The following is a 128,151-nucleotide window of genomic DNA, read 5'->3' on the forward strand; positions in this document are numbered from 1 at the left end:
AGCCACGCCGGAAGAGGACACCAGGACTGGCCATCTTGGACCTCCAGGACAGCTGGCTACCAGGACCAGAGAGATCGGCTCAGGACAGCGATGCAGAGGAGCACCGGAGCACCGGACTGGTGAGAAACTCGGTGGCAGGAGCGGGAGACGAGCGCGCGTGTGTGTGAGTGAGACGAAGGCCGGCAGCCGGACCTTCAAAGCGAGAGTGGACCCCTCAGTACTGGGGTTCCAGACCCCTGCGAAGGAGCCGGCCGGGAACAGAGGGAAGCGCATGGAATTAGCGTGAGTGAGTCACCGCCTAAGGGGAAAAAAGGGCCCCCCCCGCTCCGGGCGTGTGGAGGGAATAGTTGTATGAGCGGCACGCACCCCCAGAAGTCCTGACAGAGGGAAGTCAGGCAGATTATAAGTCCCAAGAAGGATTCGGGTAAGCTCACAAGCCCTGCAGGCAAAGTAAGTCCTGACAAAGGGGTCAGGCACAAATCCCAGCGAAGGAGGCTGCGGTTTGTTTTTAAGTTCTGATACGGTGAGGCCTAAAAATTGGAAGGTTAGGCAAACTAGAAATCAGGCAGTTGTTTTTCCTGACAGAGGGGAGTCAGGCATGAACCGGCTTCTTATGCCGGGGTTTCGTGTGTTCAAGTCCTGATAGATATAAGACCTGACGTTAGGAAAGTTAGGCAATCAAGAGATCGGGCAGTTGTTGCAGTATAAAGTCCTGAGCATCAGGCAAATAAATTTTTCTTTAAATTACCTGTCAGTAGAGGGACCTTTGGGATTTTTTTTACAGTTCAGACCTAAAAAATGGGAGGGTGTAATAGTAAAAAGACTGTCAAGAGACTGAGGAATATACCTCCCAATGGTCCCTTAGGATAACTGTTAGAGAAATAGGATTCTATAGAGGCCACAGAGGGATTAGATAAAGTGAAGATGATCCACTACTGTGTAGAAGTCTGGCTGAAATTAGAGGTGCAAGGAGGATGGCCTTGGTGTGGGACAAGGGACAAGTGGATGTGTCAACAACTAAATCATTATTTGACAGCTCGAGGAGATACTGATCCTGAGCAATTATTGTATGTAGCTTGCTGGTTAAAGAACACTATTGGGGATGAAGGGGTGCGAATTTGTAAGGTACAGAAGAAGAAAGAGGGGAATGAAGGAGGGGATGATGGAATTAGTAAAAGATGGGACCCCCTGGATTATTTGCCTCCTTCTGCCCCTCCACCTTATAGTCCTCTTCTTCAAGCACCTCAAATGGCAGGTCCGGTTCTTCCCCCGGCTGCCATCTCACTACCACCTGCTCAAACTCCTCCTTCTACCTCTTCAGCTTCCCCTATGATAAACCCAGTATCTCCTCCGGTAACCACTCCCTCACCACTCTCAGCTCCTCCAGTTCCTTCTGCATCACCACAAGTGCCTACTACACCTGCTGCATTCTCCACCCCTTCTCCAGCTCCACTTAATATCCACTCAGGCTCTTCTCCCCCTCCTATTTCTGTCCCTTTACCTCCTCCTAGTTGGGACACAAATGCCTCCTTGCCCAGTAAACAGCTATCAGCAAATACACCTGCTGATGTGCATTAAGTTCAGGGTAACCCAGATACCCCTCAAACTAGTAGTTTGGCATCTGAAGATGGGCCGTACTGTAGCACTAGATCCAAGACTTCCAAGGCAGAGAAACTCTTTCCCCTCAGAGAAGTTCCTATGGGAGGAGTAGCAGGAGGTGTTGGCTTTGTGAATGCTCCCCTAACTGCTTCTGAGATGAGAGGATTCAAGAAAGAGTTGGGGCATTTAGTTGAGGACCCAGTGGGCATAGCCAACCAAGTGGATCAATTCTTAGGTCCAAATATCTACAGTTGGGGGGAGATGAATTCCATCCTGGGTATATTATTTTCCCCAGAAGAGGTCCAGATGATTAGAGCACCTAGCATAAGAATTTGGGAAAAAGATAACCATCCAGGACCCCAGATGCTAACAGGTGAACAAAAATTGCCGCCAACAGATACCAGCTGGAACCCTAATCAGGAGGAGGGGAGGAAGGCCATGATGGAATATAGGTCTTTGATAATATGGGGGATCAAAGAGTCAGTTCCCAAAGGACTTAATACCAAATTGGCATTTGAGGGTGCACAAGAGAAGGATGAAGCTCCTGCTGCCTGGCTTAATCGCCTGAAGCGGAACTTCCAGTTGTATTCTAGAATAGACCCAGACACCCCAGAAGGTCAAGTGCTACTACAAGTCCAATTTATTACCAAATCTTGGCCTGATGTACGGAGAAAATTGGAAAAGATGGAAGATTGGCAAGAAAAGGACATTAATGAGTTACTAAGAGAGGCATTGAAGGTGTATTTAAGGAGGGAGGAAGAAAAAGCAAAAGCCAAGTCTAGGATCATGGTTGCTGTAGCTAGGGAAAGTGCAGGGGCAAGCAATTCTATACCACAATCCAAGGTAACAAAGGTAATGGGCGAGTCCACCACCAGGAGGAGGCAGAGGTAGGCCAGTACTGACAGGCACACGAAGGATGGAGAGACCTCAAGTCCCTTTGAGAGAATGACAGTGCTATTACTGTGGAGAGGCAGGACACGTCAGGAGGTTTTGTAGAAAGCTCAGTTTCGATGAGGCAATAGCCAGGGAACAAGATAATTTAGGAAGGATCCTTAGGGATGACGATTAGGGGTGTCAAGGGCTTTTTACTACAGGGGACCCGATGCAACATCTAGAAGACCCCTTGGTAAACTTTGAAGTGGGACCCCTAAATAAAGAATTTGAATTTTTGGTTGATACAGGAGCAGATAAATCCTGTCTCAACAAAATACCAAAAGGTATGGAAATTGGGAGAAAATTTTGTGAAGTGTTAGGTGCGGAAGGGAAACAATTTACAGCGTCAGTGATTGAAGTTGTGAAAATAATTGGAAACTCAAGACAGTGTGAAGCTAATTTTATTTATCTGTCTAAGCTAGAAAAAAGTTTGTTAGGAAGGGATCTGCAAGTTCATTTGGGGGTTGGGATTGTTCCAAGAGAAGGGAGGATGGCAGTACAAGTGATGAAGCTGTCTCAAGGAGATGTCGCAGAGATAAACCCTGAGGTAGGGGCTGAAGGGGGAAAGCGAGGCTTATTAGACATTCCACTGATAACAATAAAGATGCAGGATGATACCTCACCCATACGGGTTAAACAGTATCCGATTTCCCTAGAAGGAAGGAAGGGGCTTGCTATAGTCATCGAGCAATTGTTGCAGGAGGGAATTTTAGAACCCTGCATGTCACCACATAATACCCCTATACTGGCAGTTAAGAAAGCTGAAGGGAATTATAGTGGGTACAAGATTTGAGGGAGGTCAACAAAAGAACCATTGCCAGACATCCAGTTGTGCCCAACCCATATAGTCTCCTAAGCAGAATTCCAAGAGAACATGCTTGGTTCACTGTCATAGATTTGAAGGATGCTTTCTGGGCGTGTCCTCTGGCAACAGAATGTAGGGATTGGTTTGCCTTTGAATGGGAGGACCCGAGTACAAAAAGGAGACAACAGCTAAGGTGGACCCGATTACCACAAGGATTCACTGAATCCCCCAATCTCTTTGGACAGGCTTTAGAGAGTTTGTTGGAACAATTTGTCCCTGAACAAGAAGTGCAGATCTTGCAGTATGTTGATGACCTGATGGTATCAGGAAAGGGAAAAGATCAGGTCAGACAAACTAGTATTAAACTTTTGAATTTTCTGGGGGAGAAAGGACTAAAAGTTTCCCAAGGGAAACTACAATTTGTGCAATCAGAAGTAACATACTTGGGGCACATAATAGGAGGAGGGTATAAGAAATTAAGCCCTGACAGAATTTCAGGTATTTTAGCTCTCCTGACCCCAAAAACAAAAAGACATGGGAGAAAACTCCTGGGCTTGTTCGGGTATTGTAAGTTATGGTTGGATCAATACACGCATAGTGTGAAATTTCTATACAATAAATTAGTAGCTCCAGATCCCCTAATTTGGACAGCTGAAGATGATCAACAATTTGAAAACCTAAAAGACAAATTGTCTTCTGTCCCAGTCCTAAGCTTACCAAACCTCAGGAAGGGCTTTGACCTGTTTGTGAGTGCAGAAGGAGGTATAGCCTATGGAGTATTAACTCAAGAGTGGGGAGGGTGCAGGAAACCCGTGGCATACATATCCAAATTGTTAGATCCAGTGGCTAGAGGCTGTCCAGTTTGTATACAGGCAGTAGCAGCAACTGCAATCCTGATAGAGGAGACCCAAAAATTGACCTTACAAGGAAAAATTAAAGTGCATACTCCTCATGATCTTAAGGCAGTACTGAGACAGAGAGCTCCGCAGTGGTTAACCGATGCTAGAATATTAAAATATGAGATAATACTAATGAACACAGAAGACTTAGAATTTATCACATCCAATGGCCTCAATCCAGCACAATTCCTAATGGGAGAGCCTATAGAGAATTTAGAACATGATTGTCTAGAATTGGTTTATCTCCAAACAAAAGTAAGAGAAGATTTGGAAGATCAGCCTCTAGCAACTGGAAGAAGCTTATTCATAGATGGCTCTTCGAGGGTAGTAAATGGAAAAAGAGCTTCAGGTTATGCCATTATAGATGGAGAAATATTACAAATTGAAGAAAAAGGGAAACTATCCCCAAACTGGGTCAGCCCAAAGTTGTGAAATATATGCCCTGAAAAGGGGACTGGACTTACTGGAGGGGGACCGGGGAACCATTTATACAGACTCCCAATATGCACATAGGATAGTTCATACATTTGGGAAAATATGGGAGGAACATGGATACTTAAGTTCGAAAGGAAAAAGCTTAGTCAATGAGAACTTAGTCACAGCAGTGTCAGAAGCTCTGCAGAAACCTACAGAAATAGCAGTGGTCCATATAAAGGGGCACCAAAGAGGAGACAGTTTTGAAGTTAGAGGAAACCAACTAGCTGATCAGAGAGCCAAAGAAGCAGCTCTAGAACCAGGGGATCCAGTAAAAATTTTAAAAGCAATAATGACACCTGAAGAAGGGGAAAGAAGGGAAAAACCTGTATTTAGTGAAAAAGAATTAGAAGCTATAAAAGGTTTAAAGTTACACAAGGACAACGAGGAGAGTGGTTAAGCTCAGATGGACGGGTGTATTTGAATAAAGTGCTGGCTCAGACAGTGCTAATGGACTACGTGATCATTTCTTAAGAAATAACCTATGCATAGGTGTATATAGCCTGGCTAAAGCCATTACAAGAGGGTGTGTCATTTGTCAAAAAGTGAACCAGAAAGTCGTGAGAAAAGTAGGACCTGAAAGGAGAGAATTAGCTTTGAGACCTTTCCAAAGCATAAAGATAGATTTCACTGAGATGCCCCCAGTGCAAGGATACAGATATTTACTGGTTATAGTTGATCATCTCACACACTGGGTAGAAGCCTTCCCAACCAGAAGGGAAACAGCTCAAGTCGTGGCAAAAGCAATCCTAGAGAATATTATCCCCAGATATGGAATGGTGAACACCAGAGATTCAGACCGAGGTCCACATTTTGTGTCCCAAACATTGCAAAATATAATTGAGGCTTTAGGAGTGAAATGGAGATTACATACTCCGTGGCAGCCCAAGAGTTCTGGGAGGGCAGAGCGAATGAACAAAACTCTCAAAAATGTATTAACTAAATTGATTGAAGAAATAAAAATGAATTGGCTGAAGTGTTTGCCCCTAGCGCTATTGCGCATCCGAACAAGACCTGACATAAGTCTGACATAAGAATTTCACCTTATGAAATGATATTTGGGCTGCCATTCTTGTTAACACCTTATAGCACAGGAGACTATCTGGAAGGAGAAGAGGCTACCAGAAAGTATTTAGAGATAGTTGGAAGAACTCTAGAAGGACTTAGAAAGAGAGGATACCTCCCTCAAATTTCCCCTCTTGACATGAAAGTTCATAACATTAGTCCAGGAGATTGGGTTTTGATAAAATCATGGAATATGGGACCATTAATGCCTAAATTTGAAGGCCCCTTTCAGGTGCTCCTAATCACAAATTCAGCTGTGTGGACCAGAGAAAAAGGTTGGACTCACATTACAAGAATAAAAGGGCCAGTCTCACCCCCAGGTACGGGACCAGATCCAACATCAGCTTCTCCCTCTGGCATTGGACCAGAATCCACATCACTCTCACCTCCGGGCGCTGGACAAGATTCATCCAGTTCGCAAGTTAATTCACCCGAGTATACCTTGATAAAAGGACCAAAAGATTTTAAGTTGACTCTCAGAAGGAAGAGTCAAAAAGACTGAACTGTATGGGAAAATAATTGCTATCGCAGCTCTAACATAGCTTAAAATGTTTCAAGACAGTTCTGTGTAAACTATGCTGGTAAAAAGTTTAAGACTGTAAATAAGTAATTCTGGTTAAGTTCCCCAATTTGGTTCTAAAGACTCCAAGTTAATCCTCTACAGAGCACTCCCCTAGGAGAAACCAAAATTGGTAGGGAACAGACCAAGAGAGGTGTAACCAGAGAAGCGGGTAGAAGGGACTCTAAAGAGCTTGGAAGCTTTTCCTCAGTAAAATTCCCCAAGAGGCAAGGCTGGGTGGGCAGGCTGTGCAAGATGACCCATACCGGACTCTTGGGAAGGGTAGTAATGATGGCTCTGATTGCTGGTGGTGCTCAGGGGAGCCCAGGAGAGCCGTGCAATGAATGCTACCAACCCCGCTATGAGGAGGAAGAAGTGAGCTCCTTGTCCAGAGTCCACATCAGTTCTAACCCTGATTGTGTTAACCTCTCCCAATTGGTCCTTTATCAGAAAAATAAGAGAATGCATTGGATAGCCCAGAATACTGCCACTTTTAGGCAGCCACTCCTGGAAGAGTGCCCTACAGGAAAAGCCTGGTTGTGCTTGGAATGTGATGCTGCTGAAACAAGCTCAGTAGATGTAGTAAAAAGAAAAGAAATGGTAAAAACAGTAAGAAAGATGGTTTGTAACAAGTATTTAGCAGTAAAGTATTCAGCTACCCAGTGGATCCCAAGAGATCCAAACAAATAAGAGTCTGTTGAGAAAAGAGAAAGAGACAAGTGTACCCACTATAAAGTATATGAATGTACTGAAAAAGGGATAAACCCCTCTTGGAAAATGAAAGCAATGTGTCAAAATAAGGAATGCCCAACAGAAAGCGATTTCAGGAGAGCTCTAAACAACTGGTTTTGATCTCTAGTACTACAGCATACACTAGATTGTCAGGAGACTGCTCTGGCAGCTACACAGCTAGAATAATAAAACCAGCTTTCTTCTTATTTCCCAAAGAAACTCGATCAAGTTTAGGAGTTCCTATATACAATGATTTAGGAGAAACCAAACAGAAGAAGCAGAGTGCAATAGAAATTGAGAAAATCCAAAATTGTAAAAGCCAAGTTCAGACTCCAATATCTATGTTAAACAGAATCACCAGGCTCCAGGGAGTATTAAAAATAAAGAATGCAATTATCAGAAACATTTCAAACTAAATAAAAAAATTAGCATGTGTAAATAACCAAAAACAAACTCCTTGATAAATAACCAAGAACAAACTCCAGTTGATTCCAGTTGGTGGGATAACCTATGGATTTTCAATAAGAATGTATGGGGAAAAGTTTTTCTCACTGTGTGTATACTTGGAGGATTGCTCTTTTTACTATGCTTGTTTCCCTGTTTCATTAAAGTAGTATTGGCCACGCAGACCAACCTAAAGAAACCAAGAAAGGTAAGGAAGTAAGTAACCACGATTATTACCAGAGTGCTCAAGAAATTTATAATCAATACAAAAAATTAAATATGAAGCTCATGAGTAAAAAATTGTAAGTTGATGCAAGCTTAAATTTAAGCTCGATCTAAGAAAAAGATGAGAAACTGTTATAAACAAAAATCTGCCAATTTTTTTTGTGAGAAAAAGGTTACCACTCTTGCTGCTGGGGTGCTGCTTGTGTGTTATGGTAATTACGTGTCGTTGTCGTTAATAGTTGTTTTTGTATCAGTAAAAGCCCTAGCTGGGGCCGAGTGAATGGCTCTTCTCTGGGACAGTGAAGGGTGGGGACCTCCCGAACAGTGAGAAGAGACTTAGGGGGGGGGAGACATGCAAAATAACCCCAAGACCGGCATGCCATGAGAAGCTACTGCTTCGAGCTTGCTAAAAGGACCCCCAAAACAACGAGCCAACATAGAGTTGAGAGATTGGAGTGATGTCGAGACATGAGGAACAGAGTGCTGAGCCCGCAGAGATGCTGAACACCTTCGTAGTCCCTCTCACCCTGAGCAAAGGGGTCGTCCCGACGGTGAAGACCCAGAGAAAAAGAGCAGTCATCAACATTTGCCTTCCAGGAGGACCCCCCAGCTCTGCCCCCAGCGGACAAAGCTGCGCTTATCCGTGTCCTTCTCGTCGCCCTGGGAGAGACGACGGAGATTGCAGCTCCCCGTCGAGCTGCCCAATCCTGAGCTGATGACTAGGAAGGCATTAAAAGGAGAAAAAGTCTCCTGCCCTGTTTATTTCAGAGTCTGTGTAGTGAACTTCCCTGACAAGTGGAGCAAATCCTGTCAGATGAAGAACAGGTTGAGAGGACTTTGGGGAGCTGGTGTATACAAAACCCCAGAGACCCCCCTCCATCCCCTACAGACTCCCCAGTACATCCCAAATACCCTCAGAATCCCCTGAAAATGCTCCATAGCTTTCCCTCCCCAACACCCTATAAACCCTCAAGACCCTCCCAAACCTCCCTCTAAAACCTCCTGAGGCTCTCTAAAATAACCCATAGATCTGCCCAAACCCTCAGTACCCCCCCGCACCCCCCAAAAGGGGCTACCCCAGGTGGACTTCCTGAGCCACTTTTTGGGCTGATATGTATGTAGGTAAAAATCTAATAGAGAGATAAAATATAATATAAAAAGCGGCCTCCAGGAGAGCTGGGGAGGGTCTTTGTCAGGGTACAGGATGAAGGGTGAGGGTTTCCACCTGCCAGAGGGTAGGGTTAGATGGGATATTGGGAAGAGATTCCTCCCTGTGAGGGTGGTGAGACCCTGGCACTGGTTGTCCAGAGAAGCTGCAGCTTCTCCATCCCTGGAAGTGTCCAAGGCCAGGTTGGACAGGGCTTGGAGCAACCTGGGTATAGTGGAAGATGTCCCTGCCCATGGCAGGGGGTGGATGGAGATGACCTTTTAAGTCCCTTCCAACCTGAACCAGCCTGGGATTCTAAAAGTGGAGGGGGTTTGGGGTAGGAAACCTTGGCTGACCCCAGGTGCCCTCCCAGGCTGCTCCATCAGTCACACTTCAGGAAGAGACAGCAAGAGAAAACCTGATGAGAAAGCTCCTGGGAGAGATGGGTTGGGGGGGTGTGAGTCTCTCAGGAACTGCTCCAGCCCTTTCCAGTCCCTCAGGTGGAGGCACTTGGAGCATGATTCCTACACAACAGGCATCCCAATGGGGGAGAAGACAGGTTCCGTCTCTTGATCTAGCCTGCCCTGATCCCTCTGCAGGGATCCTCTCCCTTTCTGCCCTCCAGCAGATCCACACTCCCACACAAGTTGGTGTCATTTGTGAACTTAGTTTGACTTCCACTTGATCCCCTCATCCAGATCATCAATAAAGGTGTTGAACAGGACGGGACCCAGCACTGACTCCTGGGGTCACCTACAAGTAATCGGGTGTTATGGATAGAATGGGAGCTTCAGACAAGCCCTGTCTTAGGCTAATATTTTTGGGCACCTAAACCATTCTGGCTCGCAAGTTCTAAGAGTGGCAGATCAGGTCTATTATGAAATTAGTTATTTATTGAATAGACAGGAGATAATAGACAAAAGGTCTTGAACAGAGTTACTTGCTACACGGTATAAAACAGAAAAACTACTAGCAGATTACATAAAACAGTTCACAATATTAAGGTACCTATATCAAAGCTAGGAAAGAAATAGTATAGATAAGAAGTCAATGTAACTTACCACTAATCTGGCAAGAGTGTGCACAGAGTCCTTTCACTCAACCCTCAAGAGAGGAACCACAAAACCAGCATCCCAACGTTGCGGGAAAAGCCCCACACATTTCCAGGGAATGTGCAAAAACTTCTACTTTGTGAAAGTTTGACATAGCTTTAATAGATTGTGAAGTAAAGTGTCTGTCAGAAATTTCAGTTTATCTTTCCACAATCTTGCTTCCACAGCAAGATGTTTATTGTCAGCTACAAGTGCTGCTTCCATGGCTCCCAAATAACCACGAGACAAGCGGTCTTTAGTGATTTATTTCACCAATTAGCAAGCTTTTGTGGCAGGGAACACATCCTGCTACACTAGCCCCAGCTGGATTTAGTTCCATTCCCCACCACTCTCTGGGCTTGGGCATCAGCCAGTTTTTCATCCAGCAAACAGTTGCCTTGTCCAATCCATGAGCAGCTTCTCCAGTACCAAAGGCTTTACTGCTGTCTATAAATATCCATCCACGGCCCTTCCCTCATCTCCTGAGTGGGTCATTCTGTCACCGCCTGCAGCCCCTTGGCCTGGGCGGGAACAACCTGCGGCACTGGGTCGCTGTGGCATTCACAGAATCACAGAATCACAGAAATTCTAGGTTGGAAGAGACCTTTAAGATCATCGAGTCCAACCCATGTTCTAACACCTTAACTAGATCATGGCACCAAGTGCCACATCCAGTCTTTTTTTAAACTCTTCAAGGGATGGTGACTCTACCACCTCCCTGGGTAGATGATTCCAGTATTTGACCACTCTTTCTGTAAAATACTTCCTTCTTAATTCTAGCCTGTATCTCCCTTGGAGCAGCTTGAGACTGTGTCCTCTTGTTCTGTCTGTTGTTGCCCGGAGAAAGAGACCAACCCCCAGCTCACCACAGCCACCCTTCAGGAAGTTGAAGAGAGTGATAAGGTCACCCCTGAGTCTCCTTTTTTCCAGGCTGAACAACCCCAGCTCCCTCAGTCGCTCTTCATACGGCCTGTGTTCCAAGCCCCTCACCAGCCTCGTTGCTCTCCTTTGGACACGCTCAAGCATCTCAACGTCCCTCCTAAAGTGAGGGGCCCAGAACTGGATGCAGTACTCCAGGTGAGGCCTCACCAGTGCTGAGTACATGGGAAGAATGACCTCCCTGCTCCTGCTGGCCACACCGTTCCTGATACTGGCCAGGATGCCATTGGCCTTCCTGGCCACCTGGGCACACTGCTGGCTCATGTTCAACCGACTGTCAACCAGCACCCCCAGGGCCCTTTCCACCTGGGCACTGTCCAGCCACACCGTCCCTAGCTTATATCGGTGCAGGGGGTTATTGTGGCCAAAGTGCAGGACTCGGCACTTGGACTTATTGAACTTCATCCCATTAGATTCCGCCCATCCATCCAACCGTTCCAAGTCCCTCTGCAAGGCCCTATGTCCCTCTAACAGACCAACACACGTTCCCAGTTTAGTGTCATCTGCAAATTTGCTGATAAAAGACTCTAAACCCTCATCCATGTCATCAATAAAAATATTAAACAGAACTGGCCCCAGCACAGATCCCTGAGGGACACCACTGGTGACTGGTCGCCAGCTGGATGCAGCACCATTCACCAGCACTCTCTGGGCCCGGCCATCCAGCCAGTTCTGAACCCAGCAAAGAGTGCTCCTGTCCAAGCCATGGGCTGCCAGCTTGTCTAGGAGTATGCTGTGGGAGACAGTGTCAAAGGCCTTGCTGAAATCCAAGTAAACAACATCTACCGACTTCCCTGCATCCACTAGGTGGGTTACCTGATCATAAAAGGTGACCAGGTTGGTCAAACATGATCTACCCTCCTAAATCCATGCTGGCTGGGTCTGATACCCTGGCCATCCTGTAAATTTTGCGTGATGGCGCATAATATAAACAGTTCCATTATTTTGCCAGGTACTGAGGTCAGGCTGACTGGTCTATAATTACCAGGATCTTCCTTTGCACCCTTTTTGTGAATGGGTATCACATTGGCCAGCTTCCAGTCATCCGGAACCTCACCAGTGAGCCAGGACTGTTGGTAAATGACGGAGAGTGGCTTTGCAAACTCATTTGCCAGCTCTCTCATTACCATGGGGTGGATCCCGTCTGGTCCCATAGATTTATGAATATCCAAGCATTTCAGTAGTTCTATGACAGCCTCCTCTTGGATAATGTGGAGACCATTCTGCTCCCTGACACCATCAACCAACCCAGGCGGGCAGGTGTCTTGAGGGCAAGTCATCTTCCCACTAAAAACTGAGGCAAAACAGGCATTAAGCACTTCTGCCTTCTCCTCATCTGCAGATACTAAGTTCCCTCCTTTGTCCAATAAAGAACAAAGGCTGGTCTTACCTTTCTTTCTACCATTGATGTATTTGTAAAAACATTTTTTATTATCCTTTACAGAAGTCGCCATTCTAAGTTCAAACTGAGCTTTGGCCTCCCTAATTTTTTTTTCTGCAGGCTCCAGCAGCCTTCTTGAATACTTCCTTAGAGACCTGACCCTTCTTCCAACGCTGATACATGCTATTTTTATTCTTAAGTTCCTCCAAAACCTCCTTGCCCAGCCAGGCTGGACGTTTGCCCCGTTGACTGATCTTTCGGCACACAGGGATGGTCTGTTCCTGTGCCCTCAAGATCTCTGTTTTGAGGTATGCCCACCCTTCCTGAACTCCTTTGTTTTTAAGGTCTGCTTCCCAAGGGACGCTCTGAATAAGTCTCCTAAACAGGCCAAAGTCTGCCCTCCGGAAGTCCAGTGCAAGAGTTTTACTGATGCTCTTCCTGACTTCACCAAATATTGAGAACTCTATTATTTTGTGATCACTCCAGGGCCTCCCACGGCTTTGCCAGCTTTCCCTGGCCTGCAGCCGCTGCTGGAGGTGAGCGTGGCCACACTGCAGCCGGTGCAGGTTATTGGAAAAAAAAAGGCTCCCAATATTACCAGTTAGATTGTGCCTGGGCCGGTCTGACCCTCGCTGCTGGGCCAAAGGCAGCAACTGTGGTGTATCACCCCAGAGATACCTTAGCTTGCTGGTGGTTGCAGCTGGGCACTGAACAAGTCCAGGCTTGTAAGGGACCCCGTTACCTCAGGAGGATAGCTTCAGGCGATGGTGAAGAGAAAAAGGAGAGGATTCTGCTGGAGGGTTTAATGTCCAGAGGTTTATTCCATGGTTACAGAGGTCTGAACGTGAGGACCTGCTCCAACAGAACCAGGACCGCATGGTCTGATCACCTTTTTAAGCTCAGGGACAGGGGGAGGGGAGGTACAGGTGAGCCACCAACCAGGAGAGAGGGGCAGGGTCTCAGGGGAAGACGACACCCAGACAGGCCAATGACCCCTGGGCCTGAGTGGCATCCTTTGAACTTGACCAACCACACGACGCCTTGCTGGAACGTTTAGCCTGATTGACAGGACTCACTCAGCATGGGGGCAAGGGGGAAGGGATAGACATATAGGCACACCTGGGAAAGTGACCTGGAAGGCCAAAATGGGACAATACAGCACACCACAACACAGGTGACCCTGGGTGTGCTGGAGCTGCTGCCAATGCGCTGCGCTGCCTGAGCCCACACCCGTGGCAGCTGCCGCCTTTCCACTCCCTGCACGGCCTCTGGGAGCTGAAGCTGCAGGCGCAGCAGCCACAGGGGATGCGTGTGGTCCCACAACGCTTCTTCCAGGGCCTCAGTGCCTTGCGCTCACTCTGCCTGTCACAGAACTCACTCTCGGCCATCCCTGCCACTGCCTTTGGTGACCTGGCACAGCTGCAGTGTTGCAGCCTGAATAGCTGCTAGTAAACTCCAGGGTAAAGAAGCAAAAAGGGCCTTTGCATAATATCCACAGATGTTTAATTCAGCCGCATGGTAACATGTTTGGGTCCCAGGCACACACACATGGAGGATCCAGGTTTTTGTCTCCCCAGGGGCCCGGGGTCACCTTGGTCTCAGAGCAGTTAAAAGATAAGGGCCAATCAGGGAATAGGGAGGGAGTGGCTCAGGAACACAGGAACAGACATAGGAACAGGGGAAGGAGCCAATGCCATCTTTTTGAGGGAAGCTTCTTGTGTTTCCCCAACCCACATGGGGATGCCCCCCAGGGTCTCCACAACTCCCCATTTCGATATTATTAAGAAAGCTTCTCTGAAGGATCAATTGAATCAACATAAAATGACAAAAACAATCAAAAGCACTCATAAGAAAATTTTCAAAATGCAAACAATTCCAAATTTATTTTCTTACAGCTGGCAGGACGGATGTAGGGTTTTCTGAGTACGGTTTATCTGGAAACTGAGTCAGGAGAAGGTTCCTTCAGCAGGGACTGGTTCTCTGCCACCTGCGGCAGTGTTGTGGTCTGTGACTGGCTCTGTATGATGTAGTGTAGGTGGTGGTGTGCCTGTTGGAAACTCCAAAATAGAAATTATTAACTTTTAAGAAAAAGATGGTTGCTTTAGGGAAACATTCTTTTCTTTCCCTCCCAATCATGCTCCCTCTGGTATTATGAAGGAACACTGGGGAAAGGGAATAGTGGAGGGAGGCCATGAAAAGGGGGAAGAGGAGGTAGGAATTTGTGGGAACATAAAAAAGGGGTAATAGGACAATGGAAAGGAAAAGGGGAAAGTGGGAGAGGGGCAGGGAGGCCACAGGGATTAGGGAAACGGGAAGAAGTGGGACTTACCCAATTGGAAGGTTCAGTCATTATGGAGGTGGACTTTTCAATGCAAGACAGCTCGTTGGTGTTCTGTGCCCTTTTGGATTCCAGGCTGTTGCTGGGGTTTGATGGCTGTTGGTTTTGGGTTCTATTTCCTTGATAGGTGTGAGGAGGAGTTCTATGGTGTGGATAATATTTCGCAGTTTTGCAGTTCAGTACATGTTCACTACTTTGCACTGGAACTCCACCAGGTCCTGTCATATTGGCTGCTTGGGGCTCTTTTATTCCTTGTATTATATTAAATTCCACAATTTCTCCATCTCCTAGACTGTGGAGGTATTTCCTGGGGTTATTCTTTTTAATAGCAGTCTGATGTACAAACACATCTTCTTTGTTAACATTGCAGGTTATGAAACCATATCTGTTCTTTACATTGAACCATTTCACTGTCCCCAAAACATTCAGGGCAAGGACATTTTTACCTTTGTCAGTGGGTCCGTGTTTCTGTTGCTGGACGTGTTGCTGGTATTGGGGCGCTGCTGTCCGAGCTTTGTCTTGCTCCCGGCTCTGGCAGCCATGCTGGACCTTGGCCCCTCCCGGGAGTCTCTCTTGACTGGTGCCCGCAGGTACTGCCGGCACCAGGCTTCTATTGCAGCGGCAGTGAGTGGGTTTCACTGCCCAGACCGCGGCCCTGAGCCAACCCTCGGTGGGGCTGCCCACCCACCTGGCAACAGCGGGGCCCTGGGGCCGCTGGCCTTACCCACCCACCCTCGGCCCCGGTTCCACAGGCTGCCCTGACTGGGGCTAGGCAGCGAGTATCAGACGGCTTGCTATGGCCACATGGAGGAGTGGTGGGGCAGCTGTGGGTTTTCCATGGGGGCAGCTGTTCGGTGTGAGGGGAGACGGATCCTCCTGAAGACTGGTTTTGCCATAAAACAGAGTAAAGTCAAGGGACCTGCCCAGGAAATTCAGTTTTTAGAAGGAAAATAGCAAGATGGACATTGTCAGATTGCAGTAGATATGGTTAACAAAATAGCAGCCATGTCCCCACTGACCAAGAGGAGGGAAACACAGGCTTTCTTGGCACTGTGGTATTTTGGAGAATGCATATTCCGTGTTACAGTCAGATTGTAAACTCTCTCTATCATGTGACATGGAAGAATATTGATTTCAAGTGAGGTCCTTCACAGCAACAAGCTTTTGAACAAATTAAAGAGGAGATTGTTCCTACAGTAGCCATTGGACCAGTCAGGACAGGACAAGGTGTGGAAAACAGGCTCCACACTGTAGCCAGGGAGAATGGTCCATCCTGGAGCCTCTGCCAGAAGGGACCTGAGGAAGTTTGAGGACCATTGTATGGCTCTTGACTCTGGGATACAAAGGATCTGAGTCCAGCTGTACCCCTAAACCACACTGCAGCTACTGGCAGCTTATGAGGAGGTTCCATCTATGTCAGAAGTGATTGGCACCAAAGCACAACTTCTACTGGTGAAATAAACAGGGCAGGAGACTTTTTCTCCTTTTAATGCCTTTATTAAAAGTGATCAGCTCAAGATTGGGAAGCTCGACGGGTCTGCAGTCTCCGTCGTCTCTCCCAGGGTGACTCAGAGGAGGAGGAATGTGCAGCTTTGTCCACTAGGGGCAGGGATGGGGGTCCAGTCCTCCTGGGAGCCTTGGGCGTGGTGACCCAGATGTTGAACCCTGCAGCCTCCCCTCTCCGGCTCCCAGTTTCGGGATGACTTTCGTGCTCAGGGTGAGGGGCCACGAAGGTCTCCAGCATCTCTGCAGGCTCAAGCACTTTGTTCCTCATGTTCAGACATCACTCCAATTTCCCAACTCTATATTGGCTCATTGTTTTGGGGGTCTTTTCATTACGTTTGGAGTAGTAGCCTCTCATGGCATGTTGGTCCTGAGGCTATTTTGCATGCTCCCCCTTCTATGTCCCTTTTTCTCACTGTCCCTTTTCCTCACTGTTGGTGGAGGTCCCCACCCTTCAGTGTCTCAGGAGAACTGCCATAAACGTTGCCCCAGCCGGGGCCTTTACTGATACAAAAAAAGAACCATTGTTGGGAGAGTAGCTAAGAATTAGAAAAGTACAAGGCCGTAGCTAATTCCAAGTCCTGCACCTGCAAGATAGCGTGTTCTTGGGCCTAGCTGTAGTATGAGAACAAATAGTGAAAGAGACATGAGAAAAGAGAGATGTGACCCCTAAGGAATGGGGAAGAGCTGATGTTGTGGTGTAGCCAATGGATGGTTACAGAATATTCATGAGCTTATTACTTGCTGTATAAATGTCTGATGCTCTCTTCAATAAACGGAGCTTGCTGAACACTCACATTGAGGGTCTGGAGCCTTCCCTGCACTGAGACAAATGGCTCATTCTGCAACAAACCATTAACGACAACAACTTGTAATTATCATAACAAACAGGTTGCTTCAGCAGCAACAGTGGCCTGACTAGTTTTTGTAACTTTTTTCTTCACAAAAAAAATTGGCAGATTTTTTGTTTATAACAACTGGCACCCCACTGCCAGTGCTGGGCTGGATGTTCAAAGGTAAAGGCTTCTTGGAAGTCATTACGAACTGGCCCTGAGGCAAAAATTTCAGATTATCATCAGAAGGGGAAAAGGCGAAGGTGGCACATGCTAAGGAGGCCCTGACCAGAAAATGAAAAGTGAAAATTCTACCTTTACTGATGGTTCCTACCATATTGTAGAGATGCATCAAAAATGGATAGCTGCTGTACGGAGTCCTACATGACAACTTGTGGAAGCCACTGAAGGACAAGCTGGATCCAGTCAGGTTACAGAGCTTAAAGCTTAATGCTTTGGATATGGCTGAATGAGAGAAGTGGCCAACACTCTGCCTTTGCACTGACTCATGGATGGTGGCAAATGCTGTGTGGGGGACTTGCTGATATTTGAGTGCTTATTCCAGGTGTAATATTTGTAAAGCAGGGTAAATAATTTGCATGGCTAGTGGATGGCAGGCACATGCTTAAATAAGCTACATCAATGCTTCAAGCAAGAAGAATTGATCCACACTGAAATTACAGTGAGTGGTTAGGAGAATCATACATCGTGTTACATGATGTAACACGGTTATTTGATTTGTCTTGTCCACATCAGAAGATGTGTACAAGTGGTCAGTCAGTCAGGAGACCTGAATTTTAGTGCTTCATCTTTCCTTTTTAAGTTGACTGCCTTTCGTGCTGCGTCTACGTAGTGCTCTATTAGTTTTTCTGGTATTGGGAAATGTTAAGATCTAGGCTAGGCTTGGTGGGTTAATAGGTGCGAGTTGTTGGTGCTCTTCTGGTTTTTCAGTTTAGAGCAGGTTCAAAGAGTTCTAAGGAAAAAGAAAAACTATAGTTGAGGGAACTTCTCTGCTTCAGCTAGCTAAAAACAAACTAAAAAGTAAAGGAGAGCACTGTCTTGCTGTCTGTCTGTGCTGTAGACAATACAGTCTGGGAGCTGGAATGTGGAGGAGTGAGTGCAGTTTCAGAAACAAACTGCCTTGCTGTCTGTCTGTGCTGTAGATAATACAGTCTGGGAGATGGAATGTGGAGGAGTGAGTGCAGTTTCAGAAACAAACTGCATGCTTCTCTTCTCCCCCTCCTTTGCTCTCAGAACTAGTCTTAAAGGTGTAAAACTTAATTTTGGGCTAAACAGATGAATGGGGGGGATACAATTCAACATCAAAGTCACCCCAGGACAATCATACAGGATGTAACTTAGTTATTAGATTTGTCTCATCCATGTCATGCAGGAGACCTGAATTTTAATGCTTTGTCTTTTCTTTTCAAGTTGACTGCCCTTAGTGCTCGGCCATTTTTGGTTTGATGTCCAAATCCCTCTCTGTTACTTGCTCTTCTTCATTTTTCCTGCCTGGAATAAGTTTGGGTTTAAAAACCCTTAGTAATCCTGCATTTTGTCTGATGCAGGAAGGAGGAAAGAAATTTGGAGATTTTGGAAACAGGAAGACAATTTCTTCCTTTAATGTTATGATAAAACATAGAGGGGAAAAAAACCTGTTATGAAAAATCAGTTCTATTAATTTACACAATTGCATTGCTTAGCCAACAAATAGTAATGGGCCAGACTTATATGCATATTTTAACTCTGGAAGCCATTTTAAATGAAGACTTGGAAATGTAATCATATAATTTTATTATATTGAAAGACTAGATAGAGTTGAGGGATCAGGAAGATGAATATGAGTCCCTATCTATTACATGTTGTAGTAAAAGTATGGTTTTCCTTTCACTCACATGGAGCCTTACATCTGCTCCATCTGGAGGTGCTTTCATTTGGTGAGAATGGAACATGCTGAAATTCTGAAAAGTCGTGACTGAAATATCATTCAGTCCTTTTATGGACTAATGCAATTTGTTGATGTATTCAGTAACCTGATCCTGTGGACTGGAGTCCCGAGCAATAGGACTGTTTCTCCAGGTTGTTTTCACTCAAGCAAATAAATGGCCTAGCTTCTTCTGATGGTACTAGGGAGACAACCAGATGCAAAAGTTGGATTAGTTCTTTTTTCTGTATAAATGTGCAAACTAGATTTGGGGTTTTTGTCTCTGGAAAGAGGCAGGGATGAAACAATTCCTTAAAAGGTCAACAATGGTTGAGCATCCATCTGACCTTCACAAGATTATTTTCAATTTTTTTATTTTTTTCAATGCTCTTCTTATAAGACCTCATGTTTGTTTGCCTGCTTGGGTGGGGTTTTTTATGTATTTGACACTTTTTAGAGTTCTTTGTCAGGTTTCAGTACGGAAATCTTAGAAAAATCATTACACCATTTCAACTCTGTATAAATACATATATAGAACTGCTAGCTAAAAAAGGAACTGTTTGGGCCACGCTTGTGTGGGTGAAGGGAAAAACCATAATGCTTATTCCTCTCCTTTGTTTGTATTTGATCTTGGATGTTCTAATTTGATGAAATCTTGGCCTAAACTTGAAGTTTTAGTATTCCTCTTAACTGACTTTTTTTACTTGTAGTGAAATGTGTTCTAGGTTGACTTGATAAAACTGAGTAGCATACTCCGGGCTAGAGATGTAAGCAAACATCTGTAGGCTGAAAATTCTGATTTTGTTAGCAAGTGAAGCACTTAACTAATATTTCTTTGAGCCTTTCACTTTATTTCAACTTCTATATGATAAACCCAGAATATATTCTTCAAGGTCTGCATTTGTGGAGGCACTTTTCATTCACTTGCAGTAAGGATACCTGAAGACCGTTTGCCATATTCACCCTTGTGTGACCTCAAGGAGCAGCTCCAGAAAATGAGAGTGTTCTTGAAGTTCTGTGGTATATCTGGCAGCCTGTGCAGGTCTTTCAGGTACTCCAGTGTCTGAAACAGTTCTTGGAACATGCATGGAACTGTTTCTGGCTTCCGTTTGAACCCGTGACTACAGTGGTTCTTTCAGTGTCACAACTCCTAGCACTACTTTCCATTTTCTGGTACATAGAATCGCAATTTTCTGTGCCAGTGTTTCTGGCTTTATCTTGCATTCCAGGAACTTGCAGTGTTCAATTTTTGCAGTATTTTGTTGTTACATGTCATCTTACAACATGTATGTTGCAATACATAGAAGCCATTTTATAAACTAATTACCAGCTGCCTTAAGAAACAAAGGTGTTAGGAAAAACATTCCCTTGGCTTCCTAGTCTCTTCATATTGGTGATACTTTTCAACAATGCAGATAGATTTAATCCTGAAGTTTCTGTATTTGTTCTTTTGTTTGTTTGCTGGAATTCTTCCCTTCTTCTGTCCTCATAGCACTTCAAACAATTCTCCAGAACTAGTGTTGCTACTACTGGATGATTAAAAAGCCTGTGAAATGAATTGTGCTAATCACTTAGCTGTGACTTAGCTTGTTTTAGAGCAAGAAACTTGTGCCTTTAAAATTGTCTTATTTACTAAATGTCCTTTGATACCTCCTGAGGAAGCTAGTCACGTTCACATGGTTAACCCAGTCATGTCACTACAGATTGCTTAGCAACTTTTGATTTGTGCACTACAATTGAGCTGTATTTGTTTTTGATCTTAAGTTTTTCCTCTTCAAGACAAATTCTGACCTTTTTTTTCTGTAGGGTTTTTTCTCCTCTAATTTTTGCCAACCAGCTCAATGGACGAGAAGCAGCTGCTTCAGGAACCCTAGTCCATCTCAGTAGGGTTGTCTTGTGCCTTTGAGATTTGAGTTTAAGAACTTCTTGCTCAGTGACTGATTCTACTTAGAATACAGACGCATTGGGTAAGAGATGGAAAGTGGGCTTTTTATTTGCTTGTTTGGTTGGTTTTCCGAATGCTTTAAGTACAAGATGCCTTATCTTATTAGAAACGCAGTTTCTTGACTGTGTATGACAGACCAAAGGAGAGACTATGTAACTTGATGAATCAGCAGGTGTGTGCCACTGTTGATATGCTGGAGGAGAATTTGGAGCAAAAACATCTCATGCAGTTCAGATTTGTCCTACACATGCTTCCAGAATTTGAAGATGGGTCAGATGTGCACCTTTCAATTTATTTTGCTTCTGTTATTTCTGGGAATTTCTCATTCTGTAATTCTTGGTGGCCTCTTAAGACTTTTGATGAGTCCTTCCTAGCAGTGGTGAATCTCCAGTTCTCATCCATACAGAAGGCCAGGACTGACCAGTTCTCCGAGTGGTTTGGAAACTATGGTGTGTAAAACAGTTCTGTTATACAGTCAGGTCTCCTTTTCCCTGGGATGTATTAACCTTAGAGTTCCTCATTAGATTGAAGTGCTTAATCATAAATTGTACTACTCAGCCTATAGTTTGGAACCTGATATTGTAGCAGAAAATACATTTTTTGCCAGTCTAAGGAGTGTTGGGAATTTAGCTGACTAGAGACTGGAAAAGTACAAAGCCGTGGCTAATTCCAAGTCCTGCACCTGCAAGATAGCGTGTCCTTGGGCCTAGCTGAGTATCATAACGAAGTGGGCAGCAAGACGTGAGAAGTAGAGAATGTAGGCCCAAAGGAATGAGGAAGAGTTCATGGAATAGTTTAACCAATAGATCGCTTGGCTTACAGAATATTCATAAGCTTATTATTTGCTGTATAAGTGTTTGATGCTTTTCTTCAATAAACCGGACCTGTGATGAACCATCTGGTGTCCTGGTCCCCTTCCTTCGACACAGGAGGAATTGCAATGTGTTGTTTTTTAGTTAGTTCTGTATGGTGGTTGAGGTGCAGTTGATAAGATCTGCTGTCTGTTATATTTTAGGTGTCTGTTAAGGGTGTTTGTATTTTAAGTTGCATTAGCTATGTTCACCATGGTACTTGCTATTCTTGTGGGTCTAGTCACTTCATTGTCTCTAGATTGCATTCAGGGTAGGGAGTTTAATTTCTACAGGGCTTCATATGTTGTTTAGCTGTTAGGACAGCTTACATTCGTGGACACTTAAGCTAACAGGCACTGCCTGTTGACAGGACTGTTTCTACAATGGATGCAGAGCTTTCAAGATGCTTTTCATCATCTGTCAGACAGTTTGTTTCCTCCAAAGTATTTGCTGATGGAACTTGTTTGAATTGTGACACTTTTCAAGACGGAAATCTGTGGAACTCCTGCTTGCTCTTCAGTGTAAATGTCCTTCTGCAGATTATTTGTAACCATGATGTAAGGGAACAAAACAGTCTAGAGTGAAGGTCTGCATATATACCCCTCCTTGTCCCTAAAATTCTTCCTCCTGAGATTTGTAATCTTTGAATCTTTAGCCATATCTTCCCTCATAGTGACTGCCATGAAACTTTTTTTTTGTTTTGAGAAATGGTTAACTTTAATCACATCTAGTTCTAGTTCATAGGAAGCCATAATTCCATTTTTAAAAGGAATAATTTCAATTGAATCATTAGCGTTGTGATTGTTTTCTGGTAAAATGGAAGGTACCAGTTAGCAAGTCCTCTAAAGTATCGCCTTGATGGTATTTCTTTCAATCTTTTAAATTATTTTCACAAATGTTTTAACAACAAATGAACCAAAGCAAACCAAAATCTCGCTCTCCAGGAAATAAGTAGGTGTATACTATGCTGGGGTGATGATAATCTGCCACAGTTTTGGATTCCAGTAACATATAGAGCACAGAGTGGCTTTTTGTTCACACTTTTGGCATGGTCTAGAAAAGTTACACAAGAAGGACTTTTTTTTTTTCTCTAATGACAGATGAAGTTAGAATGTAGATGTTTGTTTTTTTCTTTGATTTCTAATTTCATGTTTTGAAACTTGGCAGTCATTTAGCAGAAACTCAACCTATAGTCATTTTGTGACTGAAAACTAGATTGTGACTTTGGAGAAAAGAGCTCTTTTTCTTGCTGCCTTGACCTTAGACTTGCTCCTTGTAGGCAGAAGTTGCAAGCGGTGGAGTTAAAAGTCAGATGGTGCATTAGTTTAAAACAATTAATAAATGTGTTGTGTATTGTGAAGGGATTGAGATATATTTTAACTCTTGGTGTTGTGTTTTGGGAGTCCTTCAAAATAGAAGTTATTTTTAAAAGTGTAAGAATAAACAAACAATTCAACTTGAAAATTTGTGAAGCCATTTTTCAATGGTATAGAAAAGAATATCCATTACAAAATAATATGCCGTGTTGATTAAAAAATTTTTTGTTACTTGATAGGGTATAAAGTTTTAGTGAATAATAATAATAATAATAATAATAATAATAATAATAATAATAATAATACAATTATGTTGGATTATCTGCTTAGCATGAGTTATTTCAGCTTTAAATTAATTTTCTGAGTATTTATTTTGCAACTTGCAAGCAGTCTTCTCTGATTGTGGTAACGCCCTATAACTAGCTGTCATCTAGTGGGGTTACATCCTTAGTTACTGCAGCTGTACCAGCACTCCAGGTTTGAATCTATGCCTGTTAAGCAGAGACAATGCCCAGGCATGGTTTAGGGAAAGTGGAATCCAGGACCCATTGTATGCAGTAGGCAATTGGATTTGGCCACCATGTTTCTAAGGGAAGAGTGATTGGCTGTTTTTAATGGAAGTTTCCCAGCCAGAGGCAGTGGGGCTGGGCAATGCATAGGGGCTCATGTTGTTTGATGTCTCACTCTTGTATTCACTATTTTGGGAGATCAGAGACTTGCCCGACATATTGTAGGTGACTTCCAATATCTGCCTTTCTGCTTTTTGTCATGCTCCTGTGATTTTGTACATCCCGTCAACAGAAGAGCTGAGCTGTAAGAAGCCATCCCAGGCAGGAGCGAATGGCGGCATGTGTTTGGAGTGCATCCATTTGAAATTCTTCTTTGCATTGGAGAACCAGAGGGGAAAGCCTTGTCAGTGTGACAGAATTAAGGACAGACTTGACTTCACACCACTGTTCCATATTTCCTGCCACCCCTCCAAGATGTTAAAAGTAGCCGAGAGAGCTGTCAGAACTGTTTTGTTTTTACTATTCTCCTTGTATGACTTAGCCTTTGCTCTTAAATATTTCATAACAAGAACCAATATGCTCCTCTGTGCATGTTTTCAGTAATGAAAAAGATGAGTCCTTTTGTGCAAAAGAATATACAAAACAAATATACAAAAGGCAAAGCAAATGTTACTGACTCGCTTAACAACAGGAAAACTCCAGAGAAAGGAATGACATTGCTTTCCTAGTAATCTAATAAAGCCTTTTTTTCTGTTGCAGTGGTCTGTGATTTCATGGTGCACTAATCCTCATATTTGCTAGTTTCTAAAAATATGGACTAAAATGAAGAAGAAGAAGAAAAAAGAAACAGTTGCTGTGCTATCAAGAAAACTCCATGCACTTTTCTGACAAGTGATGCCAAATGTCCTGGTATGTATCTTTCAGGGAAACTGGGTGCAATTTTTCCTGTGCTTTTCTAGAATTCTTCTTCATATTAACCTCTGGCAATGCATTAGAGTGCCATTGCAAAGCCCAGAGCCTTCAGATGCTCATGCTGCCAAATCCAATCCATGTGTTAAGTTATAGATATGATTGTTCATTACAGAAGTGAAATGTTTGATATCAGAAATTGGTTGTTTTACTGGGTCAATTTTAGGCTGATGTACTTTGGACCAGATTAGCATAAGAGATTTGACAACCAGGATGCCTTGGCAAGAACAAACAGAGCTTTGAAGATTTCCAGAAAATTGGATGAGACAGGAAAGAAGATTGAATCAACTACTGCAAGCAAGAGATGTTGCAAAATGTAGACATTTGTTTTTGTGATGATGAACCCAATCATTGTAATAAAAATCACTAGCTTTCCTAGAATAGTGTATAAGCATATGTAGTCCAGAATAAATTTGGATTCTGACCACCAGTCAGTTGTCCCCATCTGTCTCCATTGCCAATATAGTCTACTAAGCTTGACTAAGTGAATGTAAAGGAGAAAGTCACAGAGTTTAAGAGGTTCCTGTGTCAGCAGCTTCTCGGTAGTAGGGAGATTTATGTTGTCAAGTTTATTTCTTCAGCTACCAGATTATGCTCACTCCAGAAGAGGGTGAGAAGGTTGATTCCCTAAATGGTGAAATAATTATTCCTGCTATTTGTGACTTTTTGGTATTGCTGGGGTTTATTACAGACTGTTTGATGAAACTGCATGCATTTCGTCTTGGGGAAAACAGAACATTCTTTAGTCAACAGCATGTAGGCTTTTATCAAACTGAGATGGAAACCTAAATACAGTAATTCCTGCTAGTTCCATTTCCATTTTTAGGCTGAACAAACCAAATGTCAAAGCTCCACCAGTAGGGAGGGAAATTTAATTGGACTTTCTCCTTTTTAGAGAGAACTGTTTAAGAGGATCACTATCAGAGCAGGCTGTAAAAAAAAAAGAGCATCATGAAAAGAGGCCAATCCTATGCTCTTGGTATTGCTAGTTGTGATTGGACATTAATAAAATGTGTCAACTCTGTGTTCCTGGGTATCACATCAGCAACAGGTACTTGAGCTGCTGTACTTCTCTCCTGAAGCAAAAAACATAATCCAAATCATCTTGACTCTGTGGTCACAATTCACCCTGTGATGTTGCCAGGTGAAAAAGGAGCAGAAGGTGCACCTGTAAATTGCTTGATTTAATTGTCTATCTAAATCCATGGTCACTAATTTTGTGAAGGTTTAAGCATGTCAGTTGTCCTTATCTTTCAGAATTTTTGGTCATGTTTTTTCTTGGGATTCTTTTAATCTTTCCTCATTAGTTCAGCCTCTGCTCTCAATCCTTTTCTTACATTTGAAGTACCTTGATAGCCTGGAAATGTGTTGTATTTATTTATCACAGCATCATTCTCTTCAAAGGTTTCTTTGCCTCAACTGCCATTTATGAATATTTTCTGCTAGTTTATTTTCAGATGCCAGAAGGTGTTTTGTAATAGCAAGAGCTTGCTTTTCTTTTTATTTGGTCTGTCTAGAAAACTGAATGACTGAACATCTCAGACAGGATTTTTTCCCCACACTATGTTTCACTTGAAGGCCATAGATTTGTAGCTGTAATATCGTCTACCTAAAATTTTGGCACTGAAGAAACTAGTGGTGTGCCAAGAAGATGATCAGTAGGAATGTTGCAGAGCTGCTATGTGCATATTAATGAAAGGCCAGACAGTGAAGCAATGGACATTTGTGGAGTTTAGTACAAAGTTGCTGCATTGGTGTCAGTTTTCTCAGTGTATCAGTGGTGTTTCTAGCTATATGTATGCTGTCCTGAGTCTTTCTAGCATTTGATGCAGTTTCCTTACTGTCATTTTAATAACATCCTTTGGATTAAAGGATGATACAATCTGTATATTTTGAAAATCCCTGTTAGGAAACCCTATCCCAGAGTAGTCATCAGTCCCCTTTTCTTTTGCTTAGTTTGTAATTTTCAGACTGGCTGCAAATTTCTGCTAATGTCAATAAGAATACTGACATTTTTTATACCACTTAACAGAGTTGCTGCAATCCTCTGCTTTCCTTTTTTAATTCTTCTTCACACTGTATCTGACCTAATGACCTTGTTTTTTCATCTGCATTTTCTGTGGTTTGCTAAAAACTGGTTAGCATACACTGCCAACTCGCAACTTGTGTGTTGAGATTTCAAGGGCTTTGATGGGTTCCTTTCTGAGACTGCGATGCACTGGACTTTCACATTCATAATGACTTCATCTTCCATAGGCCGTTTTAGTATTTAAAATTCTTGAAATGTAGGCAGTAGACCAGAAAGTACCAAATTCCCTGCAAGCTCTGTCTTCCCAAAGGACCAATAAAAAAGAATGCCTTTCTCCTCTGACCAATCTGCCAGTATTTGGATGGAGAATTTGGGACCTTAAGTGAAGCTGTTAGAAGGCATCTCATCCCAGGCAATATCTCAATTGTTCCTTATATATTCAGTCTTTTGGATTCTAATTCTATTCAGAGTACCTTCAAGATTTTTTTCACTAAAGCAAATAAATGATGCCTCTTTTCTTAGAAAATGTGAAGTGTGTCACAAGGATGAATCCCCACTAAGGGTTATACACATATACAGGTTAATTAAAAGAATGGTGGCTTGCCCCTGCAATTACATTTGTAAATGAGTTGATTTTCCAAAGCTAAATATTCCAGGCCATTGAAGACAAAAGAAAGTCTGTTTTTTGCAAGAGTTACTCCTAGAAGGATTTGTGTTGAGACCATCTTGGTTCCCCAAGATTCCATGGTGTCACTGTGCTCTCCTGTTGTTCACGAGCCTGTGTTATGTCACAATGGACACTGAGTTCTGCCTGCCAGGGCAAAATCCAAATAGCACCTGGCTTCAAGGAGGCCCCACTGTGTTTGCAGTTGACTCTTGATTCCCAGAGCTTGCATTGCGACACAGTGGCCTCCCAGGTGCTGTGAGACCTTAGTGTGCAATAATGGAGCCTTGTTTCTACTAAGCTTGGCAATGTTCCAGTAGCATCTGTGGCCCATGAGGCCTATCTTGGTCAAACGAGAGCCTTGGATCCATGAGGTTCCATTGTGCCACAGTAGTCTGCTTAGTTCTATGAGGCTGTGGTTTGTTGCAATGAGAACACTGAGTTTCACGTTCCCTGGCAGTACACAAGTGGCACCTGTGTTCCATGAAACCCCACATTGTTCAAAATTGAAACTTTTTTCCCCAAGATATCTTGCATGACAATGGTCTCCTGGGTTCCATGAGGACCTGCTGCAAAAGACTTCACTTACATCCATGAGATTCCACTGTCTAACAATGTTCTCCTGTGTTCCATTAGGCCCAGCTGTGTCACAATGGAGGCTTGCACAAGCCTTGGAAACATCTCATTGGCACCTGGGTTCCATCAGGCCCTGCTGTGTTGACAACTGACTCTTTTTTCCATGAGATTTCATTGCCTCACAATGGTTACCTTGGTTCCATGATGGCCCTCTGTGTCACAAGAGAGCCTTGGTGTCTTTGATATTCCCTTGCGTCACAATATTCCTGTGTCCTCCTGTGTTTCATCAGGCCTGGATGTGTCATAATGGACATTTGGTTCCATGCACAGTTGCAATGTCCCAGTGGTGCCTGTGTCCCATGAGGCCATGCTGTGCTACAAGTGACAGTTTCTTCCATTATTATCCATGGAGCCACAATGGTCACTTGGGTTCTATGAGACCTCGCTGTTCTGAGAATTGACACTTGTTTCCTCAGGATTCCATAGCTTCACAATGTTCTCCTTAGTTCCATGAGGCCACACCATTTCACAACGGCCTCTTGCTTCCATGAGCCATGGCACAGCCCCAGTTGTCCCTGGGTTCCATGAGACCATGCTGAGTTCACAATTGACACTTAGTTCCATGAGATTCCATTGTGTCACAAGGGTCCCCATGTTTCTGCAAGGCAACACTGTGTCACAATGGACACTGGAGTCACAACAGACATTGAGGTCTGCCTGCCCTGGCAATATCCCAGTAGCACCTGGCTTCAAGGAGGCTCCATTGTGTTTGCAGCTGACACTTGGTTCCCAGGGATTGCACTGCACGGCAGGGGTCTCCTGGATATCATGAGGCCTGCCTGTGTCACAATGGACACTTGCTTCCATCAGACTGCTTTGTGACACAGTGGCCTCCTAGGTCCCATGAGGCTTGCTGTGCAATAATGGAGCTTTGTTTCTACTAGGCCTGGCAAGGTCCCAGAGTAACCTGTGTCTAATGAGGCCCATCTTGCCCAAACTAGAGCCTTGGATCTATGACATTCCACTGCATCACAAAATTCTCTTTAGTTTCATGAGAGCCTGATGTGTTTATATTGATGCTTGGCTCACCACGATGCCATGGTGTCACTGTGCTCTCCTGTTGTTGATGAGCCTGTGTTATGTCACAATGGACACCGAGTTCCACCTGCCCTGCCAATATCCAAATAGCATCTGGCTTCAAGGAGATCCTGTTGGGTTTGCAGTTGACTCTTGATTCCCAGAGCTTGCATTGTGTCACAGTGGTCTCCTGGGTGCCATGATGCCCTCCTGTGTCACAATGGACACTTGCTTCCATCAGATTCCATTGCGACACAGTGGCCTCCAGGTGTCATAAGGCCTTGCTGCGCAATAACAAAGCCTTATTTCTGCTAGGCCTGACAATGTCCCAGAGGCACCCGGGTCATTGTAGAGCTTTGGCTCCATGAGATTCCATTGTGTCACAATGGTCAGTTGAGTTCTATGAGGCTGCGCTGTGTCACAATGGACATTGAGTTCCACATGCCCTGGCATTATCCAAGTGGCACCTGTGTTCCATGAGGAGCTGTGTTGTTCAAAATTGAAACTTTTTTCCCCAAGACTACTTGCATTACAGTGCCATGAGGCCCCAGTGTCTAAGTGCTGACACTTGCTTCCATGAGATTCCATTGTGTAACAATGTTCTATTGTGTTCCATTAGGCCCAGCTGTTTCAACAATGGACACTTGCTTGCATGAGCCTTTGAAATGTTGAATTGCCCCAAACCAGGCCAAGAGATATTTCTGAGACAAAGTCCAAGAAACAGGTATTTGCTTTATTTAGTGTGCTGGGTGCACAGGGATCAATCCTCCTAGCATCGCCACACCCAAGGTACACAGCAGATTACAATACGTGTTTATACTTCATGCATTGTTTTCCTTAGAAAAGTTGTGGTTATACAAACTATTTCTTAGAACTCGTCATTATCATTAGCATATGCAAAACAGAGGTACAGTGCACCCAGGTCTCACTGAGGAAGGCTCTGTATCTTCCTTGATGGTCCACTGATGAAGGCTGGATGTCTTTATCACCGTGCCCATTTCACCTTTCTCCTCTAGGCATGAGCAGTCTCTTGTTAGCTGTTTCAGCAATTTTCTCACTGGTTTTAGCAAGCTCTGTACTGCATTGTTTGAAGTTTTGTTCCCCATTTTTTGCCCAGTTTCATCCTGTGTCCAGCTTGTGGCTAGGGTTTGCCAGGTTCTATATTGGCTACAATGGATCTTATTCTTGCCCAAGTATGCATAGGCATGATGCTTTTAAACCTTTCAACATCCTATTGGCACCTGGCTTCCATGTGACCTTGCTGTGTTGACAATTTACACTTTGTTTCAGGAGATTCCATTGCCTAACAGTCTCCTTGGTTTCATGAGGCCCCTCTGTGTTACAATGGAGCCTTGGTGTCTTGAGATTCCACTGCATCACAATTGTCTCCTGCATTCTGCTAAACCTGGCTGTGCCATAATGGACAGTTGCTTCCATGAGCAGTGCCATGGAGTCACAATGGTCACTTAGGTTCCATGAAGCCCGAGATTTTGGCAATTGACACTTGTTTCCATGGAATTCCATTGTCCCACAATGTTCTCCTGGGTTCTGTGAGGCCCTGCTGTGTCACAATGGCCCCTTGCTTCCATGAGCCATGGTCCAGTCCCAGTTGCCCCTGAATTCCATGAGGCCATGCTGTCTTCACAATTGACACTTTGTTCCATCAGATTCCATTCCAATGGTCTCCATGTTTCCATCTGGCTGTGCTGTGCAATGGACACTGGATTCTACAAGAGCTGGCAATGTCCCAGTGGCACCTGTGTCCTACGAGCCCCTACTTTGTCCAAGTAGATGCTTGGATCCATGAGATTTCAGGTTGTCACAATGGTCTGCTGAGCCATGACGTTGTGCTGTGTCACAATGTACATTGAGTTCCTTGTGCTGATGGCTAGGTGACAAGATAATGCTTGAGCTATGCAAAGGCTGTAGCTATGCAGAAAGTGTAGTTACTTTGGAACAGGGTATGTCAAATCAGCAAATTTAGCAAATTTAGCAAAACAAGCTAACTGCAAAAGCTAACCAATGGCTCTTTGAGCAGGCAATCTTATACAGTTTGCACCGAAAACAGAGGTGAAAAATTCAAACCCCAGGAAGACTTACGAGCCTTCATCCAAAGCAACCACCAGGAGCCTGACGATCACCTCATGCAGAAACCGTGCATGTGCTACAAGGGCTTACATAATCATATAATTGGAAAATAGATTGCAATATGAAGGTTAGAAAAGTATCATATACAACTTAGGTTAAAAAGTATAATTGTAGTACTGTGCAAAGAATGGACAAGTGAGTTTGTGGTGGAGCTATCCTCCTCACTCCTGGCATCAATTAAACAAATACCTGCTCCATAGGCCCTATACTATGGACTACTGTTTTCTTGGCTAATTTTCAGGCATCAGTTTGTGACACTGTGGCAAGATGGGACTCTGCCTAGTTGCAAGATCCATTAGTGTTGAGGAGTGCCCCAAGGATTTCTTGGAGGGATTCCTGAGGGTGCTGTTTTACTGTAAAGCCAACTTAGAGCCTCTCATTTGCTATTGAAGAGCAGCTCAAACAGGACATAGCCCTTTTTGCTGAGATGCACCCAGAAGGGTGGGCTCAGCATCTTTACAGAAGGTTAGAGTAGTTAGTGAAGGGGTGTTTTCCACTGTGTTATCTGCTTGCTTGAACACTGGTAGTTACCAATTTCCTGCCTGTGCATGAAATCAATGCATCAATTACTTCTTGACTCCCTAAGCTTATTTTGCTTTTTTTTTTAAACCAAAAGACAGTGAAAATAAATTCAAAATTGTTCTACAGCTGCTGAATTATTCTCTATATCATGTCTTTACCAATGCTGAGGGGTACCATCATGCCACTGCTTATAGGAAGTGGACTTCACCTCACTGACTGAACTGCAAGGGATGCTGTATCAGTGCCTGGATATTAACTGTTACAGACATCTTTTCATGAAAAATCCTTTCCTTAGGATTTTTCCTCCTGAGAATCTGAGAGGCCTCAGGAACAAAATGTAAACAATGGTTATCTGCTGCTGTGGAATGCAACAGGTGGGTCTTTGATTGGCCCATCTTGGATGTTTATAATTAATGGCCAATCACAGCCCAGCTGGCTCGGACAGACAGTCCGAGACAGCTGCCTTTGTTATCATTCTTTCCTTTCTATTCTTAGCCTAGCCTTCTAACCTTTTCTTCTATTCTTTTAGTATAGTTTTAATGTAATATATATCATAAAACAATAAATCAAGCCTTCTGAAACATGGAGTCAAATCCTCGTCTCTTCTTCCCTCATCCTGTGAGGATGGAACCCCTGTGAACACCGTCACAATTAACACTGTGAGAAAAGGAACGATCGTTCAATTCCAGTCTTTCTTAAAGAGATGTAGTATATAAAATATTCCAGCTATATAAAGGGAGGACAACAGGAAGCAGCAGAAGTGGAGCAGGGAGCTGTGTGAGTCAGAAAGGGAAAAGAAAGAAGTGCTGTATGAGCTAAGGATCGAGCCCTAGCCCCTCTCGCCGCAGGTCTAGTGCCTCCTGGAGCCTCCTGGTGCCTCTGCCTCATCTGAAATGCCACCTCAGCACCGTGGCCAACTCCAGCACCCACCAGCAGGATGTCCGGTCCCGCTACCCCTCCGAGGAAAGGGGCTGCAGAGCTGCGGCCCCGTTCTGGGCCATGCCTCCTCTCCTTATCTGCAGCTGGACTCAACTGGGCTCGGCGGGATTAGGCCGGGCTCGGCTGGGCTGGTCTTGGTTCGTCTCCATTTGGCTCTGTTCGGTTGTGCTCCACTAGGTTCGGCTAGGCTCTCATTGGTTCGGCTCCATTTGGATCGGTTTGGCTGTGCTCGGCACCGCTTGGCACCGCAGCCCCGGCTCGGCCCCGCGAGGCGAGGGCTTGGTGGGCACAGTGGGCACAGTGGCACCACTGGACGTGGAGCGGAGGGTGGCCGGTAGGCGCTGGAGCTGTCCGGAGGCCTTTCAGGCCGCCCCCGACTCGGGAAAGGCGGCGGTATGTCGCGTCTGGCAGGCCAGACGCTGTGCCGGCGTCCGCAGCAGGGCCAGGCCTTGCACCAGAGGGCCTGAGCTGTCCGCCCCACCCCGGGGGCGGCCGGGCACTGCTCGCTGCTGCTGCAGTGGTTGGGGGCACCGGGGACGTGCGGTGGGAGTGGAGAGCAATGAGTTCTTGCGGGCCGGACTCTCGGGGGTAGCCAGGATCCGCGGCTTCCTTCGCATCCGGTGCCGGCCACGGGCCCCACAGGGCTCCGCGGAGGAGTCGGGGGCGGGCGCGGGGGGAGGAAAGGAGGCTTGCCATCCCCGTAGCACGAGTCCCGTAGAGCTTCAGGGACCTCGGCAGAGGCAATTGCAGGGCAGTGCAGCTGAAGACGAGGTGACCGTCTGCTCTGGGCCTGTCCTCGGATCCTGCTCAAAAACACAGCGCTATTGACAGGGGACACTCAGATCAGCCGTTTGCTGACTGGTAGGAGAGTTCTCTCTGCAAATGTCCCCTGGAAGAAAAACTGCATATAATCTTTCCATACGACAGAAAGAGATGTGGTGAGGGGTTTTAGGAATTAACCTTTGACTCTCCTGCTTTCCTAGTCTGGCGTTCAGAGAGAGAGATGTCGTTGAAACCATTCACCTATCCATTGCCCGAAACAAGATTTCTTCATGCTGGCAGGCATGTGTACAAATTTAAAATCCGGTATGGCAACTTCAACAGGTATGTGTGTTAAAGCCAAGAAGTCAGTCTGCAGTTTGTTGGCTGCATGTGGCAGTGAGTTAATACCCAACCTTAAAAAACAAAACGCAAGTGGATAGAAGGGTCACACGAAACAATCCTTGTTCACAAGGGATGTTTTTTAAGAGTAATAGGTTAGGAATTAATCTGCCCACTAAGTATTTTTTCCTGTTCAGTGGAAATTATGTTTTGTTTCTGTTTAAACTCTTACTTGAAATGTAACTTCATTGCATTTTGACTGGGATGGTTCCAATTCTCTCTTTGTTTCGCAGCTCTCCCAATCTCAGTCTCACTGAAAGCGCTGCCAAGGAGTCAGAGGTAGGAGCTGAGGCAGGTCCATAGGACTTCAGATGGGTGTTAGTCTAAACAAATAATATAGTTGTTACAGGACTGGGAACATTTTGTCAAATGCAGCATTTCAAGTGTGAGCAATGGGGAACATAGGGGAAACTTCCCTGGAGAATCTGAGCATAAAAAAAAAAAAAAAAAAAAAAAAAAAAAAAACCAAAAAAAAAAAAACCAAAACAAACACACAAATGAAAAATGTTCCTTAACAGGCAAAATTTAGTGTAGAAGAGTCATGCTTTTGTTTGAAATATTCCAAAGAAGCTACTGACTGTTGAAATTGGACAAAGGGAAGCTCCTCTTTCTTGAGCTAGTCGCACCCAATTCCTGCCTTATTCCTCTTCAGAGTCATTCTTGCAGGAGCTCTTTCCCAGGATTTCAGTCTCAACCTCGAAACTTTCAAGTTGTCAGACTTGACTTAGCTGTTAATCCCTCTTGGTTTTTCAGGAGCTGTGGCAGTATGGTGAGCTGGCTCGATGGAGGCTAATCAAATGCTAAATTGCGTATGCTTTCCTTGCAACTGTTGAACCAATTAGTGTTCTTTTAATGATGCCATTGCTTTGTGTCCAAGCACAAACTGATGGTTACAATGGATGAGTTGTGTTGTTGTCATCTTCTTCCTGACACAGAGGAAGGCCCCTGCCATTTCTAAAAAATTGAAACAAATATACTGCCTGCTTAAAAATGCTCCTCCCTATTACTTAATTTCTAAAAATCTTCAAAGTAAAGTAATGGCATTGAAAATCTTAATGAAGGAAATGTGCTGATTTTAATTTATATGAAGAAGTACAATATTTTTCACTTTTGAAAATGTTGAAAGGTATTACTAGAAAATGTTTTGTGTTTGTAGAGGAGTTTGTTGGGGCTTAACTGCATTTGCCTTATAACTGATTTGGGTCAATATTCAGAGAAAGAGGAGTAAGTAAATGCTGTGTGTGTTTTGCTGGAAAAATTAAATTACACTCCTTAAATTTAAAAGCACACCCCCATTTTCCATAGTAATTCTTCTATGTCAATTCAAGATTAAGGTACTCATTCACCTAAATTTTTATGAGTCTGTCAGTGTAGTACACTCTAAAATGGCAAGAAGGAGTGGGGAGAAGAAGGGGAGGAAGAAAGGCAGAATATCTAGAACCTGGTCTTCCACAATTCATGCAAACTGTAAAGTAATGTTAATTTTTCCCCAAGTCTTGAAAGTGTACTTGACAGTGGAATTGTCACTATGTTTTTAATATTTTTCCTTTGTTTATTTTTTGGTCTCTCCAGGAAGTGATTCGAGTAATCCTTGCAAATCTTGATGATTTACATCCATTTTCTACAGACCACTTCACCGTCTTTCCATGTATCCTTTCTGTCCTACTCATAAAAGAAAAGATTCAATGGCTTGTATCTTTTGGGCATTGCATAAGTCAACATTTATGTGTAGGAGTGTGTAGTTCTTTAGCTGGAGTAGTACTACTTCAATCTTTGCTTTGCAGTTTGACATTGGCTGAAGGTATTGTGAGCACCTCAGCTGTTGCCTTCACCAGAGAACTGATGCGACAAGAGTGTTTTGCAGTGTTTTCATCCAAACAGCCCTGTGTTCCAAATCAGGTTTAGCCAGAGCAAACAAAGGTATATATAAAGTGCCAGGAAGCACATCTCCTGTGCTCAGAAGCACAGCCGGTGCATTGTTCCCAAAGGTTCATGGAATGTAAAACACTCCTTACAGGCCCAGCAATGCTGGCTCATGAGCAGGGAAACTCACATACTTGTTTTTGTTAGGTCCCTCAAGGTTAAACCACCATGAGCCTTTGGGGATGGAGGATTGGAGCAAGTGTGAATCTGCACTCATGTCTCCACAGAGATGGCTGAGAAAAGCAAAAAGTACCTCACAGAGTGAGCTTTACAAGAAGCAGTAGTTGAGCTAGGATAATTGGAAGTCCAGACAGGCTTTTAAACACACAAAGCCTGCAGAATTGTCATCCAGTTATCCTGGTTCCCTCTTCAGTCCTTGAAGCCTAGAAACAATTGTGAAGCAAATGTCATTGGCACAGTATTCGCTTTACTGCACTCATGCCTCTCACCCCTATGGGACCAGTCAACAGATCTTTTCTGTCTTCCCTGAAGTTTGCAGAGGCATTGAGCTGCTGTCAGTCTGGCCTGGTGTCCACAGACAGTGCTGTAAAAGCTGTGTGCAATTGCACGGCATAGTCATATAGAAGCACAGGTTTTGAGGAGTGTAGTTTCCCAGGATTTCACTTTTGATACAGAAGTGCTGAGGCATTTGAGATTGGATTATTCTAGCTAGTGGCTGTACTACAGGCTCTCCTCTTTCTAGGTGTTCTACCATCAGAATACATAAGTGGCCTTCATTTTTTTTCTTCTGGCTTGGGCAACTGGACAGAATTTAGTCGTGTCTGCTACATATTCTGCAGATTTTTAATTTAAAGTGACAATCACTTGATAAAAGAGATGGTAACTTAGTATTTCTCTTGTAGTTGCTGTTATGTATTAGGTTGAGAATTTACTCTCCTGAGACTTTTGCTGAAGAGAAAAGTAATCCAGTTAAATGTTAGTGTTTTCCAGTCCTAAAGGTGTGTCCATTTTTGGATCAGATCTGGCATCACTTCCTGTGATTCTGAGTGCCCTGGAGTAATGAAAACCTCTGAGGCATTCCCCTCCTGTCTTAGAAGACTGCATTATGCCTCTTAATAGCAGGCATAATGGAATGAGAAATGAGGCCATCCTTTTTCTCTGTCCGAAGCAGGTACATATGACAGCAACTTACTTATGTTAGAGTCAAGAAGATAAGGCAGCCAAGAGCGTCATTATACAGAAGACACCCAATCCAACCAACTTTATTAGTTTGGTCTAAAGCTCAACCAGTTCTGTCTGTGTATTGAAGAGTGTTTGGTTTACAAACTTGTATTTCTAGAACTTGTAAGTCCATCCACATGCTCGGCCAGCACTGGGCCTGGAAGAGAACTGTGAGCTCAGAGGCCTGGCATGAGGGGTTGTCTGACAGTTGGTGTGTCGGTCTCCTCTCTGTAGAGTGACAGTGTCTTTGTTAATCCCCAATGATGAGTCCCTCAAGCTAAAAATCAGGCAGTTTCAGTCCTGAAAGGAACTGATTGTATCAATGTTTCATCGTCTTCTGTCCCCAAGACATTAGTTTCTCCTAGCAAATGAGGACTAACAGTATTCATTTCACCCTGAGATCAGAGGTGTGTAAGGAGACTTATGTCCAGCACCATTTGACCTTCCAAGCAGAAGTTCCTGCATGTCAGAACTGCACTCACATGAAGGAATGGCTGTCATGTCAATTATCTTTTTTCCCCTGTTTTGAACTGTGAAGTAAATTTAATGATGCTGTGTCATGGTTTGATGCTGGCACAATGCCAGTGCCCCCATGAAAATATATTCTCCCTGGTGTCTGCTGTGAGATGTGACCAGGAATACAGCAAAGCAGGCTCCAACTTAGAAATAAAGAAAAAAAACTTTATTAACCTACAGCTATATATAAAAAAAAGCCACACACAGAACTCAGAATGAAACCCCTCTAAAAACATTCCTCCTCCCCCCACCAAATTTCCAATACATTACAGCAGTACAGAACCTTGGATTCTCAATTCCGTTAGTACCCCTCAGATCACCAACTCTCAGTCCATCACCACCCTTTAGATAATTCTTGGTTCATCAAGGAGAGAGGAGTCCCTCTTGTACCATAGGCTTTCCCTGGAAACACATTCGAGACCTCTTGTCACACGTGGCACCAAAGTCCAGCCAAAGGCCACTCTATCATCTCCTCCCACCTAGGATTCTTCTCAACTTCTCTTGGACATATTTCACTTGAACAAACTTGCATCACATTGGCCCATTTCCTCTTATCTCATCTCTATCTCTCTTCTCATTCAACTCCAGGAGGATCAGCCTTTGTAAGGTTTCCATCACCCAAGAAAAGGGTTAAAAATCTCAGGCTCTGCCTGTCCAGAACTCCCACGCTGCCCTGCCGGGCACCATCTTGCTGTTCCCCCCCCTTTTCCTTCTCAGCTGGCCATGCTATCAAATTTCAAGCTGGCACAGGCACCGGCTCTGTCTCTCTCTCTCTCGGGGGAGGGGAGGGGCTGCCCAGTGTCTCTCGGTGCTCCTCCACCCTTCCATCCTTCAGGGACCATCACCTCCCTTCTCAGTCCAAGGCCCGGCTCACCTCACCCGGCCCCATGGCTTCCCCTCTCCCTCCCAGCCCGCAGCCGGGCAGGGCAGCTCTGACCTCCTTCATGGACGGAGCCCAAGAGAGCTTCCCCCTGAGTTCTCTGCTTTTAACCCCCTGTGTTCTCAGAGGCGTACCCATGTCCTCAGTGGCCACACCAGGTGCCAATGTTCAAATCTGAGCACCTATTGGTCTGACCACAGCATCCTGAAAAACTCACTTCCTTTTCAAACCAGGACATGCTGCTTCTATGAATCCAAATCCTTTTTAATTTTTAAATAAAATTTTAAAATAATTCCTTTTTAATTAGAAAGACTGTTGAAGGGGTTTTTTTTTATTTATAGGTTTGGAAGGCCGTGGGTTAGCTTTTTCAGGAGGGTGTCAGTACTGAAGGCAAGCACAGTTAAGGGAACAGAACACTATTAATACAGGTGACTGATGGGACAGTGTGGATAAATAAAAATGTATAAGTGTTTCCTGTAGTGTGTTACTAGTACAGTTTCACAAGTTCATAGAACAGGTTGTATTTGCTCCCTTGTGCACATGTACAGTGTGCTGTGATTTCTGAAGCTTTAGAAGACATTTTCAGGATTCATGTTTCCTTGAAATGTTAGTGTTGTGTTTTTTGGTCTTACCATTCTTCTCAGATTTGAGTAAATGGGAGCGAGTATCAAAAATGAAATTCAAACATGAGAATGTCTATCTCATGCCTTATCCCTACATTTGTACGTTGTATCTAGAATTGAACTCATTTCAGCAAAATATATCTTATGGTAAGTCACTGTGATTATGTTTGGGTAATTTCTGTAAACATCTATGATCTATGTCTTGCTTTTCTCTTTTCCTTTGTCACTGTATCTGAATCGGAGAGAGCAAAACTGCATGTGGGATGCCTGTACCATGAGTTTGAAATAGTGCTTAAGAGGGTGTTCCTTACTGTCTCATATTGCTTGTCTAAAATTCCCTGAATTCCCCTTTGTCTTTCCAACCACTGGTGACTCTTTAGCTGGTATTTTTGTGAAGCTATGCCCAGTGGCTCCCAACCTTCATTTTTTTATGTCAGTCAGTGGTCTGGAGCCAGCACATAAATGTATATGGGACACATGTTTTTCTTCCTTGTGCATGACTACATTTGTTGACAAAGAAAATCACACTCTTTGTTGCTATGTTCCTAAAGAAATAAGAGATTTTTGTAAAAAACAAATGATAGTAATCATGTTAATAATATCTTTTATACAATTAGCCAACATTTTCACCTCAACAGTGTCTCAGTTTCCAGGTTTTCTATGAATTTTCTGAACAACCTCAAGCCACAGCTAAGGACTCTGTGGGACTCTACATTAAAACTCCTCTGATGTGAAAACTGAGTATTTAAAGTGTTTCCTGTTGTGATTACCAGTCTCTGGAAAAACTTACTGTTTTTCTTTAATGACTGCCTAGCAGATAATGGGATCTTTATAAGATGGCCAACTTTCTTAGTCTCGCCTATTTGCATTTCCTATCAAACGTACCATGTCTGGATGTAAAGACTTCTAACCATGGAGAGTTCACTCACTTCCCTGCACATCTGCTGCAGTATTTAATTGCCTTATCCAGATAGTTGTACAGCATTGCTATTCTAAAATTAGGAGCAGTGTAAGGCACTGTTACTTTCAGACTTGACATCTCACATTTCTCTTGGTGGGGATTTTTCTTCAGGGAAATATGTGTGAATCCCATACATCCTACAGCTGGCCAGTATTCTCTAGAGGTTGTGATCCAGATGTCCTTTCATCTTCCATCTGGTGCCCAAAGCACAGCGAGATGCTAACTGTTTTTCAGGCCCTTCTCTTCTGAAGATACCTTTCACTTCTTTAAGACAAGCAGTTGTCCCATCCCAATGATATCTGGTGTTCATAGCCAGGAATTCCAGTACAGAAAGAGCTGTATTTGAACATTTTCTATTTCGGTGTATCATGTGCAGGTCCAGACTGTTTCACAGTAGTTTATCTTGCTCCTGGAAGAGAAATTGCAGTGCAAAAATATACTTTTCAGTTGGTTAAAGAAAGTTGAGTCCAAATATTCACCAAGTTTTATACTTCTGTTGCAGGTAAAGAAGTAAACAAGGAGGGCAGTGATGAGCTTGTAAGTTGTGCATTTGGTTTTATTTTGTTGTTTAATTTATGTTCTAAGTATTCTTCAGAAACAGAATCTATCCTTTAGGCAATGCTAGAGTTCCCCTACCACTAGGAGTTAGTCAGGCAGTGTAAAGTGGCACCGAATTCTCATGCAGAACCAAGGGGAGAGACATTCTTCTGACAGTTCTGCTGAGCTTGGAAAGCAGTCCTGTATCAGGACCTAAGAGCCTGCTGCCTTCAGTTCTACGGATTTTCTGCAAGCCTGACTGAGTGAGCTGTCCAGTGTTTTCATCACTGGAAGAATCTGTGAGGTTGATATTTCTGAGTAATTAAGTAGTTCACTAGGTAATGTGTCATGAACAGCAAAGTTATGCTTATTTGAGAAGTTTTTGTGTAATGAGAGTTCAGGATAGGATTATTTTCAATATAGGTAAGTGTCTGAAGTGAATTAATGAAGAATAATTCAAATCCAAATTCCCCCAAGGAAGTGTCCAAATTCCCCTAAAGAATTTTTTCTATCTCTGCATTCCTGCTATTTACATTCCTTGGCAGTCCTCTGAAAATGGACGAAATAGGATGTCCCTAGAAAGAAATACTTTGTTTAAAACTATTGAGCATAATTCTCTGGCTGACCTCCCAGTGCTTGTTTTAGTCTTGAATCCTTTTTTTATTTGTTTTCAGATTATAAGCAGGAACAATTTTTGCAAAATATGAATGTACTTCAACTAGGAATTTTGTTCTAAAATAGAAAAGTCAAAATCAATTGTTACCAATACCAAACTTGCAATCCTTTGAAGGTCAGGAAAAGAAATGAAATGTCAGAAAGTACTGCAATGAAAGAAGCAGTGAAGAGGAGAAGAGTGGAAATCAGAGATGATACCTCATGCCCACAGTCCTGTATGGACAGGTAAGTTGACTGCAAAAGAGTCTCCCAGGACACATACTGATATTCTTAATGTCTCTTGTACCTTCTTCATGCTTCATTTCTGTGCAATCCTTTGCCCCATTTTCCTTCTTCCTTTTCTTCCTTGGCTAACAGAATCTAAGCATCATTGCTCATATTGGGAAAAAAGCGGTCCCGTACTTTCCAAGTTCCCGTACTATTGACCAGAGCTCTGCCTGTTTAACTCCTCTGTGTTCACATCACCTTTTGAGTCGCAGTGAGGTGATAGCTCAGCGGCCAGACAGAGCAGTGCGCTGGCTTACACACCTGAGTTCAGGACAGCAAGGGAAGAACTGGAAGCAGTTTTCCACCTGCCTCCCAGCCTGCTCCATTGAGCCAGCTGATAAATGCTGCCCTCTTGGCTTGAGGCTGATGGCAACACCTTGGAACTTGCTCTTTTCCAAGTGCTTTAAAGTCTCATGAAATTGCATGCATTGTGTGAGTATTCTCACACAACTTCACCATATTTCTTCAGTAGCTAAACTTCTCATGGTGATTTCCAAGTAGATCTCTATCACTGGATTTTACAGAATGGTTGAGGTTGGACAGGTCCTTTGATATCAAGGTTCAGACCCCTTCTGCTCAAGCAAGGTCACCCAAAGCAAGTTCCCTCAGGTCTTGAGTAGACTGTGAGGGTGGAACCACCACAACTGTGGAGAGCCACTTGCAGTGTATGACCACAATTCCAGTGAAAAAGGTTTTTCTTGTGTTCAAATTAATTTCATGTTTTGCAGTCTGTGCCATTTACCTCTTGTCCTGCCACAAGACAAGAAGGTTGAGGAGAGTCTGGCTCTCTGTTCTTCATTTCCTCCCATCAGGTGTACATTGGTAAGATCCCATCCAAGCCTTCTCCAGGCTAAACAGCCTCGTCTCTTAAAGCTTCTCCACTTGAAAAAAAAATTCCCCAGTCCCATCATCATGTTGCATGTGGCCCTTTGCTGTGAGTCCCACTCATGTGCTGGGGCTTTCAGTCCATACTGGGGCAGAGGGGCCTCAGCAGCCTTGAGCAGAGGGGAGAGATCACTGCTTGAGGGCAGTGGTTTGGCAGAGCTCTGCCTAATTCAGCTCAGGGTGAATCAGTCAGCTCAGCTGAATCACTCTTCCGCATGAGGGTACAGGGCTGGCTCTTGGTGAACCTTGTGCTTAGTTCTTGACTACCTCTCAGATATCCAGTGTTACTTACAGGCTGGCAGACTTCTTTCTTCTTAGAGTGTATTTTTTAAAAGAAGAAAATCTATACCTATGCTGAATCCTCACAAGTCTGTGGTAAACAGTCCTGGATCCATCAGTGCGCACCTTTCCCCTCCCATGTACAGACTATATCCAATCATCTACCTTGGTGCTTATATCCTACCCAATTCCCAAGCGTGTTTCATGCAGAGATATTAACAAAGTCTGAAGCCAGTTCTTTTCCTGCTCATGCAAATGTACTCCTTTAATCCCACCCCCATCCCCCTGGCCTGTTTCTACTCACAATACAACGGCTGAATATGAGGGAGGAATGAGCCCAGAATTCAGAATTTTATTTCTTTTATCCAAAGACACAAGTTGTAGATTAATAAAATACAAGGTCAAAAAGGGCTGTTTCATGATCCAGTCTGGCAGTTCACTTTAGGTCCTGAATCTTGCCACAGCAGTTATGATTAGAACAATCCGTAATTCTTAAGTGTATGCTTGAATTCAAAATCAAATTGGTGAGCACTAGCTTCAAGCCTTCTGTCATTTTTTCCAGTTAGACTGTTAGATTGAAGAGCTCATTCAGGCTGAGCATCTTCCCTGCCCCAGGAAGGAGTGTGTCTGCTGCAATGAGACCAGCTCTCTGTCTTCTCTTCTTTCTGGACAATCTCTTTTGCTCCTAAATTGTCTTGGGGGATTTGGATTTTCTTGGGGTGCTACTGAGTGTTGAGAAATCAGAATCTCCAAGTGGCACTCCCAGTGATTCTGATCACCTCAAGTGAAGCCAGGGTGGTTTTTCTGCACATGCATCCCTTCATACTTCCCCATATGGAGTTTCCTCTGCCATTTTAATGCCCCATGATCAAGTCTTGCAAGATCTTTCTGTGGTTCTTTACTACCTGCCCTTGTAACCTTGTAGGATCCACAAGCTTTCTCAACTCTCTGCTCATCCCCCTTTTCATGTAACGCTTTTTCTCTTTAACTGCTTGTTTGTCATCGTAGAATGTAAGAGCCTAAATGAGAGACGTGGGACTCCAGGCAGCTCTCCAAAATGCAGTTTATTCCATCCAAGACGTTACAGCAGTCCAAGATTGTGCGTGACAGAGCTGTGCCTACAGCTGTCAGCTCCAGCTGCAGGCAGGCCTGGAGACCCTTTGGTTTTGCTTACATTGTATTATATATTCTTCTTTGCTTAGCATCTTAGTACAGTAGAACCAATCTATACCTTAACTATTATCTATAGCCTATCATAACTACTGTAATTACCCTATTCATGTTACTATTCTCCAATCACTAAAAGTTAGTACATTACAGTTTAAGCTAGAAGTTGTTTTTCAGTTTTCTTGCAGTGGAAAATTCTGAGACCTTTTTTCTACTTGCAGCTTTGCTGACTTGTTTGCCTGTGCTATCTTTCTGCTTGGTAAAAAGATCTTGTTTGAGGTGGGTTTATCCTTTGCTCTAAGTCATAAAAACCCCTTCTGACTAACCGCTTTGCCTTCTTGTTTATCCAGTAAGACTGGCTCAGCAATTCTTTTCTTCTATATCAAAATTTGCTTCCATCTCTATTCCTTCATCAGACTCTACATTTAAAAATCTTTCTGCCAAGCATACATGTCTGTGAGATTTTCTTGTCAAACTTTCATCCTTCCCAACAGTAGAAAAACAGAATGAGTGCATATTTTCATTTTTAAGGAAGACTTTGAAACATGAGTACAAATATAGATTAAGGGTATATATCTTGTTGAGTAGAGTCTACTAAAGTCCTTTTTTCTAGTGAAGTACTTGGAGTGGCTTCTTCCTTTTTGTAAACTCAGTTTTTACTTACTTTTCTTTAGAACTGGAGCTGACTGTGTTCACCACATGAGTAAAGCAGAGCAAGGATTTGAAAAGGTAAGCTACAGAAAATTCAGAAAGAAACATCACCTATTTAGTCCTGGACCCTTACAGTGGCAAGCATAAAAATGCCTGCCGGTAATTTGTCCCCTTTTTCCCTGCATCGCCCTCATCATTTTTGACTCCTCACAAGACTTAACAAAGGTATGAGTTATATTTTTTTTGAGATTACGCAAACTTTTCTGATTGTCAAGCTACAAGCACGGGGGTAAGCTCAGCCTCTGAGAGGTGAGCCTGAGGGATGCCCTGCCTTCTCTCCAGGACTCCAGTCCTCTGTCATCTCACATGCCCCTTTATGGAGAACTCCACAAAGGGCCCACAGTGAGTGCTGGCATCTTGTCACTGGCGTTGCTGTGACCATGTGCCACTCCCCACCAGAGTCCCTCTCTCTGCTGATGGCTGTGCAGGCATCACCCTGTTCCTGAAACAGTGCCATGCCTTTTCTCACTACGTCACCAGAAGGCAGATTCATGACAGGATTGTTCCGGAGGGATTGGCTGTTGCTCTGTGTTCTCCAAAGACCTTGTTAGGAGGAGAAGATTCTTTTTCTTCTAGCCCACAGGCTCCAAGCCTGCTCAGATAGAGCTGCTCTTAGTCACACCCTAACACCTGTGTCTTCCTAGATGTTGCACATCCTCCCAAATGCACTTCATATATTTTCTGGATACCCATTCTAAATTTAATTCAAATCCCTACTACACTATCACCTTTCTGGCTTTTTCCCCCTCTCTAGCTTTTTGGACGATAATTTTTTTCAAGGAGGCAAACACATTTCTCTTGGGTTTGCTCACAAAAGAAGCCCAATACATTATTTTAGAACAGGGTTTTTTGACAGGTTTGTTGGATTTGCAGGATAGGAAGAAGACTGACTAATAACTCCTTGGGAGCATTCAGTAAAGAGTAACTTACCTAAAAAAAGCAGGTTTATTTGTCTGTAAAACTTTTATCCCTTTTCCCACCCCGCCTCTGCTTATCTTTGCAGTATAAGTGACAGGTCTCTACACATGCCCTCTCTGGCTTCTTTCCTCAAGTACTGCAAACACTGTTGGTGAGATAAGGATAATTTTCTGAAAGATGCTTCTTTTGTCCTCCACTTTGATATAATCAATGTCGTCAGAATTCCTCTGTTGTTTATACAGTTTTCAAGACATTAGAGTCCTTGAATGCTGGAGCTCCAGGTTAGCAGCTTGGACTCTGAGAAACAGTATGACAGTTGGCAGACATTACGCTAAGTTCTTCTTGTGTTAACTAATGTGGGAGGGCATGTCATGAGCACTTTCCAGGTAAACTGGGACTGTGATAAAAATAACCCAGTAAATACCAATCCAGGTGAAAAGAACCTTCTCTGGAACAGCTGCTTGTGACATCATGACTTGTCCTCGAAATTGCACTAGTTAAGGCACTGTTAAACTGAGAGGGTTGTCTGGACACAGACTGTTCTGTTGATAAACACCAGATCAGGTGTCACAAGTACTGTGTGAAATCGTGGGCAGAATTCCTCTTCTTAAGTCCTAACACGCATTTTTAGAAGATGAAAGCCAAATATTTCTGTGACATGCTTTCCATTTGGGTTTTGTTTGATTTTTTTCTTTTAATTCAGGATGAGAAGAAAGATTAGGTTTAGGATAAAAACATGTCAGTAGCTCCTATACTTTGTTGGAATTTTTCTTGTTGTTCTTCCAAGGCTTCTTCTCAGTTTATCAACAGTGTATGGCTTTGGTTTCAAATCCACCTGTTATTTCATAATGCTTCTCAAAAAGGGAAGGGTTTCATTAAACAGGAAGGAAATCTGTCTACGTAGTATGTGTGGGATCAACTTAGGGATGTTGGATTTGGAATGAGGAGCAAAGAATTTCCACAGGCACATGACTGTTCAATAGACCGCATTTTCAGCTGTCATCCAAATGTCTCCCAGGCCTGTGATGGTGACATCTGGTCAGGATGAATGTGGTCAAACCTGCATGTCTTTTCACTTACACAGTGCACCAGTGAGAGTCAAATAAAGAGACTCAGCCTGTCACTCCAGAGAATTTTCCTAACTTCATTAATGCTCTCAGACAAAACTGCAAAGATCTCAGGCCATCAGAGGCTTGGAATTTTGTGTTAACCTGAGCTGAGATGTGGCATTTGGGGACATGGTTTAGTGATGGCCTTGGCAATGGCGGGTTAGCAGCTGGACTCAATCTTAAAAGGCTTTTCCAACCAAAATGGTTCTGAGATTAGTGCAAGGGAAACACCATTAGGACCTGTCGTTGTTTTAGGGTTTACTCTCTTTTAGAAGCTTACCTGCTGATTTTGCTATGTTTCTATATGCTTATTTTGTTTTGTGTGGTACTTTGTGTTGTTGATCACCTTCCTAATGGGTACTCCTGGCCCACCTCTTGCTTCTGGAACTTTTCATTTTTGACCCTTCCGAATTAAGTCTGTGTCCCGGGACCATGTCCTAGAACGATGAATTTCCAGGGGCCTGCACTGTCCAGGGGCTGTCGTTTCCCACAGCTCTTCTGTTCGTGTTTTTTGAAATCTCTGCCTATTCCATAGCTACTATTAGTTCACTATCTGGTATGCTAAAATCTTCTAAATAAATTACAGCTTTATGTAATGTCCTGGTGAAGTATGTGTAAAAATACCTTGGTGAAGAAAGTCCTCATTGTAACAGAAAAAAATCCCCAAATGAAACCGCACAACAAAGACTTAAACCTTGCTTTTTAATACTTTTAGGAAGCAAGCTAACAAAAATCTCTGTACAATAGAACTTAGTATTGTGTAATAGTTCTTGGGTTACTTTTCCTTTTAGAATTCCTCCAAAGCAAATGAGCTTGAGTTCAGCACAGCATCCCTTAAGAAAGACTGTGACCAACTGAGTTTCTGTGAGTAAGGAATTCCTGGTTTCCACTGAGTTTCATTGCCCTGGATACACAGGGAGTGTGTAGAGAGTGAGGATGTGGTTTTGTTCTTGCTGCTGTTTCTTACAGGCGGGCCTGTGGAATTTGCCCTTGAACAAAAAAGAGCAGTCAGTCAGGCTGAGGGTGCAGTGCAGCTGCTGCAGCAAGTGGACCAAACAGGAAAGAAAGGAAACATGAAGTCAGAAGGAAGAGGTCTCTCACAGTTCTGGAGAAGGTACTAATCCTACACTGATGAGCAGAGGCAGTCCTGGCTCTGTCCAAGGCTGTGTTAAAGGCTGATTCTGGCAGTGCCAGGTTGTTCTCCATAATTTTGAAGGACGGAGACATTTTTTCTGTGGTTAAACCAAAGTCTCCCAAGGCAAAAAAAAAGGGATGTCATTTTATCTCATGCTAAGGGGCAGTATTACCACTAAATGTTCCTCTTCTGAGCTGTCTTTGGGAAAAACTCCTGATGAGAGAGGGTGACTGAATCTCCATCACAGCCATTATACAAAGTGGCTTTTCTCAGCTGCAAGTGCCAACTAAAAGGGTCTTCCTGGACAGATTGTCAGCCCCATGAAGCTGCATGTGACCTTTATTTGGCCATTGAACAAATCTGGACTTTGATTCCCAAAGGCACCATTTTAAATGGAAATCAGTGTCACTGTTCAGACATCTGCTGGCTGGCCAAAGGAGTTCTCTCATGCGGCTGAGGCTGGATCCTGTGAGTGCCAGCCATCACTGCACAGAACCAGGTGGATATTGGCAGCTGCTGGTTTTTGGGGTTTTTTTTCAAAAATAAAACTCCTTGTTAATTGTAAAGTGTGCCATTCCTTTAATGACTGAGACCAGACCATTAGTGCACAACTTATTCAATGTTTCCTCTATTTTTTTTCAGTTTCCCTCTGTATTGTTATGTACTAGTATTTTATCCTTCCGCACAGAAATCAGCTTTTTTCCCGATATTCAGAGAAGTATTTTAAGTCTAACGTGCTCTTCTTGTTGTTACTGTTTCCCCAGCATCATCTTTTCGCCACTACAACATCTTTTTGGTGGAAAAAACTGACCTGGAAGTACTAATTGTTGTGGAAAGGTAGATTTGTAGTATGAATATTGGGTTGCACTGTTTCTTCTGTAAGTATTGTAAACCTTTCTCCAAGCATTGCTTATCTCAGCTATTAAATGTTTTAAATTAAATTCTACTTTGCTAATGTTTTCAAAGTAACATTCTGAAGATGTTGGGTTAGAACAACATGTTGGGTTTTTCTTCACATCTTAGAGGTTTTGGAATAAAGCAAGAAACTTTAGGATTTTGATGCTTAAGTGTCATAAATTGTGAATTTCATGTTATCTGGTATTCTAATAAAACAAGCATCAATTTGGAACTGTGTGTTATTTTAATCAGACTTACCCATGTAGAAGATACTCTTTCCCTCAAAGAAGCAGCAGAGGTTTCTAGTATTAGATGGACATCAGTACTATGCTTCACAGCTTTAAAAGGGTCAAAATTAAACACTTTGCATTAGATATTGCCACTACACTACACTTTGGGTAATTACTTATGCATTCAAAATGTAATGGGATGAGGTTGGAATTGAAGATTTCAGACATGCCAAGGCCACACTCAGGCAGTTTTTTGTTGCCATGCTTATGCTTTTTAAATTGTCTATCATTCTTGAACCACCTCCTGAGCTGGGCTATAGGTGACTGCTTGGAGAAGGGCTTGGGCTCAATGGTCCCCAGAGTTTCCTGCCATCCTTGGCCACAGTATGATATGAGGAAGTGTTTCCTGAGAGAGCTTCTTTCCCTTGTTAAACCATCTGTGTCTTGACCCATGAGTGTTTTCTCATGCCTTTGTGAGTCTCTCTCCTGTCGCCCTGAGGGAGTGGGAGTGGACAGCAGGATGGGGGGGTCACCTGCCAGCCAGGGCCACCCCCTCCCACCCCTTAAGGGACTGCAGTCTGCAGAGAAGCCAGGCGGGAGCACAGGCAAAGCAAGAGCCCCTACACTGTACACAGACCCTGTACCCTGCACTTGGGTAATGGCATGGAGGATGACTTTCAGCTGTAATGAACAGGAGGAGAGAAGTCTGAGGGCAAGCTGAGCCTGGGAAAGGGCAGGAAGGAAGATTGGCTCACTTCAAATAAGCATGTTTCCTGGGTAACCCACTATGTTATTGTGGTCCATATCTATCTGTGCCCAAACTTATTACTGTCTCTTTCAGATCCAGTGCCATGGATGAAAGTTGACATGCAAGGTGCAAAGACCCCTTTTCAAAGTCAGGGGTCTCTCAGGCAGACCCTTCTTGCCTTGTTATCTTTGCTCAAGGCAGAATCTTTGGGGCTTTTCTTTTTCCCCCTCCCTTTTGTTCCTCTCTTGCATCTTGGCCTGCCTCAAGGCAAATTCCAGGAGTGCCTGTCAGCGGCGCTGTGCATAAGGAACAGAGTGGCCCTGCTCCAGCCTAAGTTGCCCACAGCTTCCCAGCAGTGCCTCGCTGAGGCAAAAAGGCACCAAGTCACCCAGCCCAGCTGCTTTGCTTTGCCTTGCTTTGCCTTGCTGTCCTCTGCCCGTGTGGCAGTCTCTCCAGGAGTCGTAGCTGTTTGCTAAGTATCACCTGTGGAAAGTGCCAGCCACCTTTGCTGTTGGAGAGATAAGCAGGGAGGAAGGCTGACCGCATTTTCCCTTTGTCTCCCTAAACATGGTTGTCTGTGGCGGATGCTATCTTGAAAGGGGAGAGTACCCTCTGTTTTGGGTTTGTCTTTGTTTCTGTGGAGTTTGTGGGATTTAGCAATTTTGCATCTAGTGATTATTTCCACCAGTAAGGAGAAATGAAATATGAGTAGATATAAGAGGATTGTGTACTCTGGACCTCATCTTGAGGTATAGGGGGCTGCGTGTTATTTGAGTTTTGTCACGTGCACCTGCACAGGACAGAGGGCTGCGTATGGCCTCAGCTGCTCAGCAAGAAGTGACCCGCAGTCGTCTCAGGGGAAGCCATGGGCACAAGTGATCACCTCACAGGACTGCAGAAACAAAAGCCCCCTTGTCTCTTCCCTCCCTGGCTGCCCCATGGCTGCACTTTGCCATCCTGACAGCCAAACAGTCTCCTCTGGGTCTAGGACTAGTGGGAGGGATGTGGACCTTGTGGTGCCATAGCTGGACATCCCCTGCGTCATGCTGCTGGGGAAGTTGGTGTCATTTCTGAGCCTACCAGACCACCACAGCATCCCTACTTCTCTCTGGGACAGCTCCATGGAAGGGAAGGGGTTTGGTGTCCCTTTGTCCCCATATCTGACTCAGTGTCATGGGGTGCTGGAGCTCATCCTGCAGCATCCACATATGGGCCTTCCCCATGTCCCTACAGCTGGAGACACAAAAAATGGTGACATGGAACAGTGACACCTGATCCCAGTTGTGCTTGGATGGGTCACATACCAACATGGACACCTCTGCTGTGTTTGGTTGTTATCAGGGCACCCCACCTCAGACTTCCCCTTGGCTATGGTTGTAGCTCTGCCTTCACCCTCGACATGGGCACCCCTAGGAAAGGGGGAGAGAAACTGCAGGTGAGGGAGGAGCAGTGGATATGGGATTGTGGGAAGAGGCTGGCTCTGGTCACCACATTGTCCCTCCAGCACTGGGCACTGCTGCCAGTTTGGACAGAGCAGGGGCATGGCTCCCACCATTTTTGTTTCCGTGCACAAGGGGGCTCTTGGGGAGGGGGACTGGATTCCTCACCAAAGCTGGTGGGAAGGAAAGGGGAGTTGCCAGGCTGCAGCCAATCCTCAGACCGTCCTCTGCTGGGGCATTTAGGGCAGACTTCAGGCTCCCCTACACTGTGAGGTGCAGGGAAACAAAGAGGCAACTCCCAGATCCCATGGCATTGGATAGAGCTCTGTGGAAATGGGGAAGCTGCATATCCACTGCAACTCCCTGGAATGGGCTTGATGGTGGGGTCCCATCCTCATCCCAGCTTGAAGATCCTGTCACTGCCACTGCTCCAGGAGTCTGATGACTGTCAGTGGGAAACAGTCCTTTCCAGGGCCAGCAGTCCCCTTGGGGACCACCACACTATAGCTGCTCCACTCCCTTCACTTCTTGCACCCCAAAAAGAGCTCCTGGAGAACTGCTTCCTCAGCCATCCCTGATCCCACAGCTGTGATCCAGGCTGGAAGTGCTCATTGCCTCAACTCTGGGAAGTCCCTTCCCCAGGACGAGACCAGCAGTGCTGAGGGGTCAAGGGATATAACCATCAACTTTTCTCCTTCACTCTCTTATCCCTCTGAGCTTTCCAAGGCCATGGCCCAGTTCTCCTGCAGGTTTGCCACATCACTGGCTTATATACCTGTGGCCCATCAGAGTGGCCTGGCTGTGGGATGGTTGGGAGGTGACAAAGAGGCATGGGACCAGTGCACAGCCTTGGGGCACAGCGAGCCCAGGCATGAGGCCCTGGGGTCAGAATAGGGCTTGCCTGCCCTGTGAGAAAAACAGCCATGTTGTTGTGAACCCACCTGGCAGTGCAGAGCAGGTGGCAATGTCTGTTCTATGCAGGGCCAGATATGCCAGACATAAGTAAAGGATATTCCTATCAGTGCAATGGATGCAGCACATGGCCAAGAGACACACTGACCTGAAAGGGAGGTAGAACAGAGGACTCAGTTCACCCACATCACCCTGGTTGTCAAGGTGCTGCTGCAGCCATGAGGGACTGCTCCTGCATCCAATAGAACAACTTTGCTCTCAATCAAATTCTCCTAGCACTCACAGCCATACTCAAGATGCCCCAGCTCACTCCAAGTGGGAACCTCAGAGCCCTCCCCTAAACCTCAGTGCCAGCCCCATTGGCTGCCAGGGCCATTGGCACCAGCAGAGCTGCCCATGCAGAGCCAGCCTGAGGAGACATCTGAGGCCACATCTCTCAACAATCTATTCTTCCTGCTGCTGCACTGACTGCTGCACACTCTGGGCCTCACTGCTGAAATCATGCAGTCCCCTTGCTGCTGCCTTCTCTCCCTCCTCCTCTACCTCTTCTTCCTCTCTGAGACATGGGCAAACCTGGAGGGTAAGTGGGACCCCTGGCTCATAACATCTACCTCCATGGGACTCCACAGGGGAGAGGCTTCTTGCTTCACACCCACCTTGGGCACTTGCCTCCTCACACCCTAACCCTAACCCTAACCCTCCCCTGGCTTCACACCTCCTCCCCAGCAGGGATGCAGCCACCCCAGGTGCATGCAGAAGATGGGAACTGGGGCTGCAAATGCTGTAAGGGGCTTATGGGGAACCCACAGATCCCTGCAACATCAAGGACCCATCCCTCAGTTCCTCCACTTTCCTCAGCCCTCTTTTCCCAGTCCCATCCCTGTCAACCCTTGTCTCATGCAGGGACCTTCACTGTCCGGCTGCTCCAGACTACTACCTTCCAAAACACCTCATTTGTGGACACAGAGGGGCTGGGCCTGCTGGAAGACATCGAACTTGGTTCTCTTGATAAACACACATGGTCCATCCGTTTCTGCCAGCCCTGGGTGCGCCCAGCCCTTCCCCGTGCTGACTGGGACACCATCGAAAACCTGCTTAAGATCTATTTGCAGCAGTTCAACCATCTAATCAATGAAGGGGCCACGCAAAAGGACATCCCCTGTGAGTGCTCGGTTTTCACTTCATCCCCTTTCTTGAAAAGCAGCTGGGAGGTGGGGAAGGATCTGATAGTGCTGGTGCTGTATAGGAGACAATGACCATGTCTAGAGGAAGGAAATCCCAGCCCCTCACGCAACCTCTCTCTCCTCTTTGCCCCACCAGACCCCTTTGTTGTTCAGTGCACAGCAGGCTGCACGCTGTACCCCAACAGAACCTCCCTGGCCTTTGGCTATGTGGGTTACAATGGTCAGGATTTCCTCAGCTTCAACACAAAGAATTTCACCTGGACCCTCTACCAGGACACTGAGTTGTCACGGTATGTCCAGTCCTTTCTCCAGAACTACACCGCCTTGAGTGAGCTGATGGAAACTCTTTTCAATTATACTTGTGTCGATGACATGGAGATGTTGCTGCACTATGGGAGGGCAGCTGTGGAGAGACAAGGTGAGACCACCCTGACCCTGCAACAGCCAGCCCACAGGCCCCCACACTGGGACCCAGCTGTGCCCCAGCCCTTTGCTCTCACTCCCCAGAGCTGCCTGTGGCCACGGTCTTCGCCCGCACCCCCAGCCTAGACCAGCTGCTGCTTGTTTGCCATGTCACTGGCTTCTACCCCCGTCCCATCAGCGTGGCCTGGCTGCGGGATGGCCAGGAGGTGCCTCCGGGCCCGGCGCTCAACACCAGCACCATCCTGCCCAACGCTGACCTCACCTACCAGCTCCGCAGCGTCCTGGCCGTGGCCCCCCGTGATGGGCACAGCTATGTCTGCCGTGTGCGCCACCACAGCCTGGGCACCCGCAGCCTTCTCATCCCATGGGGTAGGTGCCACCCGTGGGGGATGAGATGGGGGTCCTGAGCCACCCTGCACCACAAGATGGAGCAAACCCCGGAAAGCTCATGGCAGCTTCTCCTTATGTTTCCCAGGGAACTCAGAAGTGGTGCTGATCACAGGGCTCATGGCCGGGCTGCTTGCAGCCATGGCTGTAGCTGCCATGTCGGTGCTTTGGGTGTGGAGACAAAGGTCAGTCCCTGTCTTCCCCATGGAGCGGCATTGAGAGAGGAGAGAAAGGAATGCTGTGGGGATTTCTGCACTGAGCAGCAAAGCTCTTGCTTGGATCCTGGCAGATGCTGTCTGCACTCCCACAAGGTCTCTGCCATGCAGCATCCACCCATCTCCCTCTTGTTTCAGAAAGCACCAGCAGATGGAGGAATCAGAGTCCAGGAACTCCATCCTGAGGAAAGAAGCTTAGCTCAGAAGAGAGCTAACAGTTCTCATTCCCTCCCACGGCCTACAGAGTAACCAGAACTACCTTTTTCTGCTTTACCTAAGTTTTGGGCATTGCCAATTGCAAGACTAACTTGATTCAGAGATGCACAAAAGAAACCTGGCGAGAGAAATCTGAGCTTTTGACTCACCTGAATTTTCTAAACAGATGTAAGCGCACATCTGTGACTTCCTCCCTTGTTACACATGATGGTCTCTTCGCTTGTGGCACTGGCCAGTCCACCCACTGATGCTGTAGGGCACCTCAATACCCAATGGCAAATCCTCCTGGTTCTGCTTCAGTAACACTTTTGTCAGAAGGTGGAAAGATGTCCCCTTCTACTGTCACTTTCTGGTAATTTTTTTTCCTAAAAATTGCCTTTATTAGCCATATCCCAGAAATAGTTGTGCTGAGACTGAACTGTTCCACATAGACTAACAGAACCTGGTCAGAAATGGCTTTACAAAGTGCTGAGTAATACTGAAACTCTGATGTAATGTGTGGGAGCTGCATATGTGTATGAAACGAAAATAAACCATTCATATTTTCACTAAGTAATCTGCCTTTCCTTAGCAGTTGAATGGGCTTGGAGAGGTTTTGATCAGCCATGTATGCAAGTTGAAACACCACTGAATTATAGGCACTAAATTGCAGGAAGCACCAAGGCATAGGGGAAAAACAGTACATGTGTGCCCGTGCATATATAAACATGTTCTCAGATATTGCATGGAAATAAACAACTGTGCACATGGCGGTAAAGTATCCCCAAGGCTCCCAATAAAGGAGAAAAAAAGAAGCCCATGTCCCATGAAACATAGCAGAGTTCACACACACACAGGAAGGCATGTAGTTCATGCTCCCAATCAACTTGAACATGTAGCTTCAAAAGGTTTGGTTTCACTGGACAACTTCCTGCAGTTTCCCAGGATAAGTCTGGCAGCAATGGCAAGCCAGAAAACCTGGCTGTCTTGTGGCCATATCCATCACAAATCCAATGGTGTTTGTTCCGCCCTGGCCAGAACCTGGAAACAACAATGCTGGGGTAAGTACTGTGTTTCCCTAGCAGCCAGTGTCACCTGCTGGCATCACATGGCTCAAGGAACTCACTGCAAGAGGAGTGACACCAAGCCTCTCCCAGCTCCTGCTGACTTGGGACAGGCAGATGAAACACTTAGGTGTGGGCATGCCTCCCTGTGGCCTTGGCACCCGCAGGGCAAATGGGGCAATTCCTCTCCCAAGCAGAGTGGAACATCCTGCAGCACTCATGATACCAGGCAGACCTGGAGATCAGGTGCAGCCAGTCAGGAAACCTGTTGAGGAAATCTGTTCATGTGAATGACCTCCCAAGAGACCCTACAGTTCCACACCCACAAACAGCTGGTACCAGAGGGGTGTCTACAAGTGTTTGCTCACATCCCCTAAGAGACCTTACAATAACACACCCCATCCAGGCATTTTTAGAGGGTTCTTAAGGCACCCCATCACAGCCCAGTGCAGTGGTTGCTGCCGCGCACCCACACACCTAGTATGGCACCCGGAGGCACTGCATCCCTGTTCCCTCCACTCCAACTCCCCCAGGCCCAGCTTGGGGGGGCTTACAGCCTTCACCTCAGGGGAGATTGCAAGGACCAATGTCACCTGTGGGGTCTTTGAGGACCAGTGGCCACATGAGAACCACAAAGTCCAATAGTGCTCTAGGGCAGGGGGGAAGTGAGGACCAGTAATCACTTCAGAGGACTGTAAGGACCAACTGATGTCAGCTGAGGAAACTGTGGAGACCAGTGGTAACCTGGGTGTGACTCTGAGGACCATGGTCCCTTGAGAGGACTCTGAGGACCAACAGACTGTGTGGACCTACAGTCAGTCCCCTGTCTCCTTGGGTCATTTTCAGACCAGAGAAGTGAAAATATGAAGGAGGAAGAAGTTGTGAGCAAAAAAGGAAGTGAAAAAAACTCCTGACATGAGAAGTACATTCAATGGAGAAGTGGAAGGGCTAAAGCAGAACTGTAAAGCAGACCCACTGAGAGAGTGGGAGACATGGAAGGAATTTCTGTGGGGGCTGGACACATTGTGACCACCCACACAAGCCAGGTGGCTGCCCCTGTCCTAAGAGCAACTCAGGCAACTCACGGGACAGAGGGCTGCGTATGGCCTCAGCTGCTCAGCAAGAAGTGACCCGCAGTCGTCTCAGGGGAAGCCATGGGCACAAGTGATCACCTCACAGGACTGCAGAAACAAAAGCCCCCTTGTCTCTTCCCTCCCTGGCTGCCCCATGGCTGCACTTTGCCATCCTGACAGCCAAACAGTCTCCTCTGGGTCTGGGACTAGTGGGAAGGATGTGGACCTTGTGGTGGCATAACTGGACATCCCCTGTGTCATGCTGCTGGGGAAGTTGGTGTCATTTCTGGGCCTACCAGACCACCACAGCATCCCTACTTCTCTCTGGGACCAAAGTATTCAAAAGCTCCATGGAAACAAAATATTCAGTGTTTGGACACTACTGAGCTGAACTCCTCAAACTTGCCCTTGCTTGTGGTTTTGGTTCTGCCTTTGCCCCCAGTGCAGGCACTACCCAAAAGAGGGGAAGAGAAACTGCCTGTTGAGGGGAGGAGTTGAGAGGAGGAGTCGATTGGAAACATTGTGAGGAGAGGCTGGCTCTGGTCCCCCCATGATCCCTCCAGCACTGGGCACTGATGCCAATGGGGACAGAGCAGGGGCATGGCTCCCACCATTTCTGTTCCCATGCACAAGGGCCTCTTGGGGAGGGGGACTGGATTCCTCATCAAAGCTGGTGGGAAGGAAAGGGGAGCTGCTTGCCCCACCCCCAGGTGTTTAGAGCAGAGTAGGGGCTCCTCAGCAGTGTCCTACAGCTTTGGTGTAGGTGGAACAGCTTGTTGCCTCCTCCCTGGGAGCCCCATCCACAGAATTAGGCAAGTGACGCAGGAGCAGCCTGAGCTGGAGGTGCCAGGAGAGGGAGGGGGTATCCCTTCTCCCTGTGTAGGGGTTAAGAAGACAGCAACCATCTTTCTCCTGTCAGGTCTGAAATCCAAAAGCCATCATCACCTCCATTGGTGCTGATGCATCCCACAAGAACAGGGATAGGACAACAGGTGGGGAGGGGGAGTCAGGAAAACTCAGCTTAGACGCTTGAATATCTATTTTCCTAGTGCTGTTTCATTGGTCTCTCTTTCCCCGCCTTCTCCTTCTGGCTGAGATTTCCCCAGCCCCAGCCTGTCAGGGCATTTCGTGCTCAAGACCTTACTTCAGCTTCTTTCAGCTTCTGTCCCTCCAACACATCCCCAGCTTTCAGCTTGGGACCTCTGGGCCCCTCCCTCGACACATTGATTCTCCAATTGGTGAGAGCCACCGCAGTGACTGCTGGGCTGGGTTGAAGCTTGGGTTCCCACAGGTTCTTCCTCCTCCCACAGTCACGGCTGCTGCTTCCTCAGCCTTGCCGCATGCACCATGCAGCCCCCTCACCTCCTCCTCTTCCTCCTTCTCCCGATCCTCCTCCCTGGGATGTGGGCAGACCCAGAGGGTAAGTGGGAGCCCTGGCTCACCTCAACCACTCTTACCACCCCCGCCCTGTCAGAGAACCCCACAAGTTCTGCTCAGGGGAGGCATGGCCAGGCCACTGTGCCATATCGGGGGGGGGGTGGATGATTCCCAGCATCAGAGGGCCACCTCCCATCGTGCACCACCCAAACATGCCTTGTCCCTGCCCACCCTTCCTGCCTCCAGCTCAGGACTTCTGCCTCACCAGTTCCAACACAAGGCCTTGGGCACACAAGCAGAAGAGACAACAGCGGTCCCCAGCCAGGCGGTGGGTGTGGAGTTACCCTGCAAGATGGCCTCCCCCTGCCGGGAGTCCATGGGTGCCAGGCAGATCTCAGCTCCACATGGTGCTGAGGGCCTCTTCCAGCAGCCTCTCATTCGTCAGTGAGCTGCACCTGCCAGAGGGCTTTTTGGGCACTGCTGTCACACAGACAGTTTTACCACAACCCTGTGAGACCTTACGCTTCCGGGGCAGGCAGCGTCAGACACAAAAAGTCAGGACTGATCTCTGGGCTTGGCTGGTGTCCTGGGCCTATCAGGGACCCCCAAATCTGGACAAAATGCCCTTTTCTATCAACCATCTTCCATATCCTCTGTACCATGTCCAGATCTGTGGCAGATACAGGTCCTGGCACAGGTGTTTCTCCTGGGGGGAAACATCACTCCAAACGAGCAGCAAGGTGCCCTTTCATCTGCTCTGCACAGTAATACAGCAGCTGTGGCCAGGAGGGAGGCATGGAAAGGAGGGCACAAAATGCCTAAAATCCTCTGCAGGAGACAAGCACTTTGCTGAAAGAAAAATAGAGAAGGAAAAAGAGCAGTGAAGTTAGAGGAAGTTCAGACAGGAAAGCAACCCTGAGCAGGATGAAGAGCATAGAATCATAGAAGCGCAGAAGGATTTGGGGTGAAAAGGACCTTTAAAGGCCATTAAGTCCAACCCCTCTGCCATGGACAGGAACACCTTCCCTGCTCAGAGCCCCAAACAACCTGGCCTTGAATGTTTCCTGGGATGGACATCCACCATATGTCTGGGTAACATGTACCAGTGTCTCACTACCCCGCACTTAAAAGATTTCTTTCTTATTATCTAGTCTGGATCCCCTGTTTCCACTCCAGCACCTCCACTTCGTGTTTCCCCTTCAGCACCTCCACTCATCTCCTTCCTGCACCCTTTCCTGTCTCCATCCTCTCTCCTAGCAGAGCCACAGGTTATCCAGTACCTCCTGACTAGCCTCTTCGCCAACATCAGCTCTGCTGAGGTGTCATGTGTGGCACTCGTAGGGGACATAGCCATCTTTACACTGGATCCGGCCAACTGGAGCATCCACTTCCACTGGCCCTGGGTCAGCCAGGCTGCAGCTGAAGATGATGGGGAAAAGATGATGTCCCAGTACAAAATTGCTCTGCGCAATATGATCCGATTTGTGCACGACACAGTTCAGCAGACAAAACAGCACTGTGAGTACAGAAACGAGCCCTTCCACACCCCTAGTCCTTCTCCCCAGGTTTTGGCTGTGGCCTCCTCCCCACCAGGATGGCATTTGGGGGGATCTCACAGGGTGCAACAGCTGCTGGAACACTGCAGCTGCTGGGGAATATGACTAGCAGGAGTGGGTAGGGCAGCAGACCAAAAATACCCCTTGGGGCTTCTGCCATCTAGCACAAGGAACCCCTGTGTATATCAGGGAGCTGCCACCAAATTTACTGGAGCTGAAGGATTGACACAGCAAAGATCATGAAAGAGAAAACTGGGGCAAATACTTTGGGGACAGAATTCTTTTTAAGCAAGCACTCCACACCAGTATCCACTCCATTCTTCCAAGGGGCCTGAGGGCTTGCAGGGTGTCTGGGGCCTCCTGAAGCATGGCCTTACCCCCTGCTGCCCATTGCACCCTACTTTCCACTGCATCCCTGTATGTGCTCTCAGACACATCCCATCTCATGCCACCCACGTTCCACCCACTCATGGGACCTCTCCATTGGCTTTGCTGTTGACAGACCCCTTGGTGGTTCAGTTCCGTGCAGGCTGTGTGCTGTACCCCAATACGACGAGCCAGGGCTTCCTGAATGTTGGCTGGGATGGCAGAGACCTCATAGCTTTTGAGGTAGATAAACAGGGCTGGGAGGCCCGGCAGTCATCCCAGCTGGCAGAGCTGGTCAGCAAGAGCCTCAACAGTCAGAAGTCTCTCAGAATACTCCTGGAGCACCTTCTCTCTGTCTGGGTATGCCAGAGCAACTTCCTCACCCTGAAGAGGTATGGGAAGGAAATTCTAGAGAGACAAGGTGAGACCACCCTGACCCTGCAACAGCCAGCCCACAGGCCCCCACACTGGGACCCAGCTGTGCCCCAGCCCTTTGCTCTCACTCCCCAGAGCTGCCTGTGGCCACGGTCTTCGCCCGCACCCCCAGCCTAGACCAGCTGCTGCTTGTTTGCCATGTCACTGGCTTCTACCCCCGTCCCATCAGCGTGGCCTGGCTGCGGGATGGCCAGGAGGTGCCTCCGGGCCCGGCGCTCAACACCAGCACCATCCTGCCCAACGCTGACCTCACCTACCAGCTCCGCAGCGTCCTGGCCGTGGCCCCCCGTGATGGGCACAGCTATGTCTGCCGTGTGCGCCACCACAGCCTGGGCACCCGCAGCCTTCTCATCCCATGGGGTAGGTGCCACCCGTGGGGGATGGGGTGCAGGCTGCAGATACCAGCCCCGAGCCCTGTGAGGGTGGCAGCTCCTGACTGGCGCTGCCACCCTCACACAGTTGTCCTCTTCTCTCCCTGTCCCAGAAAACCACAGTGCAGCTCCAACCATCAGTATCACCATTGCAGTGCTGGTTCTTGTGGCCACAGCCTTTGCTGGGGGTTTTTGGTGGTGGAAACGCAGGTGAGCTCTCCCTCTCATCCTCCTGCTGTAAGATTTTATGGGCATATAGGTCGGTTCAGGGGTTGCAGCAGCTCTGTAGGGGTGAAGTCCCTGACTGTCACCACAGCTCACACGTAGTCTTTGCAGGAAAGGTAACGAGGCTACATGGGAGACCCAGGAATTCATCATTTGAGGCCTTGCTGCCCACACAGCAACAGCTGCTTGCTCTCCGTTCTTACTTCATGCCCCACCCCTGACCCATCAGCACCAACACGATTTTGTTCTGGAAAACAACTGCATTAAACAGCTATGAACTTCTTCTGATACATATGGTTCCTGTGTCTCTCACCCTTCTTCCCCCCTCAGGAGCTTTTCTCAGGAAACTCCTCTGTGCACTACAGATACTCCCTATTGCAAGCAGATGCTCTTCCTTTTCCTGGACTCTGGTTGGTCTCCATCTGGCATGTCAGGAGAAGCCAGTCCTCTGACAGCCCCTTCCACATCTCCCCATGGCCAGTGTCTATTCCTGACAGGGCAATCACAACCCAAGGCCAGACCACTGTGGGGTTGCTGAGTGAGATGTGTGATGGTGCAGGCCACAAATCAGGGATAGGTGGAGAGATGTGAGCTCTTCACTGACGAGACAAGGGAAGGGAGGAACTAAGTAACACCCCTGGCATCCCTGACACATTTTGAGCACACTGAGCTGCTCCATCTCCAGGGCTGACCTCGCCCTTTAGATCAGGATCTCTTCCACTTCTGACTCCTGCCCCCATGCTTCCTTCCTGTCGCTGTAAAAGCTGGAAAGATGGGGGATCGTCACCCTTCCACTATGCCTGACAGCTATGAAAGAGCCATGCTGAGGCTCTGGGAGACTCTGAGCAACACACCCCCCAGCAGGATGTGATTGTCATCAGTTCATTTTGCATTGTCCATTGGTCCTTCCTCCTCACCCTGCTCCAGTGTGGAGTCCCACTTACAGGAGACAGTGTTCTACAAATGTTTTCATCATGGGTCCTTTCTGTGGGCTGCAGTTCTTCACAACTGCTCCAGCATAGGTCCTTTCTGTGGAGTCACTCCTTCAGGAACGGGCTGCTCCAGTGCGGATTGCCCTCAGGGTCACAAGTTCTGCCAGGAATCTGCTCCAGCACAGTGTCTCCATAGCGTTACAGTCTCTCTCAGGCACACCCACCTTCTACGACATTGGACTCCTCCAAACGCTGCACGTGGATCTCTGCAGGTGTGGACCTTCATGTGGTGCTGCAGGACAGCTGCTTCCCCAGGGTGTTCCCCGCAGGCTGCTCGGGGACCATCTCTGCCCAGCTGCCTGGAGCCAGCAGGGTCCCCGCCGGGCCGCTGCCGAGCGAGCTGCCAATGGTGACCGGACTGCACCTGACGTCACCTGGTGCCCGGTGGATCCCCGGCGCCTCTGCCCCTCCCGCCTCACGCTTCCATTGGCTATGCCACGGCCCGCTCGCCAATGCCATTCGTGCTCCTCCCACGTCACCGGTCACCGGGCGAGCGCGGGACAAGCCCGGCGGGAGGTGGGGCTGCCCGGACCCCCGGTCCTGGCCCTCGGCCCCCTCCAACCCCGGGCCTGAGCTTCCAAGCGCTCGCTGTGGCTTGCTGCCGATTCCGCATGTCCCCGGATCCAACCCTCAGCCACCCCCGGCACCCAAGAGCCGGGGATGAGCCCAAGGCGTTTCTCACCTCAGCTCCCGATTTCAAGATAAAGGCGAAAAGCCAGGAAGATGTTTGCAATTATCAGGCCTGCTTAAAAACCCAAAGCCATGCTCCATCCCCTGTCTTGGGGAGCCGGAGAGACATGACATAATGAAATAACCCAACCATTTGGTCCAGAATGATTAGAGCATTGTGGACCTCATTGTCATGACATTGTTTCCCTCTTTCTCTCTTTCTGTGTGCACATACCTATATGTATGAATACAAAGCATGTGTATAAAACTGCTGAAAATTTAAACTTCTAAATTTCATACCAAAGCAATAAAATTTCCCTGTTTGGGTGGGTTATCCTGCAATTTCCACCTCTTTTGAGAAACATTTCTTGCTAGTGGATATGCCAGGCAGAAATCTGAGACACCAAGGTACTATCATCTTTGGGGACTGACACCATCAAAACTGCTTCTAATGAGCTCCAGGGTAAAGCCTTTATTGTAAAAAAACTTAATTGATGGATATTATAAACTGAAGAGATTAAAGCTTACCTGATCTGTGATCCTTTTATCCCTCATTCAAACAGGGTCTCTGAATGCTTTCAAAACCTTCTCACTAATACCAGTTTATTTGCAGCTGGCTGCAAAGCAGGGACAAACTTCTCAGGGGTCAGAAGGTGCCTTTGAACGGATATTTAAATTCTGATCCAGCCACATCCTACAGCCCTACTGATGACCTTGAATAAGAACAAGGCCTATACAGGCCTATAATGATCTAAAACCCTATAATGATCAGGGTTTCTTAGGCCATTGGTTTCTCCCAGATGGTCACTAATCCCCAGAAAATGCTTTCCCACCTGTTGCTGGGCTTGCAAGGGTTGCAGGAGTGAAGAAAGATAGACGAGAATCTTGACTCCCTGATCAGAAGGCTGGATTTATTATTTTATGATATATAATACATTAAGGCTATACTAAAAGGAATAGAGAGAAAAGTCTCAGAAGCCTCTAAGCTAAGAATAGAAAAAGAATGAATCAACAAAAGAGCTCTCTCTGATTCTCCCAGAGAGAGCTCAGTCTCTGATTGGCCCTTAATTGTAAACATGGAACATGGGCCAACCACAGGTGCACCTGTTGCATTCCGCAGCAGCAGATAGCCATTGTTTACATTCTCTTTCTGGGGCCTCAGTCTTCCAGAAGAGGGAAAAATCCTAAAGAAAGGATTTGTCACAAAAGATGTCTGTGACACCCACCTAAGTTTTTAATACCTAACTAACAATCCCCAACGGTGATGTCTCTGTCTAGATACAAGTTTTCTATTCCCCCTTAAAGGCATTGAAGACCCCAATACTTTCCAATCAAGGCACACACTTTTCAAGAAGCACAGCAGCCTATCAGTTACACTCCAGTTACTGGGAAATAAGATCCACGTGGAGTATACATATGTCAGATGAGATTTGTACATCTGCAGAAAAGGCATTAGCCATTAAAAACCTCCTGATCCCAGGACTGCATATACATTCCAGATCCCTCTCTCAATGTCCCAGTGGAAGTTACAATGGAGACAACGACTATCAGCTTTGGTAACCTTTCTTGGAATAAATGTTTTTTCAGGACTTCTTTCAGCTCAACCAAGCCAGGTAGCAAAGAGCAATCATGATGAAGTGGTTAATAAATTACCTTCTTTTCACTCCTGGTGGGAAACTCAAGTCTTACTTCCTGCATCCATGATAACTCTTAAAAAATACCAAATCCTTCTGCTTATTGCACACAGCACAGGTTTCACGGGATCTTTTTTCAGTCCTGTGGAGGGATGGGATATTTGGAGCCCCATTTTAGAGAGAAGGAGCTGAAGCAAATGGAGAGGAGCTAATCCTCTCTCCTTTTGCATGCTCTGATCAAATAACCTGATATGGTTTTTAGAGCACATGGCAGGATGTAGGTGACCCCTCCACTACTCCTCATATGGGAGAGACACCATGTGCATCTCTGCCAGCAGGTTGTTAAGCTTCTCACCTGATCCCAGTTTCTCCAGACCTGCTTGTTAAATTTTTCTGTCTTAGGCAATTTCTCCATCACATTCTTCAGCAATGCCTACCTTATTACTGGCCTGCAAAAATGAATTACCACCTTCCCTTCCATGCTTTCCACAGCAGTTCAGCACAGTGGAAAGTGCGTTTGCATCCACAATTTATGGCAGAGAAACCTAAATTGTTCTTTCTAAGGTACTTCCTGTTTGGAGCAAACATATTTAGATAAGGAGAGAGAGCCATCTCTCTGTCATTTGTTTCCTACAAATAATCTGAACTTAGTAAATTCTGGCCTGAATTTTGGAAGCACATCCATCCTTGGTTAAAAACACGTCTCTTTATTGCCTTCTCTATTTTGTTATTTCTTCTCCTCTTGAAATCTCTCTAAGAGGTGCAGGGCTGATGCTTGTTGTTTACAAGAGCTGCCTGCACCATGATCCCAGAACTGAGTGACTGGGAAAGGATGCAGAAACTGTTTCAGTCATGCTGCAAAATTACTTGTTCCAGATATTTCTTTCTGTAAACATGCTTTGAATTTTAGTAATTGTCTCAAAATTGGACAAGAGATAATTTCTCTCCAATAGTGACTAAATAGACATTTTTCCTATTTCTCCCTCCAGTATAGAAATGGGGGTAAACACGCTGAAAGCATCCAACATATTATTACAGCCAGCTTGACCCCTAATTGCTCTTGTGCTTTCCTGAAGGTAAAATAAGAAGCTCTTAAACTCTATGTTCAAGGCCACAGCAACTTACCAGACAATCATCACACATACCAGAGAAAGAAGGGCCGGGAATCCCAGTGGATCCTATTAATCCTTTGACATTACTATTTACCTCAGTTTAGCCCTTTTTCTGGTGGTTTTGTTTTGTATTGTTTAGTATTGTTTAGGGTGTTTTTCTGTTCAGCCCATGTGTCTGAACTAGTAGCATGCTTATTTTACCTAGCAGCTAGAATCACTCAGCGCCATACACCACATCACCTTCCACCAGCTCAGTCCATGGTTCATACAGCTCTCTTGGAATATTTCTCTGACTATAGCTTTAGTTAGCTTCACTTTTGCTACCCACTCCCAATGGTCTGTACTGGGACTGCAGTTCCTGTGCATCTGTGCTTGTGGAAGTGGGTTGTGTCTGATGTTTTCAAGGTATTTTTCCCCAGACCTAAAGGCAGCATCATGTGGAATGGCAGAGAGATGGATGGAGTACAGCAGTTCTGCCATGGAAGCCTTGGACCAAGGGCTCTTGCCACTGGAGGTGACAGTTTGCCACCTGGAAGTTGCTTTTCCTTTCTCATGCTGTTGGCAAGAGCAACGGCTGTCTGTGATGGGAAGAGCAGCATTTCAACTGGCAGTGAGCAAAACTGAAGGCAGTAGCAGCTCTAGCAACTGTAATTTTGAGGGCAACACAGATGAACTTGAATACTAGAGTAAAGCTGAAATCTGAAGATATCTCTCTCTTCTTCCTCTCTTATTTCTCCCTCTCCCGCCAGCCAGAGTGATCTGAGAATTTGTGCTAATTCACCAGCTGATTTAGCTCTTTGCTTGGAAATTTTGTTGTAGATGACAGAGGTCACCTTAAGTCAACAATCAGAGTCCCTGTGATAATAGCCTGAGGATGGAGATATCAGCGCCCTTTCAGTACTGGGATCTGGTTTCCTTCACGCTACTTGTCTTTTGGCAGGGTGGATTTTTATTTTGGGGGGGTTCTGTGTTTTGGGGTTTTAAAAAATTTCTTCTGACTGTCTGTGTATAAAGATCTCAACCAAAGAGAAATACATACTGCACTGAACAAGAGCATGTTAATTGTTAATCCTCATAGCTGTGACAAACAGGGAAAGAGCATTCAAGTCATTACACCAATCTTCATTAAGTATCTTGGTGCTGACAGATTATTTCTCTGTAATTGTGTAAAATTATTTACACAATTTTCTTGTTGTGTAAAAGAGAAGGAAAAAACTTTTCCTCTCCTAAAACCCCCTTTGAGTATTTTCAAGGTGATCATGCAGTTTCTTTTTTTCCCTCCAGAATGAGTTTTAATACTTTGAAAAATAATGGGTTTTTTTTTACTCTTACATAGGCTACATATACTGAACAGTCTAGAGGATTTTAAGTTCGTTTTTGCCTAGGGTCATTACCATACTTTTAACAAAGATCTAAGCAGTCCCAAAGTCTTCTGCTTAAAGTTGGGTTTTTTCCTGTAGAAAATAAGATGAGAAATTTGGAATAGCTTGCTAGGGTTTCTTATGGCTGTTTCAGGGCCAACTGAAAGACTTTATTGTTCTGGTGTTTGCTATAGCTAAGCTGTACACAAATGCAGTGGATAAAAAAAGAGATTGAAATTATGATGTGCTGTACCACCCTAATTGTGGTACACTTGAATTTATCCAAAGTAATGTATGAAAAGAAAGACATCTAGAAGGAGTTTCCTGTCTGCAGTGACCCCAATTTTAAGCACAGGTTAGATCGGTTTACACATTCAGATACCTGAATGTTTTCCAGCATTGGATTAGAGAGCCTACCTGCTCTGGGATTTGGACTGAGGTTAAATAAAATTAGCATTGCAGGGCTTTGCCTTTGCTATGACTTTTACACTAGGGAAAATTTTTTCTGCAGGTTAATTTCCACAAGAAGAAACACTACCCAAATTTATTTTAGCATTCAAGATGGTTCTTGTATAATTGTACCACTTTGTTCTCAGTGGACAGCTTTAAAATCTCAACAGGAAAAAGAAGAGCAACAATCTCCAGCTGTCGTGTAAGTCTATATCACCAAAGTACACTTGGCCATGACACCTTAAATCAGTGTGGTGGCAGCTAAATCTTTGCATTGATGGAGTTTGGGGACAGTGACCTGGGGAAATGGGCAATGGTCTCTGGCTGTGTTCAGGAGCAGGTGGTGGGCACTAGCCAGGCTGTACTCCTCCACTCATTATACAAGCTTTTACCATCCTGCATCACTACCTTGAAGGAAGATGGGAACCTTAACTTTGACAAGTTACTGCAGTTTTCTGAAAATGGACAGGAATGCTTTCAAATTAGCTATTGCAGTATTTATAGTTGCTGCCTTTGCATCTTGGGCAGTTTATAAAATAAGAAAGTTTGAAACGTAGAAAAAAGCAATAGTTCTAGATATGACCTAGAAAACAAATTACCCAGTGAAGTCTCTTGTGCTATGGTGAGTTCATCAGCTCATCTCTATTAACCCCTCAAAGCATTTAGATCTCACAATTAACTTGTAATCCCAGAAATATTCAGGATGTGGACTGAAGCTCTGTGTCCTGAGAGCAAGTCATTACATGCAGGTTTCAGTTTAGGAGAGGGAGGAGCACTGAAGGGTAGCTAATGTGCTTGAGCACAGACCTGCAGAGAAAACCTGGAATGAAGGCTCTGAAAGTATGAGGTAAAAGAAAACAAGCCAGTATTTATTATTAAAAATATCTTAATGATGAATCAGTTGTGAATGGGTGGGACTAGTGATACTACCTGCTTGGGCAGACAGAAGAAAAACATAAAAGGCCATGAAGAAGTCCTGAAAAACAGTGTGTGGAGGAGAGGTAATGCTGTTATTTTCCCACTTATCTTTATCAAAGAATCAGAATGTTTAAACCCCTAAAAACATTCTGTGACAGTCATGATGGTACAGAGGCACACAAGAGTGAAAATGCCTTCTACTGAGAATTCTGAAAGTAAAAAACTAAAGGAATTTCACATGCACACAAGGTTGCGGACATTGATTTGCTGCTTCTAAGGTCTGGGTGACTGAGTGCCACATTGGTGCTCACAGACAAATGCATACCTGCACTTGAAGCACAGGGAGCTCCAGACAGTGTCAGGACCCTGAAGAAAAATTGACCAAGACAGCTTTATGACTAACAGGCAGCATTCAGCCATGACACAGCTTATTAAAGGAATAAGCGCACAGGCAGAAGTTCAAAGTAGCTTGAAAAAACCCTGCAGCTGTGAGTAAATACATTGCTTTATATTTGAGACACTGTGGAGTGTTCAAACACATTATTGTTTTTATTATGCTTGCTATTTGCTCACCAGTTCATTACCAATTGTTTTTGACACTGGAAGAAAATCCAAGCAGCACTTGCTGTATGAAGGGATGATGAAGCTGTAGGGCTCCTGACCATGGCAGTGAGGCATCTCCCCACCCCACAGGGACACACCCCACCTTTATGGGGCTGCTTAGGAATTGCAATGGTCTAACTAGTAGAGGTTTGTCTCTGTTCAGTCATCACTATGCTTTAGAAATTAGTTCTACTCGTGGTGCCCCAATGAGTGTCCCAGTCCCTGTGCTTTTGCCACCAAATGTTCCCAATGGGTGTAACCTGGGGCAAAGACTGATGCCATTTTCCTCACAGGATGGCAAATCCTTTTCAGGCAGCACATTACAGCTGCCCGAGTTTCACTGTTCCGTGGCTAGTCACGGCACTGGCTCTTGATGCAACCTATCCCTCCTTTCATCAGGTAGCTCAACCATAGAGGAACACCTTGTCCCGTGGCCGTGGTTATCCTCAGGATGACTCGGGGACATGGTTTGGTCCCGGTCGGTGAGTAGAGAACGCCTTGTAGCAGATATTCCACCCCTAGATGCACAACGCCGGGAACAGTGGGATGCTGGAAGCTCTCATGTGGGGCTGGCTGGTGTGGGGCTGGTGCCAGTCTTCTGTGACCCTCTGTCCTCTCCGTGCTGCTGTGGCACCGCCCGCCGCACCGGAACGTCTTCCCCCACACACGCTGTGGTGCTCGGGCCTTATCTTTCATGCCTAGCTGATCCCGCCGCTTTCTCAAACCCGCCACGAAAGCCCTCCTGAGCGTGGTCTGGGCCGCCAGGGCGTGTACACGGGTTGTGTGCACGGGTTACGTGCCCGTGGTCCCGAGGCCTGTGCCCGAATTTGCATCCGGGGTCACGGGGGGGGGCCGGGGTGCTGTCCGGCCAGGCCGTCCCTGGGCACCGCCGGCCCTACGCTCTCGCCGTCGCGCTACCCCGAGCCGCCCGGCAGAGCTCGCTCTCCTCCTCCCTCGCTTGTCCCTTGATGCTTGCAGGGAGCTGTAGTTCGGCAAGCCGCGCGGAGCGCGGCGCGGCGAGTATTGAGGACTTCCACTCCCAGCGTCCCGTGGGGCACCGGCCCGGCCGTGCCTTTTGAATGATTTCACTGCGTTCGGCGCTTGCGGCGAGTGCAGCGGCGGCGGGCGGGATCCAGCGAGGATCTGCGGCGGGTGCGGCGCGCGCCTGGCCCGTCGATGGCGGCCCGAGCGGGCCCTGCCGTGGCCGCCTGCGAGCCGTGCCGCTGTTAAGAGTGGTTAAACGGCCTGCGCGTTCACCCCTTCGCCCATCCGCCTCGGCGGCCGGCGGTCCGTCCGCCGACATGTCGCTGGCCATGGAGGAGGAGGAGTACGCCCGGCTGGTGATGGAGTCGGAGCCCGAGTGGCTGCGGAGCGAGATCAAGCGTCTCTTCCAGGAGCTGGGCGAGACCACCCGAGAGAAGATCCAGGCGGCGGAGTACGGGCTGGCAGTGCTGGAAGAGAAGCAGCAGTTGAAGCAGCAGTATGAGGAGCTGGAGCTGGAGTACGAGACCATCCGCACCGAGATGGAGCAATTGAAGGAGGTGAGGCGGAGCGGCGGCAGGTGGGCGGCCTGGTCCTAAGCGCGGCCGTGGCGGGTGGAAGGGCGAAGGCAGCGCTGAGTGGTGGGAACGGGACCGCTTTGGAGTCGGGGGGCGGCAGGTTGAGGGTTCCCGGGGTGCTGTGGGGCGACCGTCTGGCTCTGGCAGGGCGGTTGCCCCCTCCCCAAAATGACAGCTCCGAGGTGCCTGGCAGCAGGCCGGCCCAGAAGAGGGAAGGGATGGGAAAAAAAGGCCTTTCCGCTCCAACCTCCGCTCCGGTGAAAAGGGAGGGAAGCGAGTAGATGCTTTTCTTTATCTTTCCGTCCCGTTCCGTTCCGCCACGGGATCCGGTGGGTGGGCCGCCCCAGGGCTGCGTAGGGCGAGAAGCCGGGTCGGGTTGCCCCTCCCCGGGGTTGGGGCTGCCGCCACCGCGCCCCCGAGCAAAACCCAAGCAGGCGGCGGGGGGCGAGGGCCGGGACCAAGGTGCGGTGGCGATGCTGTCTAATGCCTGTTTTTGTGTGGAAGGAGAAATCGTGCGTTGGTGTTAATCACTTACTCAGTGGGGACCACCACGAAAATAATACAGCAGACTTCAGTTCATATAGCCTTGGTGCAGGTCCTGCCCTTAGCATATTTTTTATTACTTTCTATTATAAGGGAAATTCCAAACCTAATCTGTACAGGAGAGTAAAGTTTGTCAGTAGAAACGCTGTATTAGGCAATTTGCGCGTTGAGTTCTTCTCATGCAAGATCTCCTCTAGGTGTGGAATGTGGGAAAAGTGCTATCAGGGGAGTAGTCAGAGAATGCATAGTGGTGGTTTGCGCTCCTTATGAGCTGATCCTGTCAGCCCACTGTAGAGCATGGCCCATGGGAACTTGTCTGCGTATAGCTTTGCTTGGTTCAGTGATTTGGCATGCAGGCAAACCTTGTGCTGCTTTTCAGCTGATTAAGGCCTTGCCTTGTGATACAGCCTGAGAGGTGAATATAGGTGGATTTGACCCGTACGAATTGTATCCAGTGGGACTTAGCTTTTGTTTATTCAGTTGGAGATGGATTTAAAATAAAATCAGAATACAGTATTTCAAAGGAAAAATAAATGCTTGTAACAGACTGGTATAAAATCAGCTGAATTGGTGAAATCCTTCCCTTCCTGCTTAATATATATCTTTTGGTCTTGTAAATAAAGCTTTATTTTGTTTTTATTGCATTAAACAAGTATAAGCAAAGAGATTAATTACTTTGAATTACATGGCTATAAACTTGTTAACTAAATATGCAAGCTGAATGGATATGCTGCTATTCCTAAAGCCACTTGAGACCAGCACAGTTACAGCAGCATACAGGAGCAGGAACTTGGAAGTCAAGGGCAGAGACAGTTGTAGAACTGATCTCAAGGGAGAGAAAAGTCAGTAAACCTAGTTGGTAGGTGGAATGCGAGACATAGCATGGAGGCATTATGGGTCTGGCCCAACCTCATTCAGCAGGGCAGTGCCTGACACACCAGTGGGAGCCAAGATGCCTCCATCACAGGTAGTGCTTTAGTCACTGGGCTGTGCTATGTGTGTTTGGGCATTACATGTTTTGACTTGCAGATGGAAAAAAGCTTGATGATACTGTATTTTTATTCATTTAGGGCTGTTACAATTGAGAAGCTTGTAAAAGCATTTAAAAGGAAAAAAAATGGCAGAATCAGCAATGATTCACTCTTTTTGGCTTTTAACATTTTGAAGGATTTGCTTTGTGTGTTCATGTCCTGCTCTAATTAAGTCTAAACCTGGGAAGCAGACAATTCTGGGAACAGCTTGAGTCCTCTGATAGCCTACTCAGGGAAAGAGCATTGCTCCTCTAGCTTTCTTGTGATGCTGTGCAGGAATCTGGTTTGCTGTAGATCTTGTAAACCTTTAGCAGATGTATGAAGCATATGCTTGTAGAAGGAATTTATCATTGTTGCTGTTTTATGCAACTTCTTGTTTTTCCCACACTCAGTTAGAGGAATGCTGCATATGAGACTTACTACATGTCACACTCCAACCTAAAGAGACTCCACCTTGGGTTACTGAAGTTGTTCTTGGGGAATGTGGGAGATTGATGTGAAACTAGAACAGTATTGCTTTCTATTTCTTGCTTCTTAACCGTGACTTCATGCAGCCTTTTAATGTATAGCCCTTTTAGTCTCTATAGAGCTTACTTTGTTCATCTGTGTTGAGTGAGCTAAGCGGCACAAGGCTGTGTGGGGCAAGCACGCGGTGGTTTTCTGTCCTGCTAGCTATTGTAGATTTGGATATGCATTAATTAGTTTAATATTATAACTCCTGTATAATGGTCCTATTCATACCATAGGTAAACGTGGTCAGAGCGTAGGAACTTTATGATACAGTTTGTTGAAAGAACAGGCTTTTCTGCTGTAGTCATCAGATCTTTCTGGCCAGATTCTCCTCCCTGCCACCCAGTCTCCAATGTGTCAGAAATTCAGAGCCTTAACCACCACTGTTGTATCCCTTTGGTAAATGAGAATGGCATTGTCAGAGTGGTAACCCATTTGGTAAAGGTGTCAGTGTACTCTCAGTATTTGCAATCCAAGTTGTCCTGCTGAAAATGGGGAGCTGCTGTGTCCTTGCCGTGCTGAACCTCCACACCAACCCCTTTTTAACAGGGGTCAGGTTTTCTCTAAGTTTGTTCTTTTACTTGTATGTGTGCTGACTTGATCTCATATATCTTTTAAGGAACTTTCTGCTGCATTTCTTCTGTCATTTTATTTGACAGAACAAAACTGAAGTACAAACTGTCTTCCCAGGAAGACTTACTGTTATTTGCTTTTGTAAAAAGGAATTAATTTCAAACTGTAGCAGAGATTATGATAAATATTTTCCCTAGTTCAGAGAAATAAGATATTGGTTTTCTTGTAGTAAAATACTACATTGTGTTGTGAACATATAATTTTATTCATTTTTTGCTCCCTCTAGGAGATGAAGTAACTTAAGTTTTTTCTGTAGGGTTTGTTTCAGCTGGTAAGTCACCCTGCAAGCCTTTGTGATATTGCCAATTATATAAATGACGGGGCTGACTACATGCCTGGGCAGAGACACTTCTTACGTGGATGATACATATGATCACACCTTTGTGCACTCCAGCTCACAAAGTGATTGTCTGAGGATTCAGTTATTGCTTTCCTGATGATTTGTGGGGGAATGTAGCATGGAAGGTTTGCTTGAAAAAGAGGTTATTGGCTTTGCTCAGTACTTCAGTGTTGCTTTGAGATGTCAGATTCATAACCAGCTACTAGCTCAGTTATGAAACTGGCTGCTGTCCAAAGCTCCTTTCTGATTAAGAGGTTTTCTTGTATTGCTGATTGCAGAATTGTGTTTAAACCCTTGGAAAACATGGGCGTTATGATTAATCATTTCTGTAACAATGCAAAAATTCCTAAGTAGACTATGTCTATCCTTAAAGTCTAAAAGCATACGTTAGTGTGTCACAGTTAGCGTAACATAGATGGTTTGTGGTTTTTAAGGAGGGAACAAGCTTACAAGATCTCCACAGGGCTCTTAATTTCTTTGTATGGTAACAGTGGCCCTTGTTTCTGTTTTTTGCCTTTAAGAATCATGTACTGACTTTAATGCCATTTTATGACTTCTCTGTTGGCAATTCCTGGGTAATCTTGCAAGCTGACTTTAAAAGACACACTCAGATAAGACCTTGCTGCTTCATTTCCCATGAAGCCCAAGTGGGGTGTATGATGCAGCTGAGGTGATGTGTCCCAGGCTGTAGTATTTCTGCTGTTTGAATTTATATTGAGGTGGGGTGTAGAAGATCTGTGATCGCTGACAGAAGTTTTGCTTAATTGACTTACATATGTACTAGTTAATTTGGTACATTATATTTCATCCAGGCTGGTTTAACATTTCGTTATGTTACATTTTATTAATGAATGTTTAACTGTGCTTCTTCAGAAGTGAAGGAGAAATCATTGCCTTTCCTGTCTACCTCATATAGTGCTGTGTACCTTGTAGACAGACATTGTAAACTGCTTGCTGAATTAGCAGTGATTTTCCCCACTGGATTTGTCTAGTGCCTTTTGCCAGTTTGTACTGCTGTTCTCATTTTGTGTGTAAGAACATAAAGGCTAAGAGGGAAGAAACAGCTAGGCTAAAGGTACCTAACAAACTCACGACAGACTGGGATTAGACCCTCTGTGCACATGAATCAATGCTGGATTGACCAAGTCTTTGTATTTAATTATGGTAAATAATGATGTTCAGTTTCAGTACCTCTAAGCCTCAGGTACACATCTGCAGCCTCTTCCTGTTAAATATTCAGGTGATATATTGATTCCTGCTGAAAGGAAAGGATGTTAATATTTTTGAGATTGCCTCTAACTTTGCAGCGCAGTTAAAATCAAAGGATTTAATAAAATAAATGTTTACTTAAATAGACCAGCTTAGGTGAAATTTAATTCTGGTTATACAGATGTAAATTTGGAGTAGGAAACGTACAACTGCAAATTGAATTTAGGAAACTGATAGCAAATTTGCACATATTAGGTGAAAATGGTTATGCTTTGGTGAATCTGTCTTGGGGACTTAGTGGTGATTGTTACTTGGACTTCAGCACCTGCCACACTTGAAATGTTAGAACACAATTGCTGTCTCTACTGTCAAATCAGGCTAAAAGCTGTGGGTGGGGTAAGCAAAATATTCCTGTGTAAATTAAGCCTCTTATATTTTGATAAATCGTAGTTGCTTTATATGAAGAATAGAGGCACCCCTGATATTAATCTGATGTTTGCAGTGGTATAGACACTTAGTACCATGTTTTGGAAAAGCTACTTTTCTCACATATCCTTATTTAGGAAGAAACCAAAATGTGAAAAATTAAATGTTCCAATTCTTCCTGGTGTACTAGAAATAGTAACCTGTAATGTTTCATGTTACTAAATTTATTTTCTTTGCTGTTGTTCCTTGAACTGCCTTTCTTAAAAATAATAAATAATATTCTTGAAATTATGATTTCAGATTATTTTATGAAATTGCTGAATGTTCTTCTTAGTCTTTTTCTGATAAAATTAATATACCTTATGTATTAGAACAACCATAAGTATTTGGATGAATAGTAAGGAACTTTTAAAACCTATTTTAAAAACCCCCACGTTTCTGCAGAAGTAGTTTTCCCTAAATTGCTGTAGTCTCAGCTGAGAGCTGGGTCTTGGGGAAAAGTCATGTTTTACTTTTGGTTTGTGATGCTTGTCTGTGCCTTGGCCTAAAATGAGGTCTGTCCCTGACTGCTAGTAGACATTAGATAATTTGTTTCTAAGTTTCTTCATTAAGTTTAACCCGAGGTTTTGATGTTTGTCAGCAGTAGTGCAATTTGCTACCTATTTTTTCCCTGGAGGTGTGGCAACATGGAGTGTTTGCTGTCCAGTGGAGGGGATATAGTAAAACTATGCTGTGGAACTGTGCCAAATTTTCTTTGTTATTTTTCTTTCTTTTGGTTTTGTTCTTAAATTAGGTCAGTACCCCAGTTTGTGTCACAGGCGTGTTGTACGTGGCTGTGCAGGTACCACCTCACCTAGAGTGTGTTAAAGCAGCAGCAAACAAGGAATGAGAAGAGCAGCTTCAGCTAGTCTTTCTGCTGAGCTTGGCGACGAAGCTGCTGCCTTAACACCACAGAGAGCAGCTGCACAGCGAGCGGGATCTGTCTGGCCTGCTGCTGGGAATTAGCAGTCCTGGGAATACTGCAGTGGCAGTGTTGTTCAGGCTGGTGGCTTTGGTGGAGGTCTCTCCTGGGATATAGTCTCTCTTGTAGCATTTCTTGTATTTACACAAATTAATTGTTCCTTAGAGCCTTGCATTTGGCATCCTTCAATGTGCAGTCCATGAGGGTACCTGGGAGCTGGGCCTTGAAGGTGGGATGGGAAGCTGCCTGGGTGTTCAGAGAACAGGGGCAGACCATCTTCACATACAAAACACTAGACCAAATGCTGCACGCTGTGGCTTCTCTGCATGGGTGCTGCAGGGGAAGATTCCTTCCAAGCAATATTGCTGAGGACTGGAGTGAACTCAGAGGGCTTCACAGTGGGGGATATCCATGTGTTCCCACACCCCTGAAGTGGAAGTTTTGTGCAACCGCTGATGTGGCAGATGTCCTGCCTGGAAACTGAAAGTCTTAAACCTAGAGTCGCTGGTGTTTCATCACATGGGCTGTTGCGGTTTCCTCATTTCAAATCTTGATTCATCCTTTCAAAATCTATGAAACATGCTTGCTAGTTTCAGGGCTATTAATACCCAATATTTGACTTAATACTCAAAATATCCCTTTGACCAGACTTTCTTCTAGTCTGCAGGAGAATTCTAATTATTTGGAAAATTGTCTGATTTTACTAGGAGGAGGCAGGAGGGTGGAAGCAGCAGTTCTCAAGTCTATGCACTGCCCCAGACTTAATAAGTTCACCATTTCCTCTTTCACTCTATGGTATGTAAGCTTGTGAGTAATCTGTAGCAGCTTTGGGCTGTAAGATGGCTTCCAGAGGGTGATGCATACTCCAGGCATTCGTTTGCTTGCTTTCTCTGCTTTTGGCAGACTGCAGAGAATTGTTTGTTCAGATTTGGTAACCCAGCAACAGAGGAATATAGTGTGGGTTTGAATTATCGCCTACAAAACCTCAGCAGAGGGAAATGACATAGATCAACTTTGCCGTCCAAATGAATGGAAGACCCTCCATTTCAGGGAGGAGCCAAAGTTTTAGGTATAATAGCTGTAAACTGTAGCTTTTTTTCTTCATTTCCCCATTCTCCATCTCATCTTCCTTCCTTCCACCTCCTACTTTCCTCCCCCTCCTCTCTTCTCTGCTGTTTTCTGGCTGAAATATACACCAGGCAGGGGATGTCAGGCTCACCTCACTTTGGAGTGGGGACTTACCTGAGGAATCTTCTAAAAGGTGTAGTGTGTCTTGCCCACAGACAGGTTTGCCACTGGGACTCTGAGCAAGCAGGGATATGGGGCTAATTTGGGGTGTTTGGCCCCAGCGTAGTTGAAGCTCAGTGTGGGAATGGATATGAATTCTCTGCAGTCCTGTGTCTGTGTTTGGAAAGCAGCTGTGCCGTGCGAGGCCCTATACAGCTCTCGCTGAAGCAAGTGGTATGTCTGGTGGGGTGCTGAGTCGTGCTGGATAGCGCAGACTCTGCAGCATGCTGCAGTCCTTGGTCTCCTTAAATGATTTTTTTTCACCCCTCAGTTGTTGCCAGTGTGCGGTGTGGGGCTTGGCAAGCTCCCAGCATGGTGCAGAGTGCTGTGCTGTAGGCAGTGAGACAGTATTTGGTAAGTTCATTAGGAAGTCGTTCTGCATGTTCAGTGTCAGTGCTGTACAGAACTGGGCCTGTAGTTCAGCTCTGGCTCTAAGGCAGAGAAGTATACTGACCTAATACCATAACTGGGATCCAGCCTGCCCAAATCAAACAAGATTCCTTGCTTCCTGTGCACAGAGAATTTGCTACATCTGATTTTCCAAGGCCAGAATCCACTATGTTTTCCGATGATGAAGAATGGTGTTTGTTTGGAGCTTGTTCTGTTGTATGAATGGGTAATTCTAAACCAGAATGATTTTCTCGCATCTTGCTGCACAAGGCTGTGTGTGTTTTGAGGGAGAAATTTGGTTGTGATGTCCAAATTGGCTGCTGCATGACGTATCTGTAGTCCACTCAGCCCTCTAGTTCTTGGAAGCTGTGGGTGAAACTTCTCACCAGTGTGATACTAGGAAGGAAATGAAAAATGCATTTTCAAGCAATCAGTATATAATTATTTAGTGGTTTTCTATGATGTCATTTGGAGAGAGCATTTGGCCTCTGAAATAGGAATTGGATTCCAAATAGGAATCCAATATTGTTGGATGAGTGTGACTGTCCCCAACAGGTCACAAGCAGTAACGAGTGTGTCATGTAGCATGTGCCCCCATCTTTGGTATATACTATCAAACAAAGAAAGATCATCATGCCAAACATTCTTCTCTAATAAATGCAGGTCTCCGATTCAGCAGAAATCATCCAGCAGCAGTCTAGATTTGAATTTTTCTCCGGCTCAGTGTAATGCAGTAGCTTTATGAGACTTGTATCTATGTGAATGAAAGCTTCTGTCCTACTTGTGTCTTGGTTCACTGTGGTCAATAGCTGTGCAAAGCAATTCCACTTGGCTCCCTTTTGGGAATGCTTTCAGAAAGTATATGGTTTTAACTAAGAAATGGCTAGCCAGCCTCACATGAAAGTTTGATTTTGCAGACAGATAAGTCAAGTCTGTCAGTGGTGGAGAGCTGATATTGGTCTTACACCAGATTTGCCTGTTAATAGCTTGGTGTTCTCTTGCTGAAGGTGGCTTATTGGGGCAAGTGTGCTAGGTGCTGTGACGGTGAGCAGCAGAGATGGGATGTTCCCTGGGAAGGTGCCACACTGCAGCACGTAGCTGATTTAGAAAGTGATGAGAGATTGTATTTTTTGAGTGAGATTCATGTTATAGTGGTTGGCATAGATGAAAAGGGTTCCGAGGGTGCTGATGAGGAGCATCTACTGGTAGGAAGGTTCATATGGATGCACTAGACACTTCTGGCTCTTGGTGCAGTTTACAGGGTTGAGTATAACATCTGCTTCCACCTGAAGCTCTGTCAGGTTGCCTTTCAGACACATTTGACTCAGAGACAAAATGCAAAATAGAAGGTGTTTTTGCAAGTTTCTTCTTTAGGGGTTATTGATACCTCTTTTTTTCATGTATGTTTTATACTAATTGAGTCCAATTCAGGAAGCTACTTAAAGGTGGGCTGAAGCCAAGATATCCAAACTATTGCCTGGGAAACAGGACCACTTGCACTTAATGGCTAAATTAGAGCAGTGTTTGGGAAGTAGGATTGTTTTAAAACATTTCCCCCTCTCCACAGTGGATACAAAAAAGTCTTGTTCTAAGATCGTTCAGTAATCATAGAAATATTTAAAGACCAGATTTGAGTCACTTGGAAGAAATCAAGCTGAGGAGTTGTTCAGCGCTAGCCTCCAGTATTATTTATGTTGCTACAGAGCAGTCCATAAAAACTAAAGACTGAGCACATTAGTGACCACAAACACAATGTGCCATATGTAGCTTATTTTCTATTCTTTGCCCATAGGCTGTGTGGCCTTCATCTTGGGATCACTGAAATCTCAACTGGACAATGTCTTGAGCATGTTTTTAGTGGTGACCCTGCTTTTAAGCAGGAAGGTTGGAGTATATAACCTTCAATAGCTCCCTTCCAGTCTTCAATATCTACAATTCTGTTACTTTGTTGCTTACATATGTATGTTTTTTACATACTGTGCTTTAAAATATGCCCCATAGTTTAAATTCTGAAGTTTGAACTAATTCGTATTGTTTATCCCCTCCTGGTCTATTTAGTCAGTGAATACACACTGAAGGATTGAGTAGCTGAATCTGTATTTTACCAAGTGGAGCACATGAGACATATTAGTTGTGTGTCTGGACTACAGGAGGGCTGACGGAATGCTGTCTACTGTGATACTTGCAGTATTACCCCTTAGGAAAGGAATGCAGAGAAGAGTTAATTATCTGTCATTGTCAGGCATTTCATAGATTTTATAGTTTTATTCGTGCATGTAGACTTCTGCAGTGATCCTATTAATCACTTTGCTGTTTAGCAATTTTGATGCCCTCCTCTGACGTCTGCGTGTATTCTGCATCATTCAATTCTCTATACTTGTAAACTGCTAACGTAACTCCTTAAACAAGGAGTTACGTTATATACAATACATGTGATATATACAATACATGTGAATGAATTGTGGTTACCTTTAACTTCGTGGGGTTCTGGGGTGGGGAAAGCTTGTATTTCAGGACTAGTTTTCACTCATGTGAGATGTATCACTTTTCTATCCTTCAGGGTTCACAGTGGAGGTAAGCATAGTAGTGAATTGGAGTAAAACCATAGCTAGGACTCTTCATGGCTTGACTGAGGCTTAAGTACATACCTTGCGATCTCTTCTTTTTGAAATCTGGGAGGGTTTTAGGAATTAGAGAGAGCATCTGAGGGGTTGCTTGTAGACTTTTTGTCAAGGCTGCTGGGATAGTGGACTTGAGCATTGTCTGTCCTGGAAGTTTGGAGGAAAACTTTCCCATTGAAATATTCTGTTTTCCAGGCTCTCATGGAAAGGAAGATTGCAGCTTTCCTAGCAGTGTTATGTTTCAGACAGCTTTTACATCTGAGCACTTAATAATAAATCAGCTTAGTCTTATTTTCTCTCTGTAGAAGGAGACAGGAAGAAATGCCTACTCATTTCACTTGGGAAACAGGTAGAAGCCAAACAATAAGAGTACAGTAAAGGAATTTTTTGGGACAGAGCGGCTGTTATATGCAGACTCACATATATATACATATATATGTACACACACACATATGAAAAATAGCTACTCCACTGGTTTGTAGCTGGTTGTTCTTGTGTAGCCTGTGTGGCCGAGTGCCCTAAAATATAAATGCCTTATTGGGACTGAAGCAAATGGGCCCTTTTAATGTGACACAATGTCCATTAACATGAAAATTGATCTGATGTTCCCTTTTACCTCCCTATTGTTAGAGTTTTTGGGGAGGATAGAAAGGCATAAATTCCTTTCATGCTCCTCAGTGTGACAGACTGGGGAGCATCTTGGAATCTGGCTCATCCAGGGAAGCTTTTGGGGCTGGTGAAGCCTCTGTGAGGCATCTGTTTGTTTTTAAGGTTCTTGGCTCTGGGAGTTGTGAGAACAGGCCTTAAAGAGCATTTATTAGCCCTGTGGTCTGCCGCTCTCAATGTAGCTGTGAATGCTCTTTTTCCCATAATAGACCTGGAAGAGCATTAAGGTTGACACTGTATGTGTGCTTTATGAGAAATGTATTTTCTTGTTTTATTATCATCGTTCTCTGTGGCAGGGGTCATCTCCATAGAAAGTGATTATTTGATGAAAGTATTTTTCTTGCCATGAGCTCCATTTGTTGCCTGGTACCATGCTGTGCTAGTCATGTGTTAGTTTTGTCTTACTGCACATAACATTAGGCTTTGTATCAAGAATGTGGCCTTAATCTTCAGTAGGCATTGCTCAACAAGAGAACAGAGTCTCCATGAGATGTGGAGTTCATGCAGATCCAAGTTTTCTTGCATTGCCTCTTAGTTCAATGAGTCTCTAAAGCTAGATTTTACTTCTAAAGGATTCTAGATCTATCTGGAACAGCCTAGTACTTGGTGTCTGTGGACCCAGTAATGCTCTCCAGTGTTCAGGCTTAGGTTGTTTAACTCTTAAATTGTTTAACTTCTCTTCTTGTGTTTTAAGAACTGTCTTAATGCTGCCTTTGGTGCTGCAGCAGAGTGTAGTTTGTAGTGTTTTGCTGTTGGATTACTGATTTAGTGTCTTGAAATTTCAGGTCTGTAGATAATAGGTATATGTCTGTTTTTGTAGTGCAGAAGACTACAGTAATAATGGAAAAGTTATGTTTGAGGAATTTGAATAACATCTGTGTGGATGGCTAGGGTTCCTCTTACTCAATTTCTTTCATTTTTTCTTTAACTTTATGGCCTTTATGTGCCTAAAACTAGTGTCTGTTTATAATGCAACAAATCAACTTGCTGAAATTCAAGCTCTAAATATGAAATGAACTCCTGGAGAGACAAAATTCTTCCTTGTATTCTTAAAAAGTAACACTGGTCTGCTTCAGTGTGTCATAGAGTACAAGATGCAACTCTCAGTTCTGTGTTCTGATCAGAATTTTATTTTGGAATAATTGTGCTTTAGACATCAGTCCTGTATGATTGTATCCAGTGTTTCATTTGAGAATGAGCAGCAAGGGTAGCAGTGACAGTGAATGCAAAGTGTAATAATGTCCAAGGATAACTAATAATATACTCTTGAATTTTTTTTCTAAGATGTTTTTGAGTGCAATGCCAGACTACTTGGTGTTGAACTTTCAAAACTTGAAAGTTTTTTAGAAAGAATGCCCTGAGCAAATTACACAATTACTGGTCAGGTTTTCTTCCAGGGTAGGAGGCAAACTTCAGCCACAGGCTAAGAAACTGGAAGGAGTTAGGAAACAAAGAGGATGAGGCTGCCCTTTCATATCTGAAGTGGACAAGCAGCTTACAGGCTCATGTCTCTTCTTCCCACTCCTACTTCATCCTGTGCTTGGTTTTGTTCCTCTTCCTTGGTTTCCTGTTGAATTCCATTGCAGCCACTTATCATCCTGCTGCTGTTACCCTCATCCTGCTGCTATTGCCCTGTGCCACTGTCTTGACTGTCATCTCTTATCTTTTCCCTTGGACACATTCTCTTTGCCTCTTCCTTACAAGACCTGCTTTCTCCCTTGACACTAGTACTTCTCATGGCTCCTCATCTAATCAGTCACACAGTTTTCTTCTCCAGCTCCCAGCCTCCATGCCTCAGAGCTCTTTCTCCCCTCACTGGTTCCCAGTAAGCTGAGATGGCTCAGCCAGCTGAACAGTGGCTTCATCTTTCAGGCCTCAGGCTGTCAGAAATGCCAGGCGCTGCCCAGCATGAGTAAGAAGTGGAGAGGAAGGGGGTTAAGCCTTGATATAAAGCCTTGTCTATGCATAGAAATTGTTACTTTTCGCTGAAACTTTAAAAATAAAGCTGGCCTGAGTTAAACTGCTGTAGGCTTTGGGATGTCCTATGCCAGCCTAAACTTGGATTAATCCAGCACAGATCTAAAACACATGTTACTACTGCAACAAAATCTGTTTGAACAAGAACTATATTTTCCTGGGTGCCAATTTGGAAGATCTTTTAGCTTTGCTCCAAATCAGAAGACATTTGTAACAGGCTCCTGAGCAGCAATGGGCTACTGGGAACCCTTGGCAGGGATCTGCCAACCTTCCACCTGAGGCATGTCAGGTATCTGCTTTAGAAGAGTTCTCAGTGCCAGAAAATACAGCATGACACCTCTCTTGCCCTGTCACCAGAGAATAGCAGAGCTGAGGTCAGTGGGGATCTTCCTCTGCTGACTGGGCCAGACTTATAGCAGTAGGCAGGAAGTGGGCAGATCCGCAGTACTGGATCTTTGCCCAAACCAGCTGGGTCCCACCGGGCAGAGCTCTGGCTGGTACTGGCAGCTGAGCCCTTCTGACAGCTTTGGCTCCTCAGTGCACTGTGGCAGCCCCACATACCCTACCCAATGAATGCCAATCAATGAGGGGTTTGTCTCTGCAGTTGTGATGCAGCTGTGTGGCTCCTGCATTCTGCCCCATCGGTCCAGTAGCCTTGAGCAGCTGGCTGGGGACAGCATGGGCTGGCTCTCTGCTACTGGCCTGGGAGCTGTCACTGACTGTCTGGAAGCTTTGCAGGATAAAGGCTTTTCATTGCTGCCAGTGTCTGCCAACTCCTATTGCAATTAAAGGGTAATCTTTTCTAAATGGTGCTAAATTAAGGCTTAATCCCTCCCTCATGCCACATAAGAGGATGAATCCCTGGTTTTCTGAAAACAGCTTATTGTTTGGGCCACTGTCCAACCAACCTGTACATCAATGGTCCTGGGATGGTTTGTGTGTGGAGAGGAATCACAATTTTTTATTGATCTGCCTGTAGATAGAACTCCAAAATCCCCTATGAGGTCTATGGAGAAGTAGTTATTTACCACTTCCTTGTATGGCTCATACCATATGAAACTTGGGAGGCAGCTGTTGCTGAAGTCCTGACCCTGGATGCTGTGGTGATGGGAGATGCCTTTGCCTGTGACTGTGTGCTGGGTCCATGCTGTTGGCTGTCCACTCACCAGCCATGCGCTGTATAAGTGTTGCATGAAAGCAAAGAGTCCTGGCAGTATGGATTGGTTTGTTTTAATCAAGGCAGCTGTGTGTGTAAAACTGTAGTTTAAATTACTGTTACTGTGTGAGGCTACTGCCACAACATTAATCAATGAAGGGGGGCTAACTTTTCACTGCTCTTGGAATTGTTGAACTGGATTATTAAATAACAAATTTCACCTTTGGGAACAGGAGGAGACTGCCTTTTGAGCCCATGTTAAGACTAGACTTTTATGCCTCTCCTTGGAGGAACTACTGTGTAGAGCAAGATGCAGTCAAAATGTTTATTTGCTCATAAATATGTGGATTTGTTTAAAGAAATGCAGTCAAATAGGATGGAAGGAGGAAACAGTAATGGGGATAGAAGTTTGAGGGCAGCTTATCAGTGAAACATATCCAGAAGCTTGCTTTGATTCCGTGTTTTTATGCAAGTTCCTTGAGGGGAAAAGAGTAATTTGGAGATTTTCAGTGGGATTCTAGCAATAGGATCGGAAATATATTACTATAAAAAATTCTATTAAAATCCTTATTATGTAAGACTTTTTTTTTCCCATCCTGTTCACTTATGATTCTATATAGCAGTGTCTGTACCATTACTACAAAGATCAGACCTGGTGTGGGCCTTCTTGATCTGTCTGTGGCCTAGGAGTAGGATGGCTCCTGAATAGTCTGGTCCTCACCCAAGTGCAAGAGTGAGGGGTGCTGGCAGAGGGGTTCACATATATCACCTCCTCAGGTGTGTGACCTTGGGCAAGTGAACCTTCATAGAGATGTTAAAATTATTAATAGAGGCAACAAAACCTGCATTGCGTTCCTACTGAACGTGAGATCAGAACTTAAGTCAAGATGTGTTTATTTGTTTTAAAGTGCATTTTCAGTTAGCAACCACATGAAGGGCCTCTTGTTGGAGGATGGTGACAGACATGAATTAATCTGTCACAGACTTTCCCCATCTAAGAAAAAAAAAAAACATAGGCAAAACAGAAGAGCTGGTCAAACAGCTGTTGTGGTGACAAGTGGCCTTTGAATTAATGTTTGGAACAATTAAGCAGTGATAGTCCCTTACATGTCCAAAATTCCAAATGAGGTTTCCTGTATGCGTTTTTTTAAAAGATGATAATAACATTGATTTCTTTTCAGTGGATCTGTCAGTGAGAGCACTGCTCAGGAATGTAAACATTCCTTCTGCTTCCTGCTGTTCAGCTCTGCTTTGCTGCAGTGTCCTGCCCTGCTGAAATCAGGGGTGTGGTGAAATTATGAGTACAAAATAAAATCAGATCCGTTATTTGGAAGAAAGATGCTTCATTTTTATTTTTGAGTAATACTTTATTGTCTCTTCATTAGTACTCCTTATAAAAAGAGAGTCTGAACTTAGCCCTTACCTCTGTGTATGCAGTTCTGTCTTGTGTTGTTGCAGTCTGGGGTCTGCTCTTCGTGGCCAGGATTTTATTTTTCTTGTGGTGGCTGTATTTATTTCCTACCACACAGACCACACAGTTCTGCACACCTTTACACAGGAGGTGTGGAATCATATGGGACGTGCATCAGTAGCAGGTCATACCTGGGTTTGCAGTTGGAAGTGAATAACCGTGGAGATTCTTATCTTTTGAGATGATGAAGAACATGTAATTATTTTTAAATTTGTCTGGAGGGGGAAGAAAATAATTCCCTTATGTGTACTTACAAAGTCTCAATATTATTATTTGTAAATTAACTCTTTAATGAAATATAAGATTTATTTATGGTTTGACTTAGCTGTGTAAAGCTATTTTAGGAGGTCTGTGATCTGCTTTCAAAGTCTCCAAAATTCACAGATTTAATTTACTGCCCTTTAATTCTGAATGTCCAAGGCTTTAGGATAAAATAACATTGTAGATTATTCAAGTTTCTTGTCTTTGACAATTTCCTTTCTAATGGTTTTGGCAGTTTCTCACTGTGTGTGAATCCATCGTGCTCTTCCAACTCTTCCTTGTTTTTCACTGGATCCTCTGAAGCACTGCTGTGATTTCAGGTTTTAGACCTTGGCCTTGGACTCCCAAGACAGAGCCTTATCAAGACATCCTTTGGAACTTGTAATGATCCATATTTTTGTTAATTTCTAACTGTAGCTAATTGTTCTTTGTGTGTAATTAATGTTTGCTGTGCAATTTACTGAAGAGTTAGGTAATTCCATCTTTTCTGTGTTGAATCCTGTGAGTTTTTATGCATCTTTTAACTTTGAAGAAATTTTTATGTGTTTTTCTTCTTTGACAAGGTGTTATGCAGTTCAGCCAATAATTTAAAAATCTACACAACTTCTCTTTACAGTCTTGTAATTAACCAAAAAAAGATCACCCTTTACCATGTCCAATAATAATCAGGCTCTTGTCCTGTTATTATTCAGTCATTTATTTTAACTAATTCTTCTCCCTTTTCAGTAGCCAGCAATTGTGTTTGATTAATTTGAAATCTGAGGACAGTTTTTTCTTGACCCTTTGCTGTTGCTTGCTTGCTGCTGCATTCCTGGCAAGGACAGAACATTGTGGGCTTTGTTTGGGTGTTTTCTGAAGCTCCATTTTGGTTTCTGGCGGGGATTAAATTTTTTTTCTTTTTTTTTTTTTTAGTTACAGTTTCTGTGAAAGATTTCTGAAGTCAGGAACAGACTGTGTTCACAAGCTATCAGTGGGTTTCTCAGATTACATCCAATTTAGCAAATTCCCAAGTTTATCTTGATTTTGGACATTGGGCCTTGCTGAGGTAAGGTTTCCCATTGTAATTGGCAGCTCTGTCTTGCAAGCAGTGAGACTCATTGACTTCCCGTGGTACCATCAGGCCTGAGCTTTGGAGACTGTGGGTTTGCTCATAAGGTAGAAAACAAAGCTAAACTTAAATAATGAAAAGTATTTGAATGTTTGGAGAGAAGAGGCACTTGCTTTGCAGCTGGTAGTGTCATGGTGATGTAGGACCTCTCAGATGGCCACAGAGCAGTGACACATCCCAGGATAACCTGTAGTCTCTTTAGATGTGCTGGATGCTGCTAGAATGGGCTTGAACAAAGGAGCAGGATCCATAACATCTTCAGCATGTATGTGACGGTGTGCAGATCTCTCTGTTGGGCTGTCTGTTTTTGCCAAAACTCCTGCTCTTGCCAGCAAAGACAGTGCCCCTTATTGCTCTGTTTTTGACAGGTATTCTGCTCCAAAATGAGCAGTGACTGCTATAATCTTTACAGGGCCCTGTAAAAATAGCTGCCAGTGTGCTGGTGCTGTCATGTGCTGAGGGGCTTTCTCCCTTCCCGTGCAGTGCTGCTGGGACCCCTGCAGGGATGGGGCCCTAAGGGAGGCCTCTGTTTCCTGTTTGCCAGTGTTTAAGTCATGCACCAGGGCTTCATTTCCTCCTGTATTTTGTATCTCTCTTTCCTAATTCTTCCTTTACTCCAGAAAGTGTCTCATAGAGTTGAACAGATGGAAATGCACTTGTCCTCCCTTTTTTAAGCGATGGTAAAACCCCGTCCTTGAATTGTTTCTGACACTGACACTACTGTCGGGCAGACATCGGGGGGCACTTGGCAGTGTCTTGCCAGCCTCAGCAAGTATCGATTGAGCTCTGTGCTCCAGATTAACTGGCGCGCGCCAGGGACTTGGCCATGTGGCTGTTGCAGCTGGCAGTTGTTCTCTACAGGGTGTTTGTAGAAATTGCATTGCGAGAAGAAGGCCAGGTTTTGTCCCTCTCCCTTCTTGCTTTTTAACCTAAACCTTAAAATAGAGGCTCAAATATGTCTACTCTTCCTGGATATAGGTTGCAAGCAGAACATGTCAGAAGGAATCGAGAGACTCCTCTGGAGTTTGTTGAAAATACTGTGCTAGTAGGACACAATAGATTATGCAGTTATATTTGCGTTAAACTGTCTGGACCTTTGCTTAGGTTCTAGGGGAGAAATAAATTTGTTTTTCAGGTGTAATGAGGTCTTAATTAAAGAGCAATTAGATAACAAGAAAATGTCTTGTTTTGCCACACAGAACTAGCTACCAATGGTACATTGGATGAAATGCCTTGTGCAGTTGTGCCACGTGTACGTGTGCACACCTCTGTGAGAATGATTGAAGACAACTAAAACCAGAAAGCCTGACGGGTAGTTTTGGTTTATATAAAGCTCTCTGCATGAAAGTACATGAACAACAGAGCTCACGTGAGCACTGGTAACTTTGACATATGCAGGAAGTAATTCCACACTTAGCATTAGTCTCCTTTAATACTTCAGTAATTGAAAATCTGCTTAGGTATTTTAAATAATTAGTCAGAGATTGTAAAATTTTTTTTCCCCGCAAAGTGCCTCATGCCCTGGTTCATTCTGGTACCAACAACTAGTAAGTATTTATATGTACTGGGCTGTGTTTATGCAGCCATATTTCTGACTCCTTGTGGAGTTTGTTCCTGGAAGCTTCTGTTATTGTCAGAACCAGGGGAAGCCACTATGCTGGTAAATAAGCAGCAGTGTAATAAGCTGTACATTACATATGTTTTGCAGGATGCAACTTACTTCCTTGTGTTATTTCTAGAGTGGGTGTGCCTGCACAGCAGGCAAGCATTGTTCTTAGGAGGAGTCCTCTTGCAGTGAGAGCTGTATGCTATTAGCTATTGTATTAAAAAAAAAAAAAGGAAAACATTTACTTGAATGTCACTGGAGGATTTCATGCTTACTGTTATCCATACAGATAAAACATCCTTGGTTGGGAAGCAAAGCCAGTGAAGAGGATGGAAAGTGTTTACTATCACCTCTGTGTGTGTGTGCTCCTTTGGTTACCAATAATTAAAGAGTGAGTGGAAGGAGTGTCTTCTCATCCTGAACCTCTTAATCTTGCTCCCAGTTAAAACAATTGTCTTCTTGGTTTTCTAGTTTCAAGTGCTGGGTTGGGGCAGAGGAGGTGAGAGAGAGGTTAAACTTGATTTCTTGGGACTGTCTGCTGAGCCAGGGAGCAGTTCCTTTGGTGCCAGCTTAAACTCTTGGTTGACCTTGTAGAAGCCTACACTTCAACATCGGTTGCATAAGTGGATTGTGCTCATATGTAATAAGTAATCTTCTTGTGTGGGAGCAACAATGTTATATCTTGTGCTTTATTTTTATGTTCCTTTTATAGAAAAGTAGTTCATAATCTTGCAGCAGCTTTTTTGAGTTCTGGAGTTAATCATGTTGAGGCACATTCAGCAGGCTTTTACAGCTGTAGATGGGTAGCCTGATTCTTCAAATTTCTACAATGTCACTTTGTTTCCTTACAATGTATTATTTAACAGGTACCTAAGGGGGAACTGAGCTCTGCTGTAGGGTTGTGATGCCGGGACACTCTGGAAGGCATAATCCTTCTCCAGGTCGCACTACAACATTTTATGGAAGGCAGTCTAGAATTATTTTGTGTTAACTGGGCTTTCTCCAAAGAAAGTGTAGACCATTATTTTAACAAAATGAAAGCCAGATCAAGGACTGGACTCTTTCCTGGAGCGTGCACAAATCTTCACTGTTGCATGATGATTTGGAAGATGCTTGATGTGTGTCAGTATGAAGTGGGCTGACGTGGTGGGAAGTGATGTAATGTTTTGAAAAGCCTCACAACTTCCCTGAAGGTACCAAATCTCCTTCGAGCTGTTGTTTGTGAATCTACACCTGCTGTGTAGTTTATGGTAGTGTTTGGCCCCTGGGGATATTTGTGTGTGGGAGAAAGAGCCTACTCCCAAACTCGTGTAAGTGTGAGAGCTTTTGCGATGGTGAGGAGCAGATGAGGAACTGAGATCTGTGTGGCTGTACCGGCACCCCAGTGGTGGCTGGCCACAGGCTGTGTGTGGGCTGGGCTGTGGATGAAGGAGGTAGTGGTGCTGGTCCAGAGATCCAAGTTGCCAAGAGTAACTCGGTCACACCTGCTACTTGCAAGGCCACACACATTCCAGTGCATATGCCTAACAGACTGCAAGCAAAATGTTGTGTTCAGATAGAAAAAGAAATGTTTTTCCTGTAGGTCATGTGGGGGGCAGTTAAACTATTTCAATTTTCATCTAATGTGAAGGACAGAATACATATACTGGCTCTGTTAAGCATAAGTTGGTTTTAGTAAGTTTATGAGTTGTTTTAGGTAGGTATAACTCCTCCTAACTTTAAAGACAGACACATACATGTTTAGAGGACTGAGATCTCATTTGACTTTTCTTTCATGCTGTTGTGGGACCTTTTAGTGGAAATGTTGTGTTTTAAGTCCATCCAGCCTCCAAGCCCCACACTGCCACAGGATAGGTTAAGGTGGTACCAGAATTAGCCAGATGGAAACTGTCTAACTCGGTTTTGAGTATTAGAAAGCAGGTGTTCTTTTTTGCAGCCATGGTCGCTTGGAGAATTCCTGCTCTGATTGAGTGCCCTGGTAAACAGAGGTTTAATGGTAAACTCTGATTATATATTCATTAGCTGTGCCTGCTTACTTGATGCGTATGTGATACTTTCTTTTACATAGTTGCCCTCCTTATTGGAGGGTCCTAATGTGTTCTTTGGGGTCTTCTTTTGTGGTCTTCAATTTCTGATGTCCTTTTTAGGTGACTGTTTTTCAACCTTCACTTTTGAGGAAGTGCAATATCATTGTTTTGCATGGCTTCTGCTTTGTTAGCCATATCTATTTCTCCAAGGTTGCATTGTTCCCTTTATTTGACAAGAGTAAAAAAGTATTGTTCTATTGTTCTTATCAAAGGTGAAGATGAGAAGGAAGGCAGAAGGGTGTCAGCAGAGGTTCTCCATGGTGCATTTGCTCACTTTCCAGTGATTTATTGATCAGGCACTTACTGAACAGCAATGGGTATCATTTGATTATTAACACTAGATGAAAGATTTTCTTCTAGGAATTTTTACTATAAAGGCTATGCGAGGCACCCTCTGTTACACCCTCCGAAGGTTCATAACATATCTTCTCAGGACTCATTATGGGCTTTATTGAAATTATTCTTTGAGATCAGCTGCTAAAGATCTGGTGTAATACTTACAGATCACTGCACCTGATTTTCAGTTCCTAAAAATTATTTCATTGTAGATAATACCCACATCAAGTTTCTGCACAATTATTTGTCATGCATGTCCTGACAGGTGCTTAGCTCAAGTGCATGCAGTGGAGACACAGTCTTAACAAGATGCTGCTGTAAAGAGTCCATTTGCAGTCACTTCTCCTTTCATATGCAGGGGAAGATGACCCAATGACCTGCTTAACAGGATCAGCCAACGTTGTGAACTGGCCTGTACAAGTAAATAATTCCATCAAAGTTAGCAGAAGGGTTTAAAAATGAGCAGTTGTTGATCAAATTTCCTGCAGTGTGACGTCTGGGAAGAGTGAGTCTCACCTATGTTTTGATATCACAGTGGGCAGGTAAGGGGAGCCTTTGGACTTGTAAGTAGAAATCTCTAGTCTCCTCTGCTGTCTAGCTCCCAAATAGTGCTGATATTCAGCAGCATCAACTCCTTCTCCTACATATTTCCATCTTTCTTTTCTTTGAGGCTTGGTCTGGAGCTGTGTAGATGTTCCTTGCAGTAGTTCATTGATCTGTTATGATGCACCGCAGAGAAAGATGCCTCAGGATAGCTTGTTTTATGTTCTTTCTTAACCCATCAGATCTAAAATTATCCTGAAAGGAGTACTTTTTTCTGTTGACTTGTGTATCATTCCACCTCATGCACCCCTCTCATGCACCTTTTCTTTATTTTTAAGAAAGCGGAAATGAATTGCTCACCAAAACTTCCATTCCCCTCTGGTTTAAACTCAGTAGAATGCAATTGGGTCCTTTTTAATTCTACTTCCCTGTTACAGTTATAGGAATTTTTCTTATAAAAAAACCCAAACAAACAAACCAAACAAGGAAAACAACCAAAACTGAAACCCCAGGCTTTGGCTGAGTGCCCATTGAAATTGCCGGCAACAGTTGGACTTGCTGGTGGGCTGTGCAGGGGTCTGCTGATTGTGTGGCTCTCCTGGGAAGTTGATTAATGATGAAGGCAGCAGCAGGTTCTGAGGTGGCCATGAGGACACCATCCTGCCGGTTGTCCCCAAGCAGGACACTGGGGATGCTCCATCATGTCAGGAAATGTACTTTTGATGTCAGTAGTCACATGTGTTTATGAGTGACAGAGACCACCTTTTGGGGGAGGGTATGTATTTAGCTAATTTATAGCACAAACTTTGAAACAAAAGTAGCATTCACATCTTCAAGAGCAGTGAAGCCCACAGTCTTTCCTGGCTGTGATGAATGACAGTGGTGGATTAAATACTTTGTGACTAATGTCCTTGGCTTTTAACTCCAGGCTTTCCAGGACCTCTGCTTGGAAGTCAGAGCGGACAGAAATGACTCCTGGCAGGGCTGGCTTTATTCCCTTACACCAAAGGGAGAGAGCATGTGTACCTTGATCACAGTTTGTTGCCTGGTGCTAGGAGGGGAAGGATGAGTGCTAATATCTGTTAATTGGTAGAAAGCCTCCTGAAAAAAGACTTGAATCTGTCTTGAGTAGTGGTAGAGAGCAACTGAAGGAATATGTCCTGTTTAATGTTTAGTCTCATGACTTTTATCCTTATTTTTTAAAAAAAGGACATCTTGATTAATGGCACCTTTTTTATTGGGGGCTTGGGTTCTGTTTAATTTTTATGGGTAAACCATTCTTTCACTGCAAAAGTAGCTAATCATAGCTTTCTAAAAGGGGCAGTTTCTGCAAATCCTTCTTTATCTTCAGTACAAAAGAAACAGAAACACATCTACTAGAGTGCTCTCAAACCTCACCACAAAGGTGAATAGGCACCGCTCTGTGTGTTTCCTCTGGTGGTGGATGTACATGGTACTGCTCTTCTGGTGCATGCATGCACATGGGCATCACTCTGCTTTTCAAATTTGATTGAGAAAGGCAAGGGACTCTTTTCAGACAAGCTCTCCTTTATTGCCTTTCTCTCATATTTATGTCAGCTTTTCTTGTCAATGAGTTTAAAACTAATTCCTCTTCTTCCTAATGTGCTTATTTGAGGAACTTATGCATGTCCTAGTCTGCTTATGGTGGTGCAGCAGCCATGTTAATGTGACTGTGATAGCAAGAAGGGCTGAAGCATCAATTAAACATCACTGTGTGAGTGAAGGAAAGGGTTAATGCCTCATGCTGCTTCATCTTTTGAGGATGGTTAGCGTCATATAGCAGTGTTTCACTGCAGAGAAAAGGCTAGTGTGACATTTACTAAGGACTGCCCTTGCTGGTTGACATTTTCAGCATCATGTGTGGCTGGATGCACAGCTTGGAAAATGGGAAGAAATGAGGTGCACAGGCAAAGGAGTCTTCATTGGAGAAGAAATGAGCATGGGGATCAGTGGTGTCCAGAAGTTGATCTGTATTGTGGAGTTCCGTGCTCTTTTAAGGTTTTTCTCCCTCTTTATTATTTTTTCATCCTGTGTATAAGCAATTGTCTCTCTCTGCTCCCTCCTTACTCCTTTAAATGGAGAATACAAGTTCAGATTTAGATGATAAATGAATTTTTAAGCAACATATTTTATGAAAATCCTTCACTGAAATATTTGTGTTGTTTTCTGTTTGTTTGGGTGTATTTGTGCATGGTACAGGAACCTCCCTGTGATTTTGACTGAGTATGAGTGAGATGTCACTTCCTCTGTTCATCTGTGTCATCTCAAGGCCAGTGGGCTGTGACTTTGCTTGTTAGTATGTCAGCTTTAAGTATCCATGAGACTCTCTTTCTGCCCTTTCCTAGTTGCTGTGTTTTGATGTGTGTAAAAAGACAGGTACAGGTGAAGGTAGTGCTCTAGAAACAGTGCAGGGGCAGCCTCCAGAGCCCCCAACAGTCCCTGTGCAGCATCAGGATTCTGATCAGCTCTTGGCAGGGCTTTAGGAACATTGCCTCCTTGCAGAGGTTAGTAGAGGGTTTGAGATCATACAGGGCTTGTTCAGAAAAAGCCCTTTCCAGCATCTCTTTGGGAGGTTTTATTTGATAGTGGCATCCCAGTGTTTTGTATTACTCTTGTTTTTAGCAGTCTAGTTCAGGATCCCAGAAAATATGGAAGCATAACCAGCATACTTTGGATGACTTTTGGGCTAAGTAGAGGTCTGGTGTGACAGATTATAGAGGCTAATAACTGTTCTGATTTTCCTGAAGGCCTTGAGAGTCTTGTTTTGAGCATGGCTGAGATCAATCTGTGCATCTCCCATATCACAGCTGTTCTGAGAGAAGCATTCTCTCAGCTGTTCTGAGAGAAGCATTTGGAATTCTCTAAGAAGTGTGTTTCAGAGATTCTTCGCGTTTCATGTGTTCCATGAACAGCTGCACTGTGATAAAGAACTTCTTTCAAAAGATCATGTTTAAAATTTTAACCATGTTTTTAAGAACTTTATATGTTAGCAGCATGCTAAACTTCACAGAATTGAGAAAACTTTCTTCTCAAAGCTTGGAGTTTTATATGAAAGCTTCCTTCAGTGTACTGGGTTTCATGCAGAAAGCTTATCTGCATCTGCATGATTGGGATCTTGTTCCTCCTGCAACATAAACAGATGAATCTGTATTATCATCAAACCTAGAGGAAGCGTCACCTTTTTTTAAGTCTGTCTTTTGGAAATCAGTACTTTAAACTCAGTCTAAATGTAGCTTGATCCAGGGCTTCATTTGAAGTGAACTGGATTTGACCATTTTATATAGCATTGCAGTTTTTGGATGAGTATGCCTCATCCATTTGCTGTCCAGATTCTTTTTTCCATTCATAATTGTTGTGGAGAGCTTTAAATTCTTGAGATTTAAGATGTTATCATCTGAAATTTGTAGTAATCTCCTTAATTTAGCAATGATATTTTCTGGGCTATTTAAGAATATGATAGCATGTATTTTCTACATGCCTTAAGTCTGCTGATGTAAGTAATTCTGTAAACATGAAAGTGCATTTAATAGCATTTTCGATACTAATTTTGGTAAACCTTCACCAGCAAATTATGGTAAATTTTCTGTATGTGTCAGGGATGTTGTAATTGGCCTTTGGGCAATGCTGTCTTAGTGTATTTGAAGGAAGAGGAGAAGGACCTCACAGACTGGTGTAGCTGGTTGGGGATGGCAGCTTGACCAAAGGAAACCTGACAGGGTGTGAGCTGATCTGCAGCTTTGGCAGCAGGTTATGAGTGAGGACCAAAAATTATCATCTGAATCATTCAGTGCACTTGAACCACATAACTGTGAGTCCCCACTGGGAAATGTTCCATGTTTGCCTGGTCCAGAGGTGAGTGGCTATACAAAATTTGGAGTTGTGTATGACAGAATTTGAGGTTGTGTGTTGGGGGTAGAGGTTCATTTATGTTGGTTTCAGATAGTGTTAAACCCAAGGAGAGCTTTTGATGTGTGTCCCGTGCAGCTCTCTGAAGAGGTAGTTGTGACTAAATTGTACCTTTGTTCAGAAAAGTGCTTTCCAGTGCACTGACAAGCACAGCTGAGCAAATAGTAAGCCAGCATTTTGGTTCATGAACTCTTTGATTTTGCTTTTGCCCTGGTCTTGGGAATCTGGAAGATAAGAATTTTGATAATCCCTTAACATTAATGTCTCGTAATTCCTAGAGGCAGCTGTTGAGCAGAACATGATGTTTTGGAGCCCTCGCATCAGAAGCTTTTATCTTGTGAAGAGATACTCCAAAGTCTATCATTCCAGTATAACTGTGAACAGTTTTCTTCCCTAGTAGATGGAAGTAGGGGTTTTGGAAGAGGAGGAAGAGGAAGGTAACTGACTTCTGTTCCTGTGCTTTAGATAATGTTAAAGCAAAAGTAAATGGGCACATGCTGGACTCCAGCATGTATGAAGGTTTAGGGGTTTCGTGCGTAGCAGTAAAAAGTCAGTTTTCTTCGCTTGATTTAAGACAAGTCTAGGCTGTAGCTATGGCAGGTAATTGCTTTGCCCTGTAATTTTGCACAGTTCTGTTAAAAGTTAATTTCCTGTTCTCCATAGGAGTTATGAAAATGGCTTGTAACAGTGATGTCTGAGGTTGTTTCTAAATACTTATAAGAGAGATAACAAAACTTGGTTGGAATGGAAGTGCTTTTCAAGTGTTGTCTTATAAATGCATGCAGCTTGCATTGTTCCAGGCTGTCTGTCCTGATGGCTATGACTCTGAAGGAGGTTTCTCGTGTTCTGCCTATGTCAGAGGCTGTTTACACACAGTTCTGTACTCCAGGCAGCAATATACTCAAGCTAACGGCAGGGTTTCTGCTGACACTTCACAAGCATGCTGGCCAAGAGCAAATAATACTTACTGTGCAGAAATAACTGGAGCCCACAAGGAGCAGCAGCATCCTTTGGTAGGAGTGACCATGAGCTTGTTTCTGCAGTTACTGTGTGTGAGCAGTTCCATTTGGTTGGGTCAACCTGTTGGGACAAGCCATAATAAAAGGCAGTTTCTGTAAAGGGAGTCTGCTGTAGTGAATGGAAAAACCTCTCACACATAAAAGTAGTGATAATTTACTGAACTTCACCTTGCCATCACCAGAGAATAGAGACATTTATGTCTCAAAAAATAGTGAGTGATTGACAGCTGATCATGGGATTAACACCACACCTTCAAGCCTGAGCAAAAATATGTGTTCTTTTATGGAAATGTGGGAAACTTGTAAACTGATGAAAAACTGTCATGTAAGAGTAAGGTTTTATATATAGAATTCATTGTTGTAGGATTTTACTGAGGCCAAAAAATGCATAAACCTTTGAAAAATAAGGAGGTGTTTTACATGGGTAACTCAAAATTAGTAGCTTTCCCAAATTAGGCATTCTCCATTAAAGTTTAAGGTAATCCCCAGCTTTGAAGAGCTTATGTGGTTTCTTGCACCTTTCTCTGAAGCATCTGGCCTTAGCCTCTGTAGAAGACAGGATATTGGATTTTTAAAAAGTCTCATCCTCTATGGCAGTTTCTGTGTTTAAATACTCCCTGTCAGTTGTGACTTGGGCAAAATGATGACATTTTCTTTCCAGATATCAAAGAAACCCATGGCCTAGCATCTGCCTTGGAACTTTCACAAGCAAATTAGTCATTATTTGTTGCAGCCATTATTGTTGCTAATAAAGTCCAGGGTAAGGAAGCAAAAAGGGCCTTTGCATGGTATCCACAGATGTTTTCTTCAGCTGCTTGGTAACATTTTCAGGTCCCAGGCACGTGCTCATGGAGGGTCCACGTTTCTCTCTCCCAAGGGACCCTGAGGGTGACCCTGGTCTTGGGGCAGTACAAAGATAAGGGCCCATCAGGGAATAGGAGTGGCTCAGGGACATAGGAACAAGGGAAGGAGACAATGGGGTCTTAACAGCATTTTGAGGGAGGCTTCTTGTGTGTCCCTAAACCAGGGAATGCCCTCCAGAGTCTCCACAATTATTCCTAAGAATCCCTCCTTTAGTGACATTACTGAGCTCCTTGATGGAATCATGCCTGGACTCTGAGGTCTGGGTGATCAGCTGTGGCTTTAAGCATCCTGAACTTCCATTTGCTGTTTTGGCATCCTGCAGCTGAGCAAATGGTGCTACTTCACTGGGCAAAGAGATACCCATTGCCTCTTTCTCTGTGCCGGAGATTTGTCATCCATACTGATCTCTAAAGGTGGATCTTGGTTTATTACAGAAAAAAAATAGTGTATTTGAGGAGCTAGTGTGCTTTTTGTTATCCCTTTAACATTTATGGAGATCTTGGGTATTAGGCTTTTAAGCTGCTTTGTTGAAATTCATTTGACAAGGACTTGACAGCACCAGATGGTGCTTTTTGTCTGAAATATGGCACTTTTTAGTTTCCCGTAGGTTATCTTGATGAATCTGGCTAGAATTTCTCCAATGGATATTTGTCTCCTATATCTCTGACTTGCTTATTTGAAATAAAATTTAGTCTGATAGGAGCAATATCTGTGTGCCTTTAATCATAGGCAGAGTTAGCGTACTTGATCAGCTGTTTCAGCCCTGGTATAATCAGTAGTTTCTGTGCTATTAATGTGCCTGCTGCAATATACAGAAGTAACAAAACACTGAAATCTGTTTCTCTTCAAAGCAGATTTTTTTTCTTCTCTGACAGTATTTTTCTGAAGAGCTGGCATCAATTGAAAATGCATGACTAGATAAGGAGTTTCATGAGATGCTTCTCTGTCCTTGACTTGACCTGATATTAATGTTGACTGGGAAAATCTGCCATGTTTTGGCATCCTGAAAAGATATGGTGGCACCTGAAAGCTCCTTGGGTTGAATTGTGGTGCAAGCGTGTGCAACACTTAAAAGATCACATTTTTAATGTTGTTGAATATGGCCGATCTGCTGGGCTGTGTGTTACAAATAGAACTACTGGAAGTGGCCAGCTCTGCTCTCCAGCACGTGCCAGTGACAGCCGCAGGCTGTTCTGCCCTGCAGCAGCTGGGGTGTCTGTGTGGGTTGGGGGCACGTGTGGAGAACACTACCACAGGGACCATCACCTGCAAGGGTTTCAAGCAAAATTAAGACCCCCCCCCCAAAAGAAATGTGAGGAGACAAAATAATGTCAATGTCAGGACTAGCCAGAGGCAGGCTGTGCCAAGTGGGTTGGACTTCTGACCTGCCTCTGACTACCTTTGCTGGCACACTGCTGGGGATTGATGTCTCGAGCTGGCTGGGGGATTGTCCGCTGACCTAGTTCAGCCAGTGTGACCCCACTGGCTTAGCCTGGATCTGGAGCAGCCCTGCCAACGTCTTCAAGCCCAAGGGAGGGGGCTGTAATCTACCAGCCAGAAGCAGCTGCTGGGAGCTCCCAGCCTGGGAAAGGGAACAGGCTGCTAATGCCAGATGTGTTCTCAGTGATTCTGGTTTTGCAGAAGTGAATCTAACTCCACTATAGAGAATATGCATGTGCAGTAGTGTCTGGTCATGCAGTCATCTGGCTGAAAGCCAGTTGTGTTTCAACAGCAGAGTCACTACATTGTTGTTCCCTCCCACAAGGGTTTATATGAGGTTCTATTTAAGCATTCTGCATCAAAAAACACTGTTTAGGTGCTGTGGTTTACTTTCAAGAACACAGTGTTGGCAACTTATTAGGATTTGTAAATCTGAGTTGGAGGATGTAGGAAGAGGTTACATTCCTTTGCCTTGAAGAACTATATGAGGGTAAATGTTTTCAGCTACTTAGCATTGAATTTACTTATGCAGAATTATAGGTTTATTGATAAAAAAATGTGTTTTCTGACTTTCCTAGGCTTTTGGACAGGCCCATACCAACCACAAGAAAGTAGCAGCAGATGGAGAGAGCAGAGAGGAAACCTTGATTCAAGAATCAGCTACCAAAGAAGAATACTACATGAAGAAGGTTATGGAGTTGCAGACAGAATTGAAACAGATAAGAAATGTCCTTGCCAACACACAGTCTGAAAATGAACGCCTTAATTCTGTTGCGCAGGAACTGAAGGAGGTGAGCGAAGATGCACAGGGTTCACTGCAGCTTGGATTTGTTACATTTTCTGCTGCTATGTAGCCAAAAAAAGGAAAGATTCCTGAGCTGAAAGGTGATTTGACAGACACATGGCTGCATGTTTGGTCATGCTGGTCCTGTGGGTACTGCACATCAGTTCCCTCAGTTCCCGAATTGCTGCCTTAAAAAGCAGAGGAACCTGTTTAGGCCAAGCACAGAGACCCTTGGATGTACTTTGCTGCTTCATTCCCAATGCAGATTTTCTGGCTGCAGAATATTTGTGGCATCATTTCCCTTTTTATCCATTTTTCCTCCTTAATTTCTGAAGGTGTGGGATTATAACAAAACACTGAAATGCACAAGGAGAGGGATAGGAAAGTTTATAGTCTTGAGTTTTTTCTCATGAAGCGGTGGCTTTTACGTTTATGTACCTTGTTTAAACGTAATCGCTTCGACCTTTTATTGTTTTGCTATTGAAACCACATATTTTTAAGAGGAAGTAATTGCTGAGAAGTTACTTTAAGAGTTTAATTACTTAGAAAATCTGTAGTTCAGCTGAAGTCTTTGTGGTACTGGTGCAGAAATGATTGTTTTGAGACCTCAAACTATTGCTTAAATTCAGTCTGGTAAAATACAGAGACTGTAAACCACAGATGGATGGATAAAACAGTCAGCAGTTATTACTCCTGAGCTTTCTTGCACCTTCCTTTGAAGCACTGGCGTCTAATCTCGTCTATTCCTAAGCTAATCAACTGACCTCCCCTGCCAGGAGGGAAGGCTATCCAAGAGTCCATATCTGAATCTCAATTTACTCCATGTGACCTCAGCTGCAAGTGTCTCATGTAATTTCTTTAGTACATAGTAACAAATATGGGGATAATATTTGGTGGTAAAATCAATGAGGAAATGTGGGTTACTTTTCTGGTGATGTGGGGATTCACTGATGCTTCTTGTTGGGATATGACAGAGAAGATTTGTGGTACAAGCGGTCACAAGTGATCAAATATGCCGGTTAACTTCTCCTTTAACTTTGTGGAACAGAGTTGGAATCATGCCTTCTCCTTAGACCGGGAAGCAGTTCTAGAAACATAGACACAACTCTTTGTCTGTATTTCCCAACCTTTAAAACTAGCTTAATAGAAAAACTGCCCACTCCAGAGGCAGCACAGTGTCTGTGAGGGATTCTGGTCCCTTCTCAAAGTGTGCTGAGCAGCAGATTTCTGGTCTGCTTCCAGTGTCAGTGCAACTGGAGGCCATTTTTCTTTCCAGATACTGCCACATTCCAGTCACCTTTTAAGGAGACATAAAAATGTGAATTCATGTCAGCCCTTAGCTTTCCCTTTGGCCCTGGGTTTGTGCAAACATAGAGAGACAACACTTACTCAGGCATGGAACATGGGCTATAGCAACTTGTAATTTGTATTGGTGTACTGTAGTGTCTGGTTCCAGCAATTTTGATTTCTTGGTGTGCTGTGAAGTTGTGCTCTCTTTCAGGCTAAAAACAAACAGACAATTTTATATAGTCTAGTCTTTACCTAACATGTGAGGGAATTGTAATTTAAGTTTATTAGTCTTAACAGTTGCAGGTGATTCAGTATTTGTATTCAAAACATGCCAGATTCAGTTCTGGGCACATCCTCCAGCTGCAAACATTTCCCTTATCTCAGTGTGCTGTGTGTGCCTGTTGGAACCTGTGTGGTTATTCAGTGGAACCCTGCTGCACACTCTCAAGGGCTGAGACCATATTTAGTCATCACTGACATGCCTGTGTCTGGCCAGGAGTGGAGAGCTCGGAGGGAATCTGAGTTTGTAGGCCTGAGGCTGAAGCTTTCTTGGGCTGCAGGCAGGTGAGAGCAGGCAGCAGGTTCCATATGCCAGCTGAAGTGACAGACTGCCTCCATCAGCAGCTAGCAGTGGTTTTGAATTAGAAGTGTGGAAAACTACTCCATTATATCATGGGCACAGCTACAAAAATACTATTTTTTTAGGCAACTGTATTCCCTGTTTGCCTATATCTGAAGCTGATTCTGTTAATGTTTTAGAACATACTTTTTCACTTTGTATGAGTTAAGTGTTTGAAGATAGGACTTGAAGGAAAATAATATTGGAAAAAATAAAAAATAAGTGTAGTGAGCCATTTCTATAGCTTTCTATGTTCCAGCTCAATTTATTCAAGTGTCTGTGTATGTTCATGAAAGATCCCAAGGTGATACTACACCAATATATTGGTTTTTACTTCTTATCTTTCAAAAAAATGCTAATTTTTTTTAAATCTTTCGTTAAGTCCTGCGTAAGTCTTGGAGCTAAGGGACGGGAGTATTTTATGTCAACTAGTTTCTATTTTTTCTCATCAACCTGACATCTTAGGCTTCATGGGTTTTAACTCAGTGTCTTTCTCCAGAAGAATTAATTCTCTCATGTTTTCAACTTATTGCTCTGGTTATAAAGAAAATATCTGTTGAAAAGCAGCAGCAAATACATGTCCAAATAAGAACATCTGGACTCATCTGACTCTGACTTTCTCTTGTGAAAAGGCCCTTCTTGTTAAAGTTGAAACAGATTTGGGTACTGACTTCTGGTCTGGAAAACTTCTGCTGGTTGCTACAGCCAGTGAAACAACACAGGTGTAAATGCTGCTTTCCCTGCTTGTTTCTTGACTTCTTTTGAGTCAGTAGTGAGAATTTGTAAGAAAATCAAGAATACAAAATCTAATTATTGTGTAAATGACTTGGTTTTCTGTAATTTTGGAGGGTGAGGGGAAAATATATAATTTCAATATGTTTCAATATAATTCAATGAATTCGTGCATATAAAAAAGATAAAAAAGATATAAAATTTTGCAATTTAATTGTAGTTGATCCAGGTGCTACCATTTTTGTTTTGCTTTGTTTGTTTTCCCAGGTCAACCAAAATGTGGAGATCCAAAGGGCGCGTCTGCGAGATGATATTAAGGAATATAAATTCCGAGAAGCACGTTTGCTGCAAGACTATACTGAACTTGAAGAGGAAAACATCTGTCTCCAGAAACAAGTGTCTGTCCTGAAGCAAAGTCAGGCAAGTTTTCCAACCAGTGGGCATTGCTTTGGTAGTACCAGTTAATTCCTGTGGTACAGCATGGTTCTGTCTCATTTGAGCATATACCTACTTATTTTCTATCTTTGTACTACTTTTGAGACTATAAGCTCTACATTTTAGCACCAAGACTTGTCCTTTCTGACTCTATACACAGTCATAATACTTCATAATACTTTGACTTCCAAGTCCTTCCATTGCCTTCTCTGATGAAAGAGAAGTCTCTGTCACTCTGCTTTGTTACTTGTTTTAGTCCTTTTGCTGCAGTAGTTTTTCAGTGTCTCTTTACAATGCCTTCTTCCCTTCCCTTCCCTTCCCTTCCCTTCCCTTCCCTTCCCTTCCCTTCCCTTCCCTTCCCTTCCCTTCCCTTCCCTTCCCTTCCCTTCCCTTCCCTTCCCTTCCCTTCCCTTCCCTTCCCTTCCCTTCCCTTCCCTTCCCTTCCCTTCCCTTCCCTTCCCTTCCCTTCCCTTCCCTTCCCTTCCCTTCCCTTCCCTTCCCTTCCCTTCCCTTCCCTTCCCTTCCCTTCCCTTCCCTTCCCTTCCCTTCCCTTCCCTTCCCTTCCCTTCCCTTCCCTTCCCTTCCCTTCCCTTCCCTTCCCTTCCCTTCCCTTCCCTTCCCTTCCCTTCCCTTCCCTTCCCTTCCCTTCCCTTCCCTTCCCTTCCCTTCCCTTCCCTTCCCTTCCCTTCCCTTCCCCCTTCTCCAGTATCTGGAAATAGGAGTGTTTCTGAAACATGTTTTAATTGCTACTTTATCCTTATCTTCTCTCTCAGTTTCTGTGCTACTCTTCTAGCTACTTTCAATAAACCTGGAATGATGTTATAGTTGCTTTGCACTGTCACATCTGTGTGACTGCTTGTCTGAATGGTCGTGTTTAATTGTACAGTTCCAGCTATTTCCAGAATTTTAGAAAACTGCATTCTTGGAATTTCTTAAGAGCTTCCCTGAGTTATCATTTGTGGAGCTAATTAAGATAGATGTGGTCTTTGGCATGGTTCACTTATCTTCATCTATCAGTGTGTGACTTCCTATTTTTATTCTTCGGGTAGCTGTCAGTTCCATTGCATAAATAAAGTTCAGTTGGGAAAGTGAAGGACGTAGATGCTGCTAGGGCTGGAGCCCCTCTGCTCTGGAAACACTTTTGGGAGACCTAGGTGTGTTCTGTCTGAAGAAGAGAAGGCTCCAGGGAGACCTTCCAGTACCTAAAGGGGCTCCAAGAAAGCTGGAAAGGGACTTGGACAAGGGGGAATGGCTTCCCACTGCCAGAGGGCAGGGATAGATGGGATATTAAGTAGAAATTTTTGGCTGTGAGGGTCGTAAGGCCCTGGCACAGGTTGCCCAGAGCAGCTGCAGCTACCTCATCCCTGGAAATGTTCAAGGCCAGGTTGAGCAGAGCTTGGAAGAGCAACCTGGTCTAGATGGAGGCATTCCTACCCATGACAGGGGGAGGAATGAGATTAATTTTAAGGTCCCTCCCTGCCCAAACTATTCTCTGATTCTACTATTCCATGAAAATATTCCTGAAATCAAAATTCTTTAGAAAACTCAATGTTAATAGCATCTGTTGTGGTTAGCACATAGTAAAATCTCTGTAGAATTTGCTGCAGAACTCCTTCAGTGTAATGAATGAAAGCTGCCCTGTCAGGCTAGATATGTGGGGTATTGAATGTATTTTATTTATGTCCAAGTGAAACTCTGTATCTCTGTTTATTACTCTGGGCCTCACTGTGCAAAACAGGATTCCAGGTTGGACCTGTTCTCATCTGCATATATTTGGTTTAATTATGCAGTTTTGGGCACTCTGACGTCCTGTAGTAGAGACAAAAGGGGCTGTTGTGCTCTTGATGCAGGCTGGAAGAGAGAGGGAACTGGCAAAATCAAACCTATGTATTTGTTTACTTTTGGATTTTACTTTTTTTTCTCATTCATCATATTCAGAGCAGCAGGTGAAAGTTCCCAGCTCCATGTTCTCATTCTAGAATAACAATACTGGAGAATGCTGCCATTCTGGCCTGAGTTAAATTTAACCTCAGATGCTATCTCAATATTTGCTAGTAGTTATTGACTGTTGTATTTTTATTCTGGAAACTTTGAAAATAGACTACAGTCTGAAGTATTTTATCTTAATGGAAGTATACAGAACCAAGAGCTTGTTCTTTTCATGGCAGTGGATTAATTTTCTACCTTGTCCTAATCCTACTTGATGAACTTTTAATTATGCTAGTTTTTAATTATTCTAGTTACTCATGCAACTAGAAGTAGCCATCAAGTTTTCCCAGGCAACACTGAATTAACATATTTGATTCCTGGTTTATAAGTTGAGTGTGGTCCACACTCCCAGGTGGCTCTATGTTGACATCTAAAATTTATTTAGCAATTGGCAAAAAATAAATAATGTGAGATATCATATGGTATGAGTTCCTTTCTTTCAGAGTAAAGAAGAATATTCTTTGTTTGCTTCCTCCCTGCTACTCCCAAGTGATTAAAAATTTTACATGAATTGTTTGTGTACATAATTTCAATGCAAGAGAGATTTAGAAAAGTCCAGTACTAGAAGTGATAGATAGCATGCCATCAAACTCATAAATGTGAATATCAAGTGTAGAATCTGAATTGTAGCCCTTTCAAGATGTGCTGAAATGATAATGAGGGAAATGTTAAAACATTTTAATTAAAATGTATCAAAGCAGAGCTTGATCACAGTTTTAACCCAGTGGTGTGTATTTGAATGGCAGTGAAGCAGAGTGTCAAAGTGTACCTTTATCGTGCCAGTTTTGGAAATGTGAAGCTTAACTTTGTGGGAAGGCTGGCCAGGGAATTTTTTAATCAAACAAATGTTTGCATGTAGAGCTAGGAAAGACTGTTTTTGGATGCTTCTGTATCAGACACACTGTATCTCCCACCTGTTCTGATTGAGCTGGAATAGACAAGCTCATTTGACAGTTTGCTTAGTGAATTTATTCTGTAGTCTCTGTAAAGGTAAATTACGTAAGCCATGTTTACAGTCATAATGCTAAAACTAGACTCCAGAAACGAAAAAAGTATTCTGTTTCTATAATATTTAATTGACATCAAACATTCAAAAGCAGAATGACTCAGTGCCTTGCAGGCAGACATTTTCATCAGAGATTTCCCCCCCCCCCCCCACTTTGTATATCTCCAGGTGGAGTTTGAAGGCTTGAAACATGAAATCAAAAGGCTGGAAGAGGAAACCGAGTTTCTCAATAGCCAGCTGGAAGATGCCATCCGGCTGAAGGAGATCTCTGAGCGCCAACTTGAGGAGGCCTTGGAAACACTGAAGACAGAGCGGGAGCAGAAGAACAACCTTCGGAAGGAGCTGTCTCACTACATGAACATCAATGATTCCATGTACAACAGCCACTTAAACATCTCTTTGGATGGGCTGAAGTTCAGCGATGAAGCCACAGAGCCCAATAATGATGAAATCATGAATGGGTTTGAACAAAACTGCCTCAGCAAACTCAGCAATGGCAAAAACAGTACTTCAACACCCAAGAAAAATGAAAGCTTCCCTCCAGCCCCAAGTCTGGTTTCAGATCTCCTGAGTGAATTAAACATTTCTGAAATCCAGAAGCTGAAACAGCAGCTTGTACAGGTAAATGGGTTTCCTAAAAGCTGTCTACTTCCAAATAGTTCCTAAAGTTCGTTTGGGATGTAATTTCAGTCTTTTTGGTATCTCACATGCTACTGTTTATACTGTATTTTTAAAGGCTTTAATTGTTTTAGAATTTGAGGGTGTTAAATGTTTGTCAGTGAAAAACCACATCTTTTTTCTTTTCCTTTCTTTTTTGTTTTTAATGCAATGGAGTTGGTAGTCATGTCCTTTCCTTGGTGGAAAGTTCTAATGCATCTCCTGTGCAATACTTGCTGTGTCTACTTCATTATGTCACTACCAAGAACAATAGTGGTTTGTTTCAAAATTGAAAGGTACTTCAATCACCTTCATCAAAAGAAGTTTTGTACTCATATTTTCTGTAATTAGTTCAAAAAGCATAAAGTCTTAATCAGCACCAAGCATTTCTGTGCTATATTTGTGATCAGCACTAAGCATTTCTGTGCTATATTTGTGCAATTAGGAGGTTGGAGAGTTTAAAACAAGGTGCACTTTTCTGTTTCCTACTAATATTTTGTCAGATGTGTTTTAAATTATGTTCTGTAAGAAAAAGCCCTTATGCAAAAAGCTGTCAGAATTTTTAAAAATGAGAAATTTAAGAAGAGCAACTTGAAAAGGTTTTGGTATTTCTGAGTCTTTCATGAAGTTCCAAGCTTTCACCATAGAGTAACTCTGTGTTTTCTAGAATTTACTTGATAATTTAGAAGATAGCAATGAACTTTAGCTTGTTGTTAGCTGAAAGGAAGTTTTCACAATGAGACCATCACCTAGGGAATAAATGTGTAAAAATGTGCATTTTGACCAGGAGATAGGAAAGAATTGGCTATGAACACTGTAACTGGAGATAATTTTAGAATACATTGTGGAGACTTTCTTATAATGTGCAAGTGATTGAATTTCTGTAACCATATGAACTGTTGGCTAAGTTGCTGTCTCTTAGAGTTAAAACCATTTAAGTGATACGATTCCCTTAACATAGATGTCTATGTTCCTGCATTTCAGATGGAAAGAGAGAAGGTTAACTTGTTAACAACGCTGCAGGAATCTCAGAAGCAGCTGGAAAATACACGGGGGGCCCTCTCAGAGCAGCATGAGAAAATTGGCAGGCTTACTGAAAATCTGAATGCCATGAAGAAGCTCCAGGCCAGTAAGGAGCGTCAGTCTGCCCTTGATAACGAGAAGGACCGAGACAGCCATGAAGATGGAGACTATTATGAAGTTGACATCAATGGGCCAGAGATCCTGGAATGCAAGTACAAAGTGGCTGTGGCAGAAATTACTGACCTGAAGGAAGAGCTCAAAAATTTAAAGGCAAAATACAAAGAATGTGAGTCTAAGTATGAGGAAGAGAAGAGTAGATATGAGACTGAGAGCCAAACTCTCACTGAAAAGATCACCTCACTGGAAAAGTCCAGTAGGCATGATAGAGAACAGATGGCCAGGCTGGAGAAGGAGCTGAAGAAGGTCAGTGATGTCGCTGGAGAAACACAGGGCAGCCTCAGCGTGGCTCAAGATGAACTAGTCACCTTCAGTGAAGAGCTGGCCAATTTGTACCACCATGTCTGCATGTGCAACAATGAAACTCCAAACAGAGTGATGCTGGACTACTACAAGGAAGGTAAAGGTGAACGCAGTAGTCCAGACATCAAGGGAAGAAGGTCTCCCATTCTTCTTTCTAAAGGGCTGTTAACTATTGAGCTGGGAAAGGCAGAGAATGGAAGTGGTGACAGCAGCCCATCCCCGGTGTCATCTCTGCCATCCCCTGTGTCAGATCCTCGGAAGGAACCGATGAACATTTACAACTTGATTGCTATCATTCGGGATCAGATCAAGCACCTGCAGGCTGCTGTGGACAGAACAACTGAGCTGTCCAGGCAGCGCGTTGCTACTCAAGAGCTTGGCCCAGTGGTGGACAAAGACAAGGAAGCTCTTATGGAAGAAATCCTGAAGCTGAAATCCTTGCTGAGCACCAAGAGGGAACAGATAGCAACTCTGAGAACTGTGCTGAAAGCCAACAAACAGGTAACTGGGTCTTAGAGGTTTGAAGGTTACAATGTTAGGCAACTAGGTCATAAGCAAAAGAAAATTTTTCTTGTAATTCATTCTGCCATTCCCTCAGTTCTGTGGGGCTTTCGTTGCTGTTATTTCACTAGTCTGAGGCTGAAGCTGGCTGTTCCATTAGAGGCACCCAGCTGTCCCATCTAAAGATGAGCAATGGGGCTGTAACTGATTTCAGCTCCTCACGTACTCCTGAGACTTTTTTAAGGTTAAGGTAGCTTCAATCTACTGTCTGTCTGAATTAGATCCGTTATTTTTAACGCAGGACACCTAAAATGAAGATGTAATCTTATTTTCTACTTGAAAGAATTCTAGTAGTTACCCTTAAAAGAGTTCTGAAATTTAAGTATTGTTCTCTCTCAAACTCCAAAATAAAAGAGAGCCTTCCAAAATGAGAATGTGATATAAGAATGTGATCAAAATAACAGAGGTGAAAGATAAAAATAGTCTTTGGGGATTGGACATTACAACAACATTAGCAATGCAGTAGGTGAAAATTACTGCCATTGAAGAACCGCGTGACATGCTTCATCTTCTTCTCTACACTTAAATGTAAATGGTCTTAAAAAAAGGTAGTTTAGTCTACTAAACTACTAGTGGCGTTTAAGAATGAAATAAACACATTAAGTTTTCTTTTGCACATTTTAATAAAGGTGTCCCAAATGTAAGATAAGTAAGACGCTATAAGAGAGAACTGTGCTAGTGATTGACAAATGCATTTAAGTATTGAGATACTAAGTAGATTGTTTTGTTCCTTTGTGTTGCTAGTAGATAGGTTTCGCTACATCTATATTCTGTAACTTCCTTAATGCTGCTGCATGGTTAATGGGAGTAAGAGATGACTGTGTCTATTCCCAGTGTTCAGAAATGAAATTTTATCTATACAAGATAGGTTGACCACAGGTTTAACATTCCAGTACAAAGTAAATGTTTCCTTATGTGAATAGTGATTAAAAATCTTTTAGCCAGACATTTGATGAAGAGTTTCATTAAATGTTATGTTTCTGTTCTCCCTGGTAACCAACAGACTGCAGAAGTAGCCCTTGCCAACTTAAAAAGCAAGTATGAGAATGAGAAGGCAATGGTTACAGAGACCATGATGAAGCTGCGAAATGAGCTGAAGGCTTTGAAGGAGGATGCTGCCACCTTCTCTTCCCTGAGAGCTATGTTTGCTACAAGGTAACAAATATAATGAACTCCCCAAAATTTAATTCCTTGCTTGTGTGGGGAAGAGTTGAACATCCTTCCCATCCACCAAGCAGTAGGTGCTTCTTCCCAAGATCATTTCTTGCAGTGTGTGTGTGTGTCTGTGATATGCTCCTGTTGATGAGGAACATGTGTGGATATAGTGTGCTGCTACAAAACATAAAGCTGTTATGGCAGTGTTTATTCAAGTTGGTTGGGAGATTGATTACCTGTTTTCCCTGGTTCTTGAAGCGATTAGCTCTGAGAAGGAGTGACATTTAACAATGGAAAATGAGCATTTATTGTACACGGAAGCTGGGATGCTTGACCTCGATGATCTAGGAAGAAGTAAAGATGTTGCAAACATCCTGGTATTCTTAGGCTGTCCATCCTGCAATTGGCATCTGTCGTTTCACTGACCTGTGTCAGATGATTTGATTGCTTTGTCTTTGGAACTTGCTTCTGCTTCTTAGTTGTGCTTTATGGTGTGATAAATGGAATCACTAAATCATCAAGTTTGGGAGAGATCTTTAAGATCATCAAGTCCAACTGCCAACCCAGCACTACCATTTAACCTCTAACCCACATCACCCAGCACTGCGTCCAGATGCTTTTTGAACATCTCCAGGGAGGATGACTCCACCACCTTCCTGGGCAGCCTATTCCAATGCCTGGCCACCTGAACAGTGAAAACACTTTTTTAATACCTACTCTGAATCTCCCCTGTCTCAGCTCAAAGCCATTTCCTGTGATCCTCTCACTGCAGGCACAGCAGAAGAAACTGGCCCCACCTCGCTACTGCCTCTCCAGCAGTTGTAGAGAGTGATGAGATCCCCCCAAGCCGCTTCTTGACAAGACTAAATAAACCCAGCTCCCTCAGCTGTTCCTCATTAATATTCAGAAAAGCTAGACACAGAAGATGTGACTTTGAGCATTTCCAGAAAGGGGTTCCCAGATGGGAATAACAGCATTTACCTCCTATTCCTGGTGCTAGATCTGGAGGTGATGAATGGCATCTAGAGACTAAAAAAGGTCTGGGCTGTCAGCATCCCTGTGAAAGCAAGGAGATGTGCAGGCATGGCAAAGGCATTTCACTATCCAATGGGCATGCTACAAAACACCATAAATGATGTTGTGCACACACTCACGTTTACAGCACTGAGGTGCCTGCTCTAGACTCTGTGTCTGAGAAGTAAAATGTAGGGCTGCATATGTTGACATTCAACCTTGGTGAAGGTGCCTTTTGTAGATAGGCCCTGGACCTGGGTTGTAACATTCTTCCAGAGATTTGTTGAAGTGTCTATGTCACACCAGCTTCCCATGTTCCTGGTGCTTTGCTTGAACACTGGTGCTAAGAGAGTGAACCACAGGATTCATTCTTGTGAAATAATAATGGTGCAGAGAGCTCCACACAGTACACTGTGGCAGCTCTTGTTTGGCAGTTTGTCTGCGCTTTTTGTTTTAATCAAAGTGGAAAGTGAATTACTTTAAAATACAGGAGGTTACTGCAGCAACAACTATTTATCTTCATGGTTTAGATTCACAAGTCCTGGTTATGTTTGACAATTCATAGAAAGTGTCAGTGCTTGTATGATGTAAAAAGCAAAGCACATGCACGGCTTGGGTGGCGTGGGGTGGGGAGAGCTGAAGAGCTTGGAATTAGAGCCTGGGGTAAGGAAAAGGTGGGGGAAGGTGTTAAAAATCTGTCTTTCTATTAATTTCTAATATAAAGATTGAGTTAGAAACAGCAGGTGGCTGATCTCTTACAGCTGAATGCAGTCAGTGCTCATTTTAATCTCATTTTAACTGTGTCTCTGCTAATACGTTTCCCAGTTTTTAATAAAGCTGAGAAATTGTGATTTTAATCCTGCATGTTTGAATTTCCTTAGTGAGTTGACAGTAGTCTCTCGAGGCAGATGTAGTTGATACTTGTCTCTAGTGCCTCCTTCAGTCACTGTTGAGTCACCTGTCTTGTTTCCTTGGAAGTTGTCATGTGGTCTTCATTGATTGCAGGGAAGAGGGGAAGGATATGGGTATGCCCAGGTGCTTTTGGTTACATCACTTTTTCTTTTTCTTTTTTTTTTCTTTTTCTTTTTTTCTTTTTCTTTCTTTTTTTTCTTTTTTTTTTTTTTTTTTTTTTTCCCTGGAACAGGGCTTGATTTACTAATGAATTTACATATAAATGGTATTAAAACTATTACATGCTGAGCCTTACATAAAGTGGTCTGTAGAACTAAGGCCAAACCAATGTTTGTGGGAAGCAGTCATATGCGGGTTTGGAAAATGCCAAGTTAGGTTTTTCAATAGTTTGGTTTCAGAGAGTTTTAGAAGATTTAGTTTTTATTTCTCACCATTATGTTTAACACTCAGAATGTTTATTTTCTCAGTGTATATATTTGTATATAGCTGGTGTTGTTTTTAAAAATCTAGTTGATGTTTCCCAAGCTTCTTTTTTTGTTGTTGTTAATTACCAGTACTAAGAAAATGGGCAGAATCAGAGCCTTGTGTTCACTATCTACTTAAAGCTGCAAATGTGTGAAAGTATAGCAGGTTGATACTAATTTCACATTCTTCCTAAAAGCGTGAAAGCCAAATTATATTATTTCAAAGGTGTTTTTAAAAGAAAGACATCTTCTATTCTGATTTTATTGAATATATAGCTGGGAAGTAGCCTAGCACGTGACAAATGGAATGGTAAAAGAGGAAAGAGCCTTTATGGTTCTGTCAAAGCAGTAAAAATACACAGGGCACAAAGATATGCTGCTATAGCTGCTGCTGCCACCAACTAAAGCAGGTCCAGAGCCTGTGTCGTCCTAGATGGTTAAGGAGGCAACATTGCTGGGTTTTGGTTTGAGGTTTTTTGGGAAAATGAAATTGAGAGTCAGTGAGCAGTGTGAAGGAAGAAAGTAGTGCAGATCCCAGTCCGCCTCTGTTTGCAACATCTACAGCCACTTCTAGAAAACTTCTTATCCCCTTGTTCCAGTAAATGATTGCTGTGCTTTGTACAGTGTGATGTTCCTTGACTCAGGACAGCTGTGCTTGCACCAGGACAAGGTTTGAGTATGCGGCTATATTATTCCTTTTGGATTAAAGAATCAGGAAAGCAGGTTCAGGGTGAAGGATGGTGTGTAGGCAGAGTAGCTAATGCTCCTGCTTCTCCCCAGTCGTCTCTTCTATAGAAGAAATTGGTCGCTCAGGTGCAGTTACAAGCTGCAGCTGCACATATGCTACTGACAACACTTCCCTTTTTGTAGGGAAGAAAGGAAAAACTCCCTGAATAGAGTTCTATGGAAAACAAAAAAACCAAACAACCAATTTAGGTATTTGAAATAGTGAATACTTTGTAATTTCTAGGGACAGTAAGTTGATGTTGTAAACTTCTGTGCTAACAGGAAGCTGTGTGAGATAATGACTTGCTACAATAATCTTTTGGAGTCAAAATCCTGGCTTTAATTACAGCTTGGCTCACATGGGAAAGACTTCACTGCTTTCTAGGCTAGATGCCAGGCCTAGAAAGGCCAGTGAGCCATTGGCTTTGGCACAACTGGCTGTACTTGGTCAAGACGCAGGAGTGATACCAGAACATAAGTAAGATGGTGTGGGAAGTCCCTGCTCTGCTTTACTGCAATGGTTTGGTTTTCTCTTCCTTATCTCTTTTTGTTCCAAATGGGATGGCGGTGAAGAGTTCTCTTCCCCTTGCTTTAGGTGGCCTGGATTAACACTTCTCTGCTGCGTGACAAATCAAGACAGCAGCAATCCTGGTGCTGTTTCACTGAGCTGCAAGTTTTGGGGCTACATTAACTATGTGTTCTGTACGAAAATATGGATATGTTTTCATTCACAAGAAAGAAGCTGGAAGAGAGTGGGGGGGAACCTCTGCATATTTTTTTACGCGTCCCAAATTTTTTGGGACTATAATACTGAGCATGAACAAGGGCAACAGGGACAGGTCACTCCAGTGCCAGATCATATTTTGCTGAAGCAATCACATTTCATTTCTCAAGGAATTGGTAATGTTATTCTGGACATCCCCCTGGTTTGCAATAGTGGAGCTTGGAAAGAATCAGGTTCAAGATGTGCACAGAAAAGATAGCAGAAAGCTCACTTCTAATATAACCAGACCTTGCTTTTCACCTCAGATGGCATGAGTGGGTTTGAAAGCTCAGGTGAAACCCCACAGCCTCTCTGTCCTCCCAGAAATCTTAAGCTTGTGTCTTGCTGCCGCCCCAAAGGGGAAGAAAACACCTCTCTGACGCTCTGGAGCAGCAGGGCCCAGGGTCAGTAGGATGCTGGGAGCTGTTCAGTTTTGTGGCCACACCCTCCTTCTGAAGCTGGTGACACCTTCCCTCAGAGGGGAAGACTCTTACACTTTCAAGATTATTTTAGTCTTTTCAGACTTCCCAGGGCTGTTTCAATCTTACTTTGTCTCTAGAGCTGAAATGGGTCAATGGGACAAGATCTGGCCCAGAGTGTGGCTTCCACTCCCTGGCGTGTAGCAGTTGGTATAAGTCCATCTGACCACACTGAGAAGGGCGGGTGTCGGTGTTCCAACAAGTTTAAGGTTCCTGGGTTTGGTTATTTGTTTTTGTTTTTTTTTTTAAAGAAAGACCCCTCACATACTGGTTTCTCCTGGGCTGCACAGTGTGGGAGAGGCTGTGAGGAACTCCAGAGCAGGATGCCCAGAGAGGCGAGGGGACAGATTCCTGTGCATGTGGGGGCCCCAAACTCACCCAAACTTCCTGGTCTGTAAAGCTGCAGTGCAGTTATAGTTCATGCATATGAACTATATAGTTCATGTTACTGAGTTGCTATTTAACATCTCTGTATATTCAAAAATAAAAATCTGGATTTTCTTTTTCCTATTTATATTCCCAAGCAAATATAATTAGGCATATCAGCCTAATCCTCCTATTTAAAGTCAGGGAGACTAGAGTTTGATAGCATAAGCACAGCTGATGAATCTGCATATCAATGAGGTTTTGTTTTGTGGTGGGTTTTTTTGCAGTCTGCTTTATATTACCTAATGATAACTGTCCCTTTAAGTCAGGGGCTTTTCCATTTCAAAATTTAAAGGAACTTCTCTGCTGATATTTCTGCTTTTATGAAGAAGTTGTACTTTGCAGATGGTAAATTCCAGCTGGTACCTATGAATATTTACTTCTCTATCCATATGCATAATTGTTGTCTCTATATGGATCTACAGGTAGACTTTAATTTTTTAAGTTAAGCAGGCTTCCAGACTCAGTGACAATGACTGTAGATGGAACAGCTTGAGGCATTCATATAGCTTTACCACAGCCTTCACACTAACATAGTTCCTTTAATTGTTCTGAAATTGATTTTGATGGTGAGATCAATTAAATAAAGGCCACTTGCTATTGAGAAGACAGCCACTACTTGCAGCATAATCAGAGTGGTTAAAGTAGAATTCTGAAGGATGCTTGTTTTTAATAGCGCTGTTCAGTCACCGCTGAAGATTTCTTACTTGGACTTTGTGTAAAGTAACAAACAGCACAGTTCAGGTGGCCATTTCCTGTTGCTGCCCTCAGACCCTTTCCAGCCTGAAGCTTAGAACCACTCTGTAAGCACAGACAAAAGTAGTATGACTGCATGGGGTCTACTTGCTGTGGGAGGACATATCACTGACATTCAGACATGAGTACAGATACATCAGGCTCCACACTTCCTCTCTCCAAGGAGGCTGTTAATTATACACCATCTTGAAAACCACAAACATGAAGTGCTGAGTGTGGGATTCTTAGAACCCCAGTGAGAAGTAGTTGTGGTTTTCTACAAGTTTAGTTGAAGTTCCTGTTTAAGAGTTTGTATATAAGCAGCTGCAAAGCTATCACTCCTGTATAGGCTGGACACATGGGCTTATGTTGGAAGGTGTTTATCATGGAACCAGTATTGCTAAAGATTGATGTATTTCATTGCAGATGTGATGAGTATGTCACACAGCTGGATGAAATGCAGCGGCAACTTGCAGCAGCCGAGGATGAGAAGAAGACTCTGAACTCCTTGCTTCGGATGGCTATCCAACAGAAACTGGCCTTGACCCAGCGCCTGGAACATTTGGAACTGGACCACGAGCAGTCCAAAAGGGTGCGCACAAAGTCTGCCTCCAAAGCCAAGGGCAGTAACCCCAGTGTAAGTCCCATTCGGTCCTGTGGGGACAGGTCTGAAGGATCTGTCCTGAACAACCAGGTGTTTTGTAGTGAGAAATATAAAATCTGTTGTGACTAGGACACATGTCTAGAAAAACCATATTCTGCATCTTATTTTATGCTGTAACTGTCAGCGTAAATCCCCGATATCTAATGTCACAATGAGTTGACTCCTACTAGTATGTTGTTGAACCAGGTAATACAAATGTATTACAGTGGTCCTAACTGTAACTAATGCATAAGTATGGGGATGCTATTAACAAGTTAATAGTGGAAACCTGTTAGCTTTTTCCACAATTAACATATCTGGGGTTTGCTGTTTATGGTAAGTGTTAAGAGTACGCCTGATAGAGTATGTATCTGGTGTTACTTACTGTAGTTTGTATAGCACAAATGTGATCCCTTCTCCAGGGTTGCAGCATACTTCAATAAATGCTTTCATAGGCAGAAACAAACAGAAAACCTTCTTTGTTACTGTGGCTTAAGTTGTGAAAAACAAAGGTTAAAATTAGAGCTATCTCCAGAATTCAGAGCATTTGGAAACTGGAGTCAAACTTAATTTGCCTGTGGTAGTGGATGTTAAATACTTGCTGTTGTATCACCACTAACCAAAGTCCTAAAGCTTTTATAGGCTATAAAAGCTAAAACAAAACCAGGTGCATTAGGGACACTCTGCATCCCTCTCTTCAGAGGGATAATCAGAAGAAACTTGCACATTTATATTAAAAATATGCAATATTAACTCCATCTGATACAAAAGTTAAAATATTAAAAATTGGGATTCTACCTGGTAGATAGTTCCACTTTAAGAAGTTATGTCCTGAAAGGTTCTGTGTGGTCTTATGTTGCTCCTTGCAAGCATAACACTTTGGAAAGAACCCATCTGAGATACCCTTTACAGGAAAGTAGCCGCACAACATGTATGTGTAGAATTAATGTGACTATGGTCTAGCATTGTTGGTCACAAACAGTTTTTCTCAGCTCTCAGTATTAACGTAAATAGGTAGCATTTCAGAGCTCTGATCGTTTTTTTAAGTACACGGAAGATACTGCATTCCATATGCAAGCCATGTGTTTCACAGGGCTCTACATTAGAGGCACAGGAAATTGATCCAGATCATCCTGCTAATAGTAATTTATGAAGTAGCTTAGTGCACATATTAATGTTTAAAAATTAACAAACCTTTGTCTGATATTGAACTTTTAAGGGGCCTTTCTACCCACTTAATTACAATATGTTTGACAGTATAGAAGTTTACTTTCTAATTGGTGCCTACATAACAGAAAAAGATTTAAAATCTTTGCTTCTAAAATTGTGGAAAATTTGTGGAGCACAGAAAGGCACAGTTCTTTGTTTAACCTGGAGTTTGAAGTGCCTAGCCTCAGACTTTATTTTAATGTAAAGCCCTGTTCATTTTGTACTCTTTCAAATACTTTTATATGCCTGTAGTGTTACTAAAAGAAATGTGAGCCTGTGCTGGTGAGTGCTTGATAGCATGGTTCCCAAAGCCATTCTAACCCTGTGCTGTGCTTGTGCTCCCCTGCCTGTCCCTGTCCTTGCTCCCAGCTTGCTCCGTGTGCTGCCCATGCACACGCAGGAGATATCCAGTGCTAACAGAAGCTAATAAGAGCATGGCTGGTTTTCCCACTGAGGAGAAACCACGGGAAATTTTGGCTTCCCAGATATTTTTAGGCATGTTGGGGGAAAGTCTAAATTACTACAGTGAGATTTTAAACAAATGGAACTTTGCTTCAAAGCTGGGAACCATGGAAATACTGCAGCCCAGAACCAGAATTTCATCTAATGATCTTGAGAAGAATCAAAAAACCTCAAGTGATTAAATTCTAATACATTTCTAGAACATGACTGCTTGGGGCTTAAATAAATTTCAGTTCTGGTTTTGGAAACTAGGCCCTGTGTGTCTGTTACTACTTGTAGAAAATACTGAATTCTCCTGAATTTGAGCTTTAATATTGCTAAATAGCAGGCTTGATATTTTAGAAGAGATACCTTTTATAATTTTCAGTCCTGCTTTTCTCTTTGCTGCACAATCTTCCAAAAGGCCTTTATTCTTCTCACTCCTACATTAAGTACAATTTAATACATTGTGAAAGCAGGCTTTTGAATGCTAACTTTCTCTGCTCTAATAGACTCAGTTACAATTCTGCTTCCACCATAGTAGCGAGCTTTAACACAGTTTTCACTGCTTCCATGTCTCTAGTGACAGTACTTTTACAAAATACTGATGTCAAAAAGGTAAACTGGAGAAACGAATTGAATGCATTGTTAGGTTTTTCTTTGAATTAGTTGGAATTTTCTGTAACAATTCTGGTGTTACCAGACAATGACTATTGCTTTCAGGCTTGGCTCCTTCTGTCAGTTCCAAGTGTGAGCAGTTTTGCTATTAGCCCAATAGCCTTAGTGATCATTTCCATCTTCAGTCATTTCTGCAAATATTTAAAAAACCTTAACAGCCAGCCTGCTGTTTGACTCTATCACTGTAATGGTTTATCCTGTCAGAAAAAGAACTGAGGAATGGTGTAAAGTGACTTGATCCTGCTGTTTGTATTTTTAGGTAATATTTAAGACTGAGTCTTTTAATTCTTGATTAACAATTTCTTGAGATGTTAATTTACTATAAGTCTTTCATATTAGTCCCAATGGGTTGGGGTAAAGCATGGAGAATTCCTTAAGCCATCACCTACCTCTGCAAGCAGGCTCTTCTGAATGATTCTCTGCATAGGCCTGCATGATATTCTGACCTGCATGTTTCTAGAGAACCTAAAGCTTCACTGAAAACATTTCTTGCACACTCACTGCTTTTAACTTATGCTTGAATAGCAAAGCTGTATTCAGTACTTGTAAGAATCCTTCTTTCTGCAAAGCTGTTGCTTCCAGGCTGAGCCCACAAAGCCTTGTTCACCCACTGGAAAGGCATCTGCGAGCTGGAGTGGCTGCTGTTCCCCCAGCCAGATAACAGACCCTCAGCCAACTAACCTGCCTGTGCAGCACATGGATGGGGTTAAGTTTTCAGTTGATTGAGAAATAAACACTCATATTTTTTTTCCTAATGCTATTTTATTTTTCCATTTTTCAGCTGTAGAGTAGTCCCTGGAGAAGGCCTTTCCAACAGTGCAACACATTTCTTAACCCTTCTCACTCTGGTTCAAAGTGGTGGCCCATTGCACACAGAATGGAAACCACTGACCTGATCCTAACTTTTGAAAACACCTTTTGCTATATACCACCTGAAACCTTCCCTTTCTGCCTGGAGCTATAAAACAAACAAGCTTTACCTATAAGTGCTGCTGCAGTAAGAAACCTTACAAGTGCTGAAGAAACCTACTTCAATTGTAATCCTCACCATATTAGTCTGTGCTGTCCTAGAAATCTTGGATGGGGGAATTTACTTCATTGCAGATGCTCATTTTTACCTGATTGTTAAACCTGTGCACTTTTGATATTTTTCTTTAGCTTCTTTAATTCCTTATGTAGAAGGTTTATATAAATGCAGTGGTTTGTGCTCATAGTCTCTCTCCAATTTGAAACTTGTGACTTATGAATTATATATCAGCATGTGGCAGAGATTTGGGGGGGGCTCTAGGTTGTGATTAGAAAAGAGTTTCAACAAAAAGCAGGAGCTCTGCTGAACTATGTGCTGTGCTTCAGCATCTTTTTTTTATTAAAATGTTATGCTTTATATGTTTAAATTACTGATTTTTTTAACTGCCATGTTCATTAAGAAATCCAGGGTATTCCAATTCTGGGGTTTTTTTCATATTGTATTATTATTCTTAGGAATAGTTCAAGGTAACAAGAAGAAAACTTGACTTTGCTCTGGTTAAAACAGTAATAGGCACTTGAAAAATATTAAATAAGTAGTATTACATATAAATTCCAGAATTCCTGGGTTTTAGGAAGTTGAAGTATTATCGATTAACAGAATTTTATACAACTATACCAGTTAAATTCCAAATTGGAATTGTTTTGTTACTTTTTCATTTTATTGTGCCAAATTATGGTACATTTAGAAAGAAAAATTCTAAAGTGGTCAGTGATAGGGTGTTATCTGTCAGCGCCTTTCTGTCACTCATTATTGCCAGTAGTGCCTTTGATAATTTGAAAGGAGACTCTTAGAGTAGCGTAGGTTAAAGTCCTGTCACTTAGGAGGAATGGAATGGCTGGTTTGGAATTTATTAAAGATGTGGAGCAATAAGTGCAAAGTGAACTCCCATTTCGCACATTTTTAATGGTAGGCTTACTATAGAGTTTTTATATTCAAGGAATTGTAAAAAATTCTGTTAGTCAATGATATTTCATCATGCAAATACTTGCAAATTCGGAGTATAGACAGGAAAAAATCAAAACCACAAACCTGAACAAACATGACTACACTTTGGGAGCCAGATGGACTCATCTTGAGCAGATGAGCAGTATATGGCCACATTTATGGTATCAGTCTGGGAATGTGTCGGGAATGTTGCTGACTGTGGGCGGTGGTGGGGGCAGGAGCCACGGCACATGTGTGCATATGTGAACCGCAGCACATTGGATCTCCTTTGCATGTTGTATCTAATTGTGATTTCAGCAAACAGAAAGAGAGAAGCTCATCAACAAGCCATGCCAGGTTCTCAATGGCTTGGTGAGGCTCATGTGGATGATTTAATTGGTACTTGCTGGAGGGGAGCCCTCCCACTTCTCAAAAAAAGTACAAATTGAATTAATATTGAAAGTGCAGAGAAGATTTCTGTTTGCTGGAAAAAGCATTATTATTCCTAGATGTGGGGACTTATATTTCCATCTTCTGTTACACTATTGATTCATAAGAAATATTGTTGCATTTAAAATTACTACATTTGTATGTGGGTATTTATTTGAAATTATGTCAAAGTACTGTATTATGTTCCATGTGCATTACCTTTTAGTGGTGGGTTGGTCTCCATTTAACGTCCTGTGCATGTATTCTTGCCAAGTAACCTTTACACAGACCTGAAAAACAAAAAAGTTATGCTTCTTAAAATGATAACTGTGTTAATTGGATAACCTTAGGAGGAGGAGTGGAGGTCAAAACACTGCTTCCAGATTAATAAAACAGTTTTTAATCTAGGAAAGCAATGTGCCTGCGTAAAGGTAGTCACATTGGCAGGAGCAATAAAAGACAAAAGGAATTGCGTGTTCTGCCTGTTGGTTTTGTGATTTAAGAAGGTGCTGGTTTAAGTAGTTGGCTGAGGGGATTTTCAGCCAGGGGCCAAATAAATACTAATTTTTATCTGAAAGAAACTGAATACGTCACATGAAGTTTTCTGCAGAACTAGAAAATTAATTATTTGTGCTCACGTTCAGGAAGCACCATTCTCTCCTATTCTGTGACATCTTCATGGGTTAGTTTTGGCCTGGATCCGACTGGTTTAATGTGTGTCACTGAACACCCTTGCAAACACTTGTACAGGGAAACTAAGGGTAGAACTATGGTATCAGTGTTGGCAATTCATCCTGAAATTGCATCTTAATTTCTCATATACTCTCCAAAATACTCATGTACTGTTAGGGCCCCATCCAGCCTGGCTGTGAACACTTCCCTGGAAGTATTTACTGGCTTGGCAGTGTTCCCTGAGCACCCTGGTCTAGTGGGAGATGTCCCTGCTCATGGCGGGGGGAGAAACAAGATGGTCTTTAAAGTCCCTTCCAACCAGTCAGGGATTCAGTGAAAATCCATTAAGTTGATGTTTGTCCAGTAGAATTAGCAAACAAACTCACAAAAAGCCCCTGAAAGAGAATGCCAAAATTCTGAGGGCAAAGCTGAGGTTTGCCCCATCTATACAAAGATATTCCTGGGGCAGTGACTTCATGTTGTCCCCGAGAAACATTTTATAATTTTATACTCTAGTTTAACAACTCTTGTGCCCCCAGGCAGGATTCTCAGAACCATTCTGCTGGTTGTTTCTCAGCTGCATGACACCAGCTCATCAATATAAATTATAGCTGGAGCGCAAGAAGCCAGTTTTTCCTTGGGCATTGAAAACACTTGTTCAAGGGTATGCGATGAACTAGCAGAGCATGTGTGCTGGGACACTTGCCCTGATTGTAGAGGTCTGCATTTTCTATAACAGGAGCTTTACCTGCCGGGTAATCTGCAGAAGAAACATGTAAATGCATCTGCATGCATGTGAGAGCAGACCTGTGAAACAGTAAAACAGGATTCAAGAATATTTTAGTAAGAAAGAAAATGAGAAAACTGTCAAAGGAGAGTATTTACATTAAAAGGTTGTCTGGTGAATGGCTATTAATGAAAACATTCATTTCTTTGACTCTCTTCTGTGTAGAAAAATCCCCTCCCTAAGCTCTGGGGGAAATGCCTCTGCAGAGATGGAGGGTGGGTTCAGCATTCCAACTGCAGATGTGGCTGGAGTTAAGTCTCTGGGAGAGGAATCTGCCAGCAAATGTCACACTCCTGCTTGCTGTGGAGTCAGTAATCCAGCAGTGATTCTTTGTTTCTTGCAAGTGAGGCTTGAAAACAAGTTGCTCACTTCTCAAAAGAGGAACAGGGCAGATTTCTGGATGTACCAAGATGCCTAAAGATCAGAGACCTGGAAGTTCCCAGGTACCTGGATGAAGATTAAGACTGAGGTGCTTTTTGGAGATCCCACTAGATAACATGGGAAAATTCAGCTAGACAAATAATTACAATAGTTAGAGTTTTAAGAATATATTCACATTCTTGTGATTTTTAAAGGCTGATGTAGTAGATGGACCTACAGGAAAAGGTGTTTTTGCATGGAACTTTGAAGAAACAATTAAAAACAAAAGAGACATCTGGGAGCTCATAACTAAGCAAAGTGCTCGTTAATGTGATTATTCTGAGTGTGTTGTTATTTTTGAGTGTTATTTTGAATGTTTATCTATAAAAGTTTCAAGCAAACATTCATTAGTGATTGTTGGGAAAATCACTCAAACCACTCAAAAGATAGCTTCATCTCTCCTTTCCCAGGAAAGGAGGGGAGGATGCTGCTTCCCAGTGCAAATGCAAGTTTCCCCAAGAAGGAAGTAATCACAGCTGAGGAGGGGATGTTTTTCCTTATCCTTACTGGTATCTCAGAGGTAACCTGAAAGCTGATCTGCCCCTTACCTTACCCAGCCCTGTCACTTTGGGACACACTGCTCCTGAACTAAGCCATCAGGTTTGATAGTTATCAAGTGAAAGGATTGTAAAATGCCCTAGGTCCAGCAACTGTTTAAAAATCTCAAAAAGCCCAAGAAAGCCAACTAACAATCTGGATCTGATTCTAGAGTACTTCTGAAGCAAAAGTAATACACTGAGTGGGAGCAGTATAATGAAAGCTGATTTTTGTGACTGTGCTGGAGAAAACCTGAGAAAAATTTTAAAATTTAGACCAAATCTATACTGACATCTAACCAGGACAATGTGTGTAATGTGTTGTTTGCAGTTGAAAGTTACATACATGAGCAAAGCTTGAGTTAGCTAGATGTAAATGAGGTGAGTTTGAGGCAGGCTGAAGTGAGTTAGTGCATGTCCAGACCTCCCATCAGCCTCATGAGAATATGAATTTAATTGAGCTGAAAATTACTTTCAGGGTAGAACCCCCAAATACTGTGGCTTTTGACTGAATCGTGTCATATTAGAAGTACACTGTATGTAGCCAAATATCTACCCTTGTGACTATCTTTACATTGCAAGAATTTTGAACAATTTTATATATTTGAAGCATCTCTGATGTTACTTTTAAAAGAAATATCAGCAGGTGGACATTTGGGCTCTGAATGTGCTAGGCTAAAATACTGTAGCAGGCTTAACAGGCAGGAGAAACTTCCATACTGATAATTTAGTATATGGTTTTAAAGCAATCGTAAGAGGAAGAAAAAAATGTTAAAAGAGTGAAACTTGTAAAATTGAATTCTCACTAGCAATCACACAGTCCATTCTCAATAGCATTTAAGGTTTTTTTTGAAACTGATCATTTCTGCTTTTCAAACAGTAATCTATTTGAGGAATTACAATACTTCATTTTTAAGGAGAGAATAAGAAACAATTTATTTAACTATATGCTTCTTCATATTGCTTGACATAATTTCTTTTATATTTTCTCCATAAAACCTTACTCCCTATTTTTTACACAGAAATTTTCAACATTGTCTCAGCATTCAGACACATGCTACCTCACATTTAGTGAAAAAACTCAATTTGGCATTTCTGTAATAACCAACAATTTCCCCTTAATTTCAGGTGGTGAGACTGCTACTAACTATGACAGTTATTTCTAATTATATTGACTAAACATTCAGGCAGCTTCTACCAATCTCAAATGTTGCTTAGCTTTTTTTCCTCTGTGGCTTCTACCCTGGAATTCAAATTAATGCACCTCAAAGCTTTATCAAAGGATAAAGAATGAAATATTTGATCCAGCAGTGAATCATCAGCTTCCTTCTGTTGCCAGATGAACAACAAACCTTTATTGAGCTATGTATCAGAGCCTGGAGCTGGTGCAGAAACCTCTCTCCTGTTTAGCAGGATGTCTCCACCAGGAAGCAGTGCTGACATGCCATGCACAGTGATGGAGGGAGGTTTTATCATGTGATCTTACCTGGCTCTAGGGAGTATCCTAAAATTACCGTGCCTTATTAAGATGGGAAAAGCATTAATTCTTTTTAGCTGGTAATCAAGAGGTTATTTAGTAAAAAGTCTCAAAAATAAGATTCAGTTTGTAAAAGTAAGTTCCTTGTGGTTTTGTTTTTCTCCAAGTGGACAGAATTCCCAGCTACCAGCTCTCACCAGTACACATTATTACCCAGTTGCTGAATGTCCAGAGCAACTCCCTTTGGAAGTCAGCTTGGAGAAATAACATTGACTGTGTTCTGCATGAAGGGAGGAGAATCCATGGTGTGAGTTGAAAAATAGTAAGAAACATAAAAGGGATGTGGCCCTTATGCCTGAACATGCAAAATATAATTATTGGCAGCTGTGTGGAATCAGGAAGCAGTTCTGGCAAAGAGCACGTGATGGCAGTGCCAGACAGCGCCAGAGAGAGACACAGAGGGCCAGGCAGGGCCTGGCAGAGCCAGACAGGTCCAGAGAGGGCCAGGCAGCACCAGCCAGCAGGACTCATCAACTCACAGGACCCTCTGCTGCTTCAAGGAAAATGGGAGCTGAGAGCAGATCAAAGCTGGTCACACTTCTACACTAAGAGATTTGACTTTTGTCTCAAGAATTCTCCCCTTCACTCCTGCCCTTCTCCCTTTTGTTCAGGTTTGCCACGGTTACCTGTGGTTACAGCTCACCTTAGATATATTGCTTGTTCTTTGAGTGAGTTACTGGCTTGGCAGCTCAGGGGTATGAAGCTTTATGGATGGATGCCAGTGCTGCAGGTGATTACCCTGAGTCACATGAGAGGCAATAAATGGAACCACAATTGTGAAGAAGTTGTTTTTTTTTTTTCTCTCTTCTTCTTTTTTTTTTTTTTCTTTAATTGCTCTGGTAACACAGTTCACTTCCTGAGTATTCACCGTTTGTCCGTGTTTCACATAACTGTTCTGGGCTTGTGCAGGATCTGTTGGGCATAGAACACTGCACAAATTAACTGCTTATTAATTTCAGTGCCTAGCAGGAATAGGCTGGGCAGCAAAAGCTGTCTTCAGCTGTGTGTCAGGTCACAGGTTTGACAGAGTGGTTGGCAACCACTGGGAGTTCGGTGTGCACCTTCCCCTTTGCCCATCCATAACCCCAAGTCTGAGAGCACTGCTTCAATCAGCATGGCCAAGGATTGATCCCAGCTGAGTCCAGCAGCCAGCAGCCAGGCTGGGAGATGTGGCTACCTGTGAGTGAGCGCTTCCACATATTCTCAGCTCACCACTCACTGGCGTTGCCAGCTTGCGGGGGGACTTTGTGAAAGGTAAGAAGCCAGGCAGGCAATGCTGAGGGTCCTGCAGCAGACATCATCCTACTGTACAGAGAGAAACAAAGCTAACATTACTGAAATCAATCAAAAATCTCATTAGGTAATAACAGCATGGCCACATACACACTGCATACACGCCTAGTTTCATTAGTTTAGGCAGTTTTGCTGCCAAGAGCTGATGTGGAAGCTACAATAAGTCCCAGTGGCATAGCTGCGAAAATTGGTGTAATTTCTCACTAGCAGATAAACCTGCTACATTGAAAAGTAGTAAATAATTCTATTATTTAACCAACAATTAAAGGCTAATAGCACTCCTGGAAAGATTTGATTTCTCTCAGAGATTTGAAGGAACTCCACCAGAAACTCCACTCTTGGATCTTCAGTTCATCTCCAATTGTATTTTTTTACTTGTGAGTGAAGTCATATGGTGGAACAGTTGCTGCTGGTGGAAAGGTATTTAAGCCTCACAAATGGATTGCTAGTGAAGACCACACTACTTAAAGCCTGCCTTTGCTCATAATAGTGACAGCTAAGAAAATATAGATGTGAAGACAAACAGTCTAACATCTCCTGTCTATTAAGTATATCTATTAAGTATATATATTAAGTATACACAAGGTAAAAACTAAATCTAGTATATATTTTGGGAGATAAATATCTAGAAAAAAAAGTGCTTTGGCTAAAAATCCACAGATTGTAACTTTCAAGGAAGTTCAGGCTTTGTATAATTTATATCTCTCATGTGACAGAAAACAGGCATGTCATTGCAGGGCAGGGCTGTATGTAGACCTTTCCCTCCACCTCTGCTTTATGCAGGAATTTGGTGATCACCCTGGGATGCTTGAATAGCTCATTACACTATTGAAATCACCAAGATCCTGGTAACACATAGACCAGCCAAGTCTGTGAGAAGAGCAATTGATGATGGCTGGTGTGAAACTTTATGAGAACCTTTGCGTAGTTTCATGAAAAGTCATAGAGAATCTTGTTTTCAAAAAGCATACATCTGTATTCTGGATAATTTAATAATAGATTACAGAAATATTGTACTAACCATTTTGCTTTGGGTTTTTTCCAGAGCTAAGTTTTACTAAGTATTTTGGCTTCAGCTAATTTGCTGGGTCACCCTTCAGTAATGGAGTGATTCCATAATTGATGAATTGTACATAGAGTAACAAAAAAAAAAAAAAAAAAAAAAGAGATGAGAACTCTTTTATCAGAATTCAAAATGAGTCAGTGTTTGTTTCTGAACCCAGATTAACAGTGACTAGGGTGACAAAAATCAAGTGCTGAAAGTTCCCTGTTTCTGTTTAAAAGCTATACCTTATGTCTGCCAGACCACTGTGGCATGTATTAGAAATCAACATTTCTGGAGTAAATTTCTAATCTAGTGGTGCCCAGGAAAAAACAGTATTTACTTCTCCTGTTTGACAGAGATTCCAGTTTTACTACCTTTCTAATCAAAGCAGCAATCTGACAGAACCTCAGTTTGGCTGATTTCAGGGTGCTGAAAATCTTGAGCAAAATCAGCAATGTCCTTTAGATTATTTAATTTCTGAAAGGGCTTAACTCTAATTTGCTCATTGTTAAAAGCACTTAGGTACCTCTGTGCTTTTTCCTTTTGAATAATGAGATTTGTGTTCCTGAAAGTCATTGACTGCAAAACACATCACCCTTGATGCATGATTCAATTCTTAAAGCACATCTTGTTTTTGAAGGTAATGCAAAAGTCAGTGTTGTTTAAAAGTGTTCAATTGAATGGTGACAAGCTATAGCTCCTCATTTACTTTATAATGTGATACAAGAATAAATTATGAGCATGGACCTGAAAAAATCTTCTGGGTCACTGAGTTCACCCCCACAGCTGCAAATTAATGTGCACATCTGACAAGTCTACAGCTTTAAGTAATCCAAAATATAATGCAAACCCACAGTAAACAGAACCTAATCTATACACAGAAGTTTCTATAACGCTGCTGTGCTCTGTCATGAGTTCAGCCTTGGTATTCTGGTAACAGCCAATAAACAGAAAGACACTGAACAGGTGAGGATTCTGGTGTCTGTCACACATATTGGCTGTTAGCTAGAGGTCAGTAACACCTCCTCATCCTCATCATCCTCTCTGGTGAGGACAGTCACACATCAAGTGTAGCCTTTCTGGTCAGCATATTATGAGTCCCCTAATGATCCACCCTCATTTTATACCCCAGAGACAGAAGTGAATGAATCCACCACCCTTGTATTGTAGCTCAATGATTTTTTTGTCAAGCAATGGCAACAGGATTACTGTTTTACCCAGCCCAGCATGTAAAAGGTGAAGAATGGCTCTTGTGCCCTCCTTGGACATAGAGGACATTTTCAGTTGTGAAGATCAGGCTTCAAAAACAGGTGATGCACTGATCATTCCATTACCTGTTGTATGAACCTAATTCTGCTTTCAGAGAGCCCAAATAATAACTCAGAGGTGTATTACCTTAGAAATATCTGAATCAATTTAAATGAAAAAAAAAAAAAACAACAACAAAAAAAACCTGTGAAGTCAGTGTATAAAGAATACTAGTGATATTAGAAAGTCCAGGATTGGAAATGCCTCATTGCTAAGAAAAATTAACATTCAAGCCCCAGTAAATATTTACATTCAATTACTTCATTATGTGCAGCTAAAATACTATTCCAGTCTGCTATAAAAACCTCATGCAAGAGTTTAAAGGCTGCCACAGGACCCGTGTCCCAAATGGAGGGCTGCTTTACTTTTGTCTGCAGTTCCTTATTTCTGTATATTGTTCTGTGGGTTTTTTCTTCTGGATTCTTGGCTGCTGTGGTAAGAGGGGTTGGTGAATAAGAAATAGACTTGCTATTGCCTAAGATATCATAAAACAAAACCCAAATCCTACAACAGTAGAGTTTTGGCTTAAATAAATTTTCCCTTGAAAACTAGCTTTGATCAATCATTTCTTTCAAACTTGTTTTTTTCAAATTTAAAAGCAACAGAATAACTTTCAGTGCTCCCATAAAATTTATTTGTTTTTATTGCATTTTCTGGTTTAGTTTGTAATGAGAAATAAAGCAGTTCTGCTTTATCTGCAAGTGCAAAGGCCCAGCCTCAAATTAATGAGAATGAGATTGCACAAATACTCAAAAGACGTCACAGTAATCTTCAAAT

At 43.6% G+C, this 128,151-nt stretch overlaps 4 protein-coding genes across 6 annotated transcripts; all 4 read left to right on the plus strand.

The window, feature by feature from the left end:
- The first annotated feature begins 33,439 nt into the window (after positions 1-33,439).
- Positions 33,440-48,384, plus strand: MAJIN (membrane anchored junction protein). Its single transcript, XM_063181839.1, has 10 exons — positions 33,440-33,540; positions 33,831-33,876; positions 35,170-35,245; positions 38,743-38,868; positions 40,185-40,219; positions 41,010-41,119; positions 44,167-44,221; positions 47,022-47,094; positions 47,200-47,344; positions 48,130-48,384. The coding sequence occupies exons 1-10, from the start codon at positions 33,440-33,442 to the stop codon at positions 48,173-48,175; spliced, it is 813 nt and encodes a 270-aa protein (XP_063037909.1). The 3' UTR covers positions 48,176-48,384.
- Positions 48,385-50,639: 2,255 nt separating this feature from the next.
- On the plus strand, positions 50,640-53,999 carry LOC134432961 (T-cell surface glycoprotein CD1b-3-like). Its single transcript, XM_063181831.1, has 7 exons — positions 50,640-50,675; positions 52,099-52,171; positions 52,495-52,752; positions 52,912-53,193; positions 53,283-53,567; positions 53,674-53,770; positions 53,939-53,999. The coding sequence occupies exons 1-7, from the start codon at positions 50,640-50,642 to the stop codon at positions 53,997-53,999; spliced, it is 1,092 nt and encodes a 363-aa protein (XP_063037901.1).
- Positions 54,000-57,438: 3,439 nt separating this feature from the next.
- LOC134432966 (antigen-presenting glycoprotein CD1d-like) lies at positions 57,439-60,750 on the plus strand. Of its 2 annotated transcripts, none has more exons than XM_063181836.1 (6): positions 57,439-57,552; positions 58,767-59,027; positions 59,568-59,852; positions 59,942-60,226; positions 60,351-60,447; positions 60,574-60,750. In XM_063181836.1, the coding sequence occupies exons 1-6, from the start codon at positions 57,480-57,482 to the stop codon at positions 60,617-60,619; spliced, it is 1,047 nt and encodes a 348-aa protein (XP_063037906.1). In that variant the 5' UTR covers positions 57,439-57,479; the 3' UTR covers positions 60,620-60,750. The 2 variants fall into 2 exon arrangements, with proteins under 2 accessions (XP_063037906.1, XP_063037907.1); XM_063181837.1 differs by having other exon boundaries at positions 57,448-57,552; positions 58,770-59,027.
- An 8,664-nt stretch (positions 60,751-69,414) lies between these two features.
- On the plus strand, positions 69,415-120,245 carry BICD2 (BICD cargo adaptor 2). Of its 2 annotated transcripts, XM_063181841.1 has the most exons (8): positions 69,418-69,742; positions 98,751-98,963; positions 101,865-102,017; positions 105,196-105,648; positions 106,669-107,688; positions 108,752-108,903; positions 114,849-115,059; positions 118,175-120,245. In XM_063181841.1, the coding sequence occupies exons 1-8, from the start codon at positions 69,503-69,505 to the stop codon at positions 118,178-118,180; spliced, it is 2,448 nt and encodes an 815-aa protein (XP_063037911.1). In that variant the 5' UTR covers positions 69,418-69,502; the 3' UTR covers positions 118,181-120,245. The 2 variants fall into 2 exon arrangements, with proteins under 2 accessions (XP_063037910.1, XP_063037911.1); XM_063181840.1 differs by lacking the exon at positions 118,175-120,245 and having other exon boundaries at positions 69,415-69,742; positions 114,849-118,168.
- The last annotated feature ends 7,906 nt before the right edge of the window (positions 120,246-128,151 follow it).

The sequence above is a fragment of the Melospiza melodia genome (assembly GCF_035770615.1).
Source record: "Melospiza melodia melodia isolate bMelMel2 chromosome 10 unlocalized genomic scaffold, bMelMel2.pri SUPER_10_unloc_1, whole genome shotgun sequence".
Classification (NCBI taxonomy): Eukaryota; Metazoa; Chordata; class Aves; order Passeriformes; family Passerellidae; genus Melospiza; species Melospiza melodia.

Bases quoted from the DNA above. Each gene is read 5' to 3' on its own strand.
- MAJIN (XM_063181839.1), top strand. From the start codon at position 33,440: ATGTCGTTGAAACCATTCACCTATCCATTGCCCGAAACAAGATTTCTT. The intron at 38,869-40,184 runs GTAAGTCACTGT...CTTCTGTTGCAG, and splicing joins TCAGCAAAATATATCTTATG to GTAAAGAAGTAAACAAGGAG. The intron at 40,220-41,009 runs GTAAGTTGTGCA...AATCCTTTGAAG, and splicing joins AGGAGGGCAGTGATGAGCTT to GTCAGGAAAAGAAATGAAAT.
- LOC134432961 (XM_063181831.1), top strand. From the start codon at position 50,640: ATGGGCACCCCTAGGAAAGGGGGAGAGAAACTGCAG. The intron at 52,753-52,911 runs GTGAGTGCTCGG...TTGCCCCACCAG, and splicing joins CACGCAAAAGGACATCCCCT to ACCCCTTTGTTGTTCAGTGC. The intron at 53,771-53,938 runs GTCAGTCCCTGT...CTCTTGTTTCAG, and splicing joins CTTTGGGTGTGGAGACAAAG to AAAGCACCAGCAGATGGAGG.
- LOC134432966 (XM_063181836.1), top strand. From the start codon at position 57,480: ATGCAGCCCCCTCACCTCCTCCTCTTCCTCCTTCTCCCGATCCTCCTC. The intron at 59,028-59,567 runs GTGAGTACAGAA...TGCTGTTGACAG, and splicing joins TCAGCAGACAAAACAGCACT to ACCCCTTGGTGGTTCAGTTC. The intron at 60,227-60,350 runs GTAGGTGCCACC...TCCCTGTCCCAG, and splicing joins CAGCCTTCTCATCCCATGGG to AAAACCACAGTGCAGCTCCA.
- BICD2 (XM_063181840.1), top strand. From the start codon at position 69,503: ATGTCGCTGGCCATGGAGGAGGAGGAGTACGCCCGGCTGGTGATGGAG. The intron at 69,743-98,750 runs GTGAGGCGGAGC...TGACTTTCCTAG, and splicing joins AGATGGAGCAATTGAAGGAG to GCTTTTGGACAGGCCCATAC. The intron at 98,964-101,864 runs GTGAGCGAAGAT...TTGTTTTCCCAG, and splicing joins TTGCGCAGGAACTGAAGGAG to GTCAACCAAAATGTGGAGAT.